The sequence below is a fragment of the Notolabrus celidotus genome, chromosome 10 (genome assembly GCF_009762535.1).
Source record: "Notolabrus celidotus isolate fNotCel1 chromosome 10, fNotCel1.pri, whole genome shotgun sequence".
NCBI classification, from domain to species: domain Eukaryota; kingdom Metazoa; phylum Chordata; class Actinopteri; order Labriformes; family Labridae; genus Notolabrus; species Notolabrus celidotus.
In genome coordinates this window covers 3,208,207-3,352,385 of record NC_048281.1, presented here as the reverse complement: position 1 = coordinate 3,352,385, position 144,179 = coordinate 3,208,207, and the positions used below count along the sequence as shown (strand labels likewise).

At 41.9% G+C, this 144,179-nt stretch overlaps 2 protein-coding genes across 2 annotated transcripts in view; one reads left to right on the top strand and one right to left on the bottom strand.

The window, feature by feature from the left end:
• Positions 1-39,818: 39,818 nt before the first annotated feature.
• On the bottom strand, positions 39,819-129,142 carry LOC117820264 (polycystic kidney disease protein 1-like 2). The gene is made up of 47 exons (XM_034693987.1): positions 129,081-129,142; positions 128,636-128,718; positions 122,649-122,732; positions 117,320-117,478; positions 117,040-117,228; positions 107,354-107,464; positions 106,375-106,522; positions 102,630-102,859; positions 102,290-102,480; positions 98,028-98,244; positions 95,951-96,093; positions 95,576-95,765; positions 93,807-93,996; positions 91,818-91,953; positions 91,601-91,739; positions 89,982-91,379; positions 89,738-89,880; positions 88,898-89,083; positions 84,380-84,517; positions 83,980-84,126; positions 83,507-83,631; positions 81,175-81,295; positions 79,356-79,487; positions 76,509-76,622; positions 76,169-76,283; positions 75,881-76,071; positions 75,576-75,806; positions 75,381-75,482; positions 74,766-74,944; positions 74,266-74,412; positions 72,445-72,644; positions 67,985-68,205; positions 67,777-67,791; positions 65,989-66,196; positions 62,645-62,891; positions 56,764-57,007; positions 56,521-56,617; positions 56,305-56,436; positions 55,864-56,049; positions 54,985-55,315; positions 54,603-54,736; positions 52,924-53,051; positions 48,210-48,370; positions 46,374-46,584; positions 44,179-44,280; positions 43,869-44,000; positions 39,819-40,818 (listed from the first exon to the last, which is right to left on the bottom strand). Exons 1-47 carry the CDS (start codon positions 129,140-129,142, stop codon positions 40,609-40,611), a joined length of 8,700 nt encoding a protein of 2,899 aa, XP_034549878.1. The 3' UTR covers positions 39,819-40,608.
• A 10,777-nt stretch (positions 129,143-139,919) lies between these two features.
• LOC117820368 (alpha-1,6-mannosylglycoprotein 6-beta-N-acetylglucosaminyltransferase A-like) overlaps positions 139,920-144,179 on the top strand; it is a 25,483-nt gene continuing 21,223 nt past the window's right edge. The window contains exons 1-3 of the mRNA XM_034694105.1: positions 139,920-140,026; positions 140,192-140,282; positions 144,080-144,179. The exon at positions 144,080-144,179 is cut by the window's right edge and continues 113 nt beyond it. Of these exons, the coding sequence (XP_034549996.1) occupies positions 139,934-140,026; positions 140,192-140,282; positions 144,080-144,179 (284 nt within the window). The 5' untranslated portion in view covers positions 139,920-139,933. The remainder of the gene's footprint in view (positions 140,027-140,191; positions 140,283-144,079) is intronic.

Here is a 144,179-nt window from a genome sequence, read left to right as displayed (position 1 = left end):
TACTGAAACTTTGGCACACTCTTAACAAACTCTGCTCAATTCTGCCTCTATCTCAGGCTCACCATGGTAATCATGATGAAATGACCCTGCCACCTGCAAAAGAAACAATGAGTAATGGGTTCAGTCTGAGCTCTGGGGCTAATGTTACGCCTGTCCTTGGTAATTGCACTTCTTTCTAATGTCCCTCTTAAGCCAGGAGAGGTGATATTTGTTGTCACATTGGATGGTTTCTTTGCGATTTACTTGTTACAGCTGCCAGGAGATTTTAAGTTGGCATGTACTAGAGGGCAGAGTAAGAGAATGGAACTAGTGTGCACATGTTGAGACGGACTGGGATTTAAAAATTTCTTGAGGCCGTGTATGCAACGTTTAATAAATGTGAGTGTACTGTATTATCACAAAATGTATGGAAAACTCAAAACACAAAACAGGGAATGAATACACAAAAATTGACCAACCTCCACACCTTATCTAAAGTATTACAGAAAAATGTAAATCTTAGCCTCACTCTTGCCCTGTTTGGTATTGCTGGTGGAGATAACCCCCACCTCACTCCTACAGAACACTGCATGGTTGCCTTTGCCTTGCTCTTGGCCAGACGTGCAATCCTGCTAAAGTGGAGGGGTGCTGCCCTGCCCACGCTTGACCAGTGGCGTCAGGATGTAATGTCCTGTCTCAAACTCGAGATGCTACGTTTTTCTATCAGTAGCTCGAAGAGGAAATTTTATGAGACATGGGATCCTTTCTTAGTCTACTTTCATGACACCCAAACTAAAACATCATAAGATGAGCTTTTATACGACCCTGGAAATAAAAAGTAAGATCTGACTCTGTGTGGTGCGCTGCAAACTAACTCTTACATATTACGCCTTAATTTTTCAGGACAGCTGGGGATGGGGGGAGGGGATGGGAGGGTGGGAAGGGCTATTGCACTATATCAGGTAGTACTATCAATGCCACAGAGACCTGTTCGTCTTCCTTGTTTTGCACAATACAGTACCATCTGTGGCAATGTAGAACATTACCGCCCAACCCTGGTGTTTTCTGTCCTATTATTTTTTGTATTTGTGTGTGTTGTTTTTTGTATTATCATATGTGCCATCTACAGGAAGGGACAGAGCAGACTGTTCTTCCTGAGGAGACTCAGGTCCTTCAGTGTCTGCAGCAGGCTTCTGAAGACCTTCTATCAGTCTGTGGTGGCCAGTGCTCTCTTCTTTGCTGTGACGTGCTGGGGTGGAGGTATCAAGACGGGTGAGGCCAGCAAGCTCAACAAGCTGGTAAAGAAGGCCCGCTCTGTGGTTGGCCTAGAACTGGACAGTCTGGAGTCAGTGGCTGAGAGGAGGTTGATGGACAAACTGCGAGCCATCCTGGACAACCCCTCTCTCACCCTCTCCATGACGAGCTGTGGCTGATGGGGAGCTCGTTCAGTCAGCGCATCATTCCACCACGGTGCAAGACTGAACCCCCCCCCCCCCCCATGAACAGATCCATAACATCCCTGCTCTGTCTGTCACACTCATCCTGAACTCTCTCTTGACTGCTGCTGGCATTATAATGTATAATATACTGTATTATATAATTATCTTGCTATATTATATTTTGTTAAATTACATTACTATTCTAACTACAACCCATGGTCATATTACATACAAATATTCTCTCTATTTACTGCTTAATTTGTCATTACCAACCATAATCACACCATGTCAACCTGTCACTACTGAAACATTTTTAATACTGCCTGTAATTACTGCTATTTAATTAAATTCCATTTGTAACATTGTATATATCTAAATTGTACTCTAGCTTTATTTATCTATTTTATTTTACTTATTATTATTTATTTTTTTGATTTTATTTTATGTTATTTTTGTTTATTTGTATTTTGTACTTATTGAAACTTCTTTCTTGATTGTACTTATGTCTGAGTTGCTGTAACAACTGAATTTCCCCCCCGGGGGATCAATAAAGTAATATCTTATCTCATCTTATCTTATGTGTTGAAAACTCAATAAAAATATTTGAAATAAAAATTGACCAACTTACATGTCATGATTGTAAACGTCTTGAGGTAATATTTGTCATGAATAGTACTATTTAAATAAAACCTGATCAATTGATCTATTGGTTGATTGATTGATCATCCACTATTCTATGTCCAAATCAACAGTAATGAGAGCGTTATATATTTCCCTCACAACCATGATGGCGGACAACAGCAGCTTGTCTCCTCGGCCAACCGCTGCTTTGCCTTGGAATCCATTAGTCTCTTTTTTTGTTTTGCTGCAGGACAATGGAGGAAACACATTTGGTTTGTGTGCAGGTCGATGGAGGAAACACGTTTGGTTTGTGTTTTTGATCTCGACAACCCCGCCCCTGACGTAAACAGTTTGCGGTTCTATACCAGCAAAGAGTTGGAGCCACTCTGGAGCCGGTTTTCCCGGCCAGGAGCCGGTTCACTCACAGTCGAAACACGAAAAAACAGTTCTTGAGCGTCGGCTCCGAACAGGCCCTGAAACTGCCTCAGTCCAAAAGGGGTAATAGTGAACTACAACTAAAACTCCAAGATGATCCAAGAGGTATTGAGAGTTGTCGTGAGTGTCTGCTTCAAATCAACCTTCAACCTTCTAAGGTCAACCAATCTCTTGACCTTAGATAACATTCACCAAGTTTTGGGGGTGTCACAATCTGCTCACCTCCTCCCCTCTGTCAGTAATTTTCCACTCTCCTTGCCTCTGCTCCACTCTGCTGGCCAGCCACGCCCCCTCATCAGGCAACCCGGTTCACCTGCACACTCACCCGCTCCTCATCTGCAATCAAGCCGGTTTATAAGCAGCAGCCACTCTCCACTCCTTGTCAGATTGTTCTTTGACCTCATGCAAGACTTTCCAGCGTTCTTCTCTGGACTGAGCTCCCGTTGCCGACCCTGCCTGCCCGTGACCATCCCTCCTCACTGCTTCCCAGGAAAACACCTACGCCTTCTGTCCCTGACTACGAGTTCTGCCTTCGCCCTTCCGGGGTTCTGCCTGTCTGTCCTCGTGGCCATTTGGTGTCCTGTCCTCCTGTGGAGTTCGAGTGAGTCTGTTCTTCAACTCCCGCCAGGATCTGTCTGTCACCGGTGCTTGATTCGTCAGGCTGTCATCGAGCCCAGAGAGACTCGATTTCCCTACCTGTGTTTGAGGTAGAGAGACTATTCACCTGTTGCCGGTGTCTATTGATGAACTGTTCAATAAAGGTCATTACCAACTGATCTCCTGGCTTCCGATACTGCTTGTGGGTCCTAACTCAACCTGTTACAGGGGGAATTTGGAGGCAACATTAACCAGCTGTTTTTGTGGAAGCAATATTATTTATTACAAAAAGGTGGTATTGTGACACAAAATAAGTCATTACAACCCATAAAGGGCCACTGGGTGTAAATCAATATTTAAGGAGATAAAAAAATGGAAACCACAGTGGGTCTAACAACTAAATCCTAAAGTGCGTGCATTGTGTTTGTTTTTTCATCAAAAGATCTACTTCAAGTCATAAGCAAATCTAACTTAATCCAGTACAGCTGCTGACTGTATGGTTTAGCTGGCCTGCAAGCTGCTGCTTCATCTCAGTTGATTAATGTGTGCATCCTCAGCTCCTCTCTCCTCGGCTGACCCTGAAACCATTTCCCCTTCAACTTGATAAATTCACCTGAAGAGACGAGGATCAAGGAGAGAGGAGTTTTCTAGGGGAACGTAGAGTGAGGATACACTAGTGTGTCCTCCAATGAAGTCTTTTGACCAAAGATGTGACGTAATCATTATTGATTTATTTACAATATAAACATATTCAACATATACCAGATAACTATATTGTTACACATTACAATACAGGATCTCTAAAAATTAAAATGTGAAATGCTTTTGTTATGCTGAACATTAATGCAAGTAAGATATGCAACCAAAAGATCAAACCAACTAACGATGTGTTCATACCTTTTAAATATTTCTTTATTAAATGGACACCTGCAGTGGATGGTAAGGTTTGCCAGTTAACATATCTCAGTAAACAAAGTTTCTTTGTGAGACTTCAATGTGACTAAGAAATCCATCAACATGCAAGAGAAACTAAACACTTTTGAAAAGTTATTTAATGAGAGTTTCCTGAGCGTTTGCACCCGTGGGTCTGACAGGTGAGACTGCTGTGTAGCTCATAATTAGTACCTGATGCCGCTCCAGTCTGACGCTGTGGAGGGAAGGATTTCTCCTGTGCCTCCTCTGTCCTTGTGTGTCTTTCCTGCATCTCTTTCAAGTCCCCTATGAGAGGAGATAAACAAAGCAAGTGCATGAGCCGAGAAGACAAATTAATCAATTGAGAAGCAGCTTGAGTCACAGAGGGTGCTCTGTCGTCTGATTGGCTGATTGTGTGGTTGTTGCTGCGCACCGCTCAGGCTTTAATGTTAGCTGTAGCTCCTCAGCTGGAGGACATCAACCTGGAAGATGAACACTTAACAAATCCACACTAAAACATTCATGCACATATACAGAGCACTCCAAGGAGATTAGAGACACAGGGAACAGAGTTTGACTGAGGCCATAACATCTCTCCTCTAAAACCTTTTCTACAGGTTTGTTAAATCTAATAACATAAGCATATAATGTGATTGATTGTGACAGTCGTCGGGCCCTATATCAACAGAGTCCATACTAATAAGAGATGTCCATGTGTGTGTGTGTGTGTGTGTGTGTTATGTGGACATCTTCAACCTATAAAAAGGCTGTTTGCTGCAGCCTTCGAGGAGAGAGACACAGATTGGCAATGTTGTCCTCCCAAGCATTTCGGGTGCTTGTTCGGCACTGGTGTTGGTTTTTTGTATTAAACTTCATCACTGCCTAGTCTTTGCAGTTTCACAGGATACACGGGCTGATGCTCACAGCAGACATTATTCAAGCAGCATATCACCATGTATAGTTCAAGCGTCAAAGACTCAAACAAACTTTACCATGTTATCATCAATGTAAAATTCTCAAATTTTCAGTCTTGATTTTGTCATGACCTGACTCACAAGACATGACAAAATGGAAAAACACAGTCGTTTCAAAGGTGACATATCATGTAAAATTGAATTTTTAATGGTTCTCTACCTGAAATATGTGTCCCTGGCATGTCTACAAACCCCCCGAGAATGAAAAAAATCCATTCTGCCCCTGTTCTGATTTCTCCACCTTTCTGTAAATGTGTGTGAAACGAGCCGTTTCAGACTTCAGTGTTTTTGTTACGTAACAACAATATCCGGTCTGTCACGGAGTCAGAGCTCGGAGCTTGTTCAGCCCATAGACTGTATAAAATAATACTGAATCCCTCCTCTGTTTTTCATTACCTGCACACATGTGTGCTAACAAGGAGCTTAGGAGGGAGGCATGCTAGTTGTAGGCTGTCTTAATAAACACAAAGGTCGGTTTTACTCCCCACGTCTGCAGATTTGAAGATCTAGTGGATGATTTTTATTTATCATGGATAAGTGCTAGCGCTAGTTAGCTTAGCTACATATCTACATGTCGTAGCCAAAGACTGTAAATAAAAAGGTTGTAGCTGTAGCTGTGTACCAAGACACACGTCGACATACTGACAAATAAAACAACAAGAAACACTAAATCTGTGACCAATCGTTCAGAAAGGTCCTGCTGCCTTTCTGGCAGAGGTCGGTTTTACTCCCCACGTCTGCAGATGTGAAGATCTAGTAGATGATTTTTATTTGTCATGGATAAGTGCTAGCACTAATTAGCATAGCCACATAGCTACATGTTCGTAGCTGTGTACCAAGACACACGTCAACATACTGACAAATAAAACAACAAGAAAACACTAAATCTGGGACCAATGGTTCAGAAAGGTCCTGCTGCAGGCGCTTCTCCATCAGGATCAGATTCTTAATGCACCTCACTAGATACTGATATAGGTAAAGACATAGGGTGGGGGTGTGGGTTGGGTGGACGGGTTTTATACTGGGGGGGGGGCAGATTGTGGTGCAGTAGCGCGCTACGGCTAATCATTAGTATCACCCCACAGAGTTTTTTTGGCATCATGGTGAGATGGTCCCTCTCCATCTAAGTGTGTTAGGTCTCTCTCTCCTCCTAGGTGTGCACGCCCTCTTTTACAGAACATGATATTAGCTGTCAATAAAAGATAGGCCAGAGTTCTAAGAGGGATGTCGATGGTCACATGCACACAGTCACAAGCACAGAAGAAAAAGGTTTTCTTTCTTTTCTTTTGCTGCAAGAATAAATTGCATTAATATTTGACAGTTTGTGACAAACATGACACAAACCAGAAATATATATGCAGACAAGAGGAAAAGAAAAAAAGAGAAAAGAGAAAAAAAAAAAAAGGATCAGATTCTGGATCAGATTCAGAGGGTTGAAGTAACGCAGGTCTGTGAGCAGCCGTGTATATTCAGCCAACATGTAAACATTAGATCGACGTGCTGGAGAGCAGAGGCACATCCATTTCCTGAGGGGGCGTGGTCAGAGAGAAAACAGAGTGTTCTGAGGAGGACTGAAGAAGAGGGTTTTTCAGGCAGACCAAAATCTGATTTCAGTGTTTTTTTGAGCATAAACTTTAAAGACATGTTTTGGGGACCTCTTAGACCAATATATATTGATGAAAAAAGCGTGATATGTCACCTTTAAATGATAAAAGGTTTATTCACAAAAGAAACTATCAATAATTCAAGAGTAAGTTACAAAGATAACGAGGTGTGTGAGTCGGTGTGTCATTTGTTGGGTGAGTGGAATGATGTATGGAGCATGTTGGATGATGAAAATAAAGTACAAAAAAAACCAAATGTGTTGTTTTGTGGAGAGCTCAGATGAGAATGAGGGTTGCCTGTTCGGATTATACACACCAGGGAGGCTGGCCAGGCACTCCCAGGTGTAGCAAAACTCAGCCCACCAGCGACCTGCAGGAACCCAGAGAGGCAAAACGGCAGCAGCAGGACCCGACTTTAACATTGTTAATGCTTCTCAGAAGCACTTAATGTTATTTTGAAATTGCTTTTCCATCCGGACAGCAGTGGGTATAATCTAATGCTCTGACTGAAAGTCGAGGATCTGAAATAGCCGTAACAGAAATGCCGAAAAATAGTCCTGTGATTGGGGCTGTGATTGTTTTCAACACTAACCTGCAGTTTTGTGCCTATGACAGATTCACAGCTATGTTAATGTTCATTATAGCAGGCGATGTGTTGTGCAGTTACCTTCCCAGAGGTCATTATATTGTCATACCTTTTCTAAGAACTGCTGTTTAATTCCAGCCCTGCTTGTTTCACACAGTTGTCTCTGTGCTCATGCTAGTGTTGGAGTCAAGACCACATTAACCGAGACCAATACATGTCCAAGACCAGAGTGCACTGAGACCAAGACATTTAGGGATCGAGACCGAGTCAAGACCGAGACCGAGTCAAGACCAAGACCAAGGCAGGGCAAGACTGAGACAAGACCAAGACCATATATATCAATGAAAAATCTTTATGAGAGTTAACAAAATAAAAGACTTCTGTTTATTTTATTTAAGTTTGCTTTAAATACAATCAACAGCAACAAACAAGGTTTGGTTTTGACTTTGTTGTCTTTCTTTTGACGCGCTGTGAGAGACTTTTTGTTACGGCTGTGTAAAGGAGAGCCAGAACCCAGATGCCGAGTCGAACAAAAAATGTTTATTTTCCAAAAGGTATCAAACAGAAAATCACCTTAACGGGAAACGAGAACAAAAGGTCAAAAATAACTAAGGGTGTCCAGGAGGGAAAAAACTCACTAGAAACAAAAGCTAGAGTAACTACGCTGAGCACAATACTAGACAGAAGATCTTTACGGGAGCGAGGTCACACGAGACACAAGCATGGGCGATAATCATCTGGCACTGAGGAGAATTTGGAGCAGGCTTAAGAAGCCGGGCTGATTGCGGGATGAGAGGCAGGTGTGTCTAGTGAGCCTCGCTCCCGTGGAGATCGGCCCCGCCCCTCTGCATGTACCTGCTGAGGGAGAGAGAAAAAGGATCAGGAGGGAGGGCAAAACACACACACAAAAAACCAGACCCTGACAGTACCCCCCCCCCCCCCAACGGACGTCTCCAGGCGTCCTACCCGGCTTACCCGGGTACGTAAGGTAGAAGTCCCGCAGCAGCTGCGGGTCGAGGATGAGGGAGCGCGAGATCCAGGAGCGCTCCTCGGGACCGTACCCCTCCCAATCCACCAGATATTGATATCCTCTGCCCCGTCTGCGGACGTCCAGAACACGGGTGACTGTGTACGCTGGGTGACCCTCGATGAGACGGGGGAGAGGAGGCGGCGGCACTGGCGGTTGGAGAGGACTGGCCGAGACAGGCTTCAGGAGGGAGACGTGGAACACCGGGTGGACGTTCAGGGAGGCAGGAAGGCGGAGCCGGACGGCACTGGGGTTGACCACTTTCTCCACCGTGTAGGGACCGACGTACCTCGGAGCCATTTTCCTGGACTCGGTCTGGAGGGGGAGATCACGCGAAGACAGCCATACCTCCTGACCCACCCTGTAGTGGGGAGCAGGTACCCGGTGACGGTCCGCCAACCGCCGATTCCGTTCAGCGGTCCTACCTAGCGCCGCCCTGGTCTCACACCACACCCGTCTGACCCGACGGAACTGGTCCCGAACCGAGGGCACCGCTGCGTCGGATTCCTGACTGGGGAATAGAGGGGGTTGGAATCCTGTGTTGACCATGAACGGGGACATACCCGTGGCCGAGCTGATCAGCGAGTTGTGGGCATACTCCACCCAGGGAAGGTGCGTGGCCCAGGAGGAGGGGAGCCGGGAAGCGACGCAGCGGAGAGCAGTCTCGAGGTCCTGATTGGCCCGTTCCGTTTGCCCGTTAGATTGGGGATGGTAGCCGGAGGTGAGACTGGTGACGGCCCCCAGAGCCCGACAGAAAGCCTTCCATACCTGGGAGGTGAATTGTGGGCCTCGGTCCGATACAATGTCCTGAGGAATTCCATGGAGCCTGAACACATGCTGGACCAATAGATTGGCGGTCTCTAAGGCGGAGGGAAGCTTGGGAAGGGGAACAAAGTGAACCGCCTTAGAGAACCGATCCACAATTGTCAAAATGGTGTCGTGTCCCTCCGAGGGAGGCAGACCCGTAACGAAATCCACTGCAATGTGAGACCAAGGGCGTGGGGGAATGGGTAGGGGCTGGAGGAGACCTGCCGGAGGCCGGTGTGAGGCTTTGTTGCGAGCACACACCGTGCAGGCGGCAATGAAGGCTTGAACATCCGCAGCCATGGATGGCCACCAAAAACGCTGCTGCACCAAAGCGAGGGTGCGGTGGACTCCCGGGTGGCAGGCTATCCGGGAGGCGTGTCCCCAAGAGAGCACTGAAGATCTCGCTGCCACAGGAACGAAAAGCCGTCCGGGGGGGCACCCGTCCGGCACCGTTTGTCCCTGAAGGGCTGCCTGGACTTCTTTTTCGACCTGCCACGAGAGCGCCCCTACCACACGGCGGGGGAAAGAATGGTCTCATCGCTGGATTCCCTCTCTTCCTCGGAGAACTGTCGGGATAGCGCATCCGGCTTGGTGTTCCTTGAGCCAGGGCGATAAGTGAGGGTGAAGGAGAACCGACCCAGAAGGAGAGCCCACCGGGCCTGACGGGAGTTGAGGCGCCGCGCCGTGCGCAGGTACGACAAGTTCTTGTGATCCGTCCAGACGATGAATGGTTGTGCAGAACCTTCCAACCAGTGCCGCCACTCCTGAAGAGCCAGAACCACCGCCAACAGTTCACGGTTTCCTACGTCGTAGTTGCGCTCCGCAGGACTGAGACGACGGGAGAAGAAAGCGCAGGGATGGAGCTTGCCGTCCGCAGGCTGGCGCTGGGAGAGAACGGCCCCGACCCCCGTATCCGAGGCATCCACCTCGACCACAAACTGCTGCTCAGGATCTGGGTGAGTAAGGATAGGTGCATCTGTAAACATGCGTTTCAGGGAACAGAAAGCAGCATCGGCAGTAGGAGACCAGTCAAAGTGTACTTTACTCGAGGTGAGAAAAGAGAGAGGGGCCGCTATCCGGCTATAGTCTTTTATAAACCTTCTGTAAAAGTTGGCAAATCCGAGGAAGCGTTGTAGTTGCTTGCGAGTGGTGGGAACGGGCCACTCCCTGACTGCTCCCACCTTTGAGGGGTCGGCCCGAAGCTGCCCCTTTTCCACCACGTAACCTAAAAAACCCACAGAAGACACATGAAACTCGCATTTCTCGGCCTTGACATAGAGTTTGTTCTCCAGGAGTCTTTGTAAGACATCCCGGACATGACTAACATGTTCATCTAGTGACCGTGAGAAAATCAATATGTCATCGAGATAAACAAACACCACCTTGTTCAGTAAATCACGTAATACATCATTTACCAGACATTGAAAGACAGCAGGAGCATTTGTCAGTCCAAACGGCATTACCAGATACTCAAAGTGTCCCAGGGGCGTGTTAAACGCAGTCTTCCATTCATCCCCCTCACGGATCCTGACGAGATGGTAGGCGTTTCTCAAATCTAATTTGGAGAAGACGCAGGCGTCGTGTAGGGGGCTGAAAGCAGAGTCTATGAGGGGAAGAGGGTACTTGTTTTTTATCGTGATGTCGTTCAGTCTTGTGTAGTCAATACAGGGGCGGAGTGTTTTATCCTTCTTCGAAACGAAGAAAAAAACCGCCCCTACAGGTGAGGAAGAGGGCCGGATCAACCCCGCCGCCACCGAGTCGGTGATGTAACTCTCCATAGCCTCCCTTTCAGGCTTGGAGAGATTATACAACCGCTCGGTAGGGAGAGGCGACCCTGGAAGCAGCTCGATTGCACAGTCGTAAGGTCGATGAGGGGGTAGGGTGCCGGCAGAGGTCTTACTGAATACTTCCTTTAAGTCGTGGTACTCAGAGGGAACATTAGTCAGGTCAATTACCTCGGGTTGCTGGGAGGAGCTGGAGATCCGGGCCGGAACTGCAGATTGCAGGCAGTGAGCATGACAGTGGAGACTCCACTTGCGGATGGTGCCTGTAACCCAGTCGATGTGGGGGTTATGCCGCTTGAGCCAGGGGATGCCCAAGATAACGTTGTTAAGGGGGGAGGTGATAACAAAAAGTTCAATATGCTCGTGATGATTACTGGAGAGAAGTAGTTTAAGTGACTCAGTCTTGTGAGTAACAATTTCCAACAATTTACCGTCTATAGAGTGGATCTCCTTGGGTGAGGTTAGTTTATACACAGGCAGGCCATAGGTTTTAACGAAATCAATGTCAATGAAATTGTCATCTGCCCCCGAGTCGACCAAAACTTCGACCGAAAGGGATTGTTGTGTGGCAAGAATCGTACCTGCAACCCTGAGGCGTGAAGCGGAGGGAGACGAGATTCGGCTCACCAGGAGCCTCCTGCTCCCTGGTGGGCCTGGTCTTTTGGCGTCTCCGGACAGCGGCTGGCGTAATGTCCCTCTTGGCCGCAGTAGAGGCAGAGTTTCCCAGTCATCCGCCTCTGTCGTTCCGCTGGAGTCAAGCGCGCCCTTCCGAGCTGCATGGGTTCCTCCGCTGGGGGTTGGCGGGACTCGTGAGCGAGGAGGGTGGAGCTTTGAGTAGGTGGTGCGGGGTCCTGGACGGGGAACGAAGAGCTGGCTGCAGGTCGTCGTCTCCTGGTGTCCAGTCTTTCCCTAGTCCTCTCCCTTATTCGGTTATCTAGCCTAATGGCTAACTCTATGAGTTGATTAAGTGAGGAGCAGTCTTCACGTACTGCCAGCTCGTCTTTAATGTCACTAGAGAGCCCTTTACAAAAAACAGCCTGAAGAGCTGCGTCCCCCCACCCGCTCTCCGCGGCTAGAATGCGGAAACTTATGGCGAACTGTGACACTGACTGATTTCCCTGCTGCAGATCTAACAACTGACCCACTGCCTGTCTACCCTTGACGGGGTGGTCGAAAACCCGCTTCATCTCTTTTGAGAACAATGTATAGTCAGTGAGGAGTACTGATTGCTGCCCCGAGATGGCTAAGGACCAGGCGGCTGCCTGTCCTGTGAGTAAACTCATGACAAAAGAAATTTTAGCTGGCTGGGAAGCGTATGTATTAGGCTGTTGGCTAAACACTAGTGAACACTGATGTAAAAACTGAGTACATGTCCCTAGATCGCCGGAATACCTGGCTGGTATCGGGATGTAGGGCTCCCTGGTCTGCTGCGCCGGGCTGGAGGTCTGGTCAGCTGCTTGGAGTCGAGAGGGAGCGCCGGAAGGTTGAACCATTAGGTCTTTGATTGCCGTCAGCTGACCGCCCAGTTGAGACACGCTGGTGCTGAGCTGCTGGAGGTGTTCCATTACCTTGAGCAGGGAGGCCTCGTGTTGATTTATCAACAATGCTTGGTTGGAGATAACCATCTTGATGTTCTCCGACTCTGCTGGGTCCATGTTGGCCAGATGATTCTGTTACGGCTGTGTAAAGGAGAGCCAGAACCCAGATGCCGAGTCGAACAAAAAATGTTTATTTTCCAAAAGGTATCAAACAGAAAATCACCTTAACGGGAAACGAGAACAAAAGGTCAAAAATAACTAAGGGTGTCCAGAAGGGAAAAAACTCACTAGAAACAAAAACTAGAGTAACTACGCTGAGCACAATACTAGACAGAAGATCTTTACGGGAGCGAGGACATACGAGACACAAGCATGGGCGATAATCATCTGGCACTGAGGAGAATTTGGAGCAGGCTTAAGAAGCCGGGCTGATTGCGGGATGAGAGGCAGGTGTGTCTAGTGAGCCTCGCTCCCGTGGAGATCGGCCCCGCCCCTCTGCATGTACCTGCTGAGGGAGAGAGAAAAAGGATCAGGAGGGAGGGCAAAACACACACACAAAAAACCAGACCATGACACTTTTGACTCCTTAAGTTTCATTTTGGTCGTCGTTAGTTTAACTTTTGTTTTAGATCAGAGTGAAAATGCTTTAGATTCCGAGACGAGACCGAGACCTTAAATAAGCGGTCTCGAGATTGGTCTCAAGACCAAGACCGGTCTTGAGTACTACAACACTAACTGCTGTAAAAAGGTTTGGCTGAAACCATGAATATCTTGCACTTACAGGAAAACTACACACAGGCTGTTTGAATTTCTTACATGATACATGCAGTTAGGACCTGGGATGCATTTAAGAGGTCTGCTGCTGTAATACACCAGCCCTGACATATGGAGAACAGAGTGGCTGTACATCTTTGCAATAGCTTGTCTCAACTTCTTGAAATGTCTTTCAGTTTCTTTGACCTCTTCAGTTTTCTTCTTCTTCTCTTGTCTGAAATTTGACTTTGCTTCCGTGGTTACTTTGTATTCGCTGTCAGCCGTCCGGGCATATCTGTGAACAGAGAGTGAGGGCCTTTGTATCATTCGCTAACCTTTTTTTTTTGTCTTTGATTTCAAATCTCCAGTGTCTTGAGTTCAACTTTTTGCTTTTGGCCTCTTTGTTGCTCCTCCATCAGCATCCTTTGGTCTTCAAATGTGTAGTGTGTGAACATTGCGTAAGTCTTCACAAACTCACAGACAGACAGCAGTTCTTTGTAACATTGTGTGTTTCAAAATATCAGATCCATATTCAGTCCTACCCTTTGCAAGGCCTACACATGGACTTCCTGAGCAGCCCTTGTTTATGATTCACTGTCGAATACAACAGATTTATTTTTTAAAGAAAGTACTTTTTATATTTTTTTAGAGACTGTGGAAGTGCATTGCATTCCCTTTGGAGAAAAAAAGCACGTTTTTCTGATTCAATGAAATATTTATCTAAAAAAAAGTTTTTATGGCTAAACGAAAGGTGGACTTTGAAAACAGGGGGGTTCAAGACAGGTGGGAGGCAGAGTATATGCATGTGCGCAACAGAGGAACTTTTGGGATTAAGATCAATGCATGGCACAACTACGGGGAAAGATCTCTTTGAAGAAGTATCCAGATGTGTAAATGAAATGAGGCTGCCTTTGGATAAGCGTGTGGGACTGACGACGGATGAGCGTCCGCGAAGTGCAGGCAAAAGAGTGGATTAGTGGGCAGGATCGGGGAGAAGATGCGGGAGGAAAACAGCGCAGGTGAGCTGACAGTTTATCACTGCATCATACATCAGGAATCGCTGTGTGGCAAAGCCTTAAAAATGGACCATGTGATGAGCACCGTAACATGAGCAGTTAACTTCATAAGAGCCATAGGTTTAAATCAGCGCCAGTTCAAGTCTTTTCTGGAGGACTTAGGTTCAGAATATGGTGACTTGCCCCATCACACAGAGGTGCGATGGCTGAGTCAAGGAAAAGTGCTGAAACGGTGTTTCAAGTTGCGTGAGGAGATCTGTCAGTTCATGGAGAGCAAAGGGAAAGACACAACAGAGCTCCGTGATACAAAGTTTCTGTGTGAAGAGGCGTTTCTGTGTGACATCACGAGCCATCTCAATGCGCTCAACCTGCAGCTTCAGGGGCGGGGCCGTGTGATCACAGACGCTGCAGTGAAGGCTTTTAAAACCACACCCCCGTGTGGGACACGCTGATGCTGCAAGAAAACTTGAGCCATTCTCCGTGCTGCCAAACTACCTGTGTGAACAACTGTTCTCTTTGATTAGGTTAAACAAAACATCTCACAGGAGTCGTCTTACTGATGAAGTTTTTATGAAAAACCAAAATCTGCACTGTTTTTCAGAAGTAAGAGATGATTTGGCAAATGCTTAAAAACTGGTTAGCTACATCGTGCAACTGAGGCACTGTATCTCATTAAGACACCACATAGCCAGCCTGAATGCATTTCATATGCATCATCTTATATCCATGAAGCATCCATATAGACCAACTCATACTAATAACAAACATTAACAATATTAACAATACCATGTTACTTAAATACACAAGTATCGCCCAATGCCCCAAACCAAAATAATACTGGATTTAGCTGAATGTTCTGGGCATGTTTGTTTCCTTGAGTGGCCTATATGAAAGCTATCTTTGGGATTTTGAGGCATCAGTATCTCGAAACTCCAAAAAAAAGTTCAGATTTTTATTTATTCATAAAATCTTTTCCCATATTTCTGAGATAATTCAACACAGGAAGATTTTTGTCAATAGCTTGTCGAAAAGCACGTCTGGATTTCTTGATTTGTTTGTTTCGCTAACACTGTAATAAAAGAAACTAGTATTTCTCGGCTCAGTCCCAAGGCTTGAGTAAAAGGTTGCTTTAAAACCCCTTACATATTGTGTTGTTGCTGACAAATGGTGTTCAACTTTGTTAGGATTGTACAGTTACATTTTGTATTCTGACTGAATAAAACTTGTTTTAAAGTGCTCTCACGACGTTATCACAGAAAAGTGGAACTTAGCAATAAAAAAAGTCTTGATCCTCCGTTGACATTTTAGAAATCATTGGGAGGCAAACCAAAACCAAAGACATTCACGTTGCCTGGCAGTGCTCACAATAACACTCATATTCTTCTAACATCTCTGCTTTTGAGCATATTAAGTATTCTGAATGAATACTCAGTGTGTTTGTAGATCTCTTTGCTTACAGGAAGAACATATATACATCCTTGAAATGATTCATGAGCCCCACCTTTCTGTTTGAAATATAAATCCATCTCTTGGACAGTGATTTCAACCCCTTCAGGAAAAGAAAGAAAAGTAGAATCCCTATCAGAGTCCCTCAAGCTTCCTTTCAGTCAGAAGATATACAGAACCATTGTAACATCTAAGAAGAGTTGGTTTAGGATCTAAGATGAGCACTGTGATGCCATTGTGGTTGTGTTCAGAGGACAGACAAAGAGATGATCTAAAGCTGTCCTGAATTATTCAAAGTCACTGTGAGGAATAGTTGTGTTGCCCCTCTGGACAAAGCGGTACTTCTTCTTCCTTGCTGATCTTGTCCTGTTTGTGTCCATGTTGTCTTATCAAAGATCTTCTCTGTGGAAGAGCAAACAGATGTGCTCCAGGTCTGCTTGACAGGGACACAGACAGGCGTTAACAGTGTTTGCTTTTCGTTGTAGAGGCATCACAGTTTAAGAGGAGGATGACTCAGCCACCCAAAATATTGCGTTGTGTTCGTCCCTGCTGCAGACACAGTGAGTCACATTTTGTTGTGACAGCTGTCAGACATAAGTGACCTCGTTCATTTATCTGTCAGCCATAAAGACATCTAATCTATGTTTTATCAGACTTCTAAAACTTGTTTGTTTGATGTACTGATGTTCTGATTCAGAATGGACTTTGAAACTCTCTTTTCTTCTTCTGCTTCTAAGGGCCCACTGTGGTGTTTGAGGATGGTATTATCCTGTCACAGAGTAATTTAGAGAGAGCAATGGGTTCAAGCTGAGTTATCCTGAGGGGTCAGTCCTGTCGACCTGTGAATGAGAGCGCAACAAGGACTGAAAACTCTTTTGCCTTGGTGCAGAAACTTATTTCCCATGTCCAGCTCAGCCAAGGTGAGGGGATATTTCTGTGATCTGGGCTTCATTATAGGATTGACTTAATCCTCCTGTTAACCTCAAATTTACTAACATCTTTTATCATTGGGGTCAATTTGACCCCAGCAATTGAGACCTTCAGAAACTGATTGTTACCCAGGTTTATGTGTCAGGTACTTTATGTTTATTTGTTGCCTACCTAAACAGCCTTTAAATAATATATATTTCAAGCATAAACTCAATTTAAACATTCAGAAGGACTTTATCATAAAACAGAACATCAAACTGCTGTGAGTTTGTCATGCTCTTGTCGGCCCTGCCTTGTTTCTATGTTACCAAAACGTATGACACAGGACTCATCATTGAATGTCTTTAGAGACATGGTGGCTGGAAATATTAGATCTCAATCTAAAGGTTGGTGGTTTGATCCCAGCTCCTGCAGTCACATGTGGAAGTGTCCTTGGTTATAGTGACCTCAATATCATCCAAAACAACCAAAACAAATGTAAAATGTTGATATTTCTTGTGTAATGTACAGCTAAAACAGCCTGGGGTCAAATTGACCCCAAGGAACACTGATGAGTAATTTTTTTCACAAGAAATTGGAACATGTCAACATTTTAATTTTATGTTAGCCCAGTTGTCCTCATTAAATGAGGAAAAGTCATGAAATATGAAGCCAAAAAAATGATGTTAGTCATTAAATTAGAGACATTAAACATTGAATGGGGTCCATTTGACCCCAAGGATAATGGGAGGGTTAAATATTTCAGGTGGATGTGTTAGGGGTGAAAAAGATTAAAACTTTGTCCTCAGGAGCTTTCTAACAGCATATCACAGATAGAGGAGCAGATGTGAGCATTGTCTTTGTGTCTCTGAAGTTTTCTTCACAATGGGATGCCATCACAGCATCTGGATAACTTCAACCATCAGTCAATCTATCTTTATTTGTAAAGCACCAAATCACAACAAACGTTATCTTAAGATGCTTTAACAAACAGAGCAGGTCTAGACCACTCTATGTCAAATTATGAACAGAGACCCAACACCAAGACAGGATAAGACTCAGTCTGACCCCACCTTAATCCACCATGAGCATTGCACCTCACAGTATTTAGCTAGTTACAGCAGTGAGGTCCTTTAACAGGCAGAAACCTTGAGCAGGACCAGACTCATGTTAGACAGGCATCCGAGTTGGGTCTGGAAAGAGGGATAGAGGAGAATAAGAGAGAGGGAGCGGTGATAGTGATGAGACGAGTAGTAGTAGCTGTTGCTGCTGGAGTCCAGCACGTCTGTATCAGCTGGAGTCTGGAACGTCCACAGCAGGAGGACGTCTACGGAAGCTCAGGGACTCCAGAAAGGTCTATGGTTAGTAACTTTAATGGGACAGGTAGAGATAAAGTAAGTGATGAAGGGGTTGTGGGGAAGGGGGTGAGATAGGATCCCAAGGTTTTCAGTGTGTCAGTTTCCCTGGCAGTCTAAGCCTATAGCAGCATAACTAAGAGCTGGTCCAAGCCTGAGCCAGCTCAAACAAGTCTAATTTCAAGTCACTCAGGATACACACTGTTTATCATCTTCAATGAAACAATACTCTTGTGACTAACAGAGGACCACATAGGAACAATATCTTAATGTCTGAAAACAAACTTTGTTATGAACCAATTTGAAACCCAAACTGGAACATCCCTATGAGGGTAAACAGATAACTTATTTTTTTATAACCAACTGAGAGCTATATGAAAAAAATCTGATTTACTCCCCAGCCACACTTTTACATCTAACTACGAACCTTCAGGAATGTTCTGTTCTGTATCCTTCTATGTTGTCTTGTAAAATTAAACATGCTCCTGAGGTCATATTGAAAAAACAGAACTGGATTATCTCCATAAAACCAAAAACAGTGTCTCCTTTTTGGATAATCCTTCATGTTTTGTAAAGGTCTGTGTAGCATTTTAATTGGTCAACTCTGAAAATGCTAATGCTGACTTGAAAAGCCATCACTTAAAACATTTTTATGTTTTAACAAAGCTGTCTTGGGTTGTTTTTGATAAGTTTCCTCCCTAGTTGGTATCTAGTTTGTTATGTCTTGTGTTATTTTGTAGTCTTTTGCCTACTCTTTAGTGTTCCTGTTTAATTTTGTAGTTCTTCCTCCCTGTGTCTGATATAGTTTTAAAATCACAGTAAAGTGATTGAGGGCAGGAGGCTGTAAGGGCTCAAACCAGTGCAAGTTTTCAGACCCCTCTAGCGACTCTTTATCAAAAAAGCGACTAGCGACAAATCTAGCGACTTTCTCTGGTGTTATTGGAAGCTTTTGGAGACTCTAATATGAAAGCATGTATCGTTCTAAATGTTCAGCGGGTGCTGCAGTGGCCCCCTCACAGACTCAGTCCTAGTCGCGCAGCTGTCCCTCGTAGCTGCAGTCAGAGCAGAGATGTTAACCCCTCAGCGTCCAGACTGAAAATGAATCACTCATGTACGAAGACACCGCTGGCCAATCCATTTAGATAGTTAAAGCTGGGGTTGGCAGTCTCGTAAAACTAGCATGAATTTGAATGTAGCATTTCCTCATGACTCTGTCTAACCCCTACCCTCCTCCCTCGGAGCTCCTCCGAAATGACGCCCCCCCGCTCACATGCACGAGCGCCGCTGACTTGCGACCATATGATGGTGACTGATTCAAAACCAGTCCTCACCAAAACATTCTCATAGTGAAAGTTAAAAACACAAACAAACATGGCTGCTGTTAGTACTCACAACTGTCATTCTAGCATTATCCAGTTGTACCAGTGACACGATATCAGGAGAAAAGTTATAACACATATATAATACTGTAACAGCTCTACTGTTTGTTAAACATGTTCAGTGTAGATGCTCTTAATTCCTACAGTGTTGACGGTCAGTGAAGGCATCAGGAGAGGTGTAGAGTGTGTGAGCTGGAGAGAGTAGAGACAAGAGGAGAAGTTCTTCATTCATTCAAACATTGATTGTTGTTTTGTTGGTTGGCGTGCTCACAACCGACAGTGACTGGTTATTAAAACTCAACGTGTTCACGAATCGGCTCGTCATCACTACAGCGTCCGGACGGACGCTACAGTACATCTACATTTCTGTAGGACTTACTAAATGTCATTCATTCTTCTGCTTGTCAGAAGAATGGTGGTGAGAGCTTTTTAGACTCTGATCCGGACTACAGTCCTGAGCAAAGCACCTCATCCGGTCAGAGGGGACAGGCCCGAGGTTGAGTGAGAGGGGCAGTCAGTAGAGTCAGGGGAAGCAGAAGCAGGAGACGGGGACTCAGAGTGCACGCCGGGGAAATGTACGCACAGGAGGCGGGCAGAACAGCAGGACGGGATTTGAATGGTTTAAAATTTTGGCACCCAAAAACGGTGATTGGTTGGTGTTTTCCCAGGTTTACTCCGGCTGTAGATAGTATCTTTTTTCACTCTTTTTTAAGAACACATTATGTATTGATTACCATCAGGACATAAAGAACATTTAACCAGTATAACAAAAAGTGGATATAAATCTGATTACCAACCCCAGCTTTAATGTAGATTGTATACAATAAATATTTTGAAAATGATATTGTTGAAAAATTAAATGTTTTAATTGATTTTTTTAGGCTCAGTGTAGTTATAAATATATTTAGGGTGTTTTTTTTAACCTCCTTTTGTCTCTGCCTCAACATTACACGTCTCTCTGACAGCGTCTGTTACAATTCAGATTATGCAAATGAGGTGTCATCTAGCGACTTCTAACAACTTTTAGGACAGCCAATAGCTACTTTCCTCACTGAGGAGTTGGCAACACTGGCTCAAACTGTAGAACTGGAATGGGACAGCACTTTGAGACTTCTCACGTAACCTGCATGACGTCATGAAACTCACCTTTGCAATATTAGGACGTTTTATTGCACATTTTTTACTTTCCTCAAATTCAAGGCGATTAAGAGACGACTGACTGCCATGTGAACCAGACTCTGACCATACAGACTGCTTAACCACACAATTTAAATATATAAATATATAACTGTAAATATATAAATTATACTGTATACACATATATGTGAATGTCATGAGGCCACATTATGAGTTTGTGTTAATGTTGTTGTTTGTGACAAGAGGAAGGTGCACATTCCTCTTGATTCCTCCTCATTCCTCACCTGTAGTAGGTTCCACTGATCGGGGAGCTGCTGCCTGATTGGCCAAGTGAGCAGGTGACCAGCTTTAAAAGGAGCTGCAGGAAAATGGCCACTCTGTCGACTGCTGTGTGACCTGAGGCCAGAAGAAGAGCCTTTTGAACTTGTGTTAATTTTTTCTCAATTTACTTGTTATCACAGGGAACCCAGCAAACTGTGTTTTTTTCCCCTAAATATAACTGGCTGAATAAAATATGAGCCTATACATCATGGAACATCTGGTTGGAAATTTTTCTTCTTTGTTTCCACTCACACTGCCTGCATCCCACAGTATAACATTTGGTGGCAGTGGTGGAATACGCCTTTGTTGAAGTGGAAGGAGGTGAAGAAGACAGACCAGATGACAGGTGTGGGCCGTGGAAGAGGCCGAGCCACACGGCAAAATCTTGCTCATCAGAAGAGCACTGACAGTGGGGAGGAGAGGAGTTTGGAGCCAGGGTTCCCGAAATATGGGGCTAATGCATCTTAAGAGCCACCAGACAGATGCCACGTCATAGCAGCTGAACCAGTTGACAAGGAACCAGGGGTTCGACCTAAAGTGACTGAGTACTCCAAGAGCTACATTTTCTGATAAGGGGGTGAAGATAAATAAATTAACTTTCATGGGTTGCTTTTGTTTTGTGTTTTCTTTGTGGTGTCCTGGCTTTTATTTCTGGTTTCACTTCATGTGTTTCTTTGATTCATTTTCTGAGTTTTATCTGTTGCCTTTTTGTGTTCTGGTGTGTTTAGTGTTTTGTCCTGTTGCTACCTGTGTTGTCCTGTGGTCTTGAGTTGGTTTTCACTGTTTTATTTTGTAGTATATTCTTGTGTTAAGTTTAGTGTTACTGCCTGTGTTTTGCCGCCTTTGTAATTGTCTTCACCTGTGCCTTGTTGGCTTCACCTGTGTGTCCTTACTCATTACCCAGTGTGTCTATTTAGTCTCCAACTTCTGTGCTTGTGACGTGTGTTTGTCGGTGGTCTTCAGTGTAGTGTTAATTTTGGCAGCTATTTTAGATTAAGTCTTAGTCTTTAGACAAAAATGCCTGTTAGTTTTAGTCATATTTCAGTCTTTTAAGCCCTTTATAGTCTTAGTCTAGTTTTAGTCACATTTTAGTCTTTGATTTTTGCAAAAACATTTTCTCTATTTAAAATAATTCACGTAGTCGATCAGGTATCAGTATCAGGGCTACCAAGTGCTTAAATAGTCAATATTTCACTCTTTTAACACTTTTGTGTAATATCTGAAATTAAATGATTTAGCCTCTAACTGCTAAAAAGTCAAAAGAAAACATTCTTGATGTGACCACTGTTAAGATGTTTTGATTCTCATGATTCAAATAAAAATGCCATGAACACAATATAAGGGCAGTATTGCACTTTTACAACAGTCCCTGAATGCACCTGCAGTGGACAGTCAGTTCAGGACACTCTGAAATGCATCTGCATCTTTGATGACAAGTTGATCCAAACTTGCTAAATGCCTGGTGTCTGGTGTATCAACAAACTGGAACAAGTCAAGCTGTAGACGCAGAGCTTTTTACGGTGATAGCGGCAAAAACATCAAATATTAAACAGACGTCCCCCGGTTGTGTCTTTGTCACTAACGCACACCGGGGGTAAAAATCATCAATGAAGATGAGACAGATGCATGGAGGTGAGGAGAGCTGGTTCATAAAGCACACCTGCTGCAGGTAGAGACCAAGCTAACACTGAGCCCCTCAGATAATAACTCAGCCTGTCACAGGAAGTCATCACTTTTATCTTTAAAGACGCACAGCGGGGGAAACATAGATTCTTAATGTCAGACGGTCCACCACTAAAGTTTTCGTCTCATCATGGTCTCGTCAACAAAATCAAAACATATGTTCGTCAGAGTTTTTATTATCAGTGATGCAGTTTAGCGCGTCTTAGTCTCGTTTTCTTCATGAAAAAATGGTCGTTGACGAACATTTATTGTCATAATTTTTCGTCAACAAATTTAACACTACTTCAGTGTTGTTTCCTGCGTTCTAGTGTTTCCCGTGTTTCTCAAGTTTTTGTTGTTTGAAGAAGTTTTTGTTTTATCAAAGTCTAAGTTTATTAAATCCTTTTTATTTTGAATCCACACCTTGGTCCTCCTCCTCCTTTCTTCACACATGACATTAAAGGTGACATATCACGCTTTTCTCATCAATATATATTGGTCTAAGAGGTCCCCAAAACATGTCTTTAAAGTTTATGCTCATAAAAACACTTTGAAATCAGATTTTGGCATGCCTGAAAAACCCTCTTCTTCAGTCCTCCTCAGAACACTCTGTTTTCCCTCTGACCACGCCCCCTCAGGAAGTGGATGTGGTCTCGGCTCTCCAGCACGTTGATCTAATGTTTACATGTTGGCTGAATATACACGGCTGCTCAGAGATCACGTTACTTCAACCCTCTGAATCTGATCCAGAATCTGATCCTGACGGAGAGGCGCCTGTAGCAGGACCTTTCTGAACCATTGGTCACAGATTTAGTGTTTCTTGTTGTTTTATTTATCAGTATGTCGACGTGTGTCTTGGTACACAGCTACGAACATGTAGCTATGTGGCTATGCTAACTAGCGCTAGCACTTATCCATGATAAATAAAAATCATCCACTAGATCTTCAAATCTGCAGACGTGGGGAGTAAAACAGACCTCTGCCAGAAAGGCAGCGGGACCTTTTCTGAAGGATTGGTCACAGATTCTGTGTTTCTTGTTGTTTTATTTGTCAGTATGTAGACATGTGTCTTGGTACACAGCTACAGCTAGGAACATGTAGCTATGTAGCTATGCTAACTAGCGCTAGCACTTATCCATGATAAATAAAAATCCTCCACTAGATCTTCAAATCTGCAGATGTGGGGAGTAAAACCGACCTTTGTGTTTATTAAGACAGCCTACAACTAGCATGCCTCCCTCCTAAGCTCCTTGTTACAACACGTGTGCAGGTAATGAAAAACGGGGGAGGGATTCAGTATTATTTTATACAGTCTATGGGCTGAACAAGCTCCGAGCTCTGACTCCGTGACAGATCGGATATTGTTGTTACGTAACAAAAACACGGAAGTCTGAAACGGCTCGTTTCACACACATTTACAGAAAGGTGGAGAAATCAGAACAGGGACAGAATGGATTTTTTTCATTCTCGGGGGGTTTGTAGACATGCCAGGGACACATATTTCAGGTAGAGAACCATTAAAAAGTCAATTTTGCATGATATGTCACCTTTAATGCTGCATTGTGTATTTATACTTACAGGCAAACTTTTTTACTTGTACATTTCATTGCAACTTTCATCCCTCTTGTTTACTGTCACACTTTTTTTTAATTTCCATGTTACGGTGCTCGTTTACCTTTCCAAGCTCGAGAGCTTCCCCTGGGAATCCCGTGTTTCATGTCACAATGCTATGAACTCTGGGTTATTCGTCTGCAAAAATGCCCAAAGGGGGCATAAAGGGCTCAAAAAGTCAGAGAAAGATCCCTCACACACTTGATTATTTGACAGTAGAACAGCCCTAAGCCCTCACGGACTGAGCGGGAACACACCTCAAAGTCAGTGAGTGCTTGAGGGTGGACATTGAGATTGGCCCTGTGTGTCCTTCCTTCTTTGCCAGTTCATTAAGTCTTACCATTAAGGGCCTGATCTACTAAAGGTTTGCGTGTATAAAAACACATGCAAACTTGATAGCGCACGCAAAGCTTACGTACTAGCACCGAGGATTGCGTCTGTCAAATGAGCAAAATAGCACTCGCTATCCATTTAGCGTGTTTGCCTTCATGAATATGCAGAATACATGTAGATCATCAGAATGTGCAAAATACTGGGAGGAGGAGATGCAAATGTAATCATTTAGCACACGCAATGTGATTTATCAAACCTGAAGCAGATAGCGGGCGCTGTATTTGCGTCTATATTTAGCACGTTTGGAAGGCAGGTGCAAACTGGCACAGCGTTACGCACACATGGCAGTCACAAAAAGGTGCCATGCCATATCACCTATGGAGTAACTCCTTGCAACCATAGACTGTAAATTTTGCATTTACTTGTAATAAAAAAATAATAAAACAACACAAATTCAAAGCAGTTTAGCACCACGGATAGCGACCGCATCATTCTGACATATCAACTCTTTCATATAATGAGAGCACAGTAGGTAACTATCAACAGCTATAAAGTTTAGTCAAATTGGCACAGCGGCCCACATGTTCACATACAAACAAAAAATCAATGTGAAGTACTCTGCCTACTCACCACTATTTGAAGGAGCCTTAAGCTCCACGGACTTGTCCACGATGCGCTGTATGTCCATTTGCTCTGTTATTCTCAAAGGACAACATGGCAAGTCCACTCAGTCTCTCCTGTCCCACCGTACTCATCAAGGGGTTTTTAGTTAGTTTTAACTTGGAGAATGAGCGCTCAGAAGTTGTGCTGGAAGTGACGAGAAGTGTAAAAAATAACAGGAGGGCGCAAACCTCACTACTGGGTGGTTGACAATGAGCATTTTTGCCAGATCCCTAACAGACTTTTGCTTTGTCTGTGAATCTTTGGGACAGTTGCTGGATGATGATATCAAGACAGGCATTAAAAACGTTCACCCGAAAGTTGCTCTCTGCGTCAGTGAGGCGACTGTCTTCATCAAAGTGACACCTAACTTTTCTGGCCCTGGTTGTTTCAAAACTGTGATTGACTTCCCAATTAAGTAGCTAGAGCAAGACTGGCAAACTTTTGAACTAATTAAATGTTCTTCATCTTCTATTTATTTCTCTGCTGGAGTTCCCTGATGTGTTTATTTGCGTCCTCCACTAAAACCTCCAACTCCATGGCTTCAAACTTCATTTTTGGTTTACGGCCACTCTGCTCTCCAAAACTATCCATGGGGACAGCCGGCAGCACACGCAAAATCCTCATTTAAGGGCGGTACATTCCACTTTTGCACTTGATATCATCTGCGCACGCAATCATAGTAGATCACCCGCAACACGCCCAGAAATAGCACGTGCAATGTTTTAGTTTGCACACGCAATATAGCACTCGTTATTTGAGATCTTAGTAGATCAGGCCCAAAGTGTCTTCCCATGTGTTGTCTAATGTTTCTTATGTTTTATTCGTGACCTTGGTCAGATTTTGGTTGATCTTTGAACTTTGTTTTCATAGATCTCAGTTTTGGTTTATTAACTCTTTATTCTTAGTCTGCATTTTGGGTCCTCTTCTTTTGTTTTGCCTGAGCCATGAAAAAAGCCGTTATCTAACCTTACCCGAGCTCTTTTAAAAGCTGAACATTTAAGACACAAATGAGATCCTCCGTCTCTGATGCCTCAGTTCTTCTCTTCTCTCACCCAGACATCTGCTTCATCCTACTTGTTTTTCTCTAGACTGTCGCAAATTTAAATTGGAAAGAAAACGTTGCCAGAGAAAATCGTCTGGGCAGCAGTCACATATGCATTAAAAAAAAAGTTATTGACTTAGAGAACGGAGGAATAGAGCAGAACCCGTCGTTCTCGGAGTCTAATGAAATAAATGCATCTGTTGAGCATAATGATGGCAGCCTGTGTGATGTGTGAATCTGTCCTGTTATCAGTGTACTTTTCGTTCTGTATCTGCTATGCCTGAACTACAAATAAGAGAGTTACAATGCTGATACCACCTCCAGCGTGTATGAGTGACAACTCTAACCTTTGACTTCAATTAAGTTAGATGTTCACTTATCACAAGAGGAAAATATTTTAATTACTGAGACTGCAGACTCAATTAACAATCAAGTTCCTCTGGCAGCCTCAGTCAGCTTCTCTTGGAACATACAAGAAGATAAGAAGACCTTGGTAAAGTAAGAGAATATGGTTTCCAAATGTGGATCTCTCTTTTTAATGAGCAGGTCAGCTGTGTCAGACGAGTTAATTGTGAATATGTGTATGAAATTAAGAAGACAAAAAAAGCCATTCACACTCCATTGACTGAAGTGCAGTAAATTAAGAGCTCTCCGACATTAACAGCAGCACTCTGACTAGGATACCAATGCCTTGATTGGTCGTTTTGTGCCCAGCTAAATTGCTCCAGTCAAGTGTTATAAAGGCAGAGTGGAAACTTCTGGCAATTAAGAGGTTAGCTGGAGACCGGACGGCGGCACAAGCACAAAGAAAAGGGCACTTTGGTAGCTCATCCAACAGAGTGCATGCCAGAAATGAGTCTTTCAGCAGTCTAATCTTTTAATCAGAGACTGTAATTAAAGGTGAACGACATGGCAGTTCCCCAAAAGTGATGCCAACACTTCAAGGCTCACTCTACTGACTGGCTGCAGTGCAGGTCATAAAACACACCGGCTACCGTCCTAGCTGCACAGACTCTCACTCCGTTGATTTCACCGGATGTCAGTGCCCATTATGGGGGGCATTTTGGCTTTAGTTTTCCCTTTTGAGGAGGCGGTGACTCACCCTCTATCTTTATTTACAGCCTCTAGTTTTGATTCCAACCTGCATCCCTGCCCCCTAATCAACCTAATCGATTTAAATTAAAGCCAAATGTTTCTATAAATACACTCTAAAAATGATTACTGCCTATTACTTAATTTAAGTAGTGAAACATTTTTACACTTAAAAATATTGAGTAGAATTTAAAGCTTTGAAATGAAGTAAAACAAACTTTCAATAATGAGTAGAAGTTAGTTATATTTTGAATTATGTCTGAATGAAGGGATTCAGTAGATTTACTAATTGAGTTGATTAAATGTAATGAAATACTGGGTAAACTGTATAGAAAACATGTGTTGGAAGCATTGAGAAAAATGAGTAGATACAATTGAAAACATTTGAAGGAAATAAGTGAAATCTTTAAATTCTTTATTCTGACTTTATTTACTTGATGCTATTGGAGTATTTTACTTCAATATGGGAATTCATTTTAATGTTAATCATAACCTCATATTAACAAATATGACAACCAATATCTCTCAAAACATGAACTTTTGTTTTCCCACATGACAGACAAAAATGATTTGCTGCATCAGATGAGATATATGAAATGATCCAAATGAAAGCAGCCGCATTCTTATATAAAACAATAACAGCAAGAATACTTACACAGTATAGTCCAAGTAATAACTAAAAAGTGCTTTGAAAAAGGGGATTTTTGTAAATACCTCAGAGTTAAGCCACCTTTCTAAAAGTACTAGAGCCAACCAAACACACAATTACACATCAATTGTACTTTTTCATCTTGTACCATCACAAACTGTCATTTAGCTCACTGACATATATGTCTCTTTTTGGATGTAATGATAGTGACAAAGACCATTTTAATCAACTGCAGAGAAAGAACAGAAATTAACTAGTGAACAGGCTAAGGATTAAGAACCTCTGTTAAATGTTGCAAATATTTCTTTACACCCAAAAATATACATATATATATATACATTTTTAAAAGTCCTGGGTAAAAAAATCCTGGTGTTATCTTAAAGGTGACATATCACGCTTTTTTCATCAATACATATTGGTCTAAGAGGTCCCCAAAACATGTCTTTAAAGTTTATGCTCAAAAAAACACTTTGAAATCAGATTTTGGTCTGCCTGAAAAACCCTCTTCTTCAGTCCTCCTCAGAACACTCTGTTTTCTCTCTGACCACGCCCCCTCTGGAAGTGGATGTGCCTCGGCTGTCCAGCACGTTGATCTAATGTTTACATGTTGGCTGAATATACACGGCTGCTCAGAGATCACGTTACTTCAACCCTCTGAATCTGATCCAGAATCTGATCCTGACGGAGAGGCGCCTGCAGCAGGACCTCTCTGAAGGATTGGTCATAGATTTAGTGTTTCTTGTTGTTTTATTTATCAGTATGTAGACGTGTGTCTTGGTACACAGCTACGAACATGTAGCTATGTGGCTATGCTAACTAGCACTAACACTTATCCATGATAAATAAAAATCATCCACTAGATCTTCAAATCTGCAGGCCTGGGGAGTAAAACTGACCTCTACCAGAAAGGCAGCAGGACCTTTCTGAAGGATTGGTCACAGATTCTGTGTTTCTTGTTGTTTTATTTGTCAGTATGTCGACGTGTGTCTTGGTACACAGCTACAGCTACAGCTATGAACATGTAGCTATGTGGCTATGCTAATTAGCCCTAGCACTTATCCATGACAAATAAAAATCATCCACTAGATCTTCAAATCTGCAGACGTGGGGAGTAAAACTGACCTCAGCCAGAAAGGCAGCGGGACCTTTTCTGAAGGATTGGTCACAGATTCTGTGTTTCTTGTTGTTTTATTTGTCAGTATGTCGACGTGTGTCTTGGTACACAGCTACAGCTACGACATGTAGCTATGTAGCTATGCTAACTAGCGCTAGCACTTATCCATGATAAATAAAAATCATCCACTAGATCTTCAAATCTGCAGACGTGGGGAGTAAAACCGACCTTTGTGTTTATTAAGACAGCCTACAACTAGCATGCCTCCCTCCTAAGCTCCTTGTTAGCACACATGTGTGCAGGTAATGAAAAACGGAGGAGGGATTCAGTATTATTTTATACAGTCTATGGGCTGAATAAGCTCCGAGCTCTGACTCCGTGACAGACCGGATATTGTTGTTACGTAACAAAAACACTGAAGTCTGAAACGGCTCGTTTCACACACATTTACAGAAAGGTGTAGAAATCAGAACAGGGGCAGAATGGATTTTTTTCATTCTCGGGGGGTTTGTAGACATGCCAGGGAAACATATTTCAGGTAGAGAACCATTAAAAAGTCCATTTTGCATGATATGTCACCTTTAATATATGTACATTTCAAACAAATTTTCATGTTTGAATTTTACTTATACATTTTGAAATAGTCAACTCAAATACACATCATTATGATATTCAGTAGTTTTATTAAGCAAGAATACCTTTTTTATAACTGTTACATTTACAAGGTCCTTGAAATAAAGTTTAGAGTGTAGATCTCACAGGGGATACTGGTCAGCATCGCCTGTCGTTGAGAACCTGCATGAGAACCAGAACAGAAGCCAGACTACTAACCTCTGCAGATGAGGTCAACTCTTTAACATAATTTAGCTAACTTTTAGAAAGTTGGTTTCTTAATTTTATGAAATGATGTTGACAAATTAACTGGAGACACCTCTTCTGTCACATGCTGCCCAGAATTGTAAGGCTCTTTCTAGCTGGTTTGGAAAGGTATATATTGCCTAAAATGGAATGAACCTCTGAATGCCACTAGCCTTTCATCCACTGTGACATTAGGGCCTGGGTTGTATAGAGTAGTGGAAGTTTCTCTACCCAGTTGTCCCTCACTGTCCTAATGCCAGACAGCTTGTCTCTATTTGATCCCAGCTCCAGCAGTCACATGTCGAAGTGTCCTTGGGCAAGACACTGAACCCTAAATTGCTCTCTCTGTTGTTAAGTGTGTGTGAATGTGTGTGAATGAAATTAACCAATACTGATAGTCTCTACTATATAGCAGCCTCTACCATCAGTGAGTGAATGTGGTGTGAATGGGTGAATGTGACGAGTAGTGTAAAAGAGCTTTAAGTGGTCAGAAAACTAGAAAAGAGTTATATAAGTACAAGTCTATTTACTGTTTACTATTTACCATGACCTGCTCTAAAGCTGACTAAATGTCTGTCACACGAGTCCCTGCTATCCTAGAGGCTCTGTCTTCATAATGCTTTCTGTAGACAGTTTTGCCTGACGTATATTTGAGGATGAAGATCGCTGTATTTCCCCATTTTTGATGTGAATGTCTGCTTGGAGGAATATGAATATCTTTTTCCTCATTTGGTTCATAATCATAATCATCAGACTCAGAATTGACCACAAGATGGTCTTCATCTTCAGATCGTGTGAGTGTGTGTGTGGTAAGAAAAGATAGGGAACGTGCTGGTATGACAGAATGGCGTGATTGGAGTGAAATATGTCACACAGTTGCAAAGAAACAATTAGTATTTGACACTTCTGACTCCTTTTAGTCTCCACATTGACTGCCGGGTCAAATTGACCCACGAACAGTATCTATGTAATATAAACATGCAGGGGGGGTTGCAAATATGTGAGATGAACGATTTTTATTTCATATGTTGATTACACTAATTAACCCAAGTAGAAGAAGTCTCATACCGAAAAAATAGTTTTAACAATTTTTTTTTAAATTTTGAACTTTGAAAAGGGTCAATCTGACCCTGAACATTACAGGAGGGTTAAGTTAACACCTTAACTTCATACTATTGACAAGTTCCTCAAGGAACCTCACTTTAAACATAAAAATGCTCTCCCTATATGTCAAGTCAAACTGTAAAAATAGAATTAAAAACTGTAGAAAATGAATTAATCATAATTAACTAGGCTCTAATATATTAAGAGATATATATTTATATTTATATATTTATATTATTATATGTATATATTTATATATAATATATATTTATATATATATTTATATAAGTTCTTTAATTTTTGTGCAGCGTCCCAACTTGAAAGGACAGACAGACAATCAGACCAAAAGTGACTGGACTCCACTCAAATTAGTCAACGTGTATCTTGTTTCCTCCTTTTATTTGATTTCTTTCATCCCAGAGTTTTTCAGACACAGTTCCCATTAATTAGGTGAAAAACCCTTAAATAAAGGAATAAAAAAGACAAAAGAAATTCCTGCATCAAAACACATGCAAATGCAACATAATCACAGAGCAAGAAACCAAAAAGCAGCATCTGATTCAATGTAACTTAAACAACTGCCTCATTGCTTTTTATCACAATTAATATAATTAGTGAACCAATTCAACTTTCAGGAGACCTGCCAAAACGAAGTTATTCAAATAAATATATTTTATCATCTCATATGAAATAAGTCAGTTATTTATTCATTAATCATGTATCATGTGTATTTTAAACAGTCCCAGTATTTATAATCTTGTAATACAAACTTTAACTAAACAAACATTTCAGCAGCGCGCAGATGAAGCGCGTGCCCGAGCCGGCACCGCAGCAGCAGCGATCATCAGCTGACAAACACACATTCAAAAACCAGCTCCTACCGGCTGCCTCTTCGGTTTCTTTTAGATTGTCCTCTGCACCGCCGATCTGCTCCATACAGCAGTCTGTTTTAAAGTGCAGCGCTTCCGCCCGCTGCTCTCCAGTGCGCGCTCTGACCTGCACCAGGTGCGCCTGATGAGACACCTCATGCCCTTCCGGGTAGACGCTGTTCACAGCTGATTTCTCGTTTATTTCCAGATTTATATTCAGATTTATACTACATACTAAACAATCTAATCATGATTTAGTATATTTATCTAGTCATTATCGTAACATCTCTTTTGTTTATGATCCATTGATCTGTTTATTTATTTATTTGCTCTGCATAGCAGCATACGTTGTAGTCATACTATATAGATACTTATTTTTTATAAACTCACCTAGGATAGAGTAGATTTTATTTCTAATATCATAGATAATGAATAGCATTGCAAATAGATAATAGCATTGCAGGAGTGCTGAAGTGCAAAATGCTAAATGGTAGTTTAGCTCCAGCCGTCAACATTCATCAATCAGCCTTGAAAGCCATCATCATCTTTGAGTGCTGCTTGTTTAGTGGAGTCAATCTGTCTGGAGGGAGATGTTCCACTATCTGGTAGCCTGATGTTAGAATCTGGGTTTGAAGTAATGTTTTGTGGACAAGGGAAAAAAAGTGTTTTATCATACATCATGGTCACAATGCTCTGGTATCTATTTTCTGTCCTTGCCCCCCATTGTTTTTTCACAGAACTGCTCAGATCATCATTCCATGTTAGTGGAACTAACGCTCAGACTGTATGAGAGATTTTGATTTTACAATATGACTGAATAAAAACATGAATTTGTTTCTTCTTAAAGGTGACATATCATGCAAAATGGACTTTTTAATGGTTCTCTACCTGAAATATGTTTCCCTGGCATGTCTACAAACCCCTCGAGAATGAAAAAAATCCATTCTGCCCCTGTTCTGATTTCTCCACCTTTCTGTAAATGTGTGTGAAACGAGCCGTTTCAGACTTCAGTGTTTTTGTTACGTCACAACAATATCCGGTCTGTCACGGAGTCAGAGCTCGGAGCTTGTTCAGCCCATAGACTGTGTAAAATAATACTGAATCCCCCCTCCGTTTTTCATTACCTGCACAAATGTGTGCTAACAAGGAGCTTAGGAGGGAGGCATGCTAGTTGTAGGCTGTCTTAATAAACACAAAGGTCGGTTTTACTCCCCACGTCTACAGATTTGAAGATCTAGTGGATGATTTTTATTTACCATGGATAAGTGCTAGCGCTAGTTAGCATAGCTACATAGCTACATGTCGTAGCTGTAGCTGTGTACCAAGACACACGTCGACATACTGACAAATAAAACAACAAGAAACACTAAATCTGTGACCAATCCTTCAGAAAAGGTCCTGCTTCCTTTCTGGTAGAGGTCGGTTTTACTCCCCACGTCTGCAGATTTGAAGATCTAGTGGATGATTTTTATTTGTCATGGATCAGTGCAAGCGCTAGTTAGCATAGACACATAGCTACATGTTCATAGCTGTGTACCAAGACACACGTCGACATACTGATAAATAAAACAACAAGAAACACTAAATCTGTGACCAATCCTTCAGAAAGGTCCTGCTACAGGCGCCTCTCCGTCAGGATCAGATTCTGGATCAGATTCAGAGGGTTGAAGTAACGCGGGTCTGTAAGCAGTGTGTATATTCAGCCAACATGTAAACATTAGATCAACGTGCCGGAGAGCCGAGGGTACATCCACTTCCTGAGGGGGCGTGGTCAGAGAGTGTTCTGAGGAGGACTGAAGAAGAGGGCTTTTCAGGCAGACCAAAATCTGATTTCAAAGTGTTTTTTTGAGCATAAACTTTAAAGACATGTTTTGGGGACCTCTTAGACCAATATATATTGATGAAAAAAGCGTGATATGTCACCTTTAAGTCAATTTTTGTGATTTCAGAAATTGCCTGTAGATGTTCTCCACAAAAGTGTGAAAATAAAGCTATATTGCTGATGTTTTCAGGGCTGTCCTCCTGTACTGACTCACTGTAGAGGTGTTAATTACACTCATACACTCAACACAAGTTGACAGCTGGGTATGAATCATTTTCTGAAGGGCACAAAGGATGTTCTGTTTTTTTCTTTGAAAGGCATCGTGAGGTACTCAGAGGAGAATCTGAAATTGATATTTCAAGTTCTATCGCCTGCTGTTTACATGTGTGATTACTCTGTATGCAGTGATTGATCTCATCCATATATAATAGTGTGTGTTGTATCAAGAATAATATCCCTCAGAGCTTAATTAATTCTATGCAATAAAAGTGGTTATATGATATGATGTAGGTATTCAAGTCTGCGTAGTATTACCATGCTAAATCCCATACTCCTGTAAGAACAAGAGAAAGCACTAATACATACATGTCATGAGTTACTTTTGTTTAGTTTGTGTTTTCCTTGTCTTGTATTTTGTCATTGATTTCCTGTTTTATTTTCTAGATTAACTTTGTGTTTCAGGTCTGGTTTCCTCTTTTTGTAATTGGTGTTAATTATAGATTGACCTTTTGTCCTCCTTGTGTTATTGTAACCCAGCTAAAAAAAGATGGGTTAAAACAAAATTGAATAAAGTATTAAACTGTTAAATTAAGTTTAAAGTAAAGTTTTACAGTTAACTTTGTCAAATATTTAGTTTCATCTGTTTTCACCGTAATTAATTTAACGGAAATTTTGCAGTGCAGTCGCCTGCAGAAAGACGTCAGTTTTGCAGTGCAGTCGCCCTGCAGAAAGACGTCAGTTTTGCAGTGCAGTCGCCCTGCAGAAAGACGTCAGTTTTGCAGTGCAGTCGCCCTGCAGAAAGACAGCGGTTTTGCAGTGCAGTCGCCCTGCAGAAAGACGTCAGTTTTGCAGTGCAGTCGCCCTGCAGAAAGACGTCAGTTTTGCAGTGCAGTCGCCCTGCAGAAAGACAGCAGTTTTGCAGTGCAGTGGCCCTGCAGAAAGACGTCAGTTTTGCAGTGCAGTCGCCCTGCAGAAAGACAGCGGTTTTGCAGTGCAGTCGCTCTGCAGAAAGACAGCAGTTTTGCAGTGCAGTCGCCCTGCAGAAAGACGTCAGTTTTGCAGTGCAGTCGCCCTGCAGAAAGACGTCAGTTTTGCAGTGCAGTCGCCCTGCAGAAAGACGTCAGTTTTGCAGTGCAGTCGCCCTGCAGAAAGACGTCAGTTTTGCAGTGCAGTCGCCCTGCAGAAAGACAGCAGTTTTGCAGTGCAGTCGCCCTGCAGAAAGACGTCAGTTTTGCAGTGCAGTCGCCCTGCAGAAAGACAGCGGTTTTGCAGTGCAGTCGCTCTGCAGAAAGACAGCAGTTTTGCAGTGCAGTCGCCCTGCAGAAAGACGTCAGTTTTGCAGTGCAGTCGCCCTGCAGAAAGACGTCAGTTTTGCAGTGCAGTCGCCCTGCAGAAAGACGTCAGTTTTGCAGTGCAGTCGCCCTGCAGAAAGACGTCAGTTTTGCAGTGCAGTCGCCCTGCAGAAAGACAGCAGTTTTGCAGTGCAGTCGCCCTGCAGAAAGACGTCAGTTTTGCAGTGCAGTCGCCCTGCAGAAAGACGTCAGTTTTGCAGTGCAGTCGCCCTGCAGAAAGACGCCAGTTTTGCAGTGCAGTCGCCCTGCAGAAAGACAGCAGTTTTGCAGTGCAGTCGCCCTGCAGAAAGACGTCAGTTTTGCAGTGCAGTCGCCCTGCAGAAAGACGTCAGTTTTGCAGTGCAGTCGCCCTGCAGAAAGACGTCAGTTTTGCAGTGCAGTCGCCCTGCAGAAAGACGGCAGTTTTGCAGTGCAGTCGCCCTGCAGAAAGACGTCAGTTTTGCAGTGCAGTCGCCCTGCAGAAAGACGTCAGTTTTGCAGTGCAGTCGCCCTGCAGAAAGACGGCAGTTTTGCAGTGCAGTCGCCCTGCAGAAAGACGTCAGTTTTGCAGTGCAGTCGCCCTGCAGAAAGACAGCAGTTTTGCAGTGCAGTCGCCCTGCAGAAAGACGTCAGTTTTGCAGTGCAGTCGCCCTGCAGAAAGACAGCAGTTTTGCAGTGCAGTCGCCCTGCAGAAAGACAGCAGTTTTGCAGTGCAGTCGCCCTGCAGAAAGTTGCTGTGATACTGAGAGAGCCTGAGTCAGCATGTTGAGCTGCAGTAGTTGCTTCGTGTTACAACTTTAAGCTTCACTAAAGTTGAGAACTAGTGAGAACTGAGTCAAAACAGTTTTACCTGAAGAAGTTATTGGATCATATTATTGTTGGTTCCCCGACGGAGCCACGAGACGACCAGAAGTGCCGGTTTCATCGTAATTAGCGCACGTTAAGCCGTAAGTTAGCTCTCAGTCACGTCTTGCTAATTTCTGTGTGTTAGCAATGAAGTTCATTTCCATTTAAAGCCAAACCTAGCATGTTACTGTGGTTATATGTGAATAAGTGTTTAGAGGAAAATGTATTTGATACTTGAAGTCTCGGTTTCATAGTAATATTAACCAAATTACTATCACTGAAAAAACGGGGATTTCTTCTAATGTTAAGGTGTTAATCACTTAGCTTTGCTAGCAATGGTGAAGTGAATTGTCAAGTAGTTTTCATAAGAAAAATAGTTTAATACAAAATGTAGTTTGACTGTTACTGCTGAGAGCAATTGGGGAAATGTATTGTGTTTAATCACTTGATGAAACAGGTACTGTTTCCTTAATGCACTTTGCTTTCACTGAAGAGTAAGGTTGGTGATGTTTAATATGTTAAGTATATGTAGTTTATTGCTTACTCAAGCATTTGGTTAAGCTGATATTTGTACTGTTTTTATATGTGCTTATTATGTATTATTGGAACAAAATATTTCTGATATTTGATAATATGAAGTTGAACTAGAGAGTAACAATTCATTTCAATATGTTAAGTATTTACATTCAGTCAGTGCTTACTTTGATATTGTTATGATCTGGTATATTGTTGCGCAACATAAGAACTTATGAACATAAGAGAACATAGGTGAAATATAAGGAGAGCAGAACGAAAAACTATAAACCTTCTTGTAACAATGCAGGTCAGGTCTTATAGCGAGAGTGAGAAGATCCAGTGATGATTCAGTGATTCCAGTGATGGCGAGCCACCCAGCTTGATTCCCGTGATCCAGAATCTGCATTGCCACTGAAACAGCCGGATGAACTATCTGCCTGGTGGTAGGATCGTATCAGTCTTCTGGATTGGTACCAGCTCGAACACACACTTGACTTAGAGTGCACTCTGACTGACTGACTGATTTGACTATCACAGATCAATCCTCAATCTGATCTGAACTGCCACAAGTTGACTTTGACTGAAACTTCCTCTACGGTCACCAGACATTGATTTTGAAACTACTTGAAACAGAGTAGAACACAAAGACAATTGATACAACTCAGGATATTTTTCTTTTTGTTAAAAGGGCCATTTTTTATTTTCCATATAAATGTAATTTTTATGTAATCTGTATTGTTATTCAAAACAAACTAAAGTTGGTTTAACTGGTTCTACTCGTGCCGTGTCAATAGTGATTGCACTCTTTACTTGGCTCCTTCCGAACCTAGCGTGAGGTGTACTTACCCAGGAGTGGGTTACATTATCAGTGATCCATGTCTCTTGTATTCCTTGTGTGCGTGTGTGTGTGTGTGTGTGTGTGTGTGTGTATTGTGCTTCCTGTTTTATTTGGTAGTTCTTGACCCCTTCCTGCCTTTGTGTGTTTCCCTCCTTTTTTGATGACCCTCATTAGTGTCACCTGTGTTCACATCTGTTGCTCATTACCCTGTGTGGAAGTAGTTCCCCTCTCCTGGGTTGGATCAGTATGCCTTCTCCTGTGTTCTCTGTGCGTTGCTTTGATTCCTCTGTTCCCGGTGTTCACTTTTGGACTTTTTGGATTTAGTTTCTTTGACATTTTAGTACATTTTGTTTGTACCATCACCTCTATTTGTTTATAAAACTAGTCTTCATGATTCTCCACATGGGTCCTCCTCCGTTTGTTCTCATGTGACATACACCTCTACTTCGGGTTAATTGTAAGGTTCTCCAATATCCACTAAATGGAGCAATGCCTGCAACTCAAGCTACACCGATTTCACATTCGACATGTTCATATTCACAACCACCTTGCAAACATACGCTCACAATGCAGCAGTCACTTAAACTGCAAGGTTTGTTGTCACTCATTACCTCCGCTGCCCTCCACCTGTGCTGTGCTTAAACTATCAACCAAATCCCCAGTATCTACCTTCAGGCTCTGACTAAACGATATTTAAAGTAGCGTGCCATCACTCCTCAATTTTCTGCCTACAAAGCAATCCTGCAAAGAGTGAGAAAGTTGCATTTTGTACTGGAATGGATTCATTAAACATAAAGGAGCAACTATGGAGGGCCTGTACAGCTTGTACACCTGCAGCTTCAAAGATTTCCCTCTTGTTACACAGGAATCAAATTTAATTTTTGACTGAGTTTTTTTTTGACTGCACTGTACACAAACTAATTGTTTTTTCTGTTGTATGTCTTGAACTCCTCAGAATTGAAAAAAAAAAAAAGATAAAATAAAACAATCACTTTCAGTTGAATGGAAAGAAACAGGGATACAGCTTTGGCCACATTGCTTTTTATCAGTGTGTAATTTAGGATGATGTCATTTAATTGCTCCTCATTCAAAATGTAAATTATGCTTTAAAAGTGTTGTAGATTAGCCATCCAACCGTGAGTCCGAGTCAAGTCTGGAGTCAGCTCTAAAGTCTGAGTCAAGTCAAAGTCACCAGAGAAGATCAAAGTCAAGTTTGAGTCAAATCCCCATTACACCAGGATAAGGGGACCCCTGTACTCCAAACTATTAATAGTAATCAGAGTTTGACTAAACGTCTTTTACCATTACTGTTAACTGGCAGCTTGCTAAGAGTAACTGTGAAAGTACAACCCCAATTTAAAAAAGGTTGGGACACATTGTAAAATGTTAAAACAGAATAGGTTGTTTGCAAACCATTCTAATTCCATATCTAATTGGGAGTATTGCCGAACCCTTTTTGTGAAGGGTTTGAAAGGGTTGGGAGCGCAGGAAAGGGAAATGTTTCCCATCTTTTTATTTAATGATGTGCCAAATTCTTCTACAGAGCCGTGCTGTTGTAATACGAGCAGAATGTTCTTTGGCATTTAAAGACATGTAGAAAAACAAGTAAAATATGTAAGGTCTACCCTAAATAAGGCATCTGGATGTGTCAGCCAACACTTTCCCAATTACCTTTTCTTTTTCTTTTTTTTTCTTTTCCTCTTGTCTGCATATATATCTCTGGTTTGTGTCATGTTTGTCACAAACCTTCAAATATTAACGCAATTTATTCTTGCAGCAAAAGAAAAGAAAGAAAACCTTTTTCTTCTGTGCTTGTGACTGTGTGCATGCGACCATCACCATCCCTCTAAGAACTCTGGAACTATCTTTTATTGACAGCTAATATCATGTTCTGTAAAAGAGGGCGTGCACACCTAGGTGGACCAAAAAAATAAAATAAAGTTTAAAAAAAGAATACACAAAGATATACAAAGGGACAGGGAAAGAGAAGGAGAGAGAGACCTAAGACACTTAGATGGAGAGGGACCATCTCACCATGACACCAAAAACTCTGTGCGGTGATACTAATGATTAAGCAACCCTTAGTGTCCACAATCATTACTGAAGCTTGGGTCGCAGAGGGTTGCCGCCGTGCTGTGTTCTATTTGTGTAACAAGACCACCACTGGTGCAGATGATACCTCTTGGGTCAGAGCAGCCGAGCGGTTCACCCCGGCCCCCTGGCCGCGAGAGCAGTCAGACCGAAGGACCCAACGCGCGGGAGACCCAGGCCAGGGGACAAGCCAAGGACCCAGACCCGAAGCAAACAGGTACCGCCGGGATAGCCAGGGCGACCCCCAGGTCACCCAGCAGGAGGAAAGGGGGGCAAGGGGGGAGAGATCCCGCAGGTCCCCCAAGGAACACCCCCACAACACCGCCCCTACAGCCCCCAAAGACAGAGCCAAAGGAGCCACCAGGGCCGAAGGAGCCCAGTACCATGAGCAGACAGCCAGGCAGGACCTGGACCACAGCCCGCCAACCAGCACGCTGGAGTGGGGAGAGGGGGGGAGGGGCAGGGCCAATCCCCCCCCGCCCCCCCAGCCGGTCCGACCACTCCCCCAGCCACACCCCCCACCCGCGCCCGAGGGACCAGACCGTGGTGGCATGGAGGGCGACCTCAATGGCTGCCATAGTAACACCCCCACAGCTGCACGCCACCCCAACCCCCTAAGAGGACTGCGAGGGACCATCGGGAAACCCGGAATTGCCTTTTCATACTCAGTCACGTTACTAACCTCTTGCAAATGAATGTAATAAGTTGAGAGTTAAAAGGTGTTTTTTAGCATAAATCTTCAACCGTTCAGTGTGCATATATTTTTCAAAGTGATATTTTTGGGGCTTTTACACCTTTATTTATAGAGGAGAGGACAGTGGATAGTGTAGGAAACTGGGAGAGAGTGGGGAAATAACATTCGGGGAAGAGGCCAAGCCACCCGCTACATGGGCAAGCAACTTAACCATTGGGCCAAGTCTGCACGGTGCATATATTTCTGAAATGATATCATTTTTTTTATTTCAGAAATACGATATGTCTTAGCACAATTTTCAATTAAATTATTGAATTCATTTGTAAACCATGTAAATCTGTTTTTACTGACATCCTAAAGTGTCCCAACTTTTTTGGAAATGAGGTTGTAGTTTAAATATCTCACCAACTTCTCTGGGTGCTTCCTGAACAGATGTCTGTTCAAAGTTGGAGCTTGTCTCAGTCTTCTTCTCAGTGCTTCATCAATAGGCGATAGTCATCCACAAAGCTGCACAACATGCTCTGACCTCCCCCGATGTAACAAGTTAAGAATAACAAACCTGAATGTACTACATGTGAATATTGATTCAAACAAAATCTCACTCTAACAGAGGTACTCTAGATTAAACTATGAACCTATAGTCGGTTCACAGAGTGGTCTGATGTTTGAATACAGTTGACATCAACTGAGGGATTATTCTGGATGTTACGGCTGTTGTTCAGGGTCAAGTCCATGTCTGTGTTTCCATCAGGTCCCGTTGTGTCTGCTGTATCTTCAGACCTGATCCCAAAGAGGCTGCAGATTTTCTTTAGCATCAGGTCGACAATCTCCTCTTCGTCTGAGGGCTGAAAGGAAAGGAAAAAATAGCAGAATAAGTTTCCAAGTGTCTACAGACAGCTCCAGGTGTAAGAGCTTTTTTATCCATGACCTCAGTTTGTATCTAAATTTAGACACTGACACACAAACATCTAAAAAGGTGAGAGCAATTCAGTTCTTACACAGAACAAGACAGCCCACAGGGATAAGAGCGAAACAATGTGTTCCCTCTGCTGCGGTGACATTTAGCAGGTGAATCATGGCTTTTTTTATCATGAGCATTGTTCTATTTAACTCTTGGAATAAGGACAGATTGTGAAATCATGTTCCACACTGATGGCCCTTTGGCGATATATAATAAAATCAATAATGAAACTATTGAATTATTGAAACTGATTCAATTTCCTTGACTGCACAACATGTTTCTAGATAATGTTGACACAAAATGAAATTGGAAAAGAGAAAATTAATCAATCAGAACATTGAGAACAGTCTGGTGTGTGAGAGATTGCTGTGGTGTGATCCTGGCTATTATTTCCACCAGACTTACTGCGGTGAGATCAGTAATGACAGTTTATTAAAGCTTGAAATCTGAAATGCAAAAATCTATACACCTACAGTAGCTAACTGCAACAATTAGTATGACTCAATGTTTAAAACCACTATTATCTCTCTCTCAATTTTTCAATTCAATTCAATTTGCTTTATTGACATGAACAAAGACATGTTGCCAAAGCACATACGATTTATACACATACATTCCAGATTATTATATGCATTAATGAATGATGGTGTCACCCATACAGCATATCTCTATGTCCTCACTTGATTTTATGCTCATAAAACCTTCACCCAAAATCAGATATTATGGGATGGTGCGTCCCTCAGGCTGTGACAGGCAGACACATATTTAGCAGCCAGAGGAGCTGCTGACCCTTCCCCCAGGAGAACTGACAGTTTCCCTTCTGGGGTTAATGTTGGGAAGTTTGGTACTATTGTAGTAATTTCCCTGTAGTGGGAATCTCTTAGTAAGGAGAACTTGCTGCAGTGGAGGAGGAAGTGCATCTCTGTCTCTATGTCCCCTGTAGAGCAGTGAGCACATAGACGCTCCTCTCTGGGTAGCCATGTCTGCCTGTATCTCCCTGTCTCTACAGCCAGCTGGTGGTCACTCAGCATGTATTTGGTCAGGATACGTCTTTGTTTTGTATCTCTGACACTGTACAGATATTCAGATCATGTATAATCACGGTTTAGGGTCAAATAAAAATTCACCCTACTTTGGGTCTTTGTTTGGTTTCTCCAGTGTTCTAAATACAGATCTTTGGAGTGCTTCATGATGAGTTTCATTTGGTTGTGTTTTGGATCAGTGCTGACTGGAGTCTGGCTGATTAGCTTCCTCACCAGCTGACTAAGGGGACAGTTTTTTTCTCTCTCTCTTCATCTCCCTCTACCCCTCTTTCCAACCTCAACTCGGTTGAGGTAGATGTGTGTGTCTAACATGAGTCTGGTCCTGCTTGAGGTTTCTGCCTGTTAAAGGAAGTTTGTCTTTGCCACTGCTAAATGCTGCAAAGTGCTCTACTCATGGTGGACTAGGATGAGATCAGACTGAGTACTGTCTGTCAGACGGGACTGGATCTTATCCTGTCATGATGTTGGGTCTTTGTTGATAATATAACTCTGGCTGTTTTTGAAACGGCCTGCTACATACTACCTATAAATTTAGTAGTCAGTACTGCCTACTACATACTGTGTTTGAATTTAGACTGTAGTCTGACTGTTCTGTTGGATCTGTTCTGCAGCATGCTGAGCCAGACGTCACTGGAATTCAGTTGCAGAAAGCGGAAGCAAACAACGGCCAGGCTGAAAGATAAACTGCTTCTTTAGCATTACTTATGATTTAAAAAGTTAAGAAGTGGTTTATTTGTAGTTTAATAATATTCACAGCACATAAAAATTGAGTTCCCCTGTCAAAAAAGAAGAGAAAAGGGAAAGTGTAACGAGCGCTGTGCATTATGGGAAACAGTACGCAAGGCAGACTGGTCTGATGCAGACTGAGAAATGTTCCCAAAAAAAGAAGAAGATGAAGATGAAGATGAAGATGAAGATGAAGAAGAAGAAGAAGAAGAAGAAGAAGAAGAAGTGACGATCAGCTGGATGCAGCGTCCTCACACTGAGACGATTAGGCACGAAGGATAACATATAACAAACCCTGCATCAAAACAGGTGCTTTCCTCTGATTGGCTGCTGGAAGTGTAAACGTCATATCTGCGACAATGTTGTGGTTAGTTTGGATGTTATGGTCTACTAGTTCAAATGAACCTTACGTCTCTGTGGTGAAACCAAACAATGACACAACTTAAGTTACAAACTAACTAGTTTCAACGTGTGGTTCAGTGAGGACTTCACACCCTAACTTAGGACACAACTTATGCACAGCTGGTGCAACAGGCTGCTGGTCTTCTCTCCACATGCTGCCAGATTTTTTCTGCTCTACAGGCGGTGTAGTTGGCTCATTTTCTGTGTTTTTCTTCCCCATGTGTTTTCTGTGGATCATCCTGCATCTCTTCAGCTCCAGTGCCTCCTTCCACAGAGCCCCCCTGCCTCACCACTCGCTGCGCAACCTCTGACATCCTGAATTTTAATTCTCTCAACTGCCTCTCTTCAAACTGTCCAACCAGTGCAATTAACACCACAACAACCCCGCCTTGGTCTACACAGTTCATCAGCCGGCTTGCGATAAATTCCCCTTTTCACAACCTCTGCTCATTCTGTGGTCTTACACTTTGGGTCCTGTTTAACAACTCTGTACAAACCGCAACATCACTGTTATAAAGCTTTCTCCTCCAACTCGTACAATTAACTTGTGATGCATTTCATTTTAAAGGCAAATCCTAAAAACAAAGGACAAATAAATTGAGTTGTCCTGAATCAAATATCTAGAATAGCTTCACCAGTTAACTGTTTCTTGTGCTCGAAAATCTTAGAAATATGATAACATTGTAGTTTAAACAGCCTTGTGTAAAATTCTTGAGTAGTCTACTGTAGAGTACAGTGCTGATTTTGTGGAACAGAACAGTACCTTATGATATATTTGCTCCTCGTTAAATGCCACGAGGATCACTGAGATGAGAAGATTGACCACCACATAAGACATGAAGATGATACAGGAACCGAAGATAAACCCACCAAGCCAGGGGCTGCTGTTCAACACCTGAAAAAGTGTATCAGTGAGACACACATATCAGTCTGAGCTCACAACAAAAACCACATCTGAGGGGGAAGAGAAAAGGCTTTTTTTTATAGTGACATGAGAACACCTGCAGAATGTCAATAACGTCTTATTCTTGTATCTTACATAGACAGTGTGTGAGTGGAGGGATGTCACAAACCTCATCATAGTTGAAGATACCAATTTGCAAACGGATGATGGTCAGGAGAGCATCCGTCAAAGTTCTATAATGAGACAGCTTCGAGCCATAAATCAGGTTGCTCTGGAAAGAGTTGTTGAAATAGTTAATTAGGTGATGTCAGACATATTTCGTATTCAACACTTAATTGATACATGGACATTTCTTTCATGGAGAGAATGCACAGAAAATAAGGACATTGAAATTCATGAATTCATAAAAGACAGCTTCCTGTTGCTCCACAATAACAATAACCTAATTATACTAACAGGAGGAGATTTTTACATTCTGTAGTCATGTGTCAAGTTGCGAACACTCTGGTGTCAACTGTACAATGATTTGCATTAAATTAGATGTCGGTGCATATTAAGTAACAGAAGTGTATATTTTTTTCAGAGTTATGTTGACCTTTAATGGCCCTCATTCCACACTGTATTTTGAACATCTCTGACTTTGAGAATATGAAAGGTTAATTTTCTGGCCTTTATTCTCATATAAAGTCAAGTCAATATAAAGGGAAAACATATTTTTAATTACTTCCATTCTTAATTAGAGTCATAACTGAGCAGTTTCTTTTTATTATACAGATAAAAGCAACAAAAAATTCAAAAAATAAGAACAATTTAAACATTGCTAACCTCCTCTAATTGGAACCCCAATTTAAATCATAAAGAGCAACTTAATTGGCTAACCATATAAAATAAATTGCATTAATGAACCATTTATTTAGAAGGAAAATACATTGCATTTTTAAAGGGGACATATCACGCTTTTGTCATCAATATATATTGGTCTAAGAGGTCCCCAAAACATGTCTTTAAAGTTTATGCTCAAAAAAACACTTTGAAATCAGATTTTGGCATGCCTGAAAAGTCCTCCTCTTCATTCCTCATCAGAACACTCTGTTTTCCATCTGACCACGCCCCCTCAGGAAGTGGATGTGCCTCGGCTCTCCAGCACGTTGATCTAATGTTTACATGTTGGCTGAATATACACGGCTGCTCAGAGATCACGTTACTTCAACCCTCTGAATCTGATCCTGACGGAGAGGCGCCTGTAGCAGGACCTTTCTGAACCATTGGTCACAGATTTAGTGTTTCTTGTTGTTTTATTTATCAGTATGTCGACGTGTGTCTTGGTACACAGCTACGAACATGTAGCTATGTGGCTATGCCAACTAGCGCTAGCACTTATCCATGATAAATAAAAATCATCCACTAGATCTTCAAATCTGCAGACGTGGGGAGTAAAACCGACCTCTGCCAGAAAGGCAGCGGGACCTTTTCTGAAGGATTGGTCACAAATTTTGTGTTTCTTGTTGTTTTATTTGTCAGTATGTCGACGTGTGTCTTTGTACACAGCTACAGCTACAGCTATGAACATGTAACTATGTGGCTATGCCAATCAGCGCTAGCACTTATCCATGATAAATAAAAATCATCCACTAGATCTTCAAATCTGCAGACGTGGGGAGTAAAACCGACCTCTGCCAGAAAGGCAGCGGGACCTTTCTGAAGGATTGGTCACAGATTCTGTGTTTCTTGTTGTTTTATTTGTCAGTATGTCGACGCGTGTCTTGGTACACAGCTACAGCTACGACATGTAGCTATGTAGCTATGCTAACTAGCGCTAGCACTTATCCATGACAAATAAAAATCATCCACTAGATCTTCAAATCTGCAGACGTGGGGAGTAAAACCGACCTTTGTGTTTATTAAGACAGCCTACAACTAGCATGCCTCCCTCCTAAGCTCCTTGTTAGCACACATTTGTGCAGGTAATGAAAAACGGAGGAGGGATTCAGTATTATTTTATACAGTCTATGGGCTGAACAAGCTCCGAGCTCTGACTCCGTGACAGACCGGATATTGTTGTTACGTAACAAAAACACTGAAGTCTGAAACGGCTCGTTTCACACACATTTACAGAGAGGTGGAGAAATCAGAACAGGGGCAGAATGGATTTTTTTCATTCTCGGGGGGTTTGTAGACATGCCAGGGACACATATTTCAGGTAAAGAACCATTAAAAAGTCAATTTTGCATGATATGTCACCTTTAAAGTCTTCAAAGTAGCAGTAACTCAAGTATAGACTCATGTAAAATAACTTTGATAACCCTGGTTTCTCCAAAAAAACAAAAAAAAAAGAGGCTCATGGTTAATGGCCAAGATACTCACTGCAATGGAATATGCCAAGAACATTATCCCAAGGATCAGAAGGAAACCAGAAATGTCCCCCCAGGCTCGCTCTAGTGTGGCAGAGATCAGGTTCATCTTTGGGTTCAGCCTGAGCAGGTGCCACAGTTTGATGGTGGAGAGCAGAACCAGGAAGGCGATCAGATACTGGAGCACCGAGTCTGATGCAGCCGTCTCATAGAAGCTGGCAAATCTACAGCCATAGAAAACCTGTGAGTAATCACTAAGGGTTCTATCACAGAACACACTGAAATATTAATAATAACTGCACGAGACGAGTTCAGCATTAACAAAAATGTTAAATGTGTGCTCAGAGGGTGCTTTAAGCTGAAAGCCACATTAGCATGCTAAAGTGTTTACAACCAAATGCTAATAGCTCTACCCATTGTCACATTAGCATTTTCATATTTTTTAATTTGCACCAACTACAAAAGTCCAGCTGGGTTTGTTGGGGAGAACGATTATTTTTAACGTTCATTGTGTAACACAAATATAGTGTCAGATGTTCAGTCGAGGGACCACCAATCATCCTCAGGGGTGAAGTCAGTGTTACTGATTTTAGGGTGATTACATTTTAGTTCTAAGCCCAATTTCCCCCCAAAAATCAAGGGAGGGGTCAGAAGTCTTTTTCCGTTGCTAAGCGCCACTCGAGTGGCTGCTTGTTGCAGCAGCTCTCTCTTCGTTGTTCTTTTTTTCATATCTGTTTAGTTCTCTTTGTATTTGGAGCCTGTCATGACTTTTAATGACTCATTTATTGGCCATGGACACCAAACTGGCTACGTTTGCAGTGGTGTTTTTGGTGCTATTTCTGTTCCTGTCTGTGTCCTGAGATCCTGCGTGTATCCATGGTAACATTGTTTACATACGAGATCAGCTGTTAGCATCCCGTAGCATGTCGATGCTAAACGATGCTAGGCTCGATGTTCCCTGCGAGCTGAGGAGAAGGAGGCAAGGATGACGTGCTGGTACTGAGGTGCAAGCTAAGAAAAGACATCGACCTGTCCTTCCACCCACCGTTATGGGGACTGTAAGATCTATCTACGATAAGAGCTAACCCAGCACCAGAGGGAATACTGGCAGACTAGCATCATGCTAACAGAGCTAACACCGGACACGAACGCCACATTGGAAGGATTTCACCTGCTGTGGGCGGACAGGATACAGGAGAGCAAGACTGAGCTAACGGGTGAAGAAGGCCAGCTCAGTCCTGGACCCTGTGGAGGTGGTGGCTGACAGGAGAATTATGGCCAAGCTGTCGTCTTTGATGAACATTTTATTTCTATATATATTCTTGTTAAATTCTTGTACTGTACACCTTTTTGTTTGCTGCTGTAACTCCGTGAATTTCCCCGTTGTGGGACGAATAAAGGAGTATCTGAATATCCTTCAAGGATACATTTCAATTAATCACATGGAGACCTTAAGCGTGTATTAACTGAAAATAATCTGAGATTATTCAGTCTGGAACATAGACTGTATAAAATATGGACGTAGTATCCCTGACGTCATCCATCTGTTCCTGAGTGCTGTTTTGAAGCCCATCGACGGCGGTGGCCATATTGGAAATATGGAACTCAACCAGGCAGAGTGTGACATAAGGGGAGGAGTTTGAGCCTCTTAGCCAACAGCTATGTGTTCTCATCCAGGAGTCAAGTCAGTCATGTCCTTTTTTGGGCAAAAACTTGAAATCTTAATATCTTCTGAACCCTTGTGTTAGAAAAAAATTCACCCCCGTACAGTGTGTGCTGATAGAAAGATTTTGTAGGGCCAAGCCGTTTTTTGAAGCCCTAAGTGTAGGTCAGAATGTGTTAGTCTCACTGGTCTTTGTGGTCTTGGTAATATTTCATGTCACGGTTTCCAAGCAGAGTCCTCTTGATATAAATAGCCAAGGCGCTCCAGCTTAGTATGATGATAGTCAGCTCAAAGAAGTTCCACTTGCTCCTGAAGTAAACCCATCTCTGCTGCTTCATTAGTTTGCCCTGCCAAGAAAGGAAATGAGAGGTTATTTTCATGAGTCATGTTGCAACTTGTGTGTATGACTGTGGCTTTGTGATATTACTTTCATAAGAAAACTCAAATAAATAAGAAAGAAATTATATCATGAATGAAGTGAAATGTTTGTTTCAAAACGACTAGCTTCAAAACAATAATAATAATGGTTGATAAAAGTTAAAATGAGATAAATCACAGAAGAAAAGCTTCTCTGTAAAAATGTGCCTCAAGTAATAAAATACAATAAGGTACTGACTGCATGTCTGATTGCCTGAGGGAGGAATGTTCCCCCCTTTTAATCTCAATCGCACTTTTTCATGTAAGTGAAAGCCTTTTAACTTCATACTGTCATGAGTTGTTTTTGTTTAGTTTTGAATTTTCCTTGTTTGTAATTTAGTCCTCTTTTCCTGTTTCATTTTGTATTTTTACCTGGCTTTTTTATTGATTTTTGAACCAGACTGTAAACATGTTTGTTTATGCTGTAAAGATTGTCTACATTGAATTGGTTTATATGTGGTTTCCAGTGTTTCTGTAGCCAGCCTCAAGAGGATTCTCGATGAACTGCAGGTTCATCAAGGTTTGGCGGGGCCTTAGTGTTTGGCTCGGCCCTACTCGTTGGGGGTCCATCGGGGCTGGGTGGGTGGCTGGTGTCCCTGTCACCCTCCGTCCCCCTGCTGCCCCCTCCCCTGTGGGGGCCTGGGCCGCGGCTGCCCTCGGGGCCGGGTTTCCCGGGGTTCCCTCGCGGTCCTCTTTGGGGGGTGGGGGGGTGTTACTACGGCAGCCATTGGGGTGTCCCTCCATGCCCCCGCGGCCTGGTCCATCAGTCGCGGGGCGTGGGTGGATTGGCCCTGCCGCCTCCGCCCTCCCCCCGCTCCGGCGCGCCGGTTGGTGGGCTCTGGTCCTGGTCCTGCCCGTCTGCCTGGCTGTCTGCTCCTGGTGCCGGGCCCCCTCGGCCCTGGTGGCTCCTTTGGCTCCGTCTTGGGGGGCTGTGGGGGCGGTGTTGTGGGGGTGTCCCTTGGGGGGGCTGCGGGATCTCTCCCCCCTCGCCCCCCTTTCCTCCTACTGGGTGACCCTGGGGTCGCCCTGGGTGCTCCGCGGTACCTGTTTGCTTCCGGTCTGGGTCCTTGGCTTGTCCCCTGGCCTGGGTCTCCCGCGGCGGGTTGGGTCCTTCGGTCTGACTGCTCTCGCGGCCCGGGTGCCGGGTGGTCTGACCCAAGTGGTTTCATCTGCACCACTGGTGGTCTCGTTACACAAATAGAACACAGCACGGCGGCAACCCTCTGCGACCCAAGCTTCAGTAATGATTGTGGACACTAAGGGTTGCTTAATCATTAGAATCACCCCACAGATTTTTTTTTTTGGCATCATGGTGAGATGGTCCCTCTCCATCTAAGTGTGTTAGGTCTCTCTCTCCTTTTCTCTCCCTGTCCCTTTGTATATCCTTATGTAATCTTTCTTTCACTTTCTCTTATTTTTTTATTTTTTATTTTTTGGCCCACCTAGGTGTTCACGCCCTCTTTTACAGAACATGATATTAGCTGCCAATAAAAGATAGGCCAGAGTTCTTAGAGGGATGGTGATGGTTGCATGCACACAGTCACAAGCACAGAAGAAAAAGGTTTTCTTTCTTTTCTTTTGCTGCAAGAATAAATTGCATTAATATTTGACAGTTTGTGACAGACATGACACAAACCAGAAATATATATGCAGACAAGAGAAAAGAAAAAAAACAAACAAAAAAACAAAAAAAACCCCCTGCAGTTTATAACACTTCGTCATACTTTGAGACCAGAGGTTGCCTCTTTAGCATGCTAAATCAGCAGGCTATGGACATTTTCATATTGGATCCTGTCCATCAATATGATGAAGGAGCGGAGCAGGTGAGAGAAACTTTAGGTTAGCGATCTTTCCAAAGAAACTTAAACCATGAGCGGTGGTGTGAACCGCAGAGCTCAGAGAAGAAGGAGAGCTGAATGAGGACAGTTTCATGTTCAATCCACCGCAACAGGCAGAGAAGAATCCATCACCATGGACCGATCACTGACCAGGAATCACTGGGACTATTTTTAAAAACTGTGTACCCTCCCTTTAAATCAATAAAACATTATTGCATTCATTAAAATCAATGTTTTTTAACAACGTGTTTGCATTTTGAGTTCGTAGCCTGGTAATAAGCTGGATAATGTATGGTTAGCAGGTTGTTATGGGAGAATCCCGACAGGGTGAGACAAGACCTGTCAGCCATACTTTATCCCTTACGTAGTTACCTTTTGTTTCACATCTTATCTAACTTCCTCTCATGATCTATTCTTATACTAGTTCCCTAATTTCATTCAGTTTTATTTTCTTATGTAATTTTATGAGTCAGTACCCATTCCCTTGCTGTTTCCTGTTTTTTTAAAGTCCTTACCCCACTGTGTCAGGCTTAGTTTTACTTCCTGTTTTGGTGTGTTTTCCCTTTTCTGTGATTCCTGCCCTGATCTGTTTCACTTGTGTCTTCAGTCACACTTGTGTCCGATTACCCAGTTTGTATTTAGTGTCTGTTTCCTCCCCTCTTTCCATGTCGTTCCTCATGGTGCTCCTAGTGATTCTTTTTGTGTTTTTAAGATCTTCTGTTGGACATTTTGAGTAAGCCTCCTTGTTTTCTCCCTTTGGTTTTTTGTTCAATAAATCTTTGAACAGTCTGTACATGGAGCTTCTGCCTTTGTTCTTTACCCACTGTGACATATACAAACTATAAGTTTAATAACACATTTATTATCAGAACTTTTAAATATTTAAAGGACAAGTTTAAAGATTAAATGTTTTACACAACATTCATTTAGAGATATATCTTCATTTATAAGTGCATAAGTCAGTTTACACTGAGACAAATGGCTGATCGAAGATTGCTATCATTTAATGCAACATGCATTTACGGTATATGATCTGATTTCACATGCAGTACAGAGACCTCATGTGACTTTGATCTCAGTCCTTTTTCATATCCATAACCTCAAGATAAACTCCTTATTTCATGAACATCACTCCATAATTTAAAAGACTGAATTATTTAAGGATAAGTCATCTCAGTTCATGCATTAAATAAACTCAATAGGACAGAAAAACATGACTATTTTTGAATCCCTTTAAAGCAACAAAAGTATCTTTAGACTGCAATAAAGGAAAAACCCTGCTGCATCAAAAATGATAGTTAATGGAGCTCATCCATGGACATGACCTATTAGGGCCATGAAGAAAGTAATAAAGACATAATTGAGATGTGTCAAAGTGTTGTGCAAAAATAATTGTGAGAAAAGATAAGAGGGGCAGTGATTTGAATGACTATGGGCTGATTTATGGAACAAATCGAAGTTTACCTAAACCTTAAACCTGCAATGTGACGTCCTGTCAGGTAACTTCTGGAGCTTTTTCTGTTGCCTTAACTTTTGATCAGAAATGTTTAATCTGTGCTTAATTGAAAACAGTGATTCTGAAAGTTGGTTGCCTGCTTGTCAGGTCCCAAACAGACCAGACAAAGCATGATCTTTTACCCTTCACAATTCTGCATTATGATGTACCTATTTCTGCATCCAGTCAATTGCATATAATCGCAGCAAGCTCTGTGACATGCTAGCTAAAGTGAAACTGCACCTCACTACAGTTAAAGCTGATTTATACTTCTGCGTCTCCCCTACGCCGCAGGGGCTGACGCGGACATGAGCCCCACATACTTGTGCGTCGGTGTGTCCGTGTCGCGCAGCAATTCTCCGCCGAAACGCCTGAGGGCAGTGTGGTCTCTCTGAAAGCCGGCCGCCTGCTTCCGGTCCTGCTATGATCTCTGTTTACTTTTCCACAGAGATTCAGAGCGTGTTCTGTTAATCTACAGCTGATACATGTTGCTGTTTATCATACAGACATGATTACATGAAGAATAGAGAGGAGGAGGTGAAATACACGGCCGATGTGCGGCCGATGTCCGGGATCCCGGAAGTGTTGTAAATGCGGGAAAGACAAAGCCGCCGAGCGGACCAATCACAGAGCTTGCGGTCCGCGTCGGCTCTACGGGGAGTTACATTTTGGAGGAGGTGCACGTCAGCTTCCTGCGTAGGCCTCGGCGTAGGTACGGGAGCTACGCGGACCCCCGGCGTAGGGTACGCCGTTGATTCAACGCAGAAGTATAAATCAGCCTTCAGATGAACCGGCTCTCTGCAGCTAAACTACAACACCAGATACTTTGCTGGAATCTACACAAGAAATGTGAGCCTGAACTAGCTAAAAGGTTATAAAAATTGGCCACTGATCAACTTCAGTAATTGGATGGGTTTGTTTCTGAATGTACAAACAGTTCTTTTGCTGAGTTTAATGAGCTGATACAGCTGACAGATGGATTCTCAGTACTTGGACCAGGGAAGAAAGGCGGAATACTCTGGAAATTATAACGAGAAGCTAAAAAGCATGTGTGAGAGGGTTTATGTCACAGTCTAATGAATCCTGCTTGCCTTGTATCAGTTAAGTTTAAATCTTGTAGGTGCTGTGTAAATAAGAAACTGCCTATTACCTGTATATACATATAATGGAGGATGAAAAGCATGTATATAATCTCAGCAGCCATTACAAAGATGTGCAGAGCACCAGTTGATTGGTAAAGACGAACACTCTGCAGCTCGCTGTAGAACTGAAACGCTCCTATAAAAGAACAAAGAGGTAATCTGTTATTGTAAAAATTGCAGGCTTACATGGTCTCAGTCATTATGTTTGTTGTTGTTGCGAAGGTAGAAAAAAGCCTAAAACTTGTATATATTGCATGTACTTCTCTGTGTATGGTTAACATCATTGAACACAATAATAATAAAAAAGCAAACCTCTTAAAGGTGACATATCACGCTTTTTTCATCAATATATATTGGTCTAAGAGGTCCCCAAAACATGTCTTTAAAGTTTATGCTCAAAAAAACACTTTGGGGGTGCTGGTGGCCTAGCGGTCTAAGCGCCCCACATATAGAGGCTATAGTCCTCGTCGCAGGGGTTGCCGGTTCGATTCCCGGCTGGTCGACCATTTCCTGCATGTCTTCCCCCGCTCTCTGCTCCCCACATTTCCTGTCTCTCTTCACTATCCTATCAAATAAAGGCAAAAAGCCCAAAAAATATAACTTAAAAAAAACAAAAAACACTTTGAAATCAGATTTTGGTCTGCCTGAAAAGCCCTCTTCTTCAGTCCTCCTCAGAACAGTCTGTTTTCCCTCTGACCACGCCCCCTCAGGAAGTGGATGTGCCTCGGCTGTCCAGCACGTTGATCTAATGTTTACATGTTGGCTGAATATACACGGCTGCTCACAGACCCGCGTTACTTCAACCCTCTGAATCTGATCCAGAATCTGATCCTGACGGAGAGGCGCCTGTAGCAGGACCTTTCTGAAGGATTGGTCACAGATTTAGTGTTTCTTGTTGTTTTATTTATCAGTATGTAGACGTGTGTCTTGGTACACAGCTACAAACATGTAGCTATGTGGCTATGCTAACTAGTGCTAGCACTTATCCATGATAAATAAAAATCATCCACTAGATCTTCAAATCTGCAGGCCTGGGGAGCAAAACTGACCTCTACCAGAAAGGCAGCAGGACCTTTCTGAAGGATTGGTCACAGATTCTGTGTTTCTTGTTGTTTTATTTGTCAGTATGTCAACGTGAGTCTTGGTACACAGCTACGACATGTAGCTATGCTAACTAGCGCTAGCACTTATCCATGATAAATAAAAATCATCCACTCGATCTTCAAATCTGCAGACGTGGGGAGTAAAACCGACCTTTGTGTTTATTAAGACAGCCTACAACTAGCATGCCTCCCTCCTAAGCTCCTTGTTAGCACACATTTGTGCAGGTAATGAAAAACAGAGGGGGGATTCAGTATTATTTTATACAGTCTATGGGCTGAACAAGCTCCGAGCTCTGACTCCGTGACAGACCGGATATTGTTGTTACGTAATAAAAACACGGAAGTCTGAAACGGCTCGTTTCACACACATTTACAGAAAGGTGGAGAAATCAGAACAGGGGCAGAATGGATTTTTTTTATTCTCGGGGGGTTTGTAGACATGCCAGGGACACATATTTCAGGTAGAGAACCATTAAAAAGTCCATTTTGCATGATATGTCACCTTTAAAAGAAGCTGCATTGACATCTACATCTGGGTCAAAGCTTTAAATGAATAAAGATTATCCTCAGAGATTAACTCTTACCTATGGCTGTGGTTTCCAATAAGAGTGTGACAATACAAAAGAGGTTCACATTAGCATTATAGACGCTGAACTCCACAAAGATGGCTCTTGTGTACATGTCCAGCCATTTGTTTCTGAACAGATACTCAAGGGTGCTGTAGATAAAACACAATGATATTTTAATGTCTTACCTTTGATATATCACAGAAATGCAGTGATCAAATTCAATCATTTGACTGTCCTAAAAAAAAACATATTCATGTTACATCTTTATGTTGTCAGTGTCAATACATTAAACTGGTGAAAGCATTAAAATTAATTCTAACTTGCTGTCTATTCATACAAAAGACAAGGATGTCAGAGGTTCTTGCATTGATGCTTTCCACTTCTCTTATGTACGTACCTGCTGGCATTTTGTAAATCCGGGCCAAGCTCCACCACAAAGCCACCTCCCCTGTAGAGCTCTAATTTCCCCCAGAAAGGATAAGCCCTGAGCTGAGACTGTGTTTGATATTTCCATGGGCTGGAGATGCTGATAGAGCTATTATCCCCCACTGAGTGGTTCCAGCCCGGGTCATAGGAGCCCATATCTTCTGCCTCCCATGAATATGGGGCATTGCAGTTTGGTACAATCCCCAGCATGGCGTCAGCAATCTGACAGGAGTTCCTCTGGACTCTCAATTGACGGAGACGGGCGTTCCCCACTAGTTTGGAGTTTCCATCTGTGATAAACCCTGGAAGACAGCATTTAAAGAGTTGTCTGTTTTTGTTATCATGTCAGGCTTGTGGTTAATAAACTTTGCAAGAAAGTAAAATCCAAACTAGAGATTTTTTTTTAAATTGTATTCACTCCACTAATCTAATCCTTTTGGAATATTTCTCAGTCATAATTAAATATTTGGGATTTTAAGCCATGTGTGAACACACTCATAAACAAAGGGTCAGATTGTAACTTGTTTCTGGTTATTAAAGTGTAACTAAACCCCACACCACTTTTAACTGAAAACATTTTTAGAATAATATATAATAATGACTTCTCAGTCATTTTTTCACTTTGCAAAGTCATCCCGTGGGCTGGATTGGAACCTCTGGTGGGCTTGTTTTGGCCCACGGGCTGTATATTTGACACCCCTGCTTTAGTGAGTGAATTTCTTTATCATGCATGTGCAATGTTTACTATGTTCAGGCAAACATTAGGAAAGCAATAGCACTTCTTTCCAATGATTCGAACCCCATGGACTGACCAACTCTTTATTTCTCCTCATGGTCTACACATATTTACCTGGATAAACTCCAAAAAGGTTTCCTAGCAGAGATGTGTTGGCCCATGTGAAGACTTTGCCGAGGCTCATACTGTTTGTGATTCCTCTACTGAAGCTGTGCCTGATGTGCCGGTTCAGGAAGAAGGCATTGGGATCCTTCTGTCCGTACGCCACCAGCAGTAGCATCCACATGTATCCCATGTAGACTGAAACAGATAGACACACTGGTCACCGTTTGATCAGGGGGGATTTGAATTAAAGCCAAGAAGGAATTTGACATGTGACAAGGGGTTCAAAGTCTGGCTGTTCCAAGGGAAGAAATATCATGAGCAGAAATGTTCCAATGAACACACTCCTGGGAAGACATTTCTTTCAACTGTGGCTATTTCAGGGAAAAGATAATAATGCTTACCAGATCAACCACAGCAAAAAAAAGAAGATAAATCTGCTTTTGTACTCACTCAAAATCTCCCTGATGAGGGCAAAGGCTTTCTGTTCCATAATCTTGTTTCTTTTCATCTTCTCAATGTCTGCAGCAGGAGGAGGAACGTAAAGGCCGCCTTCTCGTCTGACTGTCTCTAGGTCTTGGTAATCTACCGAGTACAAAATGAGTGATTTGATTGGTTTTTTAAAACCTTGGTATCTGAGTTGAGGTTTTTTGAAGTTTTATTTTCTACCTTGACTTTTGTCATTTCCATCAAGTGCAAGATTTTGAAAATCTTCTTCATCTACTTTCTTTATGACAAGTGCGAAGAAGATTGCCAGACATATCACCTGTCGTAAAAGACGTGAATACATACTTTACATTGACTCATGATTAATGATCTCTGAAGGAAGTTTCATCCTTGTAAATACTCAAAAAGTAATTGAACTAAGCTTTGTAGAAAAGAATGTGTTGAAATCCATCTTCCTCTGCTTACCTTCAGTGGCTGAATGATGAGGACACTCTGAAAAAAGGAGATAATCATGGACACTAGCCAGCTCACTGAGCGTTCCTTCCCAAACTTCAAGCCATACAGCATCGTGAAATATCCTGATACAACACTGGTTGCTATGACAAGCAGCCATCCAATAAAAATAAACCACCAAGGCAGCCCTCCATGACAGCAAGAGCTTTTCTTCTTCTGCTTATCATCGGCATCAGTGCTGTCTGCAGGGATCAACCTGCAATGAATAGTATTCATTGATTACAGATTACAGCTATATTCTAAGGGGCGGTTATTGCATTTCACTTGAGTCATATCCATTCAAATTGAGTATTCAGCCCTGACACATTTCCTTTACATTACCTATTATCACTGATTTGTTTTGTCATGAGATAAGCACAAACATGTCATGTCATGGTTAAGTTTAGGGTTGACAAGGATACCAAATCTATCTTGAAAGTAATCAATGACAACCAGTTATCATAGTCGGTGCAGAAACTGTAGTTTGCGAAGCAGTTGAATCCAAATCCAACTAGAAGGAGGACATGAAATCTATAAGAAGCAGTGCAGGAAGCAGAGGCAGCTCTTGGGCACTTGGAGATTATAGGGAAAGCAAGGCAGCAGGTCTTAAGGCTTAGTTCAGGTAGGTCAGTGAGGAAATAAACAGGTGCTAAAGAAAGAAGGAAGCTGGTAGTGGAGCTGACATGTCGGCAAGAGGAAGTTGTTAGGTGTACAAAGGCAGTGACTCAAATTAAAGCTGGGGTTGGTAATCAGATTCAGATATACTTTTTGTTATACTGGTTAAAATGATCTTTATGTCCCGATGTCAATCAATACATAATGTGTTCTTAAAAAAGAGGTAAAAAAAAGCTGCTATCTACAGCCGGAGTAAACCTGGGAAAACACCAACCAATCGCTGTTTTTGGGTCCCAAAATTTTAAACCAATCACATCCCGTCCTGCCGTTCTGCCCGCCTCCTGCGCTTTCATTTCATCGGCGTGCACTCTGAGCCCCCGTCTCCTGCCTCTGCTTCCCCTGACTCTATTTACTGCCCCTCTCGCTCGACCTCGGGCCTGTCCCCTCTGACCCGATGAGGTGCTTTGCTCAGGACTGTAGTCCGGATCAGAGTCTAAAAAGCTCTCACCACGGGGCTCTGACAAGCAAAAGAATGAATGACATTTACTAAGTCCTACAGAAATGTAGATGTACTGTAGCATCCGTCCGGACGCTGTAGTGATGACGAGCCGATTCGTGAACACGTTGATCTTTAATAACCGGTCACTGTCAGCCGTCACCACGCCAACCAACAAAACAACAATCAATGTTTGAATGAATGAAGAACTTCTCCTCTTGTCTCTCCTCTCTCCCGCTCACACACTCTACACCTCTCCTGATGCCTTCACTGACCGTCAACACTGTAGGAATTAAGAACATCTACACTGAACACGTTTAACAAACAGTAGATCTGTTACAGTATTATATATGTGTTATAACTTTTCTCCTGATATTGTGTCACCAACAGCAGCCATGTTTGTTTGTGTTTTTAACTTTCACTATGATAATGTTATTGTGAGGACCGGTTTTGAATCATTCACCATCATATGGTCGCAAGTCAGCGGCACTCGGGCATGTGAGCGGGGGGGCATTGTTTTGGAGGAGCTCCAAGGGGAGCGGGGGGTTTAGACAGAGTCCTGAGGACATGCTACATTCAAATTCTTGCTAGTTCTCCGAGACTACCAACCCCCTAGCTTTAAGTAAGATAAGATAAGATAAGATAAGATAAGATAAGATATACTTTATTTGTCCCCCGTTGGGGGAAATTGCTATTGTTACAGCGGCTTACAACACGGGACAGGGGAATACAACAATGTACTAACATAGTTAAAAATATAATAACAGTAATAATAGCAATGACAAGGGTAAAATAATAGTATTACAAAATAAAAGGACATTGGTTAAATCTAGAGAGTGTAGAAAAGGAGCTTAGCTGGAGGGACCTGTGGTGCATGGAGGAAAACCGCATTAGATTCATGTGGGGGGGGGGGGGGGGCTGCTTCGACGTGCTTCCATCACCCCATGTGCTACAGCACTGCATTTTAACATTAAAGAGGTCCATCTGTGCTCAAGAAAGCCAGCCTCAGATTGGATAGAGTTAGATAAGGAGGAGATGCGAAGTAAATATGCTGCTACTGATAATGGTTAATATTTATGCCCTGCAATTAGAAAAAAAAAAAGGTAAGAGACAAATAAGTAGAAGATGAACATTTGGTCGATTATTGCCAAAGGTAGAAGCTTCATTATTTAGTCCCTCAAGGGCGTTGCGATATCGCAAACTATCAACGCAAATTCAACTAATCAGCGCGATTTCTGTGCGGCTGTGCAATTTTATACAATCGCGCGCGACTTTCACACATATTTGACCAATCACCTTAACCTCTGCCCCTGCACGTCATTGGTTTCATCATCAATTTCACTTCCTTGTTAGCGGTTGACAAGATGAAGACAAAAAAGCACATTTACCAACTCATGCATGCCAGTTTCTGGATGTTTTACATGAAAGCTGGGGTAAACTGTTTTGCACGGCGTGCAATATCGCGGTGGAACATAAACGTAAGTCCTCACTTGATCGTCACTTTTCAACAGGAGAACATGCACGGACCCACATTCTATTAGCGGGGTTGACTGCAGCTAAAAAAATGCTAGCCGGTTGGTGGGCTCTGGTCCTGGTCCTGCCCGTCTGCCTGGCTGTCTGCTCCTGGTGCCGGGCCCCCTCGGCCCTGGTGGCTCCTTTGGCTCCGTCTTGGGGGGCTGTGGGGGCGGTGTTGTGGGGGTGTCCCTTGGGGGGGGTGCGGGATCTCGCCCCCCTTTCCTCCTACTGGGTGACCTGGGGGTCGCCCTGGGTGCTCCGGCGGTACCTGCTTGCTTCCGGTCTGGGTCCTTGGCTTGTCCCCTGGCCTGGGTCTCCCGCGGCGGGTTGGGTCCTTCGGTCTGACTGCTCTCGCGGCCCGGGTGCCGAGCCGTACCGCTCGGCTGGTCTGACCCAAGTGGTTTCATCTGCACCAGTGGTGGTCTTGTTACACAAATAGAACACAGCACGGCGGCAACCCTCTGCGACCCAAGCTTCAGTAATGATTGTGGACACTAAGGGTTGCTTAATCATTAGAATCACCCCACGGATTTTTTTTTTTTGGCATCATGGTGAGATGGTCCCTCTCCATCTAAGTGTGTTAGGTCTCTCTCTCCTTCTCTCTCCCTGTCCCTTTGTATATCCTTATGTAATCTTTCTTTCACTTTCTCTTATTTTTTTTATTTATTTTTGGCCCACCTAGGTGTGCACGCCCTCTTTTACAGAACATGATATTAGCTGCCAATAAAAGATAGGCCAGATTGCATGAATATTTGACAGTTTGTGACAAACATGACACAAACCAGAAATATATATGCAGACAAGAGGAAAAAAGAAAAAAAGAAAAAAAAAAAAAAAAAAAAAAAAAAGAAAAAAAAAAAGCTAGCCTTGCACTGGAAGCCTCCTTACACACTCACGCGTACCAAGTTGCTGCAAACATTTATGAGCATAATATACATGGAGTTGTCTGTAGCAAAAATGCATGGGGCTGTTTCAGAAAACAATCCGAACCTGGACCTCTGCGGCCGCAATGGTGGGGTGGGGTTCTAGTTTAAAGAGAAATGTTTACAACATGTTGTACTACTGCCTTTGAAATATGTCATGCCCTTCTCTTTGAAATAAAAAAACAATTGATCGCAAAAAAAAAGAGAGCATGCATGCAGAGAGGGTAAAACTGACAATGACAACGTTGTTATTTATAGATCCTCAAATACCCTTTTAGTATTCATAAGCTATAGTTGTGTGTATACAATGTATTTTTTTCTAGTACAACAGTGTTTACAAAGTAGGGGGGGGGAATATAAATACAAACACTGAAGAATCATTTGAAAATAGCACATATAACATAGCTTCTGTTGAAAACACAATCTTTTGTTTGTTGTAGGAAAATGATTTGCCCAATTTGAATTTAAGATAAGATATTACTTTATTTATTTAATGCAATTCATGCAAAAAGAGTTGGGAAAGGGTTGTGTCTACTACTCAGTTTGAAGTTAAATAATATTGTTTAATTGTTTCACTCTATGCCAGTGCAGTATTTCACAAAGTCTGTAAGATTAAGATGGAGACTCTCTGTGATGTTACCTGTGCTCAAATAAAGTATATGTTGTTCAATTAGTTGAAATCTCAAGCATTTTTTGGTAAGGCTACCAACAACACTAAAAACCACTGCCAATAGTTTTGTACATTTACTGGCCCCTGAGATGTTATTGAGGAAAAAAGCTTTAAAAAAATTGCAACTTTCACTGCAATTTCTTCAAAAAGGTGTCACAGAATGAGGATCTTTGGGCTGCAACAATCACACAAAAACACTAAATCCTGGAGGGACTGATTATTTCTCATTTCAAGCTACATATCTGCACACTGTGCAAATCTTCATGACAAGTTTGTTCTTTCTGATAGTTGGATGAAAAAAACCCTGAGATATTTTATCATCTAATGTTCATTCTAAATTGGCAGCCAGCAGCTGGCTAGCTAAGCCTAACACCAAGGCTGGAAACAGACAAACAGCTTGCTGGGATTTGTTCCACAATTTACAAGTTTTAACATCCAATAGTCACAAGAACAGTAACAAAGCAACAGACCTTATTGGGGTTCTGAATGTGAACTGATGGAATGAACAAAGTATGACATGTAGTTAATGATGAGGGTGAGTGTTTTAGACTTTGGACAGAGCTAGGCTGGTTGTTTCCCCCTGCTTCCTGGCTTCATGCTGAGACAAAGCAAGCATCTCTTAACTCTAGCTTCTCATGCAGCATAAACACATCAGACTAGTGATGTAACTAACTCTAGTCAATAGAGTAAATGACACTTTTTTTCTCACATGTTGAACTGTTTGTTAAAAAATGATTGTCAGCCATTTCTTAAACCTACATCCTGCTTAGCTGTTGAAACTTTACTTGTTTCAACACATGAATAAGACAATTTCTTTTTTTTTGTGGATGCACTTTGTAGCCATTAAAAGCTTAAATGGGTTCTGGCCCAGGTATATCAATGTCAAAAAGAATAACAGTTGAAGGCAGGGACCATTCTAAACAAAGAGCGTGCAAGCAGCTACTTTTCATATCTTTTTCTATTTTTTTAGAGTTATATTTTTGGGCTTTTTGCCTTTATGACAGGACAGCTGAAGAGAGACAGGAAATGTGGGGAGCAGAGAGTGGGGGAAGACATGCAGGACATAGTCGCGGTCAGGAGTCAAACCAGCGACCTCTGCGACAAGGCCTCTGTAGCCTCTGTATGTGGGACGCTTAGACCGCTACTTTTCATATCTTAAAGGTTGAGGGTTCTTAACCCTTAAAGACCTAGACCATCTTTGGGGGCGCCAGACTCTCCTGAATTTATTTTGAATACACTAAATGAGACAAATGTGGTATCAATGGAAAGCTGAGAATGTTTGCTGTAACTTTTTAAAGATTGTTGATAGGATTAGCAGTTCAAAAGTTATCAAACATTCAAGAACAAGTAGCTGCCGGTGGCGGTCCAGGTCTTTGAGGGCTAACTGGTCCCTTTCAGGACTCTTAACTCCTTTATCTTGTGATGAATAACTTTAATAGAAAAATTAACTTAAAAAACACGAATAAATAACCCCCCAAAATGAACAACAACTCAATTATTTCTTCCCCTAAAAGACCATGAAGTGACTTTCAAAGCTCTGGAAATACTCTTTAAATTAAAATTACACACAGTCTGGAGATAACAGGCAGACACAAATTCACCGGTCTGGTCCTTTTGAAAAATTGTCCTCCTTACTTTTTCTGGTCAGGTTCGTACAGATTGACAGAGCTGAATCTGAACAGCTGATCTTCAAGAGACCCCTTCATGCCCTGGACTTGCTGCACCGCCTGGCTGTAGCTGTGGGGGCTTGGAAAGCCGGAGGGTCCCAGCAGAGTCAGCTCTCTCTCAATGTGACACAGCTGCCGATAAAGATACTGGCTTTTGTTGCTCTTCTTCTGAATCCCCTCCTCTGTTGACCCGGAATGCACTGTAGACGTAGCCTCTGCAAAGACACATAGTTTATAAGACGGTGAATGGTCTCGTCTTTGTAACTAGTGTAAGACTTTAATAATGTAGGGACAAACTGCTTGCAAAAAAGCAGGCAGTGTTCAAACAGAAAGTAGAAATAATATTCACTCTGGTTCATTTACACAAATCTGGCAGCAGGATTATTTCTTCCTCGAGCTTTAGAAGATTTTCATAACAAGCTGACTCTTATTTGCTTCAATTTGAGAAGCCTCCTAGGCAAATTGGAGTCTAATCAGGTCTTTACATAGGCTTTCAAGCAATCATAAGTCCTCTAAAATTTGCTTTGTATTCTGTCTGAACACCCAGTCCAGCCCTGTTTCAGAAGAATACAATGATGTATCCCCAGAACAGTGTTCTATGAGGTTATCACACTGTCCTCATCTCTTATAGGATAGTGGATAGACTTGGAAACTAAACAGAAGTGCAATGTCTTGTGTCTTGTGTGTGTATTTAAATCCAAAGACCAGCAACCACTCAGAACAATTTGAAAGCAGACCTCTGAGTCACCATGTAGTGATTCACAGCACACCACTTATCAAAATGAAGCAATGATCCGAACCACGCACAGCAGCCGTCGCAACACATCTATCTACAGTAACCTATGCCGCCCTCAAACCACCTCAGCTGGATTTCTTTAAACCACAAAACATCTGAAATAAGTATGACAACAAGTAGCTTGCACCGCATATTATGAATCTAAAAAACACAGCTAAAAGAAAAGCACAGAAGTTGTTTTTATATGGATAACACCCCCTGCTACAGTTACATGCAGACTCCCAGAACTATTATGATATCATTATCAGCACGGGGCCCAAGTTTGATCAGAAACACAGTAGGTACGCATTCCTAATTATATGCAACGTAACAATTATATCACTGTAAATCTAAATTCCATCTCACTATGTAACAAAGAGAAACCTCTACTCACTATCAGTTTGACTTTAATTCCTCCTGTTGTCTCTTCTCCTTCCCTTTTGGGAACAGCTTTTATTTCAGCTTGTCTGGTTATCTTTTTGTCTTCTTCTCCATATGAGCTTGGTGGAAAAATTAGGTTTACCCAAATTGTCATGTCATAGGATGAAGAAATTAATATTCACCAGCAAGCCTTTCCTTTCTTACTTTTGAGAAGAAAACAACAGATTTAGCTCGCTAACATAAATGGTCACCATTTAGGAAAAGTTGTAGTTTAGTTGCACTTAAATGATCACAAGAACAACATGGCCAAAGACTGATCCAGCACCCTCAGTGCACTGCCTATAAGGGTGGTAGAAATAAATCGTGTCTCTACAGGAGGGGTTCCCAAAGTGTGGGTTCGGACCCCCTGGGGGGTTGCGAGACACAAATGGGGGGTCGTGAGATGTCTTCCAGAATGTGTTTTTTTTTTTTAAGTATAAAAAAAATATTTACTATTTATTTTTGTTTATTTCCCTGTTTTCTTATGGTTATCTTCCTTTATGTTTTTACTGTTTATTATTATTATTTCTTTATTATTATTCTTATTATTAATTTGTATTTTTTTATTTTTTTCTTCTCTTCTCTTTGTCGGTTTTGGGTGCTTATATATCATTTGTTAACTTGTGGTGAACAAAGAAATACTGAAAAAATGCAATAAAAAAAGTTGAATGACATAAGATATCTAAAAATAGAACATTTTATTCATTTATAGTAAAAAATATTGACAAAAATAATAGCTAAACTTGAAATAAAACCTTGAAAATAGAAAATGTAATGCGTTTTCTGCCTTTCTTAGGTTAATTCATAACAGCACAGGAAACACAGCCACATGCTCATAGGCTCATTTTCTGCAGACCAGCTAAATGAAGCCACATTAAATCACTTTGAAGGACAGTGGGGGTCGTGAGTCGATGGCATCTATATTTTGGGGGTCACGGGCTGAAAAATTTGGGAACCCCTGCTCTACAGGATTCATAAAATGCTCCCCTCATTGGATAATTCAGCTTGGCAGTGGTTAGATGACCTTCCACCTGATCATATCACAATGATGTTAGATGTCTTCCATTACCACAGACCCTAGTGCCCTGCACCTGCTGCACCACCTATTTTTACTCCAGTAGCTGAGGGTCACATTCATATCCATGTTGCCACCTTAAGGCGTTTTTCAGCCAGAGGAACTTTACCGCTGAACTACGTGCGTTTCGACCGGTGGACCCAGGGTCTGAATTTAGTTCAGGGGTAGATAATCTCCCCCATAAAAGGCCCCAGCTAGGGGGGTAGTACTTCTCAAAGGTCCTATGACTTTTGGGGGGCAGGGCCTGCAATGCTGAACGTGTCTGATTGGTAGATTAACCGCAGTGTTTTAATTCGGCCTGCCGTCCACAACAACATCACACACATCTGTGATTCACTTGATTTCTCTTTCTTTCATTAGTTTTTATTTGTTCTATCTTTTTTATATGTGTGTGTACTTTTCAAAAAGAGAAGCTGTGATTCTCTTGATCACAGGATGCAGACTTATCTGGGTTCTTGCAGGTTTTGTCAGACTTTCTTTTCTTGGCAGTGAAATGTTTTAAGTAATACAAAACACATGACACAAAACAGCGTAAAAAATAATAGAAAGTATACTGGTAGAGACACATGCACACACGCACATCCACCAACACACACACACACACACACACACACACACACAAGCACGCACACACACACCAGTATAGACACACATAAGCGCACATAAATACATCTACAAATACACCCAAACACAAACACACATATATTTTTCCATAACTTAACTTGCCATACCTATGATGAAAAATGTTTTACAAATATGTCCTTGAATTGAACTGATTTAGAAAATATATTTAAAATTGTAGATGAAGTGAACTAAGCACAGCTGGGATAACTGATGAGAGCTCAGAATGAAGCTAAAGCTCCCTAGGATCATTGAAAGAAATGTATGAGAGACAAGCAGAGCAGTCGATGGCTTTAAAGGTTGCAGTTCTTCAGCTCTCTATTACATGCACCTCAGCCCAAACTGTAGGAGCACTTAACCTTATAAAGACACAATTCTATGAAATGCCAGTTTTCCTCTGCTCTCCACAGAGCCTACGCACCTGTCGACTGAGGTTGGATGGCATTGTGAAAGTTCTGAGTGTTGGAGTGGGTGCTGTCACAGGTTTTATTGTTCTGTTTGATGAAATCCTCCACCACAGAGAGGACAGCATTTATGTCAACATGTTGTCCAGGCCCAAACTCAGGCTCTTTGCTTGGTATGTTGCTTTTCACTGTCTTGGAGAGTGAAAGGGCAATCCTTGTGAGATCCTGAGGAAAAAAGTACAAACCGTAGAGTGTTTTCTCTTTATGACTGTACAATATACACACGTGGCAGGCTGCTGTAAAACTCTGTCTACGCAGGGCATCAAAAACAAGACTCTCGGATGCATCAGTACTGGAGGAAGATTTGCAGAAATGTCAGAGGACATACCTGCACACCAATTCAACTCAGCCACACTGCAAAAAACTCAAAAATCTTACCAAGTGAAATAGTCTCATTTTCAGTCTAAATGTCTTATCCCTCTTGATTTCAGATAAATTTACTTAACAAGTAACATTTGAGCAAGATAGAGGGACTCGTTTTAAGACATCTTAAATATCTTGTTTAGTCAAATAATCTTGAAATGATCTTGTTTTGAGTTTTAATTTAGAAGAAACAAGGTTTATTTTACATTTCATACATTTTTCAAGCAGAGATCTTATTTGTAGAAGATGGATAATCTTGATTTAAGACTTTACTTGATTTAAGTAAATGCATTTTATTGGATAATCTATCAGAAAACAGCTTCACTGATAAAAGAAAGAAAGAAAAGTTGTTGTTTTTAAGGGTGGGTTTCAGTTTTCAGGCACTGTTTCTTCTAAATCAGATAAAAATATACATCCTCAAACTACATGCACACAATGAAACACCTCCTTTAGAGCATAGCTGGCTTATCCTAAAAACAACATGACTGAACATTAGTATATCCAGCTCACTATGAGAAGACATTAGATCTCAAAATGCTCAAATTAAACTTCGTCATCTTATTTCAAGTACAAGATGGTCTTAAACCTAGAGAAGTGCCACTATAATACAACTCAAATTAAGGTGAATATATCTCAAATGAAGAAGTTGACATAAAATGTATTAGTGCAGTAATATTTTTTTGAGTGAAAATACTAATTGTTAGCATTCCTGTCTTATTCTGAGACACTAAGCTTTAACATTTTAAATATTGCTTAAAATAAGTTTTCCCTGCTTATTTTAAAATCACAGTTTTCTAAATATTAAATCTTATTTTAAGAAATCTTACGAAGCAAATATTCACTTGATTTGTTTTGCTTATTTCAAGGTAAAAGTAACTTGAAATAAGTTTTTGTTCCCATTGTTATTAGAAAGCTTCAGGCTGAGAGACAGTATATGCAAAAATAGTCTCTTTAATCAAGACATGAGTGATCAAAACAACACGTGCTCATTGTGCAAAAGGGTGAATAAAAAGGAGCAAACATTTCAGTCCTTGACAAACATCAGTGCTTAATTAAAGAGACTATATTTGCATTTATCTCAGCCTTTGGCTTCTTAGCCCAGTCAAATTTGTTTGCAGGTATTTCCTCTGAAACAACACATGAACTGTCAAAAGCTTTGGGACTATACTTACCTTGATCCTAAAATCTACACAGAGCACAATTATCAGCCACATGTTAACTTCACAGCTCCTGTGACGAGTTTTAGATTGGTCATGAAACAGACCGAAAGTATATTTCTAAACTGTGATTTTTAACGCTCGTAACTACTGCTGTCTTTTACAGCTGCTGCTGTGGGGAAGGTGTCACGTGTCTTAATAAAAGGCATAATGCTGAAACATTTCCTTCGCCAACTTTGACTGTGAAAGACAGGATGAGATGTGTCGTCAGAAAATACAACACATGGATGCACTTGACAAGATCAACAAAGACATACTGTGTGTTGTACAGCTTTGTTCAAAGGAGGCAGCAAAATCAACACGAACAAAATGCCCCCCAGAAAGCTTCAAGCTGCTACATATCACCAACATGTGAAATACTTGAAGTACTGACCTTGATGACAGTGTCTAAAGACACATTCACGTTGTCGGGGACCGTCTGTGAGACGGAGAGCTGTTCAAGAGCATCTGGTTTTACGCCCTTGCGCTTGCAACACAATGTTTCCCTAGGTTGAGTGTTTCTGAAAATGCTCACAATAAGGATATTCACTGGAAACATGATGAGGGAACTCTGAACTCCAATCATGAACTGTTGCCAGGTAAACTCAAAGTGACCTGGAATGATACAGGAAAGAAAGAAGAGAGATTGCACAGGATGTGCACATAATCGATTAGATGTACCAACCTGAATTCCTCTTCTGTGAGATACTCAGACAATTACAAGGTCGTATGGTGCATTTTCCCACGAAGAAGGGCTGGTGAATGTAAAAGCTTTCTCTTATTAATTTCCTTTTACTGTGGGGAGCAAACAACTGTTGAGTATTGGTAGGTCAAAGACTGATTTGTTTTTCACACATGTATGCACACGGCTTAAGAGAACCAGCACTGGAAGAGATGTACTTATGTGTAAGTCAGGGTCAAACTTTTCTGGGATAAAGTGATGGCAGTTGAGCAACATCAAGAGTGCAGGGTTAATATTATTTGCCACAGATACAAAACTAAAAGCATAAAGGGAAAGAGTTTTCACCATGTTAACACACTGGGGACCTGATCTACTAAGATCCCAAATAACGAGCGCTAATTTGCGTGTGCAAATAATAATTTTGCACGTGTTATTTCTGGGCGTGTTGCGGGTGATCTACTATGACTGCGTGCGCAAATGATAAGTGCAAACATGATGCAGACCGCCCTTTAATGAGGATTTTATGTGTGCTATCGGCTGTCACCATGGAGAGTTTCAGAGAGCAGAGTGGCCTTAAGCGATAAATGAAGTTTGAAGTCATGGAGTTGGAGGTCTTTGTGGAGGAGGGAAATAAACACATCGGTGAACTCCAGCAAAGGTGAATGCTGTGAGAAAAAACAGAAGATCTGCAGATGAAATAAACACATCTACTCTACTCCAAATCGCAATCAGCGTTTTGATGGAGTTTAGAGAGCGATTTGATGAGGCCTGTCCCTGTTTTTATTTTTTACTCTTCCCACCAACGTTGCACCTTCTGAGCGCTCATTCTCCAAGTTAAAACTAACTAAAAACCCCTTGATGAGCACGGTGGGACAGAATAGACTGAGTGGACATGTCATGTTATCTATTGAGAATGACAGATCAAAGAAAATGGACATACAGTGCATCGTGGACAAGTCCGTGGAGCTTAAGGCTCCTTCAAACAGTGGTGAGTAGGCCAAGTACTTCATATTGATTTTTTGTTTATATGTGAACATGTGTGACGCTGTGCCAATTTTAATAAACTTTATATCTGTTGATACAGTGACCTACTGTGCTCTCATTAGTTGAAAAAGTTAAAGTGGGTGTCAGAATGATGCGGTCGCTATCCGTGGTGCTGAACTGCTTTGAATTTGTGTTGTTTTATTTATTTATTTGTGTTGTTCTCTTGGTTTGTTAGACTTCATGTCAGTTTGATTGACTTCAAAATGACATAACTGTGTGTAAAAACTTTAGTAATGCTTGTAAGCCCCGCTGTTGTGGGCATGTTGTATAGTTATGATGAGCTTTGCAGTGACCGCAGCCATGTGTGCGTAACTATGTGCCAGTTTGCACCTGCCTTTCAAACGTGCTAAATATAGACGCAAAAACACCGCCCGCTATCTGCTTCAGGTTTGATAAATCAACTGGGGGTGCTAAATGATTACATTTGCATCTCCTCCTCCAAGTATTTTGCGTGTTCTGATGATCTACATGTATTCTGCATATTCATGAAATATGCTAAATTGATTGCCCGTGCTATTTTGCTCATTTGACAGACACAATCCTTGGTGCTCACGGTCAATACATCAGCTTTGCGTGCGCTATCAAGTTTGCACGTGTTTTTATACACTCAAACCTTTAGTAGATCAGGCCCTCGGTCATTTCATAAACAGAAAATCTCCACAATCCAAACATTTGCCAAATTCAAGTGTGAACTTTCCTTAATGGAAGAACAGAATTTATTGAAAATAACAATAATCCCTCCCGTGTGAGCTTGGAAAAAAGGTTCCAATATGTGATTTAAAGGATCAACAGTTTTGCTGAAAAACTTCCAACTTCATGCATTGTTGAGATGTCAGGCAGATTTGTTGCATTAGTCATTAGTTTGGATTAGTCTGCATTTTAGATTTATTTGATTACCCAGCTTTCTTAAAAATCACTAAGCTGTGTTGAAAATTCTTGATTCAGATTGTTTGAAACTCGTAAACAGTGATTATTAATTCAAAGTAGCAAAAGCCATGCCAAGGTCAACCAGATCATACACATCATATCAAATCAATCTGGGCTCCGACACATTTATGAAGGTTATGATTTTCCCCTCCCCGTTAACAGTGTAGCAAAACTGTTAGTTTCTAATAACATCAGCAAACAACTTGGAGAACATATCTATCATTATTCTCAAAAAATACTTCATTCATGGTTAATGGCTGACCTGGGAAGAAACTAGTGAGGGATGTTAAAACACAAAAGGAGCTGACTGAAAGACAGTCCCTCCAGGATTTTGTGGGATTTTTTTGTGATTGTTGCAGCCCAAACAGCCTGATGTTGCGACACCTTTTTGAAAAAATTGCGGTGAAAGTTGCGGGGTTTTTTTTGCTTTTTTCCCCAATAACATCTCAGGGGCAAGTAAATACGCTAAATTACAGTTGTTTTTAGAAAAAATTCTTGATGTGGCCACTGACTGTATTTTGATTCTCTTGATTCACATAAAAATGCCATGAAAGGGCTGTATTGCACATTTACGACTGTCCTTGAATGCACCTCGCAGCGACTGAGGCACAGACAGTCAGTTCACGGCACTCTGAAATGAATCTGCATCTTTGATGACTAGAAGTTGATCAAACTTACTAAATGTGTCTGATGTATCTCCAAACTGGATTAAATCAAGCTGTAGACGCCGAGCTTTTTAAGGTAATGGCGGCAAAAACGTCAAACATCAAATATTAAACAGACGTCCCCCGGTTGTGTCTTTGTCACTAACGCACACCGGGGGTAAAAATCCTCAATGAAGATGAGACAGATGCATGGAGGTGAGGAGAGCTGGTTCATAAAGCACACCTGCTGCAGGTAGAGACCAAGCTAACACTGTGCCCCTCAATCTATAAATAACAACGTTGTCATGGTCACTTGTCCTGCCTGCTGTCCTCGCTCTTCACCCGTTCTCTGTGCGTGTTTTGCGGTCAAAAAGTGCAGGTCAAGTGAGGACTTATGTTTATGTTCCTAGGAAGTGAAATTGATGACTAAACCGATGACGAACAGGGGCTGAGGTTAAAGTAATTAGTCAAATTTGTGGGAAAGTTGCGGTGATTGTATAAAATTGCAAGGGCGCGAAAAAATCGCGCTGATTGGTTGAATTTGCGTTGATAGTTGCAATCGCGAAATCGCAACTTCCTGGAGGGACTGGAAAGAGATATCGACCAAATTGACCAAATCTGTATTATCTGACTTTCCTTTCTCTCCTCCTCCCGTGTTAATATAATTTAGACATCTACAGGAACTTTATTCAAAGTGTCAAGTTACACCTGACAACATGCTGCTTCCTGTTATAGCCCTTTCAAAATAAAGTTTTTTGGACTACGTAACATGAGTGGACTTTTATTGTAAAAGGTTTTTTTCGGAAATGAAATGTTTTTCATTGAAGAAGCTTAACTACGATTAACGTTGGCCATCTGGAGTTATATTTACAGTTGTTCATTTAGCTTCAAGTCACAGCTACAGTCATCAATCCTACACATTTTGGACTTTAGAAAACTGAGTGTTAACACACTTTGAAGCAGGTAGAGCCGTGGTAATAGATGAAAATCCCTGCATTGCGTGCTTCAGCTACAGAAGTTTGATGAGCGTGGCTCTGCTCTGAAGTGTCACAGAGGGTAACAGAGAGGAAGGGGTCCGATCAACTTTGTTGTCTGTCACATATCACTCTGCTACGCTAATATGTTTACCTGCCACTTCACTTCTATCACACATACTGTACACATAGTTGGCCTAGTTAGCAATGCAGAACTGGGTGTATTGTTTTTATTCATCTGTGCCGCGCCCCCCCCCCCTGTCGTACCTCTGCGCGGCCCACAGTTTGGGAAGCACTGCAATAACATAAAATGAACATCAAAACACGTTGTGTCTGAAGTGACTGGTTATTTGGAAAACAACTCACAGCACACTTGTATAAACCAATGAAATCAGCAAAGATAGCAAGGTCAACCAAATTATTTTGTGAACTCAATAATACAAGCTGCTCACTATTTTTGTGGTGCAGAGGCTCGGTGCTTTCTAAAGCCTGACTGATGTGATGAACACAAAGCCAGTCAGCTTCAAAGACAGATAAGAGGATGATCTATATTTCTCCTACAGTAATCTGCAATGAAACTCACCCAGGTCCAATGTCTGCTCAGAGGGATCTGTTGGGATGCCATAAAACATGATGCTGGTCAGCATGGTACAGAGCAGCAGGGAGAAGCAGCAGGAGACTCTCTGAACACAAGTGAAGCTGCTGCTTGGTGGACGACTGATCACAGAGTACCAGAGGTGACCATCACTGAAGTCCTTTGTTGTCTTAGTGAAGAATAGATTACTGTTGAATAGAAAAAGGGAGGTAAACACTGAGATACAAAAAATACAACTTATCTCAGGCATTTTATTGCAGCCAATTCTCAGCATTTTGATCATTTTTATCTTTAGATGAACACCTCCTATCTAATATATTTTAAACAAAAACAATAAAAGCAGCATAGGTAAGGGTTCCTTGTTTTAAATATTGCTTTAAAGGTGACATATCATGCTTTTTTCATCAATATATATTGGTCTAAGAGGTCCCCAAAACATGTCTTTAAAGTTTATGCTCAAAAAAACACTTTGAAATCAGATTTTGGCATGCCTGAAAAACCCTCTTCTTCAGTCCTCCTCAGAACACTCTGTTTTCCCTCTGACCACGCCCCCTCAGGAAGTGGATGTGCCTCGGCTGTCCAGCATGTTGTTCTAATGTTTACATGTTGGCTGAATATACACGGCTGCTCACAGACCTGCGTTACTTCAACCCTCTGAATCTGATCCAGAATCTGATCCTGACAGAGAGGCGCCTGTAGCAGGACCTTTCTGAAGGATTGGTCACAGATTTAGTGTTTCTTGTTGTTTTATTTATCAGTATGTCGACGTGTGTCTTGGTACACAGCTACGAACATGTAGCTATGTGGCTATGCTAACTAGCGCTAGCACTTATCCATGATAAATAAAAATCATCCACTAGATCTTCAAATCTGCAGACGTGGGGAGTAAAACCAACCTCTACCAGAAAGGCAGCAGGACCTTTTATGAAGGATTGGTCACAGATTTAGTGTTTCTTGTTGTTTTATTTGTCAGTATGTCGACGTGTGTCTTGGTACACAGCTACAGCTACAGCTATGAACATGTAGCTGTGTGGCTATGCTAATTAGCGCTAGCACTTATCCATGACAAATAAAAAACATCCACTAGATCTTCAAATCTGCAGACGTGGGGAGTAAAACCTACCTTGTGTTTATTAAGACAGCCTACAACTAGCATGCCTCCCTCCTAAGCTCCTTGTTAGCACACATTTGTGCAGGTAATGAAAAACAGAGGAGGGGTTCAGTATTATTCTATACAGTCTATGGGCTGAACAAGCTCCGAGCTCTGACTCCGTGACAGACTGGATATTGTTGTTACGTAACAAAAACACTGAAGTCTGAAACGGCTCGTTTCACACACATTTACAGAAAGGTGGAGAAATCAGAACAGGGGCAGAATGGATTTTTCATTCTCGGGGGGTTTGTAGACATGCCAGGGACACATATTTCAGGTAGAGAACCATTAAAAAGTCAATTTTGCATGATATGTCACCTTTGAAAAACAGATTTGTTTTTCATTTGATTGTCATAATAGCACATTTGGTAGTGTGGCTTGATTTTGAAATGCCGCTCACCTTCTAAAGCTGAATCTTAATTGGACGCCACATCCTGTTAGCTGACTTTCATGTGTCACTTAATTTTTTTAATTTGAGCTTGCAGAGAACAGGAAACATCCAAACCAGCTATTGAATAATATTTGCATTTGATCTGGGCTCTTATCATTAAATGGAATAAAATAACAGGTTGGGTTTTACACTCAGCCTTTGGACTCCAGCAGTGATCATGTGTCTATAATTTTTCCACCCCGTTGCCTGATTGCTGTTGCCTTACCTGAACCTTTTCAATTCAATCTCTGTCGAAGCAGGGAAAACTTTATCCAGAGAACAATCACCCATGTCTATAGCCAGCCAGGAGTTGCATAGAAAATGCCATTTCTTTTGCGTCTGTAAATCCTGCACCATGACATTGCCAACATACCTGACAAAGAAAAGGAAGTGTCAAAAGTGTGATACAATTAAATTGCAAAGACCTTTATTGATGTGATGCTTTGGCAAGTTCGTAGACAGGCAAAAAAGTGTGCCTTAAAGAATCAAACTAAAACTACCTTAGCCCTCATTACACAAAATATTTCCTCAGTGTTTAGTTGCACTGAAATCACAATTGCATTATATTCCATGGTGATATCAATTGGAAAGAACAGCCTGTTATTTGCAAGGTTCAGGTAATTGCGAGTCAAATTATCGTGTACTCACATCGTGTTCAACGTTCACAGTGTTCTCACTTATATTTTACCAGCTTTTAATCAGGTGGGATATTTCTTTATAACCTACCAAGCAGGGTGGCTCCCTGAGTTATTGTGCCACAGTCTGATTCCCTGCAGGTCTCCCAGAGAGAAAGGCGTAGTTAGCAGGAACACATCCACTGCACCTCTCTCAAACACACGCTTCTTTGGATCGGATAGGTGGTGAGGTTCACTGTTCCCCTCTAGACCCATGAGGGTTATCGCCACCTGTAACAGTTTGCACCACAGTCTGTGAAAGCTGAACAGTACTTAACTGACACATGTAAAGAATAGGAGAGGGTTTGGATTTAAGACTACAAAAAGACAGAGCTACTTATTGATTTTTTTTTAAAAAGCGGACAATCAATGAAATTCAAGATGCTATCTTTGACAGATTAGAAGTGTTTACATTTAGCTTGTAATGCATGTCCATTGACTAAAGTAAGCCTGGATTTTAGTTTGGATTTAAAGAAATAAAACTCAAAAAAAATTGAGGCAAAACCAGAGCAGGACAACTGATGTTGTGGTTGCACTGTTGGCCGATTGCTGGTGTGCTCCTACCAGCATTATTTATAGCTGCAACTCCATGCACCACACTTATGAGGAACTGTTATGCTGTGTATTTTTTTTTTTTTTAGATCTATGTTCATGCACATTCATTTACCTGTGAGGAGGTGGATGCTCCTCTACGATGCCCAGTGTTGACACTCAACAGGTAGCGGTACTCATCCATTGGGTCATTGTCCTCCAGCACAGTCACCTTCACCTACCAACCAGGCAACAATACAAAGCAAAGATTACACGATGGCTAAAATTGCATTATTAGTGAATATACTGGCTTGCAGGAGATGTTCAATACCTTCACTGTGTCTTGAATATCCTTTCGCCAGGCCCATATAACAGCCAATAAATAGCCCACAAAGAGTGCTCCCACAAAACAGACAACCACAGGATTCTCTGCAAACGTTGCAAACAGCTCAGCAGTGCGTGATGGGTCCACAAGGTTGGGAGTGACAAAGAAAGAGCTACCAAAAAAGGTGAGGTGGTTGCAGAGGCACTGGGTGACTAGAGGTGTGGACTGCGCACCAACCTTTGAGGGCACAACATAGCCTGTTAAGAATATGAGGGCAACATACAACATGCAGGTTGATTTACTGTACCTACCCTGCATCCATTAGTGGTCCAATCCAATGTTGATTCATCCCAAAATTTACAGGAGCTAGTAATGGGGGTGATCAATAAACTGGTATCAATGGATTTTATTCCCGGACCTACTATGGGCCTCACAAAAAGATAGTGCAATCCAGTGTTTCCTTTCAGAGTCTCAGGGTCAAGAAGCCAAGTGTATCTTTCCTCTGCACAAGACACAGGCAGGAGCAATCAATAACGAAACAACAATCCAAACTACAGCGCACTAAAACTTACTGTGTGAACCACTAAGGGATTAATCACCTAGTGTTGTTCCTTGCTGAGGCATCTCTGTCATCGCTACATGATGTGTTTCATTAGGGTAGTCCTTATATCCAAGGAACACTTTGAAGGTCAAAGGATCCGTTGATGGTATCATCTTTAAAAGGTTTATCAACATAAAGTTGGACATGTTTTAATACAAAAGTTTTGATATTAAAAAAAAAGACAACAAAGTAGAAAAGTTATTGCATTCCACTGATAATTGGCACTATGCTACTAAATAAAGATGCATTATAATATTTTGATTTTTAAAAACAGAACTGTATATTCAGCAAATGAGCATAACAGAGCCTTGCAACACAGATTTAACATTACACCGGACCTTTAACACCAGTGTGTTGTTGGCTGAAGGAATGTCTATGACGGTTGTGCTGAAGTTCCCCAGGTATAAAACGGATGTGTTCACCTGCTCTCCAAGAGGCCTTGGCAAGAAAATCTGTGGACGAATGACAGAAAAAGAATCAAAATATTATTTCTTTTTTTTCTGAATATATTTGTTGGACTTTTCAGTGATGCCTTTAGGTGGAGGACAGGACAGCAGATGGAGTACGAAACAAAGAGAGGGATGACAAGCTGCATGAGACAATGAGTTGAACCTGAAGGAGGACTTCAGTTCTCCTGTTTCCACATTTGATATGTTATGTTTGTGTAATTTTCAGTGAAATATAGGGTTTAAATGATTTGCAAACCATACAATGTTTATTTCACATATTTCACACAACATCCTAACTTACTGGAATCAGAGAATATCTTTGGTTGTTTCATTATGGGTTAAAAATGTTTAACCCATAATGTAACCCAAACAAACTTAAGATTTTCTGTCTAGATTGTATAATGTTCAAAAGGGGCCTAAGAATCTCATTTACCTTCAGTTCTTTCATCACAGCACAAGCCCCAATCTCAGGCTACCTCTGATGAAGTAAAACATTTTTTTTTTGCCACACTATGTAAGGAGAAGTTGCCATGGAACCACTTACAAATAGTATTAATTAAGACGAGAGTAAATAATAGATTTCATGAAATTCATGGCGCTGTGTGTACGAACCAATTAATTTATTCCCTCTTTGATCTGCAGAAAAAGAGTTCTTGGCCTGAGACTCTCGTGTTTAATCCCACTCAAAAACGTGACTCCACTTCAATTAGAGACAGCAGGTGGCACACATGAACCAGAACCAATTCATGTTTCATTGATGAGACTCAAACATAAATGCAGCCTTGAAAACTACACCTTAGCCAGCTTGCAGTTTAATATGCAAAACAGTTGAAGTGCATTCTCCGATAAATCCAATTAGTGTATTGATAGATGAGTACCTTCTAGCATTTCACTGAGTACCTCCTTTCAAATGTAGCAGGATGAGCCCTGCAACTTATTACCTCTGGGTAATACTGGCCTATCGCTTCCTGGGTGCACCCTATAAAAGGGAGGCAGAGGCTAGTCTGTCCCATCTTGCTCTTTGGTGGGGGGATCTGCCTCACTTCCACAAGTGGTCACCGACCCAGGTAGGTTGGTAGCAGCCGTTGTTGTCTTTTTGGTAAATTGTTTGTCAGCATGCTCCAAAGTTTGTTTGTGCTTTGGCGATATTGCAGCTCCCCGCTTTTAGGAGCAGGAAGCTTGCCTCTCCCTCCGTTATGCCGTGAAGCACCAATCTGGTATGTACGCCGAATGGCGTTTAATTCATTTATGCCTTTTAATCATGTAGCGCTCATTAAGATGACTGCTGTTATTTTATCTGCTATTTATCTGCCATGTATCTGCTATTTGTCTGCCATAGATGCTGTTATGGCCGATTGGCGAGGGGAGCTGGGATCCACTGCTGTTTTGCAGAGCCCTTGTTTTGCCTTGTTCCGTTTACCAAACTATGGTTTGGCTGTACTGCAGTCCTTGCTGTCTTGTGACACTGCTTAGCTTTGCCCGTCTGTCTGTCTGCCTGCCTGTGAGCCGTCTTGCTGCTTGCTGCTGCCTGCCTGTGAGCCGTCTTGCTGCTTGCTGCTGCCTGCCTGTGAGCCGTCTTGCTGCTTGCTGCTGCCTGCCTGTGAGCCGTCTTGCTGCTTGCTGCTGCCTGCCTGTGAGCCGTCTTGCTGCTTGCTACTGCCTGCCTGTGAGCCGTCTTGCTGCTTGCTGCTGCCTGCCTGTGAGCCGTCTTGCTTCTTGCTGCTGCCTGCCTGTGAGCCATCTCGCCTGCCTGCCTTCCTTCAAAGCGCCTCGGTGCAGAGCCCTGCTTGTAAGCCCAGCTGTGGGTCCAGCGTGGGTGCTTCAGCTGTGTGGTTGCTGAGGCAGGCTGACCGATTCGTGGGATCGCTGCATGCGGCTGCTCTTCCTCCGTGGCAACCCGTCGAGCTGGGACTATTTTACCTCGTCTTCTGGATTTGGACTGAATGGACTCTGGGGGTTTTGGATTTGAGTATTTTGTGTTACTGCCATTAGTATTTTCTTTTTCATTTTGCTGACTTGATTTACCATTTGGATAAGTTATTTAAGTTGCTTATTTTTGGGTTTAGTTATTGTGTGTTTTTCAGTTCAATTAACTGTTTCTGTTTGTTTCTCTTTCTTTCAGTGGCTGAGAGCCTGGTGGTGGCGCTGGTGGCCTGGGTGGGGGTTCCCTCCTTCTTTGTATGCTGTTTCCCTCATTTGAGTTTTTTGCACGTGTGTGTGTGTGTGTGTGTGTGGGTGTGGGTGTGGGTGTGTGTGTGTGTGTGGGTGTGGGTCCTTCACGTGGGATTGGGTTGTTTTCAATTTGATTTTTCTCACTGGGATCCCTCTCCTCAACCCATCACACCTGGTGAGCCTCAGCCACATCCCCTCTATTACCCACCATTTCATGAATGGATGCCTTTTTTTGTTTGTTTAGTAATATTAAAGAATCATTTTAAGAATATGGTAGTAAAATAATTGTCTTATAGTAAACCTCGTCTCAAGCTCCTCTGTGTATACATATATCGAACCAGTGTGCAATTTAAGTGTGTTAAATTGTCTTTAATATTTCCCTGGGTGAAATTCCCAGGGTGGCGTTGCCCTACCCTTGTGCTGCCACACAAACATACTGTCTCAGTTAATTGGGTTATTAGCCTGAAGTCTGTTTATCCCTCAAAGAAAGGTATAGAATTCTCTACAGAGAACATACACTACAGGAGAGCACAGTAGAGAACATTTCTGAGACGGTGCACTGACCTCAACATCATCGCTCAAGTTCTCAACAGGGATTTTGGAGCCATCTGTTCTTGTAAGGGATAAAGAACCTGTGGAGCCACTGATGTTCCCAAACTCATGCCAGGAAAATGGATTTTTGTCTAAGCTCAGCATCTGGGAATGTAGTTAAGGTGGAAAAGGGAAATTAAACCTCATTTGCAAATCAGAAACTTTGTAAAGTAGAGAGAATAAGAGTGAAGAAAAGTTACACACCATCATCAGAAAAACATCAAGGCTGCACTGAAAGAGTCACTGATTTGTGTTATGGATCAAAGGGACTTTGAGTCTGTTTCCCTTTTATTAACTTTAATTAAAGCATATTGATTTGAGCTGTGGCTCTGCACACAGAGCAGTGCACAGTAACTGTTTCATAGATAATGAAAGGAAGTAGAATACAAGAGAGATACACGGAGAAAAACCAAAACCAAACACAAGATTAATGTAACTGTGCAGAATAGTGGAGACTTTATTTCTCATGCTGTTAACCCTCCTGCTATGTTGCGGGTCAAATTGACCCTTTTTAGAGTCTATTTTGAGCAATATATGCCTTCCTAACCAGCTAAATGCAGCATAAAAATCTGGGCAGCATGTGACAGAAGAGGTGTCATGTTAATTTATCAACATCACTTCATAAAAAATAAATAAATAAATAAAATGAAAAATGAAATAAACAAAAATCAATGTCATGTAAAACTGTTGTATTTATATTTACTCAACTCAACTCAACTCAACTTTATTTATAAAGCACTTTAAAACGACCACAGCCGCAACAAAGTGCTGTACATAAATAGACAAACAACGCAGGCATAAAAACAGTTAAAACACAGGATAATAAAACAATAAAAACAATAAAACAATAAATAAAAACAAGCCATAAAACACTAAAACAGGAGCAGAGTCTCATGCTGGGTTGAAAGCCAAGGAATAAAAATGGGTTTTAAGATGAGTTTTAAAAATGGACAGTGAGGAGGCTTGTCTAATGTGGAGGGGAAGCTCATTCCATAATTTTGGAGCAGCAACAGAAAAAGCTCTCTCCCCTCTCAGCTTCCGTTTTGCCCTCGGTACCTCCAGGAGCAGCAGATCAGCTGACCTGAGGCACCGAGCAGGAGCGTAGGGGTGAAGGAGCTCAGAGAGGTAAGACGGGGCCAGACCATTTAAAGATTTAAATACAAATAACAGAATCTTAAAATGGACTCTGAAGTGCACAGGTAGCCAGTGGAGGGAGGCCAGGATCAGAGTAATGTGCTCCCTCATACGTACTCCAGTTAAGAGGCGGGCAGCTGCATTTTACCTGGAGACGTGCGAGGGAGGACTGACTAACTCCAATACAAAGTGCGTTACAGTAATCCAGCCAAGAAGTAATACAAGCATGGATTACTGTCTCAAAGTGCTGCTGTGCAAGAAAAGGCTTCACCTTTGCCAGCTGCCTAAGCTGAAAAAAGCTGGACTTCACTACAGAGCTAATTTGACGATCCAATTTAAAATCACTGTCCATCTTAAAACACAAGTTTTATTTAGGGCTTTCCAATGTACATTAAAAAAAGTTTTAACATTAGTTTTAATGAAAACGAGTCATTCATATCATTGAACCATCATCTGTGAGAATTAAAGAACACCAATGGACTAAATCTTGATTTAAATGGTTAAAAATTGAGTTAAAAATTAGATTAAAAAAAATGTGTATTGGGTTTTTATGGGGTTCTGACACTTTTGGATAATTAAATATGCCCCGGGTCAATCTGAGGTCAATGAGAGGTCAGCTGCAGCACACAAATACATATCAGCACTCTCACTCACTTACCCGTATGTCCACTGGTTTATCTGAGGGTAACATATCAGAGGGTAGAGTTGGGAGAGAAAATGAGCTGCAGGAACAGTTGGGAATCTTCATGGACTGTTCGTTCAAACTTCCCGGTGTCACTCTATGGAAAATTATACAAAAAGATATATGTGGAAGTCAGCCATATTTGATATTTGTTGTGCGGTATAGTGATCTCTATAATTGCCTTATTTATGTTGAAAGGTATGTGAACTGCAAAGCCCAGAGAAAAGGGAGAGCTTAGAAAGAAAAAATAATAGGTAGACTGATGTTTGACTGTGGATTGTAATGTTCAGTTTTATATTAATTCCCACCAGTATAAGATAAGAATCCTTGTCATTGAAATTGATGTTGACAGTGGAAACACCAGGGCTTTTTTTAAGCTGCATCCATGAACCATTTTCAAATCATCTTGAAATCATTCATTTGTGTTAGCTTGTTTATAGATTTTGTTAGTGGCTGGTTGGTAGCTTCATTGGGGTCCTGCTCACCCTGTTGGGATTCTAATTCATGTGACAATCTAATCACTGTATATTACCTCTTACTTTGTTAGAACATGTTAAGAGGTAATTTTTGAGCTGCTGGATGACCTACTTAAGGGCTGATTTGGAGCCATTCACAAAAAGGAGCCATGCCATATCTCCTATGGAGAAACTCCTTCAACACTGCATTTTCTTGCATCTGGATCATTCCAGCATACCGGCGTCTCCAAGTGTGCACCCGTACGTAATGAACAACTGTCCTGGCGGAGCACGCACAACATTGGACACAGCTCTCACCTCCGGATCAATGGCCTGTAACCCATCCCTCTGATTTCTTTGCAGATAATGAAATCATGATTTTTTTCCATTCTATATTCAACGAGACACACGAAGCAAATTCATTTTGAACTCATTAAATGTGTCCAATATTAGACATTTTCTCACAGCATTCACCTTTTCACAGATGGCCTCCCAAATCGTGTTTCTTCTGTCAACGCTGAGATGTCTCTGCTGGAGTTCACTGATGTGTTTATTTGCCTCCTCCACGAAGACCTCCAACTCCATGACTTCAAACTTCCTTTTTTTTTTCACGGCCACTCTGCTCTCATAAACTCTCCATGGTTACAGCCGGTAGCACACGCAAAATCCTCATTTAAGGGCGGTCCGTTCCACTTTGGCACTTGGTATCATTTGCGCACGCAGTCATAGTAGATCACCCACAACACGCCCACTTATAGCACGTGCAATGTTTTAGTTTGCTCACACAATACAGCGCTCATTATTTGAGATCTTAGTACATCAGGCCCATAGAGGCAGAGGAGGCGTAAAGATACGAGGGAGGAGAGCTGGTGTAAGAAGACAGAGGTTTATGGAGGGGAGATAGAAGCCGTGTCTCTCCTCTGTCATCATGGGCAACGTGAGATCTCTGGCTTATATCTCTGATTTCTGTGTAATTTCCTGCAATATGGTCATCAGCAGAAATCTAACTGCTATTAACCATAGACTGTATATATATTGGACAAGGTCGCTGTACGGTTTTGAAGCCAAAATATCTAGTTCCATCTTGTACATTTTCTGCAGCCAGAGTCTGCGCAGTAGGGAACTGTGTGTTTCCACTGTAACAAGCTCCGCCCTACAGTGTACGGTCCAGAGGTCCTACAGAGTTTCTCTCTACAGCAGCTGTCAATCAAAGTAAACCCGGATGTAAAACCCTGTTTTTTAACCTCTAATAACTAACCAAAAAGAAAGTTTTCAGAAAAAAGAGGCCTTGAACACAAAACAGTCAAATAATAACTACACATCACCACAGCATACGGATGTGAGAAACATTCGTACCACGTGTGTTTATTTTTTAAAGTTTGACCGCAGACCCATTCAAATGAATGGGGGAGACAGAGTTTTTGACCTATACTGCAGCCAGCCACTAGGGGGAGCAGTTTTTATGGCGGCCTCACTTCCAGCCGAGCAAGATGACGTCCATTTTATATACAGTCTGTGCTATTAAGAAGCAAATTTACTCCAGATGTATGGTATATTTAGATATGTAGATAGAGTAATGTTTTAACAGAGCAAAGTAGGCTGCTTCCTTGGTTTTCTTTCTTGAAGCTTTGTGTCCTAGGTCCCTATGGTGCACTTGGAACAAAGCGTTTTTGTGTTCAGCATAAGTGTCATTGTTATTTTCTACCTGTCACACTTGTCATTTTTACGCCTACCTACGATGTGTGATAGCCATACAGACATGAGATTGGCCTTGATCTCCTAATCCCATTGTGACAAATTTTGAAATATTGCTTTCAGTCAATGTTTGTCAAAGCTGGTGCCTGAGAGGTTACCTGTTAACGAGCACACTAATATGAGGCTCTTGGATAATGGTTGGCCCCTCATCAGCATCTTTAACAGCTAACAGTGCACTCTGTGTATTGTCCAAAGCGTTGAGAAGGGCATCAGATGTGCTTTTCTGCAGATGACAACACAAGACATTTAGCAAGTGGCAAGGGGGATTCTTTACTTTCTCTAGACAAAGACAAACTAATAATTTCCACACCTCACAGAAAACATGACCATTACAACAGGAACATGTTCTGTTTAGTTTAAGAAATAGAAAAATAGAAAACAATTCTAAGCACAAAAAATGAGATGTAAGTCCTCATTTGACTGATTTAAGGCAACAATAGGACTTTGAACAATCATGTATGTTAACATAAAAACATGTATGACACTTAACTAACATGTCTAATATTTAATTGTTGATACTTCTCTGAAGAAGTAAATCCAATCTGCACAGACCTCAAGGTCTAATACTCACAGTGGAAGAGAAGTGCAGAATATTCCCTGCTCCCTCCACGATGCTGCAGGCTGCATCGTGTACTTCCTTCTTGTTCTCTTCACTTTTGTCCAAATCCATGTTGAGGAGAGACGAGCTGAGCTCAGCTAACAAGAATGAAGCCTCTTCCTGGAGGTAGGAAATCAAATCTCACAATCACAGACATCTTTTCAGAAGGTGTTAGACCAGCAGTTACCAATTTTTGTTATCGAGGATGTTTGAAACACCTTGGTTATCTCCCCCTCTACACGCTGTCTTGAATAGCACGGCTTAGCCCAAGCAGTCCTGTCCTTTTTAGACTTAATATGACTGGTAGAGGTTGGTTAAAGTAGCATTACATGATTGAATACAAAAATGATGTGTGAGGTTCACTGTGTAGTACCTGAGCAGCTGAGCTGAGTTCAGAGCCTCTCTGGCTGACAGAGGTAAGTCCTCTGGCCATCACCTGAACTTCTTCTGGGTTGTTGGACGGAGCTTCTTTCATTGTGTCTGTCATTATGGATAATATCTTCTCTCGTAGCTTAAAAAGACAAAATCATCCACATGTGTATTCATAGTTATTGTGATGACCCCTCCCGCTTTGCCTGCATGTCATCTTTGTTTCAGTCTCCCTGGGTAGATCTCAAAGCTCTTAACTTCAGTCTCCTCTCTCCTCCGCCGAACCAGAAGTAGTTACTGACCCGCGATATTAAGCTGCATCCCAAAGCTCCTCCGCTGAAGGAGAGAGGAGAGAGGAGAGAGGACGGAGGAGACTGATCGGAGGAGGGATAATCGTAATCGTATACCACTCACTGATTGGACGCTGCAGCGGCTCGGACAGATCAGCTGAGTTTAATAATACAGAAAAGACGGACCTTAAAACATTCACTAAGGGTGCCCTGAAACAGACCTTAAAACAGTCACTAAGGGTGCCCTGAAACACATCTTAAAACAGTCACTAAGGGTGCCCTGAAACAGACCTTAAAACATTCACTAAGGGTGCCCTGAAACAGACCTTAAAACAGTCACTAAGGGTGCCCTGAAACAGACCTTAAAACAGTCACTAAGGGTGCTGTGAAACAGACCTTAAAACAGTCACTAAGGGTGCCAAGAAACAGACCTTAAAACAGTCACTAAGGGTGCTGTGAAACACACCTTAAAACAGTCACTAAGGGTGCCCTGAAACAGACCTTAAAACAGTCACAAAGGGTGCCCAGAAACAGACCTTAAAACAGTCACTAAGGGTGATGTGAAACAGACCTTAAAACAGTCACTAAGGGTGCCCTGAAACAGACCTTAAAACAGTCACTAAGGGGGCCCTGAGACAGACCTTAAAACAGTCACTAAGGGTGGCCTGAGACAGACCCTAAAACAGTCACTAAGGGTGCCCTGAGACAGACCTTAAAACATTCACTAAGGGTGCCCTGAGAAAGACCTTAAAACAGTCACTAAGGGTGCCCTGAAACAGACCTTATAACAGTAATTAAGGGTGCCCTGAAACACATCTTAAAACAGTCACTAAGGGTGCCCTGAAACAGACCTTAAAACAGTCACTAAGGGTGCCCAGAAACAGACCTTAAAACAGTCACTAAGGGTGCTGTGAAACAGACCTTAAAACAGTCACTAAGGGTGCCAAGAAACAGACCTTAAAACAGTCACTAAGGGTGCTGTGAAACACACCTTAAAACAGTCACTAAGGGTGCCCTGAAACAGACCTTAAAACAGTCACAAAGGGTGCCCAGAAACAGACCTAAAAACAGTCACTAAGGGTAATGTGTGACAGACCTTAAAACAGTCACTAAGGGTGCCCTGAGACAGACCTTAAAACAGTCACTAAGGGTTCCCTGAGAAAGACCTTAAAACAGTCACTAAGGGTGCCCTGAGAAAGACCTTAAAACAGTCACTAAGGGTGCCCTGAAACAGACCTTAAAACAGTCACTAAGGGTGCCCTGAGACAGCCCTTAAAACAGTCCCTAAGGGTGCCCTGAGAAAGACCTTAAAACATTCACTAAGGGTGCCCTGAAACAGACCTTAAAACAGTCACTAAGGGTGCCCTGAAACAGACCTTAAAACAGTCACTAAGGGTGCCCTGAAACAGACCTTAAAACAGTCACTAAGGGGGCCCTGAGAGAGACCTTAAAAACAGTCACTAAGGGTGCTATGAGACAGACCTTAAAACAATCACTAAGGGTGCCCTGAAACAGACTTTAAAACAGTCACTAAGGCTGCCCTGAAACAGACCTTAAAACAGTCACTAAGGGTGCCCTGAAACATACCTTAAAACAGTCACTAAGGGTGCCCTGAAACAGACTTTAAACAGTCACTAAGGCTGCCCTGAAACAGACCTTAAAACAGTCACTAAGGGTGCCCTGAAACAGACCTTAAAACGTTCACTAAGGGTGCCCTGAAACAGACCTTAAAACAGTCACTAAGGGTGGCCTGAGACAGACCCTAAAACAGTCACTAAGGGTGCCCTGAGACAGACCTTAAAACAGTCACTAAGGGTGCCCTGAGAAAGACCTTAAAACAGTCACTAAGGGTGCGCTGAAACAGACCTTATAACAGTAATTAAGGGTGCCCTGAAACACACCTTAAAACAGTCACTAAGGGTGCTGTGAAACAGACCTTAAAACAGTCACTAAGGGTGCCAAGAAACAGACCTTAAAACAGTCACTAAGGGTGCTGTGAAACACACCTTAAAACAGTCACTAAGGGTGCCCTGAAACAGACCTTAAAACAGTCACAAAGGGTGCCCAGAAACAGACCTAAAAACAGTCACTAAGGGTGATGTGAAACAGACCTTAAAACAGTCACTAAGGGTGCCCTGAGACAGACCTTAAAACAGTCACTAAGGGTGCCCTGAGAAAGACCTTAAAACAGTCACTAAGGGTGCCCTGAGAAAGACCTTAAAACAGTCACTAAGGGTGCCCTGAAACAGACCTTAAAACAGTCACTAAGGGTGCCCTGAGACAGACCTTAAAACAGTCCCTAAGGGTGCCCTGAGAAAGACCTTAAAACATTCACTAAGGGTGCCCTGAAACAGACCTTAAAACAGTCACTAAGGGTGCCCTGAAACAGACCTTAAAACAGTCACTAAGGGTGCCCTGAAACAGACCTTAAAACAGTCACTAAGGGGGCCCTGAGAGAGACCTTAAAAACAGTCACTAAGGGTGCTGTGAGACAGACCTTAAAACAATCACTAAGGGTGCTGTGAAACAGACTTTAAAACAGTCACTAAGGCTGCCCTGAAACAGACCTTAAAACAGTCACTAAGGGTGCCCTGAAACAGACCTTAAAACAGTCACTAAGGGTGCCCTGAAACAGACTTTAAACAGTCACTAAGGCTGCCCTGAAACAGACCTTAAAACAGTCACTAAGGGTGCCCTGAAACAGACCTTAAAACGTTCACTAAGGGTGCCCTGAAACAGACCTTAAAACAGTCACTAAGGGTGCCCTGAGAAAGACCTTAAAACGTTCACTAAGGGTGCCCTGAAACAGACCTTAAAACAGTCACTAAGGGGGCCCTGAGACAGACCTTAAAACAGTCACTAAGGGTGCCCTGAAACAGACTTTAAAACAGTCACTAAGGCTGCCCTGAAACAGACCTTAAAACAGTCACTAAGGGTGCCCTGAAACAGACTTTAAACAGTCACTAAGGCTGCCCTGAAACAGACCTTAAAACAGTCACTAAGGGTGCCCTGAAACAGACCTTAAAACAGTCACTAAGGGGGCCCTGAAACAGACCTTAAAACGTTCACTAAGGGTGCTGTGAGACAGACCTTAAAACAGTCACTAAGGGTGCCCTGAAACAGACCTTAAAACAGTCACTAAGGCTGCCCTGAAACAGACCTTAAAACAGTCACTAAGGGTGCCCTGAAACAGACCTTAAAACAGTCACTAAGGGGGCCCTGAAACAGACCTTAAAACGTTCACTAAGGGTGCTGTGAGACAGACCTTAAAACAGTCACTAAGGGTGCCCTGAAACAGACTTTAAAACAGTCACTAAGGGTGCCCTGAAACAGACCTCAAAACAGTCATGAAGGGGCCCCTAGACAGCCCTTTAAACAGTCACTAAGGGTGCCCTGAAACAGACCTTAAAACAATCACTAAGGGTGCCCTGAAACAGACCTTAAAACAGTCACGAAGGGGGTCCTGAAACAGACCTTAAAACAGTCACTAAGGGTGCCCTGAAACAGACTTTAAAACAGTCACTAAGGCTGCCCTGAAACAGACCTCAAAACAGTCACGAAGGGGGCCCTTAGACAGACCTTTAAACAGTCACTAAGGGTGCCCTGAAACAGACCTTTAAACAGTCACTAAGGGTGCCCTGAAACAGACCTTTAAACAGTCACTAAGGGTGCCCTGAAACAGAACACAAACATACGTTGGTTTCTAAACAGTCTGTATGTGATGAACTGAGATTAAGAAGTGTTTGATGTGAGTTTTTACCACAAAATACTGAACATAAAATAATGAATTCAATATAACAGAGGATGGATTATGTTCTATCTGATAGTTTTTGTCAGATTCACTGTCTAATGAAATAGATTAATAGAGTCTAAAAACATTGATATTTCAGATGTATTCATGATCACTTATTTCTCCTGTTAATTTCCCCGTTTGTTCTTGTTTTCTTCATGAAGAGAAGTCTGACAGTAACGTTTGTCTGTTAGTAAAACACCTGTTATATGTCCTCTCAGGTTAATAAAGTTTCATATGATGCTGATCATTAATGAGCACAGACTAAGACGTGAGTGAAAAACGCAAGGATGGACGTTAAGAGCTTTGAGATCCACCCAGTGACTAAAATCAGGTCAGATTAGTCACTACAGTTCATCTTAAGATGACCAGACTCATTTTTCATAAAGTTGTCTATAACTGATTGAATGAATCTATATCCACAGTCTGAGAGTGTATTTACCTTTTGCCTCTCAGCTTTGTTTGAATCATCAGACCGGCTGTTCAGTTGGCTGGACACAGAGTCACAGATCTGTCCCACAGTCTCTCCTGTTAGTTGACCTTGTTCCTTCAGCTGATCCACAACATTCTCCATCGAAGCTGAAAGACCGTTTCCTGAAGAGCCTGAGGGTGGTTCGTAATTCAATACCTAAGGAGAAAAAGGCAATTCCACCAGCCTCCTATTAATAACCTGTCATTAAACGTGCATTCACATGGATTCAGGAAGAAGATCGATGGGAAAGATGAAATCAATTTTTGAGAATAATGCATCGTTTCAACTGATTCAAAATAATTGATTTTAAACAGTGCTGTTGAAAATATAGCAATTTGTACAAGAACAAGCTAAAGATTCAGGTTCAACACACCATCCATCCATCCATCCATCCATCTATACCGATTTTCCCATTCAGGGGCTGGAGCCTGTCAGCTGTCATTGGGCGAGAGACATTAACTAACCTATAATAGGGCTAACATGTACAGACAAACAACCATTCTAACACAGTCCCACCTGTTTGGAGGGACAATTAAACGAACAGGCATGGTTTTGGACTGTGGGAAGAAGCCAGAGTTCCCCTTCTGGGAGGCAACAGCGCTAACCACTGTGCAGCCAAATACGACACATTTGCTTTTTAAATTATGAATATGCACATGATACAACAAATGTTCAGTTACCAGAATAACACTGATGACTGTTGGTTCTAAAGGCGTCATATTTGTTTGTTTGTGTTAACTAATGCCAATCAGAAGACATTGTCCTTCCACCATCTGCCATCTATTCATCATTGTTGTTTTTTTTACATACCTTTGTGATGATGGTTGTGTGGGCTATAAAGCTGCTATCTTTAGCTGTTGCCTTGATGATAAGCTTGTGGTTGGAATTTCTATCTCCAAGAGGAAGAAAGATAGAATTCACTTTGTTGTCTTCGGTGCAACGCAGATGCTTTCCTGACAAAATCAAAAACAGAAAATAATTCAGACAGATAAATATAATGAAGATGGTTCTGTTCATGTTTCAAATGTCATGTTTGTAGATCTGGATTACTCACCTTCCTGGGTTTTGAAACAATACTGACACTTAGTACATGGTGTGTCAGTGTTACAAGATATCGTGAATGCATCTAGGATGGTTCCGCTACGTGGTGATATGCTACACTTCAGTTTATCCAAACTGTTGGTCACTGGTGAAGTTGTACCACTGCTGGTAGTTGTGATAGCAGGAGTGTTACTGCTCTTTGTTGTGATAGCAGGAGTGTTACTGCTCTTTGTTGTGATAGCAGGAGTGTTACTGCTCTTTGTTGTGATAGCGGGAGTGTTACTGCTCTTTGTTGTGATAGCGGGAGTGTTACTGCTCTTTGTTGTGATAGCAGGAGTGTTACTGTTCTTTGTTGTGATAGCAGGAGTGTTACTGCTCTTTGTTGTGATAGCAGGAGTGTTACTGCTCTTTGTTGTGATAGCGGGAGTGTTACTGCTCTTTGTTGTGATAGCAGGAGTGTTACTGCTCTTTGTTGTGATAGCGGGAGTGTTACTGCTCTTTGTTGTGATAGCGGGAGTGTTACTGCTCTTTGTTGTGATAGCGGGAGTGTTACTGCTCTTTGTTGTGATAGCAGGAGTGTTACTGCTCTTTGTTGTGATAGCAGGAGTGTTACTGCTCTTTGTTGTGATAGCAGGAGTGTTACTGCTCTTTGTTGTGATAGCGGGAGTGTTACTGCTCTTTGTTGTGATAGCGGGAGTGTTACTGCTCTTTGTTGTGATAGCAGGAGTGTTACTGCTCTTTGTTGTGATAGCAGGAGTGTTACTGCTCTTTGTTGTGATAGCGGGAGTGTTACTGCTCTTTGTTGTGATAGCGGGAGTGTTACTGCTCTTTGTTGTGATAGCAGGAGTGTTACTGCTCTTTGTTGTGATAGCAGGAGTGTTACTGCTCTTTGTTGTGATAGCAGGAGTGTTACTGCTCTTTGTTGTGATAGCAGGAGTGTTACTGCTCTTTGTTGTGATAGCAGGAGTGTTACTGCTCTTTGTTGTGATAGCAGGAGTGTTACTGGTCATTGTCGTAGTAGCTTTGTCAGAGGACACTGAGGGAATAGTGACAGTGGTGACAGCAGTGTTCGAGGCCTTCGTAGTGGTTGCAGCTTCAGCAGCAGTTGGATTGTTTTCAGAGTCAGCGCTGTCAGTCTTTGCTATGATAGCTGTGTTAGGTGTAGTGGCAGCCAGAGCAGGGGGAGCAGTGGTTTTTGTGATGCTGGCTTTAGTGGTCACAGCTGTTTTTGTAGTTTTTCCAGCAGCAGGAGTTGGAGGGTTTGCAGGGCTGTTAGTTTTTGCGGGAGCTATGGTGCCAGGAGATGCAGTGCTACCACCAGATGGTTTTGTTGTTTGATCCGCACTGTTGTCTCCTTGTTCAGAGGAAGATGTGGCAATATGGAATTTTTTATAGTAATAATCTCCATCCTCTTTCAAATGAAAAGGAAACACATTAAAAGGCGTGTTATTTCATTTCATTACATGAATGCATCATTTTGCAAAACAAATGGCACAGAAGACTGCAATAAGCTCCTGTGTGTTTCTGAAGCAGTATCAGTTGGGATATATAAAATGCATGAATTTACCTTTTCACTTTGGCAAGATAATCCACATATTGTAATTTTATTTTTGTACAAACATGTATACGCACTGTAAAGTATCACCACAGTGACGCCTTCTTTTTTTGCCTCTTTAATGCTGGAATAATCGACAGTGTATTCAGTCCCACCATTCATCTTCCTTGTAAGTGGCCTTTGCTTTGCATATTTGTAACATTTCTTTGTCTCACTCTGTGAACACATTTTTATGCAAATTAATAAAGCCAATGGCAACTGGATTTACAATTTATTGACGGTTTTCATACTTACGTGCCAGTCCTTTTCTTTACGTGGGTCCTCAATGGACCACTCAACTGTTGGACACTGTTTATCCTCTTTGCATGACATTTTGATTTTTGCATTTTTGTTCTCCCCTACAGGGTCACAGCCTTCAGTGCAGGAAAGACTAAAGTCCAACAGAATAGAGCAATCATTTTGTTAACACATTACAACAATATGTATATCTTAAAATGCTTTCCTATAGGGTTAAATGTAACAATCCAACCAGTAAAAGCTGTCTTATTACAAATACCTGGATTATATTTCTTTGCTTGATCTGAGCATTCATGTAATTCTTTGTCAACATTGCAATGGGAAAAAAATAAAGTCAGTTTAAAAGTTTTTGATATTCTTAATCCTCCTGTTTCCCCTCAAATTTATGAACATCTTTTATCCTGGGGTCAATTTGACCCTAGCAATTTAAACCTCCAGAAACTGATTGCTACCCAGGTTTATGTGTCAGGTACTTCATCAAACTGCTGTGTTTGTCATGCTCTCGTCGGCCCTGCCTTGCTTCTATGTCATTGGGTATGGTTACATGATGTTTTTTAATTCTGAATTAATAATTCTGAATTAAATAATTCTGAATTAAAGTTTTCTCCTTCATGTTTACATGGAAATTGTAATTCCGAATTGAGGTTTACATGGAAAACACGTTTAACTGTTTTTATTTAATTCCTCTTAACGTCTGGGGGTTGGGAAGGGTTCTGATTGGACAGGGGTGTGCGTGACGTAATTACGTTTACCGGAAGAAAACAGACTCCAGTTCCTGCTTCTTTCATTTTCGGTTACAACATGGAAGACCACACAATAAGTTCAAATGTCGCTTTGATTTTGACTATAGTTGTTAAAAAGCAGCTCGACACAAACGTACTGCTTCACTTTCGTCAGCTGAGGAGGAGAAGAGAGATAGACGACCGGAGAAGGGAGGCGGAAGACCGGACTGTGGCGATTCAAAGCCGGTTAGTGCAACGGCTGCTCTACCTCAGCCTGAAATATGAGCCCGCCAGCGCGGAGTATGTGCGTCATCGCGACAGGACAAGGGAACGAGCATGCTCAGAACGACCGGAATTAATTTAAAGTGGAATGAACGTATACATGATCGAGGAATTATTCAATTCGGATTTAAAATCAGAATAAACCAGCCACTTACATCGGATTTAAGTTTAATTCGGAATTATCATTTTCATTCGGAATTAGGTGTTTACATGGTCATTTTTAATCTTTTCAAAGAGGATTTAATCTTAATTCGGAATTAAAGAGGAATTAAAAGTCTCATGTAAACGTAGCCATTGGCTACGTTCTATTTTAATTTAATTAAAACGTATGACAAAGGACGCATCATTGAATGTCTTTAGAGACATGGTGGCTGGAAATATTATAGCTCAATCTAAAGGTTGGTGGTTTGATCCCAGCTCCTGCAGTCACATCCTTGGTTATAGTGAACTCAATATCATCCAAAACAACCAAAACAAATGTGTGTAAAATGTTGACATTTCTTATGTAATGTACAGCTAAAACAGCCTAGGGTCTAATTGACCCCAGGGAACACATTTAAAAAAAAAAAAATTAACAGGAAATTGGAACATAACATTTTGATTTGACGTTTTCCCAGTTGTCCCCATTAAATTAGGAAAAGTACTGAAATATGAAGCCAAAAAAATGGTTTTAGTCATTAATTTAGAGACTTTAAACATTGAATGGGGTCCAATTGACCCCAAGGATAATAGGACGGTTAAACCAATGGCATTATGTTAATAAAGTTTGACATTAGATCAGATTTATATTGTATGAATATTAAAACACTAAGTCCAGCAAAGTCTCAAAAACATAGATGATAATGTCAGTCCTCAAATCATTATCAAAATCAAAACCATGACCAGGGACCACAGATGTTAAGTAGCTTTGTAGCTAACTCTGGCTCAGCACTTCTGGTGTGCATGGTCAAAAATAAACTCTCAACTCAACTCATCTTCATACCTAAGCCAACTTGGAGCTTCATTCTTCGGGGTATAGGTGATGCATATGGCCTCTGATTGTTTCACTTTGTTATCTGTATTCTGTATCACTTCAAAGTGATACTTATTAAACTCAAATGGACCTGGTACACAGGTTCCTTTAATGACATGTACAACTCCACTGAAGACCCCTTGACATTCACAGGGATTTTCTGTGAAGCAACAGAGAAAGTATTTTACTTCATCAGACAACAATTAACATGATGACACAGAATATATTCAATTAAGCCAGTTAATGAAGTCTATATTTATCTTAATTAATAACTTAAAGGGGACATATCACGCTTTTTTCATCAATATATATTGGTCTAAGAGGTCCCCAAAACATGTCTTTAAAGTTTATGCTCAAAAAAACACTTTGAAATCAGATGTTGGCATGCCTGAAAAGTCCTCTTCTTCATTCCTCATCAGAACACTCTGTTTTCCCTCTGACCACGCCCCCTTCGGAAGTGGATGTGCCTCGGCTCTCCAGCACGTTGATCTAATGTTTACATGTTGGCTGAATATACACGGCTGCTCAGAGATCGCGTTACTTCAACCCTCTGAATCTGATCCAGAATCTGATCCTGACGGAGAGGCGCCTGTAGCAGGACCTTTCTGAACGATTGGTCACAGATTTAGTGTTTCTTGTTGTTTTATTTATCAGTATGTAGACGTGTGTCTTGGTACACAGCTACGAACATGTAGCTATGTGGCTATGCTAACTAGCGCTAGCACTTATCCATGATAAATAAAAATCATCCACTAGATCTTCAAATCTGCAGACGTGGGGAGTAAAACCGACCTCTGCCAGAAAGGCAGCAGGACCTTTTATGAAGGATTGGTCACAGATTTAGTGTTTCTTGTTGTTTTATTTGTCAGTATGTCGACGTGTGTCTTGGTACACAGCTACAGCTACAGCTACAGCTATGAACATATAGCTATGTGGCTATGCTAATTAGCGCTAGCACTTATCCATGACAAATAAAAATCATCCACTAGATCTTCAAATCTGCAGACGTGGGGAGTAAAACCGACCTTTGTGTTTATTAAGACAGCCTACAACTAGCATGCCTCCCTCCTAAGCTCCTTGTTAGCACACATTTGTGCAGGTAATGAAAAACGGGGGAGGGATTCAGTATTATTTTATACAGTCTATGGGCTGAACAAGCTCCGAGCTCTGACTCCGTGACAGACCGGATATTGTTGTTACGTAACAAAAACACGGAAGTCTGAAACGGCTCGTTTCACACACATTTACAGAAAGGTGGAGAAATCAAAACAGGGGCAGAATGGATTTTCTTCATTCTCGGGGGGTTTGTAGACATGCCAGGGACACATATTTCAGGTAGAGAACCATTAAAAAGTCAATTTTGCATGATATGTCACCTTTAAGTAAGGACCATGCACAGTGTCATCTAAATTTACATTGTATTGGTTTGACTGAGAAGGGGTGATTCTCATCACTCCTTATTAGAGAAAACTCTGACATAGACTCAGGTCTGTCCACAAATATGGACATTTTCTTTGTTTTGATCTTTTGTTCTGTTAACAGAGACTTATTTTCAACTGTATTCATATAAACAGTTGCATGGGAGTTGTTTATATGTAACGTTTGCCTTTTCTGGCCTCACCTTTATCTCAGACAATCTACAGAAAATAAATCATTATAATAAAAAAATATATGCAGTTATTATAAATGTATTTAAAAAACAAAGTATTTCAAAAGAGAAGAAATAGAAAGATTCTTACTGCATGACCACTGTTTACGTCTGTCTTCGACTGGATCAAAAACATAATCTACTGAGAGTGTGATCTTCAGATCTGTGTTAGGTATTGATCCCACCGTTGTCGCGATAAGATTCTCTGAAGTTCTAATAAGTTGTTCTGAAGATCCAATGAATTTTTCTGCGGATCTATCAACTCGAATGTGTTTCTTTCTCTTAAACAAAAATCAGAAAAATGATATCAATAAATATAAACAATGTGGTTTATAGAAAATGTGAGATAAGGAAAATTAGTGGAACTATTCATGAAAATATGGACAACTTGAAGAGTTAAGCATGCCTGCCCTAAATGTGAAGTATCAATGTTTTAACTGTTATATTTGATTAGAAAATAGCTTACCTGTCTGCCATGAAGTTGAAACAAATAGTCATTATAACTATTTTGTTCAACAAGTGAATTCTCGCCACAGGATGTAAACATGTCAACATCTACATCCATAGAGGAGAAGATATTCCAGGCTCTGAGTTTGACCTTCACAGGGCCTGTCATGAAACAATCACTTATTAATGGATGTTTTGATAGATACTGATTAAACCTGATATACATGCAGACAAAGCTAACACCACCCATAGCCACACTCCCATCAGCCCCCCCCTAACAACCCAGTCTCTCTCTCAGTTTTGCCAAATCTCCCCCCTGGATCTCAATAAATCACTCTCCGGCATGAAGACATCAACCTGCATCCTGGACCCCTCCCCTCCTCACTGACCAAAGCTTGTCTCCCTGCCCTTCGACCGCTTATCCTCTCCATAATCAACTCCTCCCTGTCCACTGGTTCTGTCCCTCCCGCCCTCAAACTCGCCTCTGTCACACCCATCCTCAAAAAACCAGGACTCGACCAGAACAGCCCCAACAATTTCCGCCCCATCTCCAACCTCCCGTTCCTGTCAAAGATCCTCGAACGCACTGTCGCCACCCAGCTCAAAGCCTATCTTCACTCCAATCAACTGTACGAACCATTTCAATCCGGATTCAGAACTCATCACAGCACAGAAACAGCCCTTCTCAAAATCACCAACGACCTCCTCCTCTCATCCGATAACAACTCCCTCAGCATCCTCCTCCTCCTGGACATTAGTGCAGCTTTCGACACCCTCAATCACTCCATCCTCCTCACCCGCCTTCAATCTTCCCTCCGTATCACTGGCACCGCCCTCTCCTGGTTCAAATTCTACCTCTCTGACCGCCATCAGTTTATCAGCATCAACAACCTCAAGTCACGCACAGCCCCCCTCTCTCATGGTGTCCCCCAGGGTTCAGTGCTTGGTCCCCTCCTCTTCATCATCTACATGCTCCCCCTTGGTCACATCATACGCCGCCACGGCCTCCATTTCCACTGTTATGCCGACGACATCCAGCTTTACATTTCAACCACATCCATCACCGCTGCTTCCCACACCACCCTCACAAACTGCCTCACTGAAATAAACTCCTGGATGCAAACAAACTTTCTCAAACTCAATTGTAATAAATCCGAAATTCTCATCATAGGCCCAAAATCCCTCACTTCCACCTGCCCAGACTTCTCACTCACTATTGATAAATCCACTGTTTCAGCATCCACCCACATCCGTAACCTTGGTATCATCTTTGATCAGTCACTTAACTTTCAACAACACATTAACAATATTTCAAAAACTGCTTTCTTCCACCTCAAAAACATCGCCCGTCTCCGCCCCTCCCTTTCCTTCACAGCAGCTGAAACTCTCATCCACGCCTTCATCACCTCAAGACTCGATTACTGCAATAGCATCCTCTACGGTACACCCAACACCCTCCTCAACAAATTACAATACATACAAAACTCAGCTGCACGCCTCCTCACTCATACCCGCTCCAGAGACCACATCACCCCAGTCCTCCAGAACCTCCATTGGCTTCCCATCCCCTTCAGAATACAGTACAAGATCCTACTCATCACCTATAAAGCCCTCCATAACCTAGCTCCCTCCTACCTCACCGACCTTCTACAGCCATATAATCCCTCCCGCAACCTCCGCTCCACCAACGCCAACCTCCTCACCCCTCTCACCAAACCCAAGCACCGAACCTGGGGGGACAGGGCCTTCTCTGTCGCTGCCCCCAACCTCTGGAACTCTCTCCCCCAACACCTCAGATTCTCTCCCTCACTCACCAAATTCAAATCCGGACTCAAAACACACCTATTTACAAAGGCTTTTAAACTATAATTGATTGATTTTTTTTTCTTGTTTTGTTTTATTTTGCTGCCTTGCTTTTCTTGCTTTTTTGCACTGTTTTCCTTTTGCTTTCCTATTGTATAATTGTATTTTCCTGTAAAGCGCTTGGAGAACCTTTTAAAGCGCTTTTATAAATAACATGCATTATTATTATTATTATTATGTTTTCTTTTCTGAGATGTACGTAGGTTATATGTGGCCCTCTTTTGTTTCCATACCTTTAATTTGCTTTCCAATATAAAAAATGTCCTTCCTTTTTTTCATCTCTCTCATCTCAGAGAACGAGCCGTCTTCTCCAGTCAGAAAGAAGAGGAGCAGAACAGGGGCGCCACTTTGGAGGGAAACTCCAACGGGAATATGTGACGAGTCTTGACAGTCAGAGTGGTCAGCCAACACGGAGGCCTGAAGCCCGGCTACATTCTCCAGCACACACATCTGTAGTACATGAAGCATTTTAAAACAGGAACACATCGACTTTGCTGTTAACTCACTTTCCCATACACTTTATAAAAAACATTGATTGAAAGGTGTACATTTGAATTTCCATCTACACTGGTTGTGGAATGACTCACTTACCTTGGTGCTACCTGCCCTTTAAACAGCCCTAAGTCTATTTTAAAGTGTGTTGTCCTTTAGTTTTCCCTTCTGGACCTGGCACAGCAAATTGTGACTGACACTGTAAAACCGGCCCATGCAACTAGGGGGCGCCATGACCAGCATCCACCTGGGTTACTTTAACAAACACATAGCGTGACAGACTGATATAATTTTCCACTAATTAAGATATTATTCAACCACTTACTCAATCTGGTTGCTTTCTTTTCCAAAGCTATGAAGGAAAGGCCTGCTGGGAAATGTGAATGTGTATATCCAATGACCTCATAACTCCATGTCACTTTATAAACCTAATTTTTCTGCCAACCATGTAGAAAGATGCAAAATGGACAATAAATATCTGACTACTTTGTGGTATGTTGAATCATAAAAGCAGCCAAAGGGAAGGAGAAGAGACAACAGGATGAGTTCTGCTCACACTGAGCAGCATGGGACAGGAAAGACCTGGAGGAAAAGCAAAACTGTCAACAGCAAGCAACAAAGCCAGACTGTCATTTAGACTGTCACAGACTTTGTCAGCTGGAAAGCCTGCAGGATGAACTCCTGATTGGTGAATATATGGTTCATTGTCACATCTCTAGGGTGTTAAGTTACTTTTGTTACTGACCTCATGTTTTATGTCTTGTGTTTCCTGTTTTATTGTGTTACTTACCATTGTCTCTCACTTCATGTCCCCAGTGTTTCTCACTCCCTTGATTACCCTGATGTGCCTTGTGTACCCACGTCTTGTTAAGCTTGCTCACCGAGTGTATTTAAGCTCAGCTTCCCTTCCCTTCTGTGCCAGGTTGTCTTGTTCCTTAAACAGCATTCCAGCTTTCCTAGTGTTTCATCTTAGTAAGTGTTGACCTGTTTAGTGTTTATTACAGTGCTTCTACATTACACCACCTACAGGTTATATGGCACAGTGCTTCTACATTACACCACCTATAGGTTATATGGCACAGTGCTTCTACATCACACCACCTACAAGTTATATGACACAGTGCTTCTACATCACACCACCTACATGTTATATGACAGTGCTTCTACATTACACCACCTACATGTTATATGGCACAGTGCTTCTACATCACACCACCTACATGTTATATGGCACAGTGCTTCTACATTACACCACCTACATGTTATATGACACAGTGCTTCTACATCACACCACCTATATGTTATATGGCACAGTGCTTCTACATTACACCACCTACATGTTATATGGCACAGTGCTTCTACATTACAACACCTACATGTTATATGGCACAGTGCTTCTACATCACACCACCTACATGTTATATGACAGTGCTTCTACATTACACCACCTACATGTTATATGACAGTGCTTCTACATCACACCACCTACATGTTATATGACACAGTGCTTCTACATCACACCACCTACATGTTATATGACAGTGCTTCTACATTACACCACCTACATGTTATGACACAGTGCTTCTACATCACACCACCTACATGTTATGACACAGTGCTTCTACATTACACCACCTACATGTTATATGACACAGTGCTTCTACATCACACCACCTACATGTTATATGGCACAGTGCTTCTACATCACACATGCCTAGCATGTAGCATATCAGGAGGTTAGCATCAACAAATAATAGGCTAATTAACGTGTAGGGCTAACGTGGTGTCACACTGACCTCTTGGGGGCTATGTCACGATGTCACACATGACAACAGACCAGCATGTTACACAGGTGAGCCCATCAGTGAGAGAGAGGTTATTTTTATGTTTGACTATTTTATTTCTCTCCATTGAATTGATCTTTTGATTCAGATTGATTTTAATTGTGAAATATATATGATTACAATTTCAAGCATTTACAAGCACTTAGACCCAAAATTCAAGCATTTTCAAGGATTTCAAGCACACGTACGAACCCTGATATGAAGCTTTCTTTTGGCTGTGTGTTTTATATTGTATGCTATTTCTGATATTTAGGAATCAGGCTGCTGCTGTTTGATACAGGCTGATAGATTAGCAGTCGCTGCAGCTGCTGTCTGTGGTTCTGCTCATCGGCTGGTTTAGATAAGAGTTGTACCTTGAAAGGGTAACATACTGTACATTGGCTGCTTAACATTATGTTTTGAGTGGCTGTGTGTGTCTGTGTGTATGTGAGCAAGAGCGTGCACTTCTGTTCAGGATAGGGCTGAACGATTAATCGAATTCAAACCGACATTGCGATGTAATAGAATGCAATTTTCAAATCGCAAAGGCTGCGACAAAAAAAAAAAAAGAAAGTTTCATGTAAACAGAGGCAACCTTACATGACATGCATGCAGTAAGTGGCCGTAATGCACCTTTCAGCTGGTTCAGCCGGCCAAAAATCTCCGAAGAACAAGACACGTGCAAGCGGAGGATGAAGAAAACAACTTCAGCCACGCTGAGTTTTGATTTGTTGTTCTGTTGTTGACATCTTTAAAAATGGCCTCAGCAGAAGAACCGATCATATTGAGGCGTACAAAATAATCAACACGCTGAATATCAACATGTGGAGCAGGCTTATAAATAATCTCTGCAGACACAGAGTCAGTGAAGACCCAGACAACATGTGGATTTACTGCAACAGGAAAACTGAACAGAATCATATTTTAGACTCACAGAGTGCAGTTTTCTGTCTACTTGTTCTTATTGAGAAAAATAAGCATGTTTACGTGGTCAGGTGTCAGCCAGGAGCGCAACCGAGTCATAATCAGTCCAGCAGTGGAGAAAAAAGAGACCTGTCACTCAGCCGCAGCCTCCAGCTGAGTGTCTCCGCTGTGCACAACACCTTCAGTCAGCTTATTCACATCCAAACATGCTTTAAACTTAAAACACTTGTTTGGCAGAATTTTGTTAAGTAGTTGCAAGACTGCAAGTGAAAGTATTTAGTAAGATTACAACTGTAATTCAATTAGGTAAATAAACCGTCTTTCATATTAATTCATGCTTCATTTGCCTTTATCTTAACAGAAGCCTAGCCGATGAGAAAGAACAGTTTATGTATAATAAATCTAATATTGTTTATTATAATACAGATTTTTTTATTGCTTGTGTTTGTTGATACATGAATACATGAGAAGAGGACCTTGAAAAAATAATCGCATATTAAATCGCAATCACAATATTGAGGAAAATAATAATAAAAATCATTCAGCCCTAGTTCAGGACAGGAAGTAGGGTCCAAAAAAATATTTGCACCAGGACCCACTGGAGTTATGTTTAGCTGCTGGTTACTCTGATGTGTGGCTTTCAACAGGTTCATGATAAAAAAAACATTATAAAGAATGGATTGAAGGAAGTAAGAAAAATACAAAATTAAAGAGTTTGGTGGTCACTTCCCAAAGTCATTCCAAAACAAGTTACTCACTCTGTTAGTTTGACCTTTTTAAAAAAAAATAACAATGGCACACTGATAACTGTGCAAAATGATATGTGTCTTGGCTGTATATTTCAGTAGCCTATAGTCCTGTGTAGTTTTAATTGTGAGGTTGTCCCATCATTTGTTAGGCTAGTAATACACTAATCAGTCTGATGAACAACGTTTCAAACTTGATATCACAGGATGTTGATTTGGTTGGAATGAGAATAAAGTAGGATGATGCAACCACTGTGTTGTGGTATTTACAGATATGCTGCTAATTATGTGGTGGGAGTCTATAATTAAAGGTTAAATTTAATATCTGATTATGAAAGCCTTTTACTCTTAAATCAACTGCTTCATCAAATGAGCAAAATGTTAAATCTTCATTTTTTTTTAATCCATATTCCACTTCTACAATTTGTGAAAAAAGATTAAATGATACATCGTGTTGTTCGCTGTATTGATTTTAAAAATGTCATACTTAGTTGTTAGATGTTGATTTACCTGCAGGTCTGCAGACGTTTCAGGGGACGTGACCATGTTAGAGGCATAAAGAGTCAGATGGTGGCAGCCAGGCCCGAGCTGCTTCACTTTTTCTGCTGCCACTGTGATGTTCTGGGGAATATTTCCTCTGACCACAGAAAAAGCCGATAACAACATTTCACCTCTCTGAATTCTGTAGGTCACATTTGTACCTGTGAAAAGGGAAAAAGGAAGAATGTTTACAGTTTATACTCAAACAACACATTTGAGAAAAATAAACAAAGATGTACAAACACATATCAAACACATGTTGCATTGTATAGGATGGAACATGGCACGTGTTGATAATGGAGGCACCTGCCTGCTTTCACTTCCATTTGAACCTGAAACGGCTCTCCGTCGAGGGCTTTGCAGTTGGTTGAATGAAAAGGCAATTTCCCCGAATAGCATCTGATGGGGCCGAGCTCTGTGATGGTCTCTTGAATGGAAATGACTTCCTGAGCTGTAATGTGTATGTCATTTTTTATGCATTCAAGTGCTGCAACAAATGTATTTGGATGGGCATATTTGTGCATCGCACTGCTCTCCAACCTGGAAAAAAAGCACATAGAAAACAGTTAGGAGTGAGCACAGAATGTTGCTGAATTCTAGAATGTTGGACTTTGGGAGGCTCTCACACTCTCTCTCTCTGGATCTTGGCCTTTTACTCTGCACAAACACTGTTCTGAAGTTGCTCTTCACAAGAACAACAGATACAACATAAATGCCTTCATTTTAAAACCAGAAAAGTGAAAGGATGAGATGGACCTACACAGTTCGTACAGTAAAGATCCATGATATATTATTATGTTAGTTCCCCAGCTCCTCTGATTCAACCTGTCCTTTGATAAACCTCCATGTAGATGTCTTTCAACCCCTTCCCCAAAACTTGTTGCACATTCAAACTGGTAAAAAACAAATGTCATTCTTAGTCTCTGACCTAATTATTATAATTATTTACAATTTACTAAACCGCTATAGCAGACATGATGTTGAATCTTCCAAACTTTATTTTTAACTCATAAAGTTAAAGCTGGGGTTGGTAGTCAGATTTAGATCCACTTTTTGTTATACTAGTTAAAATAATCTTTATGTCCCGATGGCATCAATACATAATGGGCCCGATCTACTAAAGGTTTGCGTGTATGAAAACAGGTGCAAACTTGATAGCGCGCGCAAAGCTGACGTACTAACCGGGAGCACATGGGATTGCGTCTTTCAAATGAGCAAAATAGCACACGCTATCCATGTAGCGTGTTTGCCTTCATGAATATGCAGAATACATGTAGATCATCAGAACGCGCAAAATAATGGGAGGAGGAGATGCAAATGTAATCATTTAGCACACGCAATGTGATTTATCAAACCTGAAGCAGATAGCGCGCGCTGTTTTTGCGTCTATATTTAGCACGTTTGAAAGGCAGGTGCAAACTGGCACAGCGTTACGCACACATTGCTGCGGTCACTGTAACGCTCATCATAACATCGCTTTACAACATGCCCGCAAAAGCTGGGCTTACAAGCATTACTACATGTTTCAGTCAATCAAACCAAGAGAACAAAAAAATAATAATAATAAAACAACACAAATTCAAAGCAGTTCAGCACCACGGATAGCGACCGCATCATTCTGACACCCACTTTAACTTTTTCATATAATGAGAGCACAGTAGGTCACTGTATCAACAGATATAAAGTTTAGTCAAATTGGCACAGCGGCCCACATGTTCACATACAAACAAAAAATCAATATGAAGTACTCGGCCTGCTCACCACTGTTTGGACGAGCCTTAAGCTCCGCGGACTTGTCCACGATGCACTGTATGTCCATTTTCTTTGATCTGTCATTCTCAATAAATAACATGACATGTCCACTCTATTCTGTCCCATCGTGCTCATTAAGGGGTTTTTAGTTAGTTTTAACTTGGAGAATGAGCGCTCACTGAGCTGCGCCAGGCAGCTCTGCGTAACTCCTCATCTCGTGCTTGCAGCAGTGTGTTGGGGTGAATTGACTCAAACATGTTCACAGTTCCATTTAAGCTGGTGAATCTTTGGGACAGTTGCTGGATGATGATATCAGGCATTGAAAACGTTTACCCGAAAGTTGCTCCCTGGGACAGTGAGGCGACTGTCTTCATCCAAGTGACGCCTAACTTTTCTAGAGCAAGAGTGGCAGACTAAGCCTCATCAAATCGCTCTCTAAACTCCATCAAAACACTGATTGAGTTTTGGAGTAGAGTAGATGCGTTTATTTCATCCGCAGATCTTCTGTTTTTTCTCACAGCATTCACCTTTTCACAGATGGCCTCCCAAATCGCGTTTCTAACGCTGAGATGTCTCTGCTGGAGTTCACTGATGTGTTTATTTCCCTCCTCCACAAAGATCTCCAACTCCATGTCTTCAAACTTCATTTATCGCTTAAGACCACTCTGTTCTCTCAAACTCTACATGGTGACAGCCGCTAGCACACGCAAAATCCTCGTAAAATAGGGCGGTCCGCACCACTTTTGCACTCGTTATCATTTGCGCATGCAGTCTTAGTAGATCACCCGCAACACGCCCAGAAATAACACGTGCAAAATTATTATTTGCACACGCAAATTAGCGCTCGCTATTTGGGATCTTAGTAGATCAGGCCCAATGTGTTCTTAAAAAAGAGGTAAAAAAAGCTGCTATCTACAGCCGGAGTAAACCTGGGAAAACACCAACCAATCCCTGCCATCAGGAGCCAAATGATGAAACCAATCAAATCCCGTCCTGCGATCGAGTGGCTGCTTGTTGCAGCAGCTCTCTTTTCGTTGTTCTTTTCTAATTTTGGTTGTTTGGGTTTTTTTGTTGCTAATTTTGTTCCTGTGTGTGTCCGGAGATCCTGCGTGTATCCATGGTAACATTGTTTACATATGAGATCAGCTGTTAGCAGCCGTAGCATGTTGATGCTTAACGATGCTAGGCCCTATGTTCCCTGCAAGCTGAGGAGAAGGAGGCAAGGACGACGTGCTGGTACTGAGGGGCAAGCTAAGAAAAGACGACATGGACCTGTCCTTCCACCCACCATTATGGGGAATGTAAGATCTATCTACGATAAGGTGGACAAGCTAACCCAGCACCAGAGTAGCATCATGCTAACAGAGCTAACACCGGACACGAACGCCACATTGGAAGGATTAAACCTGGTGTGGGCGGACAGGATACAGGAGAGGAAGACTGAACTAACTGGTGAAGAAGGCCAGCTTAGTCCTGGACCCTGTGGAGGTGGTGGCTGACAGGAGGATTATGGTCAATCTGTCAACTTTGATGAACATTTTATTTCTATATATTCTTGTTGAAATTCTTGTTCTGTACACCTTCTTGTTTGCTGCTGTAACTCCATGAATTTCCCCGTCATGGGACGAATAAAGGAGTATCTTATCTTATCTTATGCAGGTCAGAGGGGGCTACACATGCAGGACAAGACCCCCACGTTCACTGAGGTTTAAGTCAGTCTACTTTTTAAGGATGTAACTCTATTCCTATCCCTCTTTCACTGATCTCATCCACCCTGAAGGGCACATCAGACACCAGGCCTTATTTTAATCATCTTTTTTCGTGGTAAAAGATGGGGCCAGTTGTTTTGATATGATGAGACAGCTTTTTAAACTGACAGAGTAGTGATCTGCTCTCTTTCATCAAAAGTCAATCTTGCATGCCCAGCACCAATCTCTTTCCATCTCTGCTATCAATCTACACAATCATGAATCTAATGTGACAACAAAATGAGATTGTATTTCATTGAGTACAGAAAAATGACAGTGTTTTGAATGAATGAATATAAACTCACTGCATTCACAATAACAGTAATAACACCAACTGATTCTAACCATTCAAACAACCTTGGCGCTTGTAATTGAAAATCTATTGCCATGTCCACCCTGAACACATTTATACAAAGAATCACAAGTTATTCTGTTTTCACATGTATAGTGCATCTCAAGCCTCCTTGTGAGACTTGAATGAAATGTAGATTTAAAATAGCATTTTTGTTTTAATCAAAAAAGCCATTTCATTGGACGATAAGAGTTAGCACTCACCCCTGTGTAATATGCAGATAAATAACGTGCCCGTCTCCAGTCCTCAGTGTGCAGCTGAGGTGTCCTTGGGGCAAATCTATGAGCCATTTCACTCTGATGGTGACGTCATCATAAACAGCAGCCACATTACTCGTTGACAGTGTTAGCACTATGGAGAGAAAATGGCCAGATTTGTATATGTGACTATTATCAACTGTGCATTCATAAAACAGACAAGTCATAATCCTATCAGCAATCTAAAAAACCTCCGGCCATGAGAATTGAAGCCAGCACAGAAGTGCTAAAAACTGCAGTTCATCGAGTGTCCACTAGAGGCTGGCTCCGGAAGTACAGGAAACCACATACACACCAATTCAAAGAAGCCGATCTTTACAGCAGAAATAAACATGTTTACAGCCTGGTTCAAAAGACGAGTGCAGTCTGGATAGCTCATTTCTTGATTGGCACACGATACAGGGGTGAGTTATTTCATGAGTGGCAATTTCGTAGATATTAAGATTACAAGTTTTCCATTACGAGAGGCACAGCTGACTTGATTGACAGGCGGGAACACTGTAGCTGTTGGCTAGGAGGCTCAAAGCCCGCCTCTTTACGTCACACTCGCTCGACAGCAGTTATTCTGAGTTGACGCCATCACTGTACTAGTGCTGCCAATGACATCAGTCATGTTTTCACTTATTAAAATGCTAACGATCCACACTAGAACCATAAAACTGAATTAGGATTTGGGGTTTAGAGCCTCTCTGGACACTCTACTTCTACTCTCTTGGATAACATTACGTTCTTCCCCCACAGATCATGTGTCAGCTCAAACGCTTTAACATGCATGGCATGGCAACTTTTACTTTGAAAAGTTTGGCATAGGAAAAAGCAGAAGGGAAACTTTTGGACCTGCATGACTAGCTCTGGATGTGGATGAAAGTGCTATCCTACATGAAACATATGCATTTAAGAGAGGATTAAACTCACTGTGACCTACCATCTTTGCAGTGGTACTCCAAAGAAAGGTAACTCCCAAACTGGGGACATGGCTCCCCAAAGAAGTCAACAAATTCAGTGGTCTGGCAAACCTGATGGCCTTGACAGTGAGCTGGAGAACAGTTCAACAAGATAGAAGTAATCAGCATTGATCATGACCAAATGGAAAAATTAACAAATCACATCATATAAATATAGACAATACAGTGTTTAATCCAAGCGGCAACCTCCGGTCTAAAAATATGAGTCAATGCGGAAGTGTTAAAAGCTGCAGTTCATCGAGGATCCGCTTGAGGCTGGCTCCGGAAGTACCGGAAGTCACATACACATGAATGGGAAAAAGACGATCTTTACAGCATTAATAAACATGTTTACAGCCTGGTACAAAAGATGAGTGTAGTCTGAATAGCTCATTTCTCTATGTCCTCTCACTGTGAGGGGGGTACATTTTTTTCTAATTCGGCAATTTCAAAGATATTGAGATTACTAGTCTTCCAGTGAGAGGCACAGCTGCCTGTGGGAACACTGCAGCTGTTGGCTAGGAGGCTCAAAGCCCGCCTCTTTACGTCACACTGGCTCGACAGAAACAATATGGCTGCAGCTGCCGATTGGCTTCAAAACAGCGTTCAGAAACAGATGGGTGACGTCACGTATACTACGTCCATATTTTTTACAGTCTATGGTTTCATCAAAAGGGCTTTTACTCTAGCAACAGTGTTTTCTTCTGGTAACATTCCTTTAAATAACTCACACAGGTGTAAGCATTCATCATAATCACAGCCTGCACATCACATTCACTCACAGGGCCTCTTTTATCAATCTTGTGTGAAAACAGGAGAGATCTGAGCTCAGAATTGGTCTTACAACAGGAAACACGTGTGATTAATGACCTTCTGTATCTGACCAATCCCAGCGTACGAATGATCGGGTCTTAATAAATGTGGCAGCTGAAAACAATCATCATTTAAATATCACACCCCTAATTATTCACAGTTCAGCCGGGATCGCCCACAGGATTTCAACATAGAGGGACGCTCTACGGCAAAAAAAACAGGAAACATGTCTGATCTGGAGATCGACACCACAGCAACAGATGTAGAAACATACAGCTGTGTTGTTTGGCAGCCTGAAAAGATGCATTAAAGGGAGTAAGAAAAACAAGGTCTGGATGAAAATCACTGCAGCAGTCTGCAGTGTGGGTTTGAAATCTGAACTCCAGCTGAAGTTTAAATATTTGATTTATAAATCCTTCAATAAAAAACAAACTTATTGATCCGTGATATGAAACTTCTAGAGGCCTTAATAAAGGTAATTCTTTACATTCAGGGGGAAAAAATGAAGACCTTAAGATCGCTATAAAAAAACATGGCTGCTCTCAAAACTGAAAGCTTGCGTACACGGACTGAGACCTGGTGTGGGATTTGAGCGTATCCTCTGCCCATGTTCAAATTGATAAATGCCAACCTTTGTGTGGAAATGGTCGTACACCCTGATTTCGGTCATAAGCACATTTGATAAATGAGGGCCATTGACTCAGAGAGGTGTTCACAGCATCCTGCTCTAAGACACAATGGCCCTCATTTATAAAACGTGCGTATGGCCGAAAACAGGGTGTACGACCAATTCCATACAAAAGGATACGCTTAAATCCCACACCAGGTCTCAGTCCTTGTACGCAAGCTTCACGTCAGTGTGGAGCGCGGTGCAGCAAAGTAAATCTGTCTGTGAGGGAGAATTAGCACGTATTGGTACAGTGCATTTTCAGACAGACATACAGAGGATCATAGATTCATATTTAGATCGTTAAATTAGACACGATACCTACAATGCACTTAACGTCTCTATCAAGCCCTGCAAAATGCTTTTGAAATGACATTGAGCAGCACGAGCTGTCAGCTGATTTCTTCCTGTAACAAATGTGTGTTTTCTCTATCCATTTACATTAAAAATCTACAAAGCTTTTAAGTATGAACACTCCTGTGTGCACAGTTAACCCTTAATAGAAAATCTTTAGTCAGCCACTGATTTTGCAAGTTCTCCCACTTAGAAAGATGAGAGAGGTCTGTAATTTTCATCAGTGAGATTTTAAGCCAAAACCTCCTTCCATCAGTGAGAGCATTGAAGATGGAACGTGGCTGGGTCTTCCAGCATGACAATGATCCCAAACACACCGCTCGGGCAACGAAGGAGTGGCTCCGTAAAAAGCATGTAAAAAGTAGGTATCGTGTCTAATTTAACGATCTAAATATGAATCTATGATCCTCTGTATGTCTGTCTGAAAATGCACTATACCAATACGTGCTAATTCTCCCTCACAGACAGATTTACTTTGCTGCACCGCGCTCCACACTGACTTGAAGCTTGCGTACAAGGACTGAGACCTGGTGTGGGATTTAAGCGTATCCTGCCGACCTTTTGTATGGAATTGGTCGTACACTCCAGGACCTTGATATGCTTTTTACGCCAGTCTCTAGACCTCAACCCCATAGAACATTTGTGGAGGGAGTTGAAAATCCGTGTTGCCCAGCAACAGCCCCAAAACCATACATGGATCACATTGAGTCCATGTTCGAGTGAACGCTGGCGCAACTTGCTGCCGCTGCTCACCGGTAACTTTTTAAACTTTTTATGGTTTTATGACCCTGCAATTGCCTTCGCTGGAACGCGTTTAAAATCTGTCGGCACTAGAGCCTAACTATTGTTAGCTTACCTGTCCTGTCCCGGCCTGAGCCTCACCTGGCGTCTACCTGGAAATCGACGCTGTCTGAGTCCTCTTCCACAATGTGGGCCGGTCGGACATACATCTGGCTCGTATGTGTCTGGCTCTTTTTCCTGCCTGTTCACCGTCCAGTGACGGGCTTACACCAGTACTCGGCTGCTGACCTGCTCCGGCTGCGCTGTCACCTGCCTGGACCTGCGCCAGCGGCACTCCATCTCCACCCGGACATCACCTTCCAGCCCCGCCGGCGATACATCCACCGAGGGTCCCGACGGAATCTCCACCATAACAACTCAACAGCAATAAAATCCATCTGGTCCAGCTCCCGACGCCCTCCACGCTCCACCAGCCGGATTGTTGACCACAGCGTGTTAGCCCGCCTAGCCCGGTCGGCTAGCACCACCACCAGCTGCGACAACACCGCACTCAACTTTGCTCTGCTCAACATCCGCTCTCTGACGGGCAAGGGACACCTCATCCAGGACCTCCTCACCGACCGGAAGCTGGACTTTCTCTGTCTAACCGAGACATGGCAACAGCTCAACGACTTTTCCCAGCTGAATGAATCCACTCCTAGTGGGTTTGTTTACACCTGTCAACCCCGTGGCTCCGGTCGGGGAGGAGGTCTCGCGATAATTCACCGCGAGAATTGGAAAGTCTCGCCGGTGTCTGCACCCGTCTCCACCTCGTTTGAATCCACTGTCTGCGAGTTGTCTGGTCCCACTCCAACCATCATTGCCTCTGTCTACCACCCCCCTAAACCGAATAGTGACTTTTTAAATGACTTTGCTGCTTTCCTCACCCATCTATCCTCTCTCTCACCACACATAATACTGCTGGGCGATTTCAATATCCACATGGACAATATCAATCTCCCTCTCACCAAAGCCTTCACATCCTGTCTAGATAGTTTTGGATGTCAGCAGCACACCACTATTCCCACACACTCCAAAGGACACATTCTGGACTTAATCTGTTGCTCTGGTGTCACCCCTGTCAACATTACAGCTGATGAACTCCCCATAACTGACCACTTTCTCCTCTCATTTACAGTCAAACTCACTCTCTCCATTTCTAAGCCACCCCGTCTCATCTCATTCCGGAATATAAAGAACATTAACCCCACCACTCTCATCTTTAGCATCCAATCCTCCTGCCTGCCTGACATCCCCAATCCATCCACTCCTGATGATCTGGTCTCTCATTAGAACACTGGACTCTATAATATTCTCAATTCTCTTGCTCCGTTAAAAAACAGATCTGTCTCTTTCTCTGTCTCCGCCCCTTGGTTCACCCCCGAGCTCCGCCTGATGAAAGCCAAAGGTCGCCAACTCGAAAGACTCCATCGAAAAACTGGTCTCACTATTCATAAAGAAATGTACAATAGCCACATATTATCTTACAAGGACTCCATCGCCAGCACCAAAACCCACCACTACTCCAGTTTATTCATTGCAAATAATGGAAACTCCAAGTCACTATTCTCTCTGCTCAACAATATCACCCAACCCAAGGACTCTCTCCCCGCTCACTTGTACACAACCTCCTTCTGCAACTCCATTATGTCCTTCTTCAATTCAAAAATCAAGAATCTCCACCAGCCTTGGCCCTCACCCCCACCTCAGCATCTCAGCCGACTTTCACCCATCGACACACTCATTCTCCTCCTTCCAGCTCCCCACTCTCTCTGAAATCACAGAACTCATCCAGAAATCCAAGCCATCCACCTGTCAACTGGACCCCCTCCCCACACAACTTGTTAAAGCCTCCCTCCCCTCCCTGGTCCCTCTCATCTCTGCCATCATCCACTCCTCTCTCACCACTGGAACTGTCCCTACATCCTTCAAAACTGCTGCCATTACCCCAATCCTGAAAAAAACTGGCGCCGACCCCTCCAACTTCAACAACTTCCGTCCTATCTCCAATCTACCCTTCATCTCCAAAATCCTGGAAAAAACAGTTGCCTCCCAACTCCACTCTCACCTAACCCACAATAACCTGTATGAACAGTTCCAGTCCGGTTTCCGCCCACTCCATAGCACTGAAACAGCACTCCTTAAAATCACTAACGACCTCCTTGTGGCAGCTGATTCTGGACTCCTCACCATCCTCATCCTCCTCGACCTAAGTGCAGCCTTCGATACCATCTGTCACACCACCCTCCTCACTAGGCTATCCTCCATTGGTATCACCCACACTCCGTTAGACTGGTTCACATCTTACCTCTCTGGCCGCACACAGTTCACTCAGCTCAAGTCCTTTAAATCCACTCATTCCTCCGTCACTACAGGGGTGCCCCAGGGCTCTGTCCTGGGGCCCCTCCTCTTCATCATCTACCTCCTTCCCCTCGGTAATATCTTCCGCAAATTCAACATTCACTTCCACTGTTACGCAGATGACACCCAGCTCTACCTCACCACTAACCCCTCGTCCACTCTCCCACCCACCTCCCTCACTGATTGCATCTCTGAAATAAAAACCTGGTTCACCCTAAATTTCCTTACATTAAACAGTAATAAAACCGAGGTTCTCCTCATTGGCACCAAATCCACTCTATCCAAATCCAATAGTTTCTCACTCACCATTGATAACTCCTCCGTCTCACCCTCCCCCCAGGTTAAGAGTCTGGGTGTCATCCTTGACAGCACATTATCCTTTCAATCACACATCAATAACATCACCCGGACTGCCTACTTCCATCTTCGTAACATCAATCGTCTTCGCCCCTCCCTCACCCCCCACACTGCCGCCATCCTTGTCCACAGCCTTGTCACTTCCCGTCTGGACTACTGCAACTCTCTCCTCTTCGGCCTCCCTCACAAATCCCTCCATAAACTCCAACTGGTCCAGAATTCAGCTGCCCGTATCATTACCCGAACCCCCTCCATCCACCACATCACTCCTGTCCTCCAACAGCTCCACTTGCTCCCTGTTCAGTTCCGCATTCAGTTCAAAGTCCTTCTGTTGACATTCAAGACCATCCACAACCTCGCCCCCCCATATCTGTCCGACCTCCTCCATGTTCCGACTCCCTCCCGCTCCCTCAGATCATCTTCCTCCATACACCTGTCTGTCCCCTCCGCCCGTCTCACCACTATCACCACTATTCAGCCGCTCTGCTCCCCGTCTCTGGAACTCATTGCCACCTCAACTCAGAAACACAGATTCTTTCCCCCATTTCAAATCACAACTCAAAACATATCTGTTCAAAACCGCCTACTCCGTCTGACTCCAATTGCTCTGTCATTTTGTTATTGTTTTTTTTTTTTTTCTTACCCCTTGTTAGTTTATATTGTTTTCATTTCTGACTCTGATTTTGTTTCCTTTAATGTGAATTCGTGTATATATATATTTCTATCTGTGCGGTGTCCTTGAGTGCCGAGAAAGGCGCCTTTAAATAAAATGTATTATTATTATTATTATTAAAACATCACTGCTCTAGAGGAGATCTGCATGGAGGAATGGACCAGCTACAGTGTGTGCAAACCTGGTGAAGACTTACAGGAAACGTTTGACCTCTGTCATTGACAACAAAGGTTATGTTACAAAGTATTCAGTTGAACTTTTGTTATTGACCAAATACTTATTTTCCACCATCATTTACAAATAAATTCTTTAAAAATCCTACAATGTGATTTCCTGGATTTTTTTTTCTCATGTTGTCTCTCATAGTTGAAGTGTACCTCTGATGAAAATTACAGACCTCTCTCATCTAAGTGGGAGAACTTGCAAAATCAGTGGCTGACTAAATACTTTTTGCCCCACTGTATGTAAATTTACCGGAGGAAACTGAATTAAACCTTAGCGTTTTAAAAAGGTTTATTTTTTTAGAAAGATGTGATTGATGACGGGACTTACCATGAAGACGATTGTTTTGCTCCTGACTATTTTATTGAATGAATGGCCTGTGTGTGTGTGTGTGTGTGTGTGTGTGTGTGTGTGTGTGTGTGTGTGTGTGTGTGTGTGTGTGTGCGTCCGTGCGTCCGTGCGTCCGACAAAGAAAATTGATTCACATGAGATCAAAACCTGTCTGCACCTGCAGAGTTATTAATCATTAATGTAACACTCAGGTTTGCCTCGTGCATAATCGCCCGCAAGCCATTTCTTGCCCAGGCTCCATGTTACAAAATGAACACAGTTGGAGTTAATTGAAAATAATTGGAAGGTTAACCGTGTGCGGTCTACGATATTGAATATTTGCCATCATCTGCATTGAACACAGGCAGGCTTGTCTGTGCCTCCTGCGCCTCAACACAGACCTGGTAAGTGCTGCCTCTCCCCTTACAGTATACAGTGACAGTTTCAGGCTGGGGTCTCCAGCGCAGCTTGTTTTGAGAGCGGCCACATGTTTTTTTATTTAGCGATCTTAAGGTCTGACATTTTCCCCCTGAATATAAAAAAAATATTTTCTTATTGCCTCTTGAAGTGTCATATCACAGATGAATGACTTTGTTTAAAATCAAAGGATCAAACCCACGCTGCTGACTGCTGCAGTGACTTTTATCCAGACCTGATTTTTCTGACTCCTTTTAATGCCTCTTTTCAGGCTGCTAAACAACACAGCTGTATGTTTCTACCTCCGTTGCTATGGTTTCGATCTCCAGATCAGAGATGTTTTCAGTTTTTTTGCTGATACTATGTTGAAATCCTGTGGGTGATCCCAGCTGAACCGTGAATAATTGGGGGCGTGATATATATATATTTTTTTCTTCTTTTTTTTCTCCTTCTTTTCTTCTTCTTTCTCCTCTTGTCTGCATATATATTTCTGGTTTGTGTCATGTTTGTCACAAACTGTCAAATATTCATGCAATTTATTCTTGCAGCAAAAGAAAAGAAAGAAAACCTTTTTCTTCTGTGCTTGTGACTGTGTGCATGCAACCATCACCATCCCTCTTAGAACTCTGGCCTATCTTTTATTGGCAGCTAATATCATGTTCTGTAAAAGAGGGCGTGCACACCTAGGTGAACCAAAAATAAATAAAAAAATAAGAGAAAGTGAAAGAAAGATTACATAAGGATATACAAAGGGACAGGGAGAGAGAAGGAGAGAGAGACCTAACACACTTAGATGGAGAGGGACCATCTCACCATGATGCCAAAAAAAAAAAAATCCGAGGGGTGATTCTAATGATGAAGCAACCCTTAGTGTCCACAATCATTACTGAAGCTTGGGTCGCAGAGGGTTGCCGCCGTGCTGTGTTCTATTTGTGTAACAAGACCACCACTGGTGCAGATGAAACCACTTGGGTCAGACCAGCCGAGCGGTACGGCTCGGCACCCGGGCCGCGAGAGCAGTCAGACCGAAGGACCCAACCCGCCGCGGGAGACCCAGGCCAGGGGACAAGCCAAGGACCCAGACCGGAAGCAAGCAGGTACCGCCGGAGCACCCAGGGCGACTCCCAGGTCACCCAGTAGGAGGAAAGGGGGGCGAGGGGGGAGAGATCCCGCAGCCCCCCCAAGGGACACCCCCACAACACCGCCCCCACAGCCCCCCAAGACGGAGCCAAAGGAGCCACCAGGGCCGAGGGGGCCCGGCACCAGGAGCAGACAGCCAGGCAGACGGGCAGGACCAGGACCAGAGCCCACCAACCGGCGCGCCGGAGCGGGGGGAGGGCGGAGGCGGCAGGGCCAATCCCACCTGCCCCCCCCAGACGGCCCGACCACGCCCCCCACCCACGCCCTGCGACTGATGGACCAGGCCGCGGGGGCATGGAGGGACACCCCAATGGCTGCCGTAGTAACACCCCCCCCAGCTGCGCACCACCCCACCCCCCAAGAGGACCGCGAGGGAACCCCGGGAAACCCGGCCCCGAGGGCAGCCGCGGACCAGGCCCCCACAGGGGAGGGCCCGTATAAAACCCGCCCCCCCGACCCTATATCTTTACCTATATCAGTATCTAGTGAGGTGCATTAAAATTGGGGGGGGGGGGCGGGGGGGGGTGGGGGGGCGGGAGAGATGGGGGAGAGCCGCAGCGCACTACTGCACCACAATCGGGGCGTGATATTTAAATGACGATTGTTTTCAGCCGCCACATTTATCAACACTTGATGAGGCGTACGCTGTGATTGACCCAGATACACGTTTCATAAACGACACGTGAACGTTCTCATAAGCTGATATCTGCACCCAAAAATATGCTGGTTTCAACGCAAGATTGATAAATGAGGGCCAATGTCTCTCACAACCTTCTGGAACATTCATGTACAGCGCACTTTTAGCTAGGTTTTAGCCACATCCACAATCAAAGCCCTACAGTGAATCTGGTGTTCTTGTTACATTGAGGGTATGAACATAGCAGTTGTTTCTAAAGCCAGTGAATAATTCGATATCTAAAACATTTATGTGGGTTTCATACGTTCACAATACAAAACATGTTCAACATTTAATGTTTTCATATGTGTTAGCTTGCTGATATGCATGCCGAGGATACTGTCCCCCTTTTCCAATGCATGCTGGGATAAGCATGTTCATAGACCCTAAACAGGATGAGCAAGGTTGAAAGACAAATAGATAATTGCTCTGCTTTTGTCATCCATGAAATACATAAGTCAATATTTGCTCCAGATGGTCAGATTGCACTCATGTATCTTTAAAGCTATTACATTATTAAAGTCTTTCCCTTTCCATTACTGATGGGCAATCTGATTCTGTGCAAATGGTCTGTGGCAAAGCATTATGTGCTTAATGATGATTGTATTGGCTTTCATGGCAGATTTCAGACATTCAGAAGCTTTTTGTTAGGCATTAGTGTTTGTTTTCCTTTTCTAATTTATTTCTATTGACTTTCTCTGATATCACAAGAGAAACAAACATGAGGCTGAAATCTCCTTTTGTGCAGAAAACGTCATCAAACAGCTTTGAGTTATAGCATTCAAACATCATTGTAACATGATTATTAACAACTAAATGATATGGAAAAAGCAAATGTTTGTCATCACACAACAAAACATTATTGACCAGGTTTTACCTGTTAATGTGTCTAGAACATCCACCCAGCCACACTGATGTTGTGTGGGTGTCATCCTCGGGAAGAGAGTGGGTTGACAGTAGTGCATGTTTTTTCGTCCGTAGAAGGCACCATCGAGCATTAAAACTTGACCAGAGCCACACTGCAGAGTGGTGTGATGACCCGCACACACAATGGATCGCCCCGACTCTGAGAAAAGTACAAAAACCATTACAAAGTGGTGATTCACCCCAGAGCTATTCAGTTCAGTGTACTTTTCTGTCAGAGTTAAAGTCCTTACCAAACTGGCAGACCGAGTGGAGTTTTTTGTTGCAGTCCTTTGTGGCATTCCAGTGGAAGTCAGACTCTCTCAGTATGTGTCCACAGCCTGCTCCTGGCTGAGTGCTGTTCATCCATTTGGAGTAGGTGATGGTTGAATTATCCAGCCAAGAGAGGGAACCTGATGAATGTTAAAACAGCTGAACATGTGTGCAATGTAAGCTGACATGCTTGTAAGTGCAATGACCTCGCCTGTGAAATTAGAGCTACTTGTTTCTTTATTGTTCAGTTGGAAGAATTCACCTTCACATTACTTTCACTTGTGGATAATTGACAAAAAGGCTGACTCAAAATCACTCAGCTATCATTGGTTTAAGTACATGGAGTGATGACTGCCATTATGGCCAAAAAACTATTAATAACATAGAAATGAGCCAGTGTTGAAGTGTGTTTGATGTTTTTACAGCATTTTTTTTATCATGAATATTGTAGATTGTTTGGATTCAAATACAAATGTAAAATATTTAAACCTTCTGGACACTCACTGGAACATCATCAGTTAAAAAATCCACTGATTAAAGCTGCTGTGAGGAACTTTTGTTTTGTATCGATTCTGGCGCCCCCTTGTGGACAAAGTGATACCTCTTATCTCTTGTCCTATACATGCAAAAGTAGTGTTTTTAACAAAAACCTCGTCCTGTTGTCTTTTAACAGTCAACTTCATAAGGCAATGTGATTATTTTCCATGAAGCATTAAAATAAAGGCTGTTTCTGAAGCGAGATGTCCATCATCTGGTCTGGCACCTACCCCCTCAGGGCGGTTTCAGGCATTAAAAATGACAACAGAGAAGGTGCCAGTGTTGTTGCTGATGGTCTTGTTTGCTATTGAAGGTCATAAAGTGGCATCAGTATCATTTTCAGACTGTTTCTCAGCCAGTTCAAAACTCCTCACAGGGCCTTTAAAGGGATTTTTTTTTTTAACAAAGAACCTACCAAAACACTGGTAATTCTAAACCATGACATACTGTATGTCAGTATTTCCCATTTGAATTTGGAGATGCAAACAGTGTTCATTTAAAAATATATATATATGATTGTAAATACTCTTCCATTCTTTTTTTCCATGATGAAGATGAGGCAATGAGGAGCTGAAAATGCCTTGATAAAGACTCAAATGAGTTTGTTTTTTTTCTTTTGAGACAAGAGGGGCAAAATGTTTGAGGTGGACAGTCAGACATCCACTGTGCCTACAACAAGTATGCCACAAGTACAAGTTCTCACTGCCTTCGTGCAACTTTCTCTTCGTCACTGATGATGTTTTCCCCAATGTATATCAGTAACAAAGCCACAACCAGCTTTTGGGTGAACATCATTTTAATATTTGGCATTTTCCATTTTCTCTCTGCTGTTAGCTAGTATTGGGTGATACCACACTTTTATGATTCGATATGATACCGATTACTTTTTTGGCAATTTATTGGATACGCGATACTTTCAGTGATTTAAAAAGATAAAAATAAAATGCAATGCTTGAAATACAACTCCCATGACAAATACTGTTCATTTAACAACTTTAAAGGTGACATATCACGCTTTTTTCATCAATATATATTGGTCTAAGAGGTCCCCAAAACAAGTCTTAAAAGTTTATGCTCAAAAAAACACTTTGAAATCAGATTTTAGCATGCCTGAAAAGCCCTCTTCTTCAGTCCTCCTCAGAACACTCCGTTTTCCCTCTGACCACGCCCCCTCAGGAAGTGGATGTGCCTCGGCTCTCCAGCACGTTGATCTAATGTTTACATGTTGGCTGAATACACACGGCTGCCCACAGATAGCGTTACTTCAACCCTCTGAATCTGATCCAGAATTTGACCCTGACGGAGAGGCGCCTGTAGCAGGACCTTTCTGAACGATTGGTCACAGATTTAGTGTTTCTTGTTGTTGTATTTATCAGTATGTCGACGTGTGCCTTGGTACACAGTTACAGCTACAGCTATGAACATGTAGCTATGTGGCTATGCTAATTAGCGCTAGCACTTATCCATGACAAATAAAAATCCTCCACTAGATCTTCAAATCTGCAGACGTGGGGAGTAAAACCGACCTCTGCCAGAAAGGCAGCGGGACCTTTTCTGAAGGATTGGTCACAGATTCTGTTTCTTGTTGTTTTATTTGTCAGTATGTCGACGTGTGTCTTGGTACACAGCTACAGCTACGACATGTAGCTATGTAGCTATGCTAACTAGCGCTAGCACTTATCCATGATAAATAAAAATCCCCCACTAGATCTTCAAATCTGCAGACGTGGGGAGTAAAACCGACCTTTGTGTTTATTAAGACAGCCTACAACTAGCATGCCTCCCTCCTAAGCTCCTTGTTAGCACACATGTGTGCAGGTAATGAAAAACGGAGGAGGGATTCAGTATTAGTTTATACAGTCTATGGGCTGAACAAGCTCCGAGCTCTGACTCCGTGACAGACCGGATATTGTTGTGACATAACAAAAACACTGAAGTCTGAAACGGCTCGTTTCACACACATTTATAGAAAGGTGGAGAAATCAGAACAGGGGCAGAATGGATTTTTTTCATTCTCGGGGGGTTTGTAGACATGCCAGGGACACATATTTCAGGTAGAGAACCATTAAAAAGTCAATTTTGCATGATATGTCACCTTTAATACGCAAATCCCTTTAACATCTTCTATTTAAATTCTCTGAGTGGAAAGTTTAAAACAGCCTCTTCCCCATGACTGCTGTTAAAATGACACTGTGATCATGATGTCTCAGAGTTTGGGGACATTCACACAATTGGATAAACTCTTCCTTTGTTAAAACTTTCTCTCAGAGTCCTCTGTGTGGTAGATAGTTTTGGGGTGAAGGTGATGCAGCCTTCTCTGCTTCCTCTTTTTGTCTTTTTCCCACCTCGAGGTAAGCCTTTCGATGCACTGTTTTTAAGTGTTTGAAAAGGTTGCTTGTGTTGCTGCAGTGTTGTACATTTTTACAGTACAAACTCCACCTCGCCATAGTTTTATTTACGCTTGAAAAATATGACCAAACCACACTCCTCTTTCTCTCAGCCATTCGTCACCTCAGACGATGAACTAGTTAAATTTTGGGGGGGGGGGGGGGCGCTGACGGTACAAAACTTTTGAGTAAGTTACCCTATAAGAATGAGATGTGACACGTGCTTTTATTTTGTATTTATTAATTAGGATCAATATTTTATTAAAGTAATTGATCCTCAAACGAGTAGCGTGTGAGTATTGATATATCGACAACATAGAATCGATACACCCACCACTACTGTTAGCTTCATGTTGAGGGCTTGACTTGTCCTAGTTTGGAGACATGTGTGAGGATATTAAGTCAGATAATTCACAGTTTAAAACAACTCGATTGAATGTTAAACAAACGTATGTTATTTTATTTGAAGTCAAAGAAACAAAAATCCATAATGGTCAAAGAAAAAAGGCTTTGTTACTTCACTTGGAGTAAGTAACATTCCTCAATGTAACCACTTTCATCTGTGTGTAATACACAGTCCCTCCAGGAAGTTGCGATTTCGCGATCGCAACTATCAACGCAAATTCAACCAATCAGCGCGATTTTTTCGCGGCCCTGCAATTTTTTACAATCACCGCAACTTTCCCGCAAATTTGACCAATTACCTCGATCTCAGCCCCTGCACGTCATCGGTTTTGTCATCAATTTGACTTCCTTGGAACATAAACGTAAGTCCTCACTTGATCGGCACTTTCAACAACAAAACACGCACAGAGAACGGGTGAAAAGAGGGGACAGCAGGACAAGTGACCATGACAACGTTGTTATTTATAGATTGAGAGGCTCAGTGTTCGCTTGGTCTCTACCTGCAGCAGGTGTGCTTTATGAACCAGCTCTCCTCACCTCCATGCATCTGTCTCATCTTCATTGAGGATTTTTACCCCCGGTGTTTGTTAGTGACAAAGACACAACCGGGGGACGTCTGTTTAATATTTGAGGTTTGACGTTGTTGCCGCTATTACCGTAAAGAGCTCTGCGTCTACAGCTTCATTTAATCCAGTTTGGTGAAACATCTGACACCTTTAGTAAGTTTTGATCAATTCCTTGTCATCAAAGATTCAGATTAATTTCAGAGTGCCGTGAACTGACTGTGCATCAGTCGCTGCGAGGTGCATTCAGGGACCGTCGTAAATTTGCAATACAGTCCTTTCATGGTATTTTTCTGTGAATCAAGAGAATCAAAATGCAGACAGTGGCCACATCAAGAATGTTTTCTAAAAACAACTATAATTTAGCGTATTTACTTGCCCCTGATATGTTATTGGGGGACAAAAGCAAAAAAAAATAATCGCAACTTTCACCGCAATTTTTTCAAAAAGCTGTCGCAAAATCAGGCTTTTTGGGCCGCAACAATCTCAAAAAAATCCTGCGAAATCCTGGAGGGACTGAATACACTGTCTTTACCTTGAGCTGGGCGGACAGCACAAGACCATTGCATTGTGTGTTAAGTTATCAAACTACAGTGAAGGATCCAGATATTACACAAGGCGAATGAAGCGAAGAACTTGTGTCTAATGGCGTCTTCACATTGACTTGACATGTAATTAACTCGCAACATTAAGAAAGTAGAAAATATTAAGTAATATATTTATATATTTCCTAATGTTTACTATTTGCATATCTTGGCTCTACAGTTTGAGATTGAATTGAAAGGCAACTTGGCTCAGCGACTGAACATTTTGGATGTAAATCAGTGAACAGAGCAAAGTCTGAAGGGTCCAACATTTTCTTAAATTGAGGAGTACATTCTTCACCTCTTTCATGAACTATTTGTAGTAGGTTAAGTATGAAGTCATTTCACCCTTCACCGCTGTAAAGTGATGGCTTCAAACTATTTGAAAAGATATATTACTGAAAACGTACAGAAAAAAAATGTACTGAAAAATGAGAAATGAAGATTTCTGCAGACACACAAAATGAGTAAGAGTGATTTGCTGCACACTAGGCTTTTAAATTGAATCACCAAAGCTCAGCTCTTTACCTGTGTTGTTTTAAGTTGTAGCATTAAATGAACTGAATCAAATGTGTGCTTGAAATAAATAAGCACATACAAAATTATTCTTCCTTGTGAATCGCAGTTCACAATATTTAATTCTTTCCAGATTAGGGGTTATTGTCTAAAGTCTGTGCCAAAAATACAATCAATGGCGGAGCTGTTTCCTTGGCAAATGATCATTTACACAAATGACACGCGGCACTTTTATTGCTGGGAAAGTTATATTGCATTAGATGACATTTATTTTATTACATGCGCCTCTGCCTCTATATTTCTTTATTGGCTTCTTACCTTCAACAGCAGGAGGATATTGCAGGTTTGCAGAGGCAGTAGGAGCTACGCCAATCCACACATCCTTTGTTGGGTCCAAGTGTCCTTGAAGAAAGTGCTGAGTAACTTCATCTGGGATAAAAGCAAGGTGCCCACTTCTCTGCTCACACAAAGCCTGAGCACCATAAAAAGTTTGCTGGAGATCCACAAACTCAAAGCAGGAGCCTCCAAAGGCCACCTGTTGTTCTGAACAAGCAACATTAATTTTCTTTCTCTCTTCAGCACAAGACAGAGAGCTAAATGTCATCAGGAAGAGCAGGTGTGCAATGATCTGGCTCATCCTTTCTGCTTTCACCTCAGTAAGTATCTGTTAATTTCATGTCAGTCTTTCAGCTTTTTGGTGAGATTCAGCGCTAAAAAACGTTACACTTGGCTGATGTCCTCAAACATGCACCCTGCTGCCATCCTGCCTTTAAATGGGTCTGACACGAGCCTCCCTCACACACGTTGTTCTGATTGAATGGAAAATTGTTTGTTTACAGGCCAGTGATAACATTGCTTTGTACACAGGCTGCAACAAAGGAAACCCAGGGGAGTAGTCCAGCCAGATGGCAAAGCAGCTTGAGGTGAGCGTTACACAACAATGTACATCTCAAATGAAATGGAGGTTTTTATAGTTCATTTGTTTTCTTTTCATTTGAAATATTTTTTTAATCAGACAGTTTTTAAGTTGTTTGTATACATGTTGAACTAAAAGACAATTTTCTGTGCTAAGTGGTTTTACATCAACACAGAGTGGCAGACCAAGAGATAAAAAGCCACTCATCCCCTTGAGACAAGAAACTTGACCTTGAGGTAAATATTATTATTTTTTGGTGCATTTGTGCCTTTAACAGAAAAGACAGCTGGGGAGAGGAAATAATGGGAGCAGTCATTATGGAATGACATACAGCAAAGGGTCGAGGCCAGCAACTGCTGATATGAGGACTACTGTATAGCTGCTGTATATTGGAGGTGTTCTTTCAAGGCCCTGTGAACCCAAATCAACAAAAATGTTCAGCCAATTTGTTACTGAGTGGTGTGCTGTGACCAGAGAGACCAGATCTATAAGTTGTGGCTAAGTTCAAGTATAGAGTGCACAGAGAGAAGTGGGACAAGCTTGAAACCATCTTAGAGAGCAGTGGATGCCAGTTTTGGAGGGACAAGAGAAAACGGAAACAATATGTTTTGTTACATTCTTCAAACCAGTTTATGTTTCCTGTTGTTTGATATGAAGTCATGAATGGCATACATAACTACCAAGCATAAAAAACAGGACCAATTAGAGATTCTGTGTATGTATTTACTCTTACATCAAAGACTGGTTCAAAAGAGCTTTTTTATTAAAGGCCCTGGGAACCCAAATCAACAAAAACATTCTACCTATTATATTTCAGACCATATGTAAATACCAAAAACTATGTAAAAATATAAGAACTCAACTTCAACTCATTTTCAAATATGTTCAATTACGTTTTTTAACACGTTTTTACACTGGGTTTTAAGGGGGCTGGTTTAATCTGATATTTATTACGCAATAAATATCCAACCAATCAGAAATGAAACACTGAGTCACATGCACAAATGTTCAACAAACAGTGTTGTAGTCGAGTCCCCAAATCCGAGTTCGAGTTGAGTCCTCAGTCCTCTGTGTTCGAGTCCAAGTCACCAGAGAAAAATCCGAGTCAGAGTCGAGTCCTCATGACTTGAGTCTGAGTCCAAGTCGAGTCCTCACCGATAATGTTATATATTACAAGGACGGCAGCCGTTTGAATCCAAACTATTGACTGTGAGACTGGCTGTGTGGGACCTTTTGGATGTTTAGGAAACACATTTCTTTCATTAACATTAGTGTTGGAGCTATTTCCATCATTTTATGCCATAAATATAAATTATTCTAATATATTCATAATCATTTTACTTTATGCCATTCATTTGTTGTTGTTTATATTAAGGGCAATGTCATGTGTATTATCATTATTTTATTTTAGTCTCATTTTGATAGTTTGATTGTTTTCACCTGGATGGGCAGATAAGATAGGAGGGGCGGACACAGGGAGAGGTGAATGTTGTTGTTGTTTTTTTACTAGAAGACGTTAGAGGACGAGGATGCTACAGACTGTTTAATGAGAATCTATCTTGTTTAATAAGACTTCAGAGAATCTGAAGTTTTTCCTGGACATTTAAAATGCGTCTGGTCCTGTACGATCCGCTCTCCCCCTGCGCTGTGGCCGGTTTGATTTTCAGTTTCGATTTGAGTAAATTGACGAGGTCTGACTGCCACTCCAGTGAGATTCTAATGAAATCCGGCCGGTGTGTCTGGAGATTAATTTATGAATGAAGTCACAGCGTTGTGTGACGTGCGTAAATGTGCTTCAGCTGTGCTTCAGTTGATGAGGGGACACGCTCAGAGATTCTGCTGCACTGGGATCACTGCTGGTGTCCAATAAACTAACAATAAATCAAACAACTTAATAACTTTGGTTTAGTTAACGTAGTCACTAATATTACCGTTATACTAACACAGTAAAGTGATGAACAGTCTCCGACCCCAAGTCCGAGTCATCAGCGCTCGAGTCCAAGTCAAGTCACGAGTCATCAGTGCTCGAGTCCAAGTCCAAGTCACGAGTCCTGCAAAACGTGACTCGACTCGGACTCGAGTCCGAGTCCTGGACTCGAGTAATACAACACTGTCAACAAAACTACTCCGCTCCTGCTCAGACCGTCTCCTGACGTCTCAGCCAGCTCCCCTCAGTGTTGTCTTAGCTGTTAGCTTGTTTGCTAATAAGTTACTGTCTGTAATCTGTCTGTATATCTGTCTCTCTGCTCTTTGCACCGTGTCCCTGTCTGCACATCCACCGCTGAAGATGACAGCTTGTTGTCATTCTTCTATTTCCCTAACTGTGGTGGACTTGGCGAAACTTTGGGACAAGGTTGAGTTGAGCCGCAGCCGAGTGGCTAAAGCCGCTTCACTAACTTTCCTCAGGACCGGTTCACTAACTTTCCCCAAACAGCTCAGAGTTTAGACAAACAGCTCCGTCTGACACCCGGAGCCGAGCTCCTCTGCGTGCACATACTACACTTCAGCCTCCTCTGCTCCGGGCGTCACATGGTCCTGATGCCCCGGAGACTACGGAGTGATAAAACTAATAAATGATAGAAGTCCTGGTTCTGAAGTATTCTGTGACTCAGCACTCAGAGACCATTTGAAATGAATAATTTTCAGATTCTGGAGTTTTGATGTCTTTAGATTCAAAGTCAGACGGCTCAAACATGCAGGCTGTGAACTCTCTCTTGACCTGTCAATCAAAGAGTTAGGCCATGCCGCCACAGTCCTGAGAAATGCTCTGACCTGTAAAATAAGATGTTTTTGAACAGAGTTTTTTCAGAGTTATAGATGTTTATTTTCACTCAGATTTTTGATGAAGCTTACACATTTCATTTTGATATTCTATGTGAATTTTAAATATTCCAGTTGCGTTTCCAGAGGCTTTAACAGCTGAGCTAAACCAGTGCTCCTAAACTTTGTGTAAATTCTGCAAAACTGAACGTTATTTAATGCTTTGGTAAAGAGTGTTAGGGTATCAGACATACTGATGTTAATACTAATGCTGTTATAAGCTACATAGACAAATAAGATTATCTTGGTGCCGATTTTTCTATACTGTTATTTTCAAGTCACAACACTGTCACTTCAGATACGAACCTGATGAAGTGATCCAAAGCACACTGCAGAAGCACATTCTTCCAAGGCATGGACTCTGAATGAGTGTCACATGTGAATGTTTAAAGAAAGCAGGATGAGACCTTTAGTTAAAACACTTCCTTACACATGTACAGGACAAAATCAGCAAAGAGATAAGACGGAAGGCTTTGTCCGGTGTGTTCGAACCAAAGGTACCTCACAGGAAAACTAAACACATTTTAACACAGATCAAATAAAATTATAAATAATGCTGTTTTAAGTTAATTCAAAAGAGTATAGAAGGCAACTTTTCAACAATTTATCATATGACCTTGATGCAATAGTGGTAGGAAAAAGTGACAGACACAGAGGCCAGGTGTTTTATGAGGAGGAAAAAGCTCTAAAAGCATCAGTAATGACCAGGACTTGGTTGTGAGGCTGTGCTGAATAGTTGGTTCTGATTTGTCAATAAGAGCATTCAGGAATCTGTTATTTCCCGATAGCACACTGATATGATTAACAGATTGTTTCTGGGGATAAAGATCTAAGGGGTCTAAAGACTCTGGAGGACCCACTTTTGATAGCACTCTGCAAAAAAGAGTTCTGGTGTGTTAATTGATCTGCTCTGTAGTTTTAATGTTTACTATGGTGAAAAAAGTCAAGAGAGACAAACGGCAGAGAACCAGTAAGAGAGGTTCAAGGGCGTGAAAAGATGCAAGGCTACGACAGAGAGAACTTGAAAATAGCACATTTGAATATAAAGTTAACAGATCATGTCAAGAACATGGCAGTGTTCAAAGGCTGCAGAACGTAAAGAAAATGTCACTAAATGTCAGTGAGTAACTATAAAACCTCATCCAGGAGGAATCAGTGATTCTTGTGCCCTCACAGCCACGTCTCACTTCACTTTGGTCGTAATTGTTTAGATTAATGTGGGTAATTACTGCCAGGTTGGCTTATTCTAAGAAGATTACAGAATGAATGTAGTTGCTATGGGAGCAGCTATAACTGTGAGTCTCACTGAGTATTTTTTTTTTAGAAGAGGAAACAATGTCATTTTCAAATGAATAGTGCATGTCTTTTGTTGACTCTGGGATAATACTTATTATGTGGATTATTATTGGAGAATTGATCCCTAATCCCAGCAAACATTGAGCATGCAGCCAGGACTTGATATGAATAATAATGTTGCTAAATGTAAAAGTTCACTACATATACATGAAAGAAGAAGTCTGAAGGCAGGTTCATATATATTATGATATATATAATATAATACAAGTTATATATGACCACTTAAAGCCTAAGGAAACGTAAATGGAATATTTAAAATTCACATAGAATATCAAAATTAAATGAGTAAATAAGCTTCAAAAGTCTAAGTGAAAATTAACATCCATAACTCTGAAAAAACTCTTTTCAAAAACAGCTTCTTTTACAGGTCAGAGCAGAAATGTAGTGGACCAGTCCTGGGGAAAGTTAGTGAACCGGTCCTGGGGAAAGTTAGTGAACCGGTCCTGGGGAAAGTTAGTGAACCGGTCCTAGGGAAAGTTAGTGACTTCCGGTATTTCTGGAGCCAGACTCAACCGGATCCTCGATGAACTGCAGTTTTTAACACTTCCGCATTGAACTCATATCTTTGGACCGGAGGTTGCCGCTTGGTGCAGACTTGGTGCCCCCCTCCCTCTGCTTTTTATATACCCTCCTTTGGTTCTTCAGTTTTAATTGGGGGTACGTCTCTTCCCCACTTCTGGTCAGTAGATGGTGCAAGTTGGCCTCCCTAGTGTGAACTTAACTTTGATGAGAAACCACACTAACAAGCTTACTCTTGATGTTTGCTTGCAGCTATGTAGCACCGATATGAAACAGCTACAAAGCATGTCCTTGTTTTGTGCTGCAACAGATCAACCCAAAAAGTCAATAATAATGACAACCAGCAGACAGAATTGCCAGAGCTCACGCAAGTGGAAGCTCCTACTTTACTGGCTTGGTTGGAGGTTGCGTTGAGCCTGTCAGCTACACGCAATGGAGAGAGGAATGTGAATGTCATGCCCTTAGTGATAAGGGGTCGGTTAAGTGCCTGATTTGTTCTGATGTCCATGCTTTAGGTCCCCTCACAGAGAGGGGAAGAAGAGTCTGTATTGATCCAGCATTCAACAGGATAATTGCTAATCCGCAGAGTGAAATGACAAAATCCCTTCGCACACTTCAGCCACACATACAAGCACAACAGAAGCTGCCTCTGCACTGTAATTACACAGTCTTAAATACCTGTCCAGTCTCTTACCTGGTTCTGGCTCTCTCCCCTTCCAGACTCCATCATGCTCTTCTACTTTTCTCCCTCTCTCTCCTCTACTCTCCCTCTTTGTGCTGTCAACCAAAAGCAAACAGAACGACCAAGAAAGGAATTAATAATCTAAGAAGAAGCATACATTGATCTATATCAGTTTGTGACATTATTATTATTACTTTATGGAGTATTGGGTTCTTGTTGGCGGTGCGATCAGGTGAAGGTGTCACCCTAATTACATGTATCCGTTCCTCATCAGTGGCTGCTCTTATCCTCCAGCTCTGGCTCCTGTAAGCTGACAGATTGTTCCAGCCATCAGCAGTATCAAGGCTCTCGTGCTCAGAAGCGTTCTGAAAAGTTTTCCAAGTGTCTCTGTGTTTGTTTTTTTACAGCGCCCTCCACTTTACCCTCAGCGTCTCCACTGCGAGACCCAGCAACTCACTGCCGTTTGGTAACGCTCTGATTTAAGATCCCTACGTAGTCTCCTTGGTTTTTGTAATACATCCTCTTCATTACATACTGTGGTGCTGAGTCTGGCTCTTAGGTCCACTGAGTTAAACCCATAGACTGTATACAGCGTACTGTCCCGACGTCCTACGGAGTTTCTCTCTACAGCAGCTGTCAATCAAAGTAAACCGGATGTAAAACCCCGTTTTTTTAACCTCTAATAACTAACGAACAGTCTGATAATAATAACTACATATCACCACAGCATACGGATGTGAGAAACATTCGTACCACTTGTATTTATTTATTAAAGTTTGTCTGCAGCCCCATTCAAATGAATGGGGGAGACAGAGTTTTTGACCTATACTACAACCAGCCACTAGGGGGAGCAGTTTTTGTGGCGGCCTCACTTCGAGCCGAGCAAGATGACGTCCATTTAAAATACAGCCATGGTTAAATCTCACAAAAGGCCTAACTTATACACCTATATACAGATAAAACAACTTTAAAATACAGTAAAGACACATTTTCATGAAGGAACATTCAACGCTACCTAACATACCTACGTGAGCTTGGTACGTATGCTATTTAGCAAAAGGCTAGGAAGCATACATTTTTTCTATCCTGTGCAAACTTGCTTTTAAACGTATCTTGTAAGCTGCCTATTCAGTCCCTCCAGGAAGTTGCGATTTCGCGATCGCAACTATCAACGCAAATTCAACCAATCAGCGCGTTTTTTCGTGGCCCTGCAATTTTTCTACAATCACCGCAACTTTCCCGCAAATTTGACCAATTACCTTAATCTCAGCCCCTGTACGTCATCGGTTTTGTCATCAATTTGACTTCCTTGGAACATAAACGTAAGTCCTCACTTGATCGGCACTTTTCAACAACAAAACACGCACAGAGAACGGGTGAAGAGAGGGGACAGCAGGCAGGACAAGTGACCATGACAACGTTGTTATTTATAGATTGAGGGGCTCAGTGTTAGCTTGGTCTCTACCTGCAGCAGGTGTGCTTTATGAACCAGCTCTCCTTACCTCCATGCATCTGTCTCATCTTCATTGATGATTTTTACCCCCCGGTGTGTGTTAGTGACAAAGACACACCCCGGGGACGTCTGTTTACTATTTGATGTTTAACGTTGTTGCCGTGGTTACCGTAAAAAGCTCTGCACAGGGTTCCCACTCTTTTCCAGAGATCATTTTCCAGGACATTTCAAGGACATTTTCATTGACGATCAAGCTGGTATGACAGTCGAAATTTAGTTCCTAATTTAGTTCCTAAATAGTCTAATATGTTCCTCTCAGTGGAAGTCTACATTGAAGACATGCGGTCTATGGCTATCCATGAAATCATCTCTTACATGCTTAAAAGTTATGACAAATTGATTATAGAATAATGCAACTGCAGATGTACAGCACTTCACTTTATTAGTGCAACCAAGCAACAATGATGGACAACTCTCATCTTAGCTTTCTCTCTTCTCAAAAAATATAAATTAGCTCAGTAAAAAACAAAAGAGCCAGCAAAGGACACTGGAAGCTGCCTTACTGAGTAAATAATAATAATAATAATCAGAGGATCAGTGCATTAATGACCTAAATAGATCTGAATGACAAAAAAGGCCACAAATGTTGAATGGGGATGTGTTTTTTTAACCTTGTTAGATCGCACACAGTCATGTTGGAATCATTTTCCAGGACAATCTGTGATTTTCCAGGACATTTTACTTTTTCTCCCATTTTCCAGGTGTTTTCCAGTACTGGAAAACTGGTCAACTGTTGTCCAGGTTTTCCAGTTTTTCCAGGACGCGTGGGAACCCTGTCTGCATCTACAGCTTGATTTAATCCAGTTTGGTGATACATCAGACACATTTAATAAGTTTTGATCAACTCCTAGTCATCAAAGATGCAGATTAATTTCAGAGTGCCATGAACTGACTGTGCATCAGTCGCTGCGAGGTGCATTCAGGGACTGTCGTAAATGTGCAATACAGTCCTTTCATGGTATTTTTCTGTGAATCAAGAGAATCAAAATACAGTCAGTGGCCACATCAAGAATGCTTTCTAAAAACAACTGTAATTTAGCACATTTACTTGCCCCTGAGATGTTATTGGGGGGAAAAGCACAAAAAAAAATCGCAACTTTCACCGCAATTTTTTCAAAAAGCTGTCGCAAATTCAGGCTTTTTGGGCCGCAACAATCACAAAAAAATCCTGCGAAATCCTGGAGGGACTGTCTATTGTGTGGGTGCCAATTCTTGAACACTCTTTCTTGTCCTCATGTTATTTCTTCTTAATTTAAAGTACATTTGTATTTCGTAAAAGCTTCAACTTGGCTGATGAGCACATGTTCATCACTTTGCTGATGGTGCGTTGGTTTATTGGGACATTGCAACACTGGTGGTATGTTGTTCAATCTTAAACCAATAATATAGAGGTAAAAAACTAGACTACACATTGAACAAGAGAGGCATGCGGCAGCTTGAACCACAGGAAATTCTGTGATCCTCCAGAATGTCCAGGGCCCTTATGCACGTCCAGCCATTAGCTATGAAAACAGGCCGTTTGTACTAATGGTGAAAAAATAGATTGATGAGCTGTCTGCATGAGCCAGGCTAACACCCCAACAAAGCATTACATTTAATGGAGGTAGACCCCACCATTACAGGTGCTAACGATAGGATTACCAAACCTGTTAGGCTGTTCCTACGCAATTCCACCCTGTAGTGCACGTCAAATCATAACCATGTAAATAAAAGTACTTCTGTAGATTATTTGACATGAATGAATCAGAATATAATTCTTATGTAAACTACCAGTTACACCGTGAAGTGAATCCTTCCCGAACAACTCCATTAACAAGTCCTCATCACCTGTCCTTCAATGGGGGGACAGGTGGTCCTCCACCTGGACCACGTTGGTGGCAGTGCTTGTTGCTCAAAGCCGCTTTCATGTTGCTTATTTTATTTTGTAGGTCTTCTACTGTGCGCTCAGAAACACCACACACATTGACCTGGTTCAAGATCTGAAGCCAAACTTTCCCCTTCTCCTTGTTTGTGATCTTTGACTTTGATTGACTTGGTGATAACAGCTGTTTGTTCATTCTATATTCTTCTAATAAAATGTCCATTTCTTCTTTCGCTGAAATTTTCTTTTTCTTGATCTTCTCTCAGTCATACCGGTACAGCTCGCCATGTTTATTGTTGTTTATGCGTAGTAGGCATGCACAATTCTAATTTGTTGGATAGAGGTTTTCCAGGAGGTTCCCTGGACATCAGCTAACGATAAGCATGTAATGGCTGGACGTGCATATGGACCCAGGTGGCTAGTCCTGGTCAGGGTCATTATCTACAGCTGGACTCTTACATCAAACAATTGCATTTCACGTGTATTCTGAATTTATTTGTTCAACTTTTTTGGTTTCATTCATGTCTTTGTTAATTTTCTGCTCTCTGATCAAGCTAGTTCATCCAAATGTGCCTAACATTATCTCTCTTAGTCTCTCTCTCTGCTGGCTTTTCTCTGTCAGAGTTCTTTAAAGAACCAAAAGAGACACCGTGTCTTTATGTATTCATAAATATCCTCTTTCTTTCAGTCCTTAATGGCTTCTTTTGTTGTTCTTTTGTATGCATTAGTGAAGCCCTGAGCTAATTAGCTTACTTTTGTTTGTTCAAAATAATGCATTTATGTCAGGCTGGGCAAGAGAGACACCACAGGTACCTGCAACCACTGTGCATTATCAACAGCCTTATACTCTCTATGCACAACAATAGCGGGCGGCTTTTGTTATCTGGAAATAAAAACAGGCTGGTCTATTTTAGTGGCTTTGCTTTACACAGAGAATAACTGTGTCTCTATAGGTACCTGATCACCCTGTATTTTCAGTGTGTGTTACTTAAGAGATTATGCATCAGTGTGGTTATGTGGTTTGTTGTTATGAAGCTCAGAATACGCTCAGGCAGGAAGACTGTTCCATATTCATCCATCATCCACTCCTATCACTCTATCGTTCTATAGCCTGTCCATTTCCACCTGCTTTAAAGGTGACATATCATGCAAAATTGACTTTTCAATGGTTCTCTACCTGAAATATGTGTCCCTGGCATGTCTACAAACCCCCCGAGAATGAAAAAAATCCATTCTGCCCCTGTTCTGATTTCTCCACCTTTCTGTAAATGTGTGTGAAACGAGCCGTTTCAGACTTCAGTGTTTTTGTTACGTAACAACAATATCCGGTCTGTCACGGAGTCAGAGCTCGGAGCTTGTTCAGCCCATAGACTGTATAAAATAATACTGAATCCCTCCTCCGTTTTTCATTACCTGCACAAATGTGTGCTAACAAGGAGCTTAGGAGGGAGGCATGCTAGTTGTAGGCTGTCTTAATAAACACAAAGGTCGGTTTTACTCCCCACGTCTGCAGATTTGAAGATCTAGTGGAGGATTTTTATTTATCATGGATAAGTGCTAGCGCTAGTTAGCATAGCTACATAGCTACATGTCGTAGCTGTAGCTGTGTACCAAGACACACGTCTACATACTGACAAATAAAACAACAAGAAACACTAAATCTGTGACCAATCCTTCAGAAAGGTCCCGCTGCCTTTCTGGCAGAGGTCGGTTTTACTCCCCACGTCTGCAGATTTGAAGATCTAGTGGATGATTTTTATTTGTCATGGATAAGTGCTAGCCCTAGTTAGCATAGCCACATAGCTACATGTTCATAGCTGTAGTTGTAGCTGTGTACCAAGACACACGTCTACATACTGATAAATAAAACAACAAGAAACACTAAATCTATGACCAATCCTTCAGAAAGGTCCTGCTACAGGCGCCTCTCCGTCAGGATCAGATTCTGGATCAGATTCCGAGGGTTGAAGTAATGCGATCTCTGAGCAGCCGTGTATATTCAGCCAACATGTAAACATTAGATCAACGTGCTGGAGAGCCGAGGCACATCCACTTCCTGAGGGGGCGTGGTCAGAGAGAAAACAGAGTGTTCTGAAGAGGACTGAAGAAGAGGGGTTTTCAGGCATGCCAAAATCTGATTTCAAAGTGTTTCTTTGAGCATAAACTTTAAAGACATGTTTTGGGGACCTCTTAGACCAATATATATTGATGAAAAAAGCGTGATATGTCACCTTTAAGTCATTCACTGACCAGATTTCGCTGTGATCTTTATCAACGAATCACCAGCTGCTGCCAAACTTTAAATCCGCTCTTCTCTCTGCTCCATCAGTTTGCCGTTTCAGCTTGGATCGTTGCAACCCTTCTTCCACCCCAGACCCCTCCACTCCTTATCGGTACCTGAGTTTAGTTCTTCTCATCTTGCTTTGAGATGATGTTGTTGTAGCGCCCTTAGTCTTACTCAAGGATAACAACAATACTAGTGACACAACATTCACTCTAGGCTCTGAAAGCTGGATACCTTATAATTGATCTACTGATCCGCTCAAAAGAGAGAAACGTTAAGTTGAACAGTGACCGTTTTATTGCCTTAGAACAGTCAATGGGCAATATTAGACACAAAAATAAAATATCAACATAAAATACAAAAATAAACCCCCTTAAAAATAATAAAGAAAGTGAAAGTTCCAATCAAAATGTCCTTTCTTTGTGTGAAAGTGAAAGTTCAGTTTCTCATGAGATTCTCCTTTGAGGAAAAGAGAACAAAAATCTCTTTGACTCGTGTGAAAACAGTTCCTATAACTACCCGGGTAGATTTTGTAGTGTTTTGTGTCTTATCTGAATCTTAGTGACTGAAGTGAATCGATGTCTGAAGATCGCTGACCGCGTGTTTGGTACGTCCACAGGCAATTTTTATGGTCCTGGCTCGCCACTGCACCCTCCAAGGTTCAGATTCAGAAGGATCAACTCTGACTCCACTGAGGGGAAAAAAACAATCTACACACACAGTGTAGAATATACATTACTACTTCTTTCTGTTCATCATATTACTTCAATCATTCTAAATATCTGTTCATGTGAATTCAATTACACAGGTTACATGTTGCTTCAACCATTGTGAAATGAATTGACATGAACCACAATAGAAGTATTTTAGTGTAATCAAATAACACATCATGAATTTCTAAGTCACAGTTAAAGTTTTAAGTAACAATAAATCATGTAGTATCAATGAAATCATACAGTATCATGAAATCACAAATTTTCTTAACATTTAACCTCTATATTTATATTTTTAAACTCAGTAGATGAACTAAATCACCACTCCTTTTAGAAATGAACTACATCTGCATTATAAACATCAGAGTGAGAGAATACTTTCCAACAAAATGACTTTTCAGTCAACAGCACTGAGTTGAATGCACCTTCAATGCTATACCACATTATCACTGCTTCAGAGTGTTATCAGGACGACAGCTACTTAGCTGGATAGCTGTAGTGGTAACACACTCATTGAATTTAACATTAACATTAGCGGTTAGCATCGCGCTAACGTTATTAGCGTCTTTTTTCCAACCATTCTTTACAATTACAATGACATTAGTTACACTACTGTACTTTAAAACATTAGGTACCATACCTCCGATTGGTTTTTAATCAAATATCATTACCAGAAACTAACCATCATGGCTCTATATGCCTGCTACTCACTAGTGCTAGCATTTAGCATCGCTAACTTCCTTACTGGAGCTCGTGATGAGAGGCTCGCTGGGTAAAAGCGGCTCCTCGGTTCAGTTTTATAAACAGGATTCGTTCCTAACAAGCAAGCACTTATTAATACATGACATGTGAGCATTAATCATCCATTTATGTTTTATCATGACTCATACCTAGGGTCTCTTCAGTGTCAGTCGCGAACGATCCGGCTCTAAGAGCCGACTCTTTGAAGTGAACGATGGGAGCCGGCTCTTGTTTGGGAGCCGTTTTTTTTTTTTGTCTTTTTCTGTTCAAGCCTCACGTGATTGGTCAAGACATGGTGGCGTCTTGACCAATCACGTGTCTACATTGAGCAGAACGGGGAGGGGAGGGGTTACAGACACACACAGCACAGTGAGCACACCAACAAAGGGAGAACGTGCGCGACAGAGAGAACGCACTGGAAAGGTGAGAAAACGAGTGACTGCAGGAAACGCAGTAAACTTTAGACACATTTAAAAGGCATAGTCAGTTTAAAGGCAGAGTTTAGACTGTGCAAGGTGAAAATGTCATCAATCAGGGTCCACAAAAAACCTGCAAAGGCACATTAGACTGTCTGTGAAGGATCTCAGTCATCCAGGTCATGGACATTAGAACTGTTTATCCATCAGTGCAATAAGTGAAGAATAAAGACAGTGAAGGGAACCTGCTGTTAATGAAGGTGTTTAAAAGTTTATAAATAATATACATGCAATTACAGATTGGACCTTTTTGTCTAACTGAGATGATTCTTGTTTCTTGTACTTTCTAATTTAATTTCTGTAGAACTCTGCTCCATGTTGAGAATATAAATAAAGCCTTTTAAATGATAAACATTTGATATAATGTATGTTTTTTACATTAGTAATTCATTTGACATATAATTTAACATTATTTTAGGTCATACAGACATTCAAACAAGAAAAAATCTGAGGAGCCGCTTGGGAGCTGAAAGAGTCGGCTCTTTGTAGTGAGCCGAGCCAAAAGAATCGGCTCTCTAAAAAGAGCCGGAATTCCCATCACTACATTGCTCTCTGGACAATGACTCGGATGAAAAGAGAGAGAGACTCGCGGTGCTACGTGGTTAAACACCAACAGTCTGGCACTGTTGGAGCAACGCGCCACCTTATGGCAGGGAATGGAACTACACCTCTAAATAACATGTATGGGTTTAGTAACAAGATGTTTCATGTGGATTACATTGTCATGGTGTTTTTTTAATTAAAATGTTGGCCCCAGAGTTTGAAAGGGGACATTTCAGTGAAACACTGAAACCAATGGAACACAGCGGTAAACCAGTCAGCCTAATGAAAGTTATTCCAAAAACAAACAAACAAACAAATAAAAAAAGAAGGCAATTAAAGAGAAAAAAAAAAAAGGAAAAACAGAAAGAAAACCATAAAACCTGTTCCTGTCGTTTATCCTATACCCATTAACACTGGTGAAGAACTTATATGTTGCCTGATTAGCTGAACCTCGCCAAAATCAACTGAACCCTCGAGGAGATTACAAACACAACAGTTTTTATGTACATGCATCAAAACAAATCCTGAGCCTTCGTGCTGTAAACCCCATAAATTACGTCACCATGTTAGCAGGCATGATCAACAAGGGGAAGGTAGTCCTCATCTTTACATAATGACTCAATAAGCCTTGATGCAATATTTATTCCTGTGAACAGCAGCCACTTGCCAAACTTACTGGGATGTGTATCTACAGTGTTGCCATCTATGTCAGCTCAAAAATACTGTCACACAGTGGACAATCAATGAAGTGCAGGTGAGTTTGCAGCACCCAAACGGATTACATGAGGACACTGAGCTGTTTACCCTCAAGTGCATTTTTAAAAGTATTTGTTTTTGAATTATTTTGGACTCCCAGGCTCTTAGTACTGATTATACTGTTGTATCTTGACAGCCCATGATGTGTAGATGTGGAAGGAACTTTGTGAAACTGGCTTGCTTGTATAGTAATAACTGTATTACAACAAACAACACCAGTATCGAATAAGCACCACGGATGCCAGGAGGACGACTAATGCCAGATAAAGTCTCCTCCTGCAGGCTGTTAGATACGTTCTTTATATACGTTTAAGTGATGACAACATAAAGCACACACACACACACACACACATACTTCTTTTAACATCTGGTTTACACTACTGGACTCAAGCTCTGTTCATATAAAGGTGTTGACTGTCACAATCAATCATGTTTCATGTCAGATACTTCAATACAATACAATACAGCAAAGTGAAGACATGTTTGAAAATATTTCTCATAAAATAATCTCTACAATAAGATTTTCATAGTACTATGTCTATAAGAAAACACAAGATAGTTTAAATACAATTATTTAAAGATGAAGATTTGGATACATAAATGAATGCCTTCAAATGTTTCAATGCCTTTCTGCTAACAGTTTTTTTCAATTGCTTAAACACGATTTTGAAAACAGGGCTCATTTTGTCAAAACACTACACACAGTTCACACAACCACACACACAAGGAGCAGAACACCTCAGAATCTTGAAGTGAAATGAAACACTCTTGTAAAAACTTTACACTAATTTATCAAAACCATATTTTGTTACCACATGAAACACACATTTCATATGACTTAATTCTGTCTGAAGCAGTTACACACTGCTGCTGCTAAAACACTTTATATTCTACTTCTCAGTGATCAGAGTACTGTAAGTGAAGTACACAGAGAAAGTGCAAATATACAATAAACTCACTAAACACTACACAAGACCAACGCTGCAGACTGATGAACATATCATTTATTTCTCTCTATAAATCAGTCAACATGTCAACATGGAGAATCAAAACAAAACAGGTCCCAGTTTTCATGCTGCTACAGTTGTGTGCATAACACTGTAAGCTCTAATGTATACAAGTGTGTTTAGTGTTTTAAAATCACTGTGTGTTATTTTGCAAAAAGTGTGAGGCTGACATTGTGCTTATAGTGGTGCAGATCTGGGCCGATGTTTTGCTCCTTGAGTGTAAGGTTTTGATAATTGTGTAATACTTTTGATTCTTGTGTTTATGTAGTCAAAAAAACCTGTAATACTTACAGTATTTTTAATCCAAAAAGCTGTGCTTACTTAAACTGTGCATTAATATTTACCTCAGTTTAAAATAACAGACCAACATAAAGAAAGATGTGTTTGTGTGCACATATTGACATAACAAAGACAGCCCATTCTATTTTTGGGGGTATACAGAAAGCAAGCCTAAGCCCAGCCATTAACCTGGCATTAATGGATTAGAGCTTAATCCACTGGTGCTACACCTTTTTTCCCTCTCTTATATCAAACCTTTAGTAATCTCTATAAGACATGGGGTCCTGTGTCAGGGCAACAGCACAACAAAGACAACCAGAACAATCAATGCCCTGCCAACTATAACAGCAATAATGATGGGATACTGAGTATTTCACATGGACAACAAATAAGGAAGTGAAGTGACTCAGAGGAAATGCCAAACAATCTGGTCTTTCTTGAATGTTGCAGAAACATGCTCAGTCTAGTGGGAGAGAATGTAGTTATCTATGCAAACAGGTTGGATAACTGGTTGTGTGAGTGAAGCAGAGTATGGCAGAGGTTGCAAGAAGTCAAAACGTTCCCTGGGATCCTACCACAGAACTGTCAACGGGTGCCTGTTTTATCCTAAAGGAATTATATATATAACAATCACAATTAGTGTGCACTCTTGGATTCCCCAACACTTTCTGGGTAAGTTCCTCAATTACTTATTTTTGACATAGTGACGCAGAGGTGGTGCTGGCAGTTTGTAATAATGAATGAAAAGGGCACTGACAACAGAGGAGTGAATCTATCCTTGCTGTGTGTTAAATTCGATTAATGGTTGAGTCATTTGGGAGAAGTCTTTAAGTGTTGTGTTATTCATCCTTATCACACCATCAGAGATATGTTATGTTATGTTTCCCTCACTTGTATGTCATATCTTGATTTGCTTGTCTAAACAAAAACGCAGCATCAGCAAGATCCATCACAATATCTACTTCCAGAAGTGTTATTTCTGTCTCTCAGACACTTCTGGACATTCCTTCACTCATCTCCCCCACTCAACCTTGAGTTTCTGCCTAGAAAAACATTGCATTTAAAGCCAATTTACCCTGTTTTGTTCAAAACCTGTGGCACAACCTTTAACTGTTATGCTTCAGGTCGTCTTGAATCATGAGGAAACTGACCCCCACCCTGCGAAGGACGTTGTATGTGTTTCTGGGAATCTGTTTCATCTGGTGTCTAAGTTTTCCATACGTCATCCTGGTCTGTATCTTGTTTTATCCATTCAACAAATCTTGCTGGATTGTTACTCAAGTTAAATAAGTTAAATTCAGATCACTTTGCTTGCTTTGGACCCTTTATAGTCAAAATCAACATAAAGCCTTTTGTGATTTGTAATGCTGTGTCTTGTCTTTAAACTGGTATCAGAGAAATTCCAGCCAGAAGGGCAGCAGCTTGAAGAATCATCAGAGACTTGGGCAGGATGGCAGAGCTTTGGTGGAAACAAAAGGGGGTAAAGGTGAGAAAAGAGCACCAAGTATGGTGGAGCAGCTGATGGAGTCATTGAAAAAAGATTTCTTATCTCAAAGTGTAAGAACATAATCTCAGAAACCCTCAAACTTTGCTGGCTTCATGCATTAGAGCTCATCCACATGGATAAAGATCAACTATACCTCTTTTTAAGTGCTTACATAAAAGGAACAAGAGAGAGGGTGACTAAGGTAACAGGGCGTAAGGTGTTGTGACTTTGGCTCAGTGCATTAATGGAATTCTGCTTTTTGTGGTACAGCCAGTTCAAGCTGGGTGGATCTGGAAAATGCTAATAAAAAAAGATGGCTCTTGATGATTTGCTAATCATTTAGAGCATATGTTTAATTGAAGATGTGCAAAGACAACATTTCAAATATGGAAACTGAAAAATGTTATATTTTAAGAAGAATACATCCATACCAGCAATATGTTTGAGAAAGTTGGGACTAGGGCATGTTAATCACTGTGTTGCATCACCTCTTCTTTTAACAACATTTGAAAACCGGTCAGACCAGTTTCTGGAGTTTTGAAAGGGAACTTTATCCCCATTACTACCCGATAAAGAATTTCAGTTAGATAACAGTTCAGGGTCTACTTTGTCACATTTTTCATGATGCACCAAATGTTTTTTGTGGATGAAAAGTGAGCAGGCCAGTTTGGCAGCTGGACCCTTCTACTCCAGAGCTGTGCCGTTGCAGCACTTGTAGAATGTGATTCGGCATTGTCTTGCTATAATAGGAAAGGCATATTCCTATGACAGCATATGTTGCTCCAACACATGTACATTTGGTTCAACTTAATGGTGCCATCACAGATGTGTAAGCTGCTAATGCCATCTCTACACCATCACATGTTGGCTTTTGTACTGTGCTGATAACAAGCTGGGTGGTCCTCTTTAGAGCAGATAACCTGGTATCCATGATTGCCTCCCCAAAAGACCTGCTTTTGATTCATCAAACCACAAGACAGTTTTCCACCTGCCTCAGTTCATCCTAAATGGGCTGAGGGTCATGTGTTTACATGGTTTCCTCTTTGCATGGTACAGTTTGAACCAAGCGGCACCCCTTGCTTTAAAAATATGAATCCAATGCGGAAGTGCTAAAAGCTGCAGTTCATCGAGGATCTACTTGAGGCTGGCTCTGGAAGTACCGGAAACCACATACACACCAATTCAAAGAAGCCGATCTTTACAGCAGAAATAAACATGTTTACAGCCTGGTTCAAAAGACGAGTGTAGTCTGGGTAGCTCATTTCTCGATCGGCTCACACTGTACGGGGGGTGAATTTTTTCTAACGCAGCAATTTCGTAGATATTTAGATTACAAGTCTTCCAATGAGAGGCACAGCTGACTTGACTGACAGGCGGGAACACTGTAGCTGTTGGCTAGGAGGCTCAAAGCCCGCCTCTTTATGTCACAATCGCTTGACAGCAGCAATCTGGCTCCCTGCGACGATTGGCATCAAAACAGCGCTTCAGAAACAGATGGGTGACGTCACAAATACTACGTCCATATTTTATACAGTCTATAGTTTTAGCATGCATTATTGGATATACTGGGGAAAATTACTCTGGAAGTGTTAAACTATTTGCTCACAGTCTCTGACAGAGTGGGGAACCTCTTTACTTAAAGGGAGACTGCCTTTTTTTTTAAATGCCTTTTTCGTACCCATTTATATTATCAACCTGTTTCAAATCAACAGCGATGTTTTCTCCGGATGTGTTTTTTAACTTATTTTTTAAAGCATTCTGCAACTCTTTCAGTGTTTTGTTGTCTCAGTCTTAACTGTTTTGAAATGTGTTGCTGGCATCAAATTCAAAATGAGGATATCATTTTTTATAAAAGACTAGAACTTTTTTCACTTTGAAAATTGGTTGTCTTTGCAGCATTTTCAATTATAGTGTTTAATTGAATTCATAATAATCAAAATCATTTTTTATTAACATTTTGCACATCATCCCAACATATTTGGAATTGGGGTTATATTTTCTGTCTTTCCTTGAACTCCATTTTCATCTCATAATATTGAACATAATGAAGAGCATTGCTAAATTTGTGGATGATCTCTTGAATGTCATTCGACCACCAGATTATTGTGAGCAAACTCTTCAGACAAGTTCTTTCTTTCTTTAAATATGCCAGAGCCCTCACTTAAAGCTGGGGTTGGTAGTCTCGGAAAACTAGCATGATTATGAATGTAGCATGTCTTCAGGACTCCATCTAACCCCTCCCCCTCTCCCATCGGAGCTCCTCCAAAACAACGCCCCCGCTTACATGTACGAGCGCCGCTGATTCATGACCATATGATGGTGACTGATTCAAAACCGGTCCTCACCAAAACATTCTCATAGTGAAAGTTAAAAACAAAAACAAACATACATGGCTGCTGTTAGTACTCACAACTGTCATGCTAGCATTATCCAGTTGTACTGGTGACACGATATCAGGAGAAAAGTTATAACACATATAAAACTGTAACAGCTCTACTGTTTGTTAAACCTGTTCAGTGTAGAGGTTCTTAATTCCTACAGTGTTGACAGTTAGTGAAGGCAGCATCAAGGAGAGGATGTGTGAGAGAGTGTGAGAGGTGAGTGGGAGAGAGGAGAGACAAGAGGAGAAGTTCTTCATTCATTCAAACATTGATTGTTGTTTTGTTGGTTGGCGTGATCACGTCCGACAGTGACCAGTTATTAAAACTCAACGTGTTCACGAATCAGCTCGTCATCACTACAGCGTCCGGACAGACGCTACAGTACATCTACATTTTCTGTAGGACTTACTGAATGTCATGAATTCTTCTGCTTGTCAGAGCCCCGTGGTGAGAGCTTTTTAGACTCTGATCCGGACTACAGTCCTGAGCAAAGCCCCTCATTGGGTCAGAGGGGACAGGCCCGAGGTCAAGTGAGAGGGGCAGTAAATAGAGTCAGGGGAAGCAGAGGCAGGAGACGGGGACTCAGAGGAGTGCATGCCGGGGAAATGTACGCGCAGGAGGCGGGCAGAACTGCAGGACGGGATGTGATTGGTTTAAAATTTTGGGACCCAAAAACGGTGATTGGTTGGTGTTTTCCCAGGTTTACTCCGGCTGTAGATAGCAGCTTTTTTTACCTCTTTTTTAAGAACACATTATGTATTGATTACCATCAGGACATAAAGATCATTTTAACCAGTATAACAAAAAGTGTATCTGAATCTGACTACCAACCCCAGCTTTAAAGTGATAGTTCAGTTTTTTGAAGTGGAGTTGTCAATAGTGAGTACATTACTCACAGGGGTAAGTCTCTGGTGGTTGAGAAAGCAGAGAAGAACTGAAATGAAAAATATGTGCGCATGGTTGCCATATCTGAGAATAATGTACAAACAAAAGAGCTTTTGAATAGCAAAGTTAAGTGCTAAACTTTTTCCAAATAAAGCACCTACTTCCACCGAGTTTAGTGCTTTGGTTGGAGTTTGTTAAAATGACCTAAATTACTAAAAGCTGGCCCTGTCTGAAGCTCTCGCAAATAAGGGACCAAGTACTACATACAACCCCACTTCAAAACTGAGCTATCTCTTTTGTAACATGTTGTAATTTTATTCTTTTATTCTTTGATTATGCATTTTCAATGCAGCAGTTTGTTTAATCAAAATGTTCTGGATTGTTTTTGTCTCTAATGGAGTTCTCAGTCAATTAACTTGCCGTTATTTGGCTGAGTGCTTTGACAGCTGTTTTCAGATGTAAGCCTTTTGAAAATATGTTCAAAGCAGAGGAATAATTTGTAAGATTAACACTCCCACCTTCTTCTCTCAGTCTCTCCTCCACCTTTGAAGGACTATAAAGAAGAATTAACTGCACTCCAGATTAAAATGGAGGCAGAGAAAGTAAAAGGACAAACAAGGGAAGAGATGAT

Bases quoted from the DNA above. Each gene is read 5' to 3' on its own strand.
- LOC117820264 (XM_034693987.1), bottom strand. From the start codon at position 129,142: ATGTATTACAAAAACCAAGGAGACTACGTAGGGATCTTAAATCAGAGC. The intron at 96,094-98,027 runs GTATGGAAACAA...GTTTCATGACAG, and splicing joins TATTGGAAAGCAAATTAAAG to GCCCTGTGAAGGTCAAACTC. The intron at 55,316-55,863 runs GTAAATATGTGT...GCTGTCTTCCAG, and splicing joins CCTTTTTGGAGTTTATCCAG to GGTTTATCACAGATGGAAAC.